Source organism: Heteronotia binoei, chromosome 4 (assembly GCF_032191835.1).
Source record: "Heteronotia binoei isolate CCM8104 ecotype False Entrance Well chromosome 4, APGP_CSIRO_Hbin_v1, whole genome shotgun sequence".
Lineage (NCBI taxonomy): Eukaryota > Metazoa > Chordata > Lepidosauria > Squamata > Gekkonidae > Heteronotia > Heteronotia binoei.
In genome coordinates, this window is record NC_083226.1 from 159,860,739 (window position 1) to 160,004,917 (window position 144,179).

Below are 144,179 nucleotides of genomic sequence, written 5' to 3' on the forward strand. Positions count from 1 at the left end.
ATATTTTTACCTCAGCCTGAAAAAGTCTCTACTCTCTGTAATTATTTTATTTTGCCAACCAGCTGCCAACTGATTTGCCTTTTAATATTGAACAGTTATAATCAATATTATTTCATTCCCCGCCTTGCCTTTTGTTACTGAATAAATATTTTGTGGTTTTTTAACTTTAAAACCGTCTGGTGCCAATTATTAATAGTTCTGACAGGATTTCTGGGAGTGTTACTGAGGGACAGAGGGAAGGCGACCGGGGAGAAATTTAAAGCGGTCATCTCCCGAGTAGGCCTCTGACTGGGTTCCTCACAGGGAACCATATTGGAACTATATTGCCTCACACATTCCCCAGAGGAAGGGAACTCCAGAACTTGTCTTTGTCACCCATGAATTGGCCCATCTTACAAATTCTCTCTATTGAAGTGCCTAAAAAATTCACATTCCTCGTATAATTTTCAGGCTATGGAAATTCCATGGAACCTGTGGAGGTACCCTTTTATTTGATCCAGTTTCTGAAAGGGAAAAACACTTAGCATTTTTGAATAAATAGTTGGCTAAAGGCTTGTTGACTGCATGGACTCCTGCCCCAATAACCACTTTGGTAGGGAGGGTGGTATACAAATTTAATAATTAAAAAATAACCATCTTTTCTGGCACACTGAAAGGAACAGGAACTGTTTACCGAAGATGCTCAGCCAGCATGTCAAGATCGTAAGGATTACTGAGAAAATATCAAATTTATTCACAATCTAGTTTAACAACATAACACTATTTACATAGCACTTTGGCTGCACTGTGCAAGATGAACAAATGCTATTCCCCTTTGAATGACGGAAAACTGTAGCTGAAGGAAGACTAACATATTGTATTTTATTGCCCTCTTGAGAACAGAAGCTAAGGATAAATTCCTTTTGCCCCTTTTTTCATTTTTTTTATCCTTGTGGGACTATTGAATCTATGATTATCTGGCTTCTTTTGGATTTTGATTCTGATGTTAGCTTTCATGTGGAGAGGGTTTTTGTTTTTTTTGGCAACTTTGTTCTGATCTGATGCATTTGGTTCCTATGGTTCAGCCCACAAGGCTTTTTAACAGAAGAAAGGAAAGGACTAACACCCAGTGAGTGGTCCTCACTATACAAAATTTTAAAGCCCAAATGGAAGACCTGAACTGTACATACCAAGAATGCAGACATCTAGTTTCACAGCTCCAGGCATGATAAACATGAGATCTTCAACAGAAATGAAGTGGAAAAGGCTTGGCCTCGCCAGACAGCAGTGTTTTTGGAGCTGTAGTTCCTGCCCCATACTTAACCAGCCTTCTTCCTTGCCTCACACAGAAACCCATTTGCCATGTGTAGCTACAGCTATCCAACACAGCCTCCAATGGACAGGGGCTTAAGCAGAGAGGGAAAAGGGCCTTTATGTGTGTGCGGAAGGTGGGAGGAACAGAATTATGGCAAAGAAACTGAGGAGAGTCCCGAGTAAAGGAAAAAAGCCTTTAGAACTCCCTGCATATTCACCATTGTCAGTCTCTTTCTGTGCCCTGTTTATCTGTTCCTTCCCTCAGTAGCAGCTCCAGCTCAAGTCTCTTGCTTCCTACTGTTCTCGCATGGTCTCATCCTACAGGCATCCCTGTGGCCTCCTTTCTTCCTCCTGATCCTCACAGATTCCCTTGCCAGCTGTCCCTTTCAGTTGCAGTGAACACATCTGATGCTGTTTCCCAGCTTCTTCTGTTTGTTGTAGCATCTGAGATTCTACATCAAAAAGGCCCAGGAGCTCCAGGACTGAGTTCTATCATTTCATGTTTGTTTGGGAGATATTTCCTCAAAATATGGAGATACTGCCTCTGAGTGTAAAGACTGTCATGGTGTCTTGTAGTCAGAAGAGACACAAGGTTATAAATATAGAATGTGGATCTGAAACCAGGGTTCTTCAATCTTTTTGATTCTGTGGGCAACTTTGGACTGTGACTCATGGATGGTGGGTGCAACCACAAAATGGATGCTTCAGGACAAAGAGCCAACCACAAAATGGCTGCCACAGGAGGCAAAGTCACAGACACAGAGGAAGCCCAAGCTCAGGGGACAAAGTGAGTAATTTTTTAAAAAAAACACACTTGAAATAGGGAGTGGCAGGGAGCATAAAACCAATGGAGGATCAGCTCCTACCAATACAATGTTATTTTAATCTGCACAGCCAATCAGTTGTCCAGCTGCCAATCAGAAGCCCTGCTGGGAAGCAGCCCCACCTACTTTCTAAAAACACTTGGTGGCCTTCAGGAAAGGTGCTGGCAGGCACGTGGGCACCTCATTGGGGACCCCAGTCTTAAGAAAAGCCAGTGAAGGTGAGATGAGCAGCTCTGTAAAAGCAGCTGTGCCCCTTGCTAATTATGAACCAGGTCTGACACACAAATAAACCTCATTTTGCACAATCTGGATATTATACTTTCTTGGATACAGCCTAAAATCGCATTTGCCTTTTTAGCTACCCGCACCACATTGCTGCCTCATGTTCAGTGTATGGTCCACACACGCAAACCTCTTCTTTCACTGTTTTTCTAATTACCACACATGGCACTTGTGCAAATCTGGATTCTGAGCAAACTGTGGCTTTTGACTGGTCCTATTTCCAAAGAAACTTTCCTTAATAGAGGACAGTTTGCATGGCACTTGGTGCAGGAAGCCAGAGGCAAGATGTCAGCAAAGCTAAGAACATCCTTGGTGAGCCAGGTGGAGGAGCCATGTAGGAGAAGGGCTGTGGCTCAGTAGGAGAGCATCTGCTTGGCATGCAGAAGGTCCCAGGTTCAACCCCCAACACCCCCCAGTTAAAGGATCAGGTGGTATGTGATGTGAAAGAACTCTTCCTGAAACCCTGGAGAGCTGCTGTCAGTCTGAGTACACTACATTAACTTTGGTGGACCAGTGGTTTGATTCCATATAAGGCTTCATATTTTCATTTGTTGTTCAGCAACTGTTTCTGACAAATGCCATCTAGATCAGAGGTGTCGAACTTATTTGTTATGAGGACTGGATCTGACATAAATGAGACCTTGTCGGGCCGGGCCATGTGTGTACCTGTCTAAGATTAGGTAGCAGAGATATAAACTTTATAAAGAACACAGACAAACACAAAGACTTTTTGTAAAAATAATAAAAATAAAACATGCTTAAAATGTTAGCACTCGTTAGTCTTAAAGGTACTTTCTTTGTATTTCTCTCATGGGATCCAGGGGACTGGGCAAAGGAAGCTCTGGCTCTTACCCTCTTTCCCCAGGGGACCAGGAGGGAGGGAGCCTCAGTCAATAAAAGGAAGAGAGGCTTGGCTCAGTAACTCTGCTGTATGATTGAGAGAGCCTGGCAAAGCAAGCTCTGCCTCCCCCCCTCTTCCCCAAAGGAGGAGATTCAATGCAGAAAACAGAAGTTTTTTCTCTGTAGCTCCTGTGCAATTGAGCAAGTGTGGCAAAGCAAGCTGTTAAGCAGAAGGAAGCAGATGACACCCAGTTGCTCGGGGGCCTGATAGGAGCCCTCTGGGGGCCTAATTTGGCCCCCGGGCTGCATGTTTGACACCCCTGATCTAAATGTTCAAGTAGGTCAACATGCTGAGCAACAGCTGTTACGTTTGTGCTCACCATCTGTATTTGGAAGTATAATACCATCCTCTCAACACGTCCCAAAAGTTAAAAGAATAGTTATCTTCTTCCTGTACTGTAACTAGGCGTGCTGTGTTCCTCTTGCTATATTCCTCTGTAGGTCTTCCACAGACTTTTCCTTATCACCATCTCTCCAGGTGACCTACAATTTCTTCAACCCTTCACCAGTAAGGAAACGTATCTATGAGTGGTGCAATGAATTGTCCTTTCCTGTCGCCTAACAGATATGCATTTAAAAGGTCTGCCATTGTCAATAAACGTTAATGCCCTTCTCTCAAACCTTGATACACAAAAGCAGTGTTGCCACTCATTTCCTGAGTAGTGTTGCCAGCAAAACCACAACTACTGTGGCTGAGACAACCTTAAACTTCCTGACAAATGGGACCCCAGTTCTTCACTCATGTCATCCGTCGTCTCCACGGGTACGTTGCTCAGGTTTGAGTTGGAAGGATACATCCAGGTTGATGGCCAACCCATTAACTGGTCTGGAGCTACACCGCAGTGGCATTTCAGTGGCTGTGCAGTATTTCCTGTGTGAGCAGGGCTCAGTTGGCAAAAGCCCATGTAGGGTTGTGGTGGAAGGTGCTGGCTGGAAGGGGGGCAATGTTTGGCTGCCCCAACAACAGGGGGCTGGGGGAGGCAAGATCCATTGGGGACACAACAGCTCTGGATGCAGCTGTTGTTCCGGAACCCTTGATGAATGCGCAGTTTGGCAATGAGCGGTTTGCCAATGTTCACCAACTTCCTCTCGTCCACGACGTCATCTATTCCGGTGTATTCATAATGCAGGCACACTGTGAAAGTTAAGTCTTCCTGTGAAATTAGGTGGGGGTGGGAGAGGAAGAAATGGGAATACATTATTAAACAACAATTCTTCCTTCCCAGACAAACAAAAGCAGCCAATCAAGTCAAAATGCAGTATTAAGCATTTGTGAGCCAAACCCCAGAATGCTGAACCAAACCGCAAAACAGCTGCTGCAGAAGGTGGAGCCAAACTCCAAATGGCTGCTGCAGAAGGTGGAGCCAAACTCCAAATGGCTGCGACAGGAGGTGGAGTTATATCCCAAAATGGCTGCCACAGGAGGTGGAGCCAAATCCCAAACGGCTGTTGCAGAGGTGGAGCTAAATGTAATATCTCTCTCCTCAATTTGCAAAAGAATCACAGAAAGGAAGCAAAAAGAAATAAAGACTTATATTTATCCTGCCCATCATTCAAGGAACTCTCTCCTTCATTTTACACCGTAAGAATCCTCTGAGAGAGAGAGTTAATGTGCCAAGGTCACCCAGCAAGCTTCCATGGCACTGTGGGAACCTAGGCATCCAAGGTCCTAGTTCAACTCTCACTACATCAGGGTCCTCAACAGCTTTCAGGCTGTGGGCAACTTCGGGATTTTGAGAGGGAGTGGTGAGCATCATCTCAAAATTGGTTCCACAAGAAGTGGAGCCAAACCCAAAATGGCTGCCTCAGGAAGCACAGCCAAACAATCCTCACACCTCCCGGGAAGAAGGGAAGCCTGAAGGGGTCATGGAACCATATACTAAGGAAAGCTCAGTTGCTTACCAGTTCTTGTCATCCTCAAGTGGAAAACTCTTTCACTTGAATGAGGGAAGCCAATAGCATGGCATCCTTAGTGGCCCCACCCACCTTCTGAAAAGCTCAGTGGGCATCATGGGAAAGTATTGGCAGGTGCCATGGGCTCCAGGCTGAGGGGAATCCTGAACTATACCATGCTGGCTCTATTTTAGCTGCTCACTATGGGCTATTGGTGCTTGTCAAAAGTTTCATCTTATTCCCATGGTTAATGTCAGAAGCAACAGAAAGTGAGTCTGCCAGACAAAAACATGAAGTAACCTTTAGCTTCTGTAGTGAGCTTATTCTTGTATAAAGGCAGTGTTTGGGCAAGTCCTTTGTAAGCAAGTAACTGCCTGTTTCCTCGGGGGTCCCCTTATTTGACTCCTTAGGATCTACATCCAAGTCCTGCCAAAATAAAACAAGCAAACATTCCACCACAGATTCAGCAGTAATAAGAGCTATAATAAACATTTTCACAACATGGCCTGTCATTATTATCCAAACATAGACGCATTAAAACACAAAGAAGAAGAAGAAGATATTGGATTTATATCCCACCCTCCACTCTGAAGAGTCTCAGAGTGGCTCACAATCTCCTTTACCTTCCTCCCCCACAACAGACACCCTGTGAGGTGGGTGGGGCTGGAGAGGGCTCTCACAGCAGCTGCCCTTTCAAGGACAGCCTCTGCCAGAGCTATGGCTGACCCAAGGCCATGCTAGCAGGTGCAAGTGGAGGAGTGGGGAATCAAACCCGGTTCTCCCAGATAAGAGTCCGCACACTTAACCACTACACCAAACATTTTAAAAATAGTTGACAATATTTTAAAAACTGCATTCCAGTTTATCTTGGTGCTGATTCACATATGCATATGACCCTCTGTACACTTGGCTAGGTAATAAGTTAATTAATTTTTATTCCATGGAAGTTCTCTTTGTGGTAGCTTGGTGGTGGGAGGGTGTTTCATCTCCTTAATGATTCTAGCTGCCCTTTTCTGCACCTTCTCCAATGTTAATTTAGCCAAGAGCCTGCAGGAAGAACTTGAACAACTCACTCTCCCAGTCTCTGAGGTGTAAATGTGGTTCTTCTAACAGGCTGCCTTCAAAATTGTTACAGATTTGAATGACCTAAGACATTTTGAGTTAAGCCATCAAAAATTCCTCACCGTGTGAAAAATCCACATCTCTGCTACCCATGGGCTGCCCTCCATCTGCACTTCTTCACCCAAAAGGTGACTACCACATGGAATTCACTCCCACAGGAGGTCGTGGTGGCTGCAAGCATAGACAGCTTCAAGAGGGGACTGGATAAACATATGGAGCAGAGGTCCATCAGTGGCTATTAGCCACTGTTGGAACTCTTTGTCTGGGGCAGTGTTGCTCTGTATTCTGGGTGCTTAGGAGGGGCACAGTGGGAGGGATTCTAGTGTCCTGGCCCCACCGCTGGACCTCCTGATGGCACTTGGGGTTTTTTGGCCATTGTGTGACACAGAGTGTTGGACTGGATGGGCCATTGGCCTGATCCAACATGGCTTCTCTTATGCTCTTATGCACAATGGGATCAGCCAGTCATTTCACAAATCCAGGTTTGCAGAACAGTTTTAATTTCGGGCATGGGGGGGGGGGGATGCAAATTCTTACATGCAAGTTTCCGTATGTGCAAAAGTTGCCAAACTCCCCACAGCCCAAACCAGAGTTCAAGCAGCATTTTAGGTTGCTATAGAAAATTAAAAACAACATGCAAAGGTTCTGCCAGGAGTAGGCCAGGAAGGGGAACTGAAGCTGGCCCGGGCATCCCTCCCTCACACGTCTCACCATGCTGGAGAGAAAAGGGTAAGCAAAAGTATAGGAGAAGGACTGAAAACCTAAATGCAGGGGGAAAGGGAAGAATAAGGCAGGCAGCATGGAGGGAAGTGACTCAGAGACAAGGGGAAGCCAGAGTTGGTGGCTAGGGCAGGGAGAAAACTCCTCCTGCAAGTCCTTGAGGGTCTCTGGTTTTCCCACGCATCTTATTTTCATCGGTTGCATGCCTGTACTGAGGGTTTTTTTGTAGCAGGAACTCCTTTGCATATTAGGTCACACCCTCCTGATGTAGCCAATCCTCCTGGAGCTTACAGTAGGTCCTGTACTAAGAGCCCTGTAAGCTCTTGGCGGATTGGCTACATCAGAGGTGTGTGGCCTAATATGCAAAAGAGTTCCTGCTACAAAAAAAAGCCCTGCCTGTACTGCATTTCCCCCCCCCCCCCCTTTGCTGCATGTGTTTTGCTCCCTCTAGTGGCTGCTTTGATATTTCATCGCCATATCTCCAGTTTCTTTACATAGAGTGCTGGTAAACAAACCAGAAATAACAGTGATGAAACATCAAAGCAACAGAGGGAGCAAGACACATGGAGAAAAGCTTCCTCTTGTAATGAATTATTTTTTTTTAACTCTGTAAGTTCATTATTTCATCAGAGATGCTAGCTATCAGATCATACAATTTTTGATTTACGGGGAACGCTTGTGGGTCAAACTGTTAGCCAAGTGCCAACCCCTGCCCACCGCACACACCGACTTACAAGTGGGAAATCTGTAACATAGGCTTTGCAGACTGTTATTTCAGGAGGTTTCTTTACGATCCTCGTGTAGACAATCATGACGTTGGAAAATTCGGCAGCAAAGCCAAGTTGAATTTGAACACCACATGTAAACTCGAAGCACATGCTTTCTGGAAGCTCTGGAAATAAACACATTTTTACAATAGCAGTTAACACATCTGCCGCACTTCAAAAATATGCTGTGCAAAGTGCGTTCTCCATTATATTTGATTAGTCACTAGATGTCAGGGTTGGATTTTGATCAGTCTTCATGATCTCATTGACTGGCCCTCCCTGAAACCTAAGAACATAAGAAAAGCCCTGCTGGATCAGACCAGTGGCCCACCCTGCCTCACACCATCGCCAACCAGTTCCTCTGCAGGTCCAACAAGAGGGCATGGAGGCTGAGGCCTACCCCAATGTTGCCTCCTGGCACTGGGATTCAGAGGTTGATTCACTCTGAACCCTTGAAAGATGGGTCAGTTTGCATTCACTAGGCAAGCTATACCTCAAGTGAATGACAAAAGGCTCATTAGCATAGGAGCAATAAGCAGTGAAGATGGGGCTGAAGAGAGAGTTGGGATGATGTGTCTTCTTTTGAATCGCAGAGCAAGAACATCATGGTAGGCCATCCACTTTACTATAAGCTATGCTACAATAGCCCATCTCCAGAACTGGAAGGATAAAACTGGGATAAGAACGCCTGAAGAGGCTGCAACTGGGTCTTCTCCAAGTTGGCATTTCCCTCCAACACAGCTGCAGAATATCATTTGTCAGGGGAACAAAAAAAGAGATGTCACTACCCTTGGTAGTCTTTTACCAGTGATGGGAAACGTTCTGAGATAGAACAAGGCTTAACGCACATTTATTTATTATAATATTCAGGGGTGGAATTCTAGCAGAAAATCCTTGGTATATTAGGCCACACACCCATGATGTAGCCAATTCTTCAAGAGCATTTTTGTAAGCTCTTGGAAGATTGGCTACATCAGGGGTGTATGTCCTAATATGCAAAGGAGCTCCTGCTAGAATTCCACCCCTGATAATATTTATATCCCACTTCCCCCCAGTAAGGACTCAAAGTAGCTTACGCCATCATTTCCCCCTATTTTGTTTTATCTAAACAAGTCTGTGAGGTAGTTTAAACTGAGAGGAACTGACCATACCCATGGTCATCCAAGTTTCCAGGGCAGACAGGGGATTCAAACATGGATTTCCAAGATCCGAGTCTGACATTCCAACCACTTCTCAATAAGGGAAACAATATCCTATTCCTATCTTAAATCTACCAGTCAATTCTTATACAGCAATTTACCTTACCACAAGGCCTTAATATTATGATTTGACTTGCCAGAACAAAATGGAATCCTAATGCCCACATAGATTATGAAGAAGATGATATTGGATTTATATCCCACCCTCCACTCCGATTCTTAGAGCGGCTCACAATCTCCTTTATCTTCTTCCCCCACAACAGACACCCTGTGAGGTGGGTGGGGCTGAGAGGGCTCTCACAGCAGCTGCCCTTTCAAGGACAACCTCTGCCAGAGCTATGGCTGACCCAAGGCCATCCCAGCAGGTGCAAGTGGAGGAGTGGGGAATCAAACCCGGTTCTCCCAGATAAGAGTCTGCACACTTAACCACTACACCAAATTGAAGCTTAGCTCCTCATGGACTCTGACAGAGTTTCATCCAGATTCTGGTCTTCTCTATTTTCACCCACATTCATAGCCTTTTAATACATGTTTTGCTGGATGCCTACAGTAATGTCATCTTCTGACCGGCCACCATTTAGTGGTCTGAGTTCTATATTCTAGATTACATCAACTTGTAGACAGACAACTTGCTTGTTCCTTAGCTTCTACTCAGCCATTCTGAGTGGACAATACTGACCTTGATGGACCAATGGTCTGATTCAGTACAAGGCAGCTTCATTTGTGGTCAAAGAGACCATTTTCAGACCACTTGCTGGCCCTTTGCTAGAAGGGAACTGGATGAGGAGACGGTAGCATGTTCCCTCAGGTTTCTGTTTTTCCCTTCCTTCCTGCCACCATTTCCTCTTTGTTGGTCATATGTTGATCCTTTTGAGAATGCCAACCCAATAATTCAATGCAAGGCCAACACTGTAGTTCACCCCAAGGAAAGGAGGGGTTATACATTAATAAAACAGAGGGTGCCTGTATTTACCATACCGTGTGCCTTGGCCCATTGGAGGTTCCGCGCCAGCGCCTCTGCAGAGGTTTCCGTTTGCTGAATGGGATCGGTTAGTGCTCTCTTCTCAGATAAACTGCTGCGGATCTCCAAAGCCTGCTTGCCTTTGGTAAGGTGACACTTGCCCATATCTAAAAATAAGGCACAAATCATTTTCTAGGAATCAAACCTGCTGAAAATTCTAATTAAAGCACCCACAACCCAATAGCACCGCCACGATTCCAGTTACGACAGCATTTCCATGACAGACACGATTCAAAGGGTTTTTCAGAGCCTGGCTGTTCCAAAACTCAGTACCAAAAGGAATGGGCTGAGCAAGATTTCTCACAAAGAAGGACTTTACTAAATGCTAAGTTGGTGGCAGCAGCATCCAACGTGACCCAAACACTCCTTTAACATGTTTCTTCTTCCCTGTTTTCCATAGTCATCTTTCCATAGTTTCTAATACTTATAAATCTTCTCATGTTACACACACAGGCATTTCTGTTCTGCACTTTCACTTACAAGAGTGCATATTTTCACTTGTAAGCAGGACCAGTTTGCCCACAGGCAAATTAGGCATTTTCTCCTAATTTTCTCCCCACAAGGGAGGGAGGGGGAAGGGGCGAAGCCTCCTCCAGCGCTGTCGTAAGAGAACACTCAGTTGCCTGGGTGTCGAAGCGAATAAGGCTGATCCTAGCGGAGCTCCTCTGAGCATGTGGGGGGGGGGGGGCAGAGCACACCGTCACATTGCACAAGGGAAGCGAAGGGAAGGGAAGGGGATGGGTGGGGCAGGGAGTTCCACCTGGGGAACTTCTTGCAAGAGTCCTGTTTGGTGTAGTGGTTAAGTGTGTGGACTCTTATCTGGGAGAACCAGGTTTGATTCCCCGCTCCTCCACTTGAAGCTGCTGGAATGGCCTTGGGTTAGCCACAGCTCTCGCAGGAGTTGTCCTTGAAAGGGCAGCTGCTGTAAGAGCTCACTCAGCCCCTCACAGGGTGTCTGTTGTGGGGGAGGAAGGTAAAGGAGATTCTGAGATTCAGCGTATAGGGTGGGATATAAATCCAATATCAAATATTTCACTGTCTTGCACAACAGATAAACCAAGTTGCTATTATTTCTAGTAGATAGCCAGCACGGTCCAGTATTTAAGAGCAGGGAACTCTAATTTGGAGAACTGGGCCTGATTCCCAGTTCTCTCAGAACTCTCTCAGTCCTTCCCACCTCACAAGTTGCCTGTTGTGGAGAGAGGAAGGGAAGCAACTGTACCCCACTTTGAGACTTAAGTGGGTTAAAATGTTCTCTTCTAAAAGTGTATTTTTAAATTTAGGGGAATCCATACATTTTTTTCAGTCTCAGAAATAGTCTTCTTAAACAACGCAGTATGTTTTTTTGTGAAAAATTCTTTTTAAGATTGCCTTTAAAAATTTTTGCAATATTTTGACGAGCACCCTTATTTTCACATAGGTGCCTTTTCTGTAAAAAAAAAAAAAGAAGAATCCTGCATAGATGGCTATTTAGTTGCACAGTTATCACTGTTTTTCACTTGATATATGAGAAGTTCCCTCAGACAGACCAATAACCCACCTAGCTCAGCTTGGTCTATCTGGGCACGCAACAGCTGTCTAGTGTAGCAACTCCCTTTCCGTGACACAGTAACCGTGTGTGAGTGGGCCAGCCACAGAACATTCTGGAACTCCCTTCTCTGACAGGTTTCTCCCTTTTTGAGTCACAAGGGGAAGGGTACACCTCAGTTCCTCTGAACTCACCACAACAGCCTCACAACTCTTCCTGTGGCAGAGCTTTCAACACAAACAGAGACTAGTGATGTGTGGCAGAAACACTGCTGTCATCTTTGTGGTCTCTACGCAGTCCCACATGGAAGATTAGTCAGCTAATTTCTTGAGACTCTCAGTGTAACAGGTTACATAACCTGGCCTCCTCCACTTCTGTGTCTCTTCTAATAACAGAAAATGAGTAGCGTTTAATGCAGAAACTTTATTTGGATCTTTTATAGCAACTCACTCAGGAATGCAGTTGAAGATGTTTGTATTCTGGACAAGTGGGTGTGAGACTGGAGATCCTGCTATGTTTTTATCAAGAAGACAATCTGATGGGAGATAGACTGGGCAGATGTTCTCTCAGCTATTATTTAACATAATAACAAACAGATGTGCCCTCTGGTTCTCTTTAATAAAATTGAGAGATGGCATGTGTAGTGGTTAGGTTCTGGGAGATCCCATTTGAATCCTCACCAGTGTTGCCTCTAAGCTGAGTTAGTGTGAGCTAGCTCACTGTTTTGGCTCACACATTTTTGTCTTAGCTCAGGAAAAATGGCCCCAGAGCAAACTAATTTATGCAGTGGCTCACAAGTTTAATGCCAGTAGCTCACAAAATAGAATTTTTACTCACAAGACTCCACAGCTTAGACCCCCACTGTGCTGGGTGACCTTGGGTAAGGTTGCCAGGTCTCCACAAGCCACTGGAGGGGGATGGGAGGTTAGGATTGCCAGATCTTGGTTGGGAAACTCCTGGAGAGTTGAGGGTGGAGCCCAGGGAAGGCGAGTGCCTCAGTGGAGTACAAAGCTCTAGAGTCTACCTTCCAAGCAGCCATTCACTCCAGGGGAACTGATCTCCGTAGCCAGGAGAGGAGCTGTAATTCCAGTGGATCCCCAGGTCCCACCTGGAGGCTGGCATCCATAATTGGCTCAGTTACACACTTTTAGTCTAACTATCTCTAAGAGCTGTTATATGGATAACATGGAGAAGACAGCAATATATGCACCAACATTTAGAGAACGCAGTGGTCGTTCCTTTACGTATGTAAGTTTAGGAAAGAAAACCGGTAACATACCCAAGATGAAATTGAGAAACTACCTTAGGTAAGAAATCGAGGCCATTTCTCAGAACCCATGTTCCTTCTAAGCTGAGTTCGTGTGAGCTAGCTCAGTTTTTTAGCCTCCGGTTTACACATTTTTGTCTTGGCTCAGGAAAAATGGCCCCAGAGCAAACTAATTTATGCAGTAGCTCACAACTTTAATGCCAGTGGCTCATGAAGTAGAATTTTTGCTCACAGGGCCCCCACAGCTTAGAGGGAGTATTCCTCAGAACTATTTGATATCCTTACGAAAAGGTGAAGAATTTCAGTGCTCTCATTTCACAAATGTAACGGGCAGAAGTGATAGTTAGCCCTCCCGCCTCCTGAGTGTCAGAAGTGATGGAGAACAGGCAGTAAACGGACCAAAAGTTTTTAACACCAATTTCAAACTCCAGTGAGGGACAGGCTGTTTTCACTAGTGCATAGGAATTATTTAATCCTTTCAAGAAGACTTTCACCAATTTTATTTTATCTTCAGGGATCAAACCTGGACAAGGGTGCACAAGGACAACTGGTACTGACCCAGGATAACCTGTAATTGGTTATCCTAACAGTTAAGCCTGAAAAGGAATATTTTTTTTCTTAGATCTTTTCAGTCTGGAGAAGAGGACGTTGAAGGGGGATATAAGTATTTGAAAGGTTGTCACTTCTTGGAAGGCAGGGAGTTATTCTTGTTGGCAGCAGCAGATGGGTCTTGCAACAATGGGTTTAAATTACGAGCTGAAAGATACTGGCTGGATATTAAGGGGAAAAAATTACAGTAAGAGTTGTTCAACAGTGGAATCAGCTACCCGGGGAGGTGGTGAGCTCCCCTTCACTGTTAGTCTTTATGAAGCGGCTGGACAAACACTTGCCAGGGATGTTTTAGGCTGATCTTCCACCAAGCAGGAGGTTGGACTAGATCAGGGGTGTCAAACATGCAGCCTGGGGGGCTAAATCAGGCCCCTGGAGGGTTCCTATCAGGCCCCCAAGCAACTGGCTGTCATCTGCTTCCTTCTGCATAACAGTTTGCTTTGCAAGGTTTGCTCAATTGCACAGGAACAACAGAGCAAAACCTCTATTTTCTCTACTGGCTGAGGCTCCTCCCAGGCGCTCTTAATTGCACAGTAGAGCTATTGAGCCAAACCTCTTTTCCTTCTATTGGCTGAGGCTCCTTATCCTCCTGGTCCCCTGGGGAAGGAAGGAAAGAGCTTTCTTTGTCCAGTTCCCTGGATCCCATGGGAGAAATACAAAGAAAATACCTTTATGACCAACAAGTGCTAATGTTTTAAGCATGTTTAAAGGTTTAAAAAAAAAAACATGGCCTGGCCCGACAAGATTTTATTTATGTCAGATTTGTCCCTCTTAACAAACGAGTTTGACATCCCTGGGCTAGATGGCCCCTTCCAACTCTATGATTCAGTATTCCCACCCGTTCTATCATCAAGGGCCCCGTGTGCTGAAGCTGTTTGTTTTTCCATCTCTCTTGAACTAGCAAAAGAACGTATATCTTTTCAAAAAATGGAATAACCATCATCTTTTGCCCATTTGCAATCGTATGCAAACAGATCCAAGGCTAGTTTTAATCAAGGACTTACTGACATATCCAAAAGTTCCTGCATGATACAGAAGGCTACAGGACTAACGATCTAGTGAGGAACTCAAACTACCATGCTTTGGATATGAATCAGATGACTTAAACACCTAACGATTTAGCCCTACTCTTTTAACCGTTCACTGAAAAGTTTCGAATCCTCATTTGTGGGACATCAGGATAAAGTCACCAAGTATTATCAACTGAGGGGGGTTTCGACAGGATCACTGAAACAGAAAGTAGGATCGGTTCACTTCCTCGGTCTGATCCTCGGTCATGCACTCTAACAGGATCCTCCACATCCCTTTTCTTTATTTTCTTGCAGAGTTCTCAGTTTCTTCTGAGATGTGGTTTTGTGATTGTTCCTTGAACTTTTTAAAGATGCATTTTCTGAATCGTGCCTGGAAACTCGGGGAGTGTTGGTGGACTTCTGCCTCTGGGACTCAGTACTCATTTGAAGAAGACTGTAGATTTATACCCCGGCCCTTCTCTCTGAATCAGAGACTCAGAGCTGCTTACAATCTCCTATATCTTCTCTCCCCACAACAGACACCCTGTGAGGTGGGTGGGGCTGAGAGGGCTCTCACAGCAGCTGCCCTTTCAAGGACAACCTCTGTCAGAGCTATGGCTAACCCAAGGCCATTCCAATAGCTGCAAGTGGAGGAGTGGGGAATCAAGCCCAGTTCTCCCAGATAAGAGTCCACACACTTAACCACTACACCAAATTGGCTCAGTCCTTACTGTAGGTCAAGCAAAATGGAGTTCTGCAGTCAGTGTAACACCCCTGCCAGCAAGAAGAAAATCTGTCCCATTCATCACACCTCTCTGAACAGGAACAACTGATAAACACATCCAGCTGTTTCCCCCCCTGTGACCATATCCCACACTCAAAGGAAATCTGCATGCTTTAGGATACAGCCTGAAACAGAGACTATGATTCCAACTTCCTTAGCTCTGTGAGAATGAGGGGATGAAATTTTAGGGCAGAGGTGCCCTAAACTGCAGCTCGGGAGCCACATGTGGCTCTTTCACATATGCTGTGTGGCTCCCGGAGGCTGAGGAGGAACTTAATGCAGGCTTACTCCCATGAAAAGGTGCTTAGCATCAGAACCTCAGTTAGCCTCTAAGGTTGACCCACAGGTAGGCAACTATTTTCACCATGTGTGAAGCAGGGAAGGAGGGGGAAATTGTTAGGCTTGCAAGAGCTTCTCCTCTACCACAGAGATCACCCAAAGACTTAGAGTGGGGAGAAACAACACAAGAGCTAGGGACAGAATTAAAGAGGAAGGTGCAGAGTTCCCTCTTAGTTTCGTAGCTCTTTGGAGATAGAACCTGGGACCTTGCATGCCAAGCAGATGTGCTCTTCCACTAAGCTACAGCCCCTCCATACAATGGAGTTCCAGAGGAGAAAAAGGAGAAGGCCGCAGGTTTATACCCCACCCTTCTCTCTGAATCAGAGTCTCAGAGCGGCTCACAATCGCCTTTATCTCCTTTCCCCTCAACAGACACCCTGTGAGGTGGGTGGGGCTGAGAGAGCTCTCCTAGAAGCTGCCCTTTCAAGGACAACTCCTACCAGAGCTATGGCTGACCCAAGACCATTCCAGCAGCTGCAAATGGAGGAGTGGGGAATCAAACCCGGTTCTCCCAGATAAGAGTCTGCACACTTAACCACTACACCAAACTGGCTGTCTGAAGTATTTAGGAGGGGAGTGCTTCTGCAATCCCATGGAGTACACTGCAGTTGGGGTGCGAGCCCTGCTCAGTTTCTGAGATCTGACAAGATCAGGCTTGTCTGGGTGATCCAGGTCAGGGAACAATTTCAAGTTATGTGCTTTTCATTTTCCCCACAATTCATCTTTTTTTGAAAATCTGTTATCAGTGCGGGGAGGTGGGGCCTAGGATGCCAGTCTCGGGCCGGCACTGTTCTACTGGTTATTCCCCCTGCTGGTTCAGCTATACTTATATTCAGGGGGTTTTTTGAAGCCAGAACTCCTTTGCATATTAGGCCACACATCCCTGATGCGGCCAATCTTCCAAGAGCTTACAGGGCTCTTAATACAGGGGCCTACTGTAAGCTCTTGGAGGACTGGCTACATCAGGGAGGTGGGGCCTAATATGCAAAGGAGTTCCTTCTCTAAAAAAAGCCCTGCTTATATTTCAGAGAAGATCTTATGTCATCCATCAGTTTCTCTCACCTTCTGCCACCCCATCCAGCAACACAGTAATCTTCTTGTCTTCTAATAAGCGTTCTTTCAAAAACTTCATGAAAATCCCATTGGCTAATCCAGACTGTTGAATTTCAAAAGCTTCTGCACCCTGGCACCTTTAAAATATAGGAGTCAATAAGTGAAAAAGCAAACAATGAAAGAGGCAAGTACATATACTTGTTTGTGTATGTGTGTGTGGGGGGGAAGAAATATGAAAATACAGCTTTATGAAAGGAGTCTTTACAGGAGCGCTCCCCAACGTGACAACACCTCTCCTGGTGCTTGCCAAGTGTTTTATTTATTTATTTATTTATGATTTATATCCCGCCCTTCCCACGAAAGTGGCTCAGGGCGGCTCACAACAGTGGGTGGCACCATGTGCAGAAAGCGGGTGGCACCATGTGCAGCTTTTGCTCAGCAGGGCTTCTGATTGGCTGTGCAGGTTTTTTTTTTAAAAAAAAAACACTGCTTTGGCAGCATCTGTCAACAATCAGTACAACTATCTTCACTGCGTGACTGAAAGTAAGCTGTGGCAGCCATTTCGTGGCTGGCTCCACCTCCTGTAGCAGCCATTTTGCATCAATTATTTTTGTGGCTGTGCTGACCACACTGTGTCAGAAATCCAAAGGTTACTGCAGGCTGAAAAAGGATGGGGATATCGGTTCCAGAAGAGTTGCTGTGTTAGTTGCTGCAGCAAAACTGACACAGAAGTCCTTGAGGATCAACAAAATTTATTCCAGGATAAGCATTTGTGAGTCAGAGTTCGCTCCATCAGATGCACATACATGTCTTGTACTTAGGGCTGCGAAGTCTGACTCAAGAAATACCTGGGGACTTTGGGGTGGAGCCAGGAGCAAGGGCGTAACAACCACAACTGGGGTGCAGCCAGATGTACCATTAGAGGTGATACAGCTCCGTCTCGCTGACGGATTAAATGTGTTCGTTCAGACATCAACATCTGGCAATCGAGCGTATTCCAGTGTCATCCCGGCTTGCTACGCATCTATGGCGCATTAATTTGACAGCACATAAAGTCCAGTCCTTTTTCAAAAAAGCTGCACGAGATCGGCTTTTTCCTGTTTGGACAGCTCACGCGCGATACTGCCTCTCACCTTTTTTTTTTAAAAAAAAAAGCCCCAGCAGACATGTGCATTGCCAGATCATCTGGGAATCTGAGGTGACGCTTCTGCTTCTCCAATCAACACAGGATCAGAGGGGGGGGGGAAACATTATCCCACTATTTAGATCAGAAAAAAGTCTTTTTTCAATGTGGAGGATTTCTGGAAACTCCCCCCCCCCCCAAGTAACGTTTGATTTCCCACCTCCAAACAGTTGGGCGCATGTTCAATGCCCCCCCCTTCCCAGAAATCATCACCTGATCACGCATGCTCCAAGAAAAGAGCGTGATAGTATTGGATGTCTGAACGCTCAACAACAAAATGAGTTGCATTCTTGGATGCTCGTCTGAATGGCCCCGCATCGAATCAATATTCAGCTGTTCAAATTTGAATGCTACACACATGCTTTTAATGTGAGGTGTGACCGCACCCCTGAACTCCAAAAGGAGTTCTGGCAATCACATTTAAGGGGACCACACTCCTTTTCAATGCCTTCCTTCCATAGGAAATAATGGAGGATAGGGGCACCTTCTTTGGGGGTTCATAGAATTGGACCCCCTGAACCAAACCCAGTTTTTTTGTTCCTGCTTAGAGGCTCAGTTCTGATGCAAGACAGCAAAAGAGATTTTAGCTTAGGGTTCAATATATGGCTGCCAATCTCCAGGTGGGGCCTGGAGAGCTCCCAGAATGATGACTGATCTCCAGACTACATAAAGCAGTTATTTTGAAGAAAAACAGCTGGAGGATGGACTCTATGGCCTTACACCCTGCTGAGGTCTCTCCTTTCTCCAAACCCCACCCACCACAGGATGCACCCCCAAATCTCCACAAATTTCCATACTTGGGGTTGGCGACACAACTTCAGTTCCAGCTGGGGAGAGGAAGAAGAACTCACTCAGAATTGGCTTTTAGGTTTAGGTTTAAACTCACTCAGAATTGGCTTTTAGGTTTAGGTTTAAATGAGCCCCCAGGTAGATGGTCATCTTTATAGTACCCACCACTTTTTGTTTTTTTAAAGATGAGAGAATCTTAATTTAGATTGGTCAGACCACGTTATCCCAGTTATTCTGTTATTTTTTGCGAAAAAAAATTAACTCTACAGATTTAAAATAATGAATCTTACGTGGCATATCCGAAAACAATGTTAGCTGTAACCTTCAGGGCATCCAAGATTAGAATGGTGTTGTCATATTCATTCCTTCAACAAACAAAAGGATACAAACATCAGAAGAACAATCAAACCTGGAGCAGGCCAAACAACCTGCACTTTTGATCCTAATACAGTTTCAACAGCCCCTGACCTGGATAGCACAGGCTAGTTCAATCTCATCAGATCTCAAAAACTAAGCCAGGGATGGCCAAACCGTGGCTCAGGAGCCACATGTGGCTCTTTCATACATGTTGTGTGGCTCTCGAAGCTCCCACTGCCCTGTCAGCTGGCTTGGAGAAGGCTTTTGTCTCTTCGCCAAGCCAAGCCAGCCGGTGGCTTGGAGAATGCATTTAAAGTTAAAGTTGCTTTCTTTCCACCTCTCCTCCCCCCATCTATTTGCTTTCTTTCCACCTTTCCTTCCTGTCTTGTGGCTCTCAAACATCTGACATTTATTCTATGGCTCTTGTGTTACGCAAGTTTGGCCACCCCTGAGCTAAACAGTGTCAGCCCTGGTTAGTACTTCAATGGGTGACCACCAAGGAAGACTGGGGTTGCTATAGAAAGGCAGGCAATAGCAGACCACCTCTGAATATCTCTGGCCTCAAGAACTCTACAGGGTCACCAGAAGTCGGCTACAACTTGACAGTCCTTTCCACTCTGAAGGACCTCTGGAACAATCAATGGAGACAGAAAAAACCAGGAATCTGGTCTCCAGATCTTCCAGGTTCCTTACCTGAAAATCTAGCTTAATCTAGACAGCCAGTGTGGTGTAGTGGTTAGAGTGTCAACTAAAATCTGAAAGGCCCAGGTTCAAATCTCCGCTCTGGCAGCTTGGTGGGCAACCGAACCCAGAGGATACTTAGATCTGGAATGCAAACCTTACTATCGATCCCGAGGCTGAGGGAGGCAAGACTGAAAACAACCGGAGAAAGAGCCTTCTCAGTCGCTGCGCCCCATTGGTGGAACCAAATGCCTGAGGAGGTCAGAGCCTTGCAGGACCTTACAACTTCCACAAGGCCCGCAAGATGATTTTATTTCAGCTAGCTTTTAATTGAAACAGCCGAGATATTAGATTTAAATGGATGTCTAAGAACACTGAATGCCATCTGTAACTAAACAGAAATTAGCACCAAATTGTTTAAATCAGGGGTGTCAAACTCATTGGTTAGGAAGGCCGGATCTGACACAAATGGGACTTTGTGGAGCCGAGCCACGAGTGTCATAAAATATAATGCCAGGTAGTGAAGATATAAACTTTATAACGGACACAGACAAACCCAATTAAAGACATTTTTTTAAACTTAAAATACAAACATGCTTAAAACTCTTCCATTGCTTTAAGTTGGAAAGGTGGGGGACTAGTGGAATTTGGCAATGCAATTTTTAAAATAAAACATCAAGAAAAAGCACAAGGCTGACTCTGTGGAAACAATGAAATGGCATTATAAACTTCTCCCCAGCAATCTACTCAGATTGGCAAAGCCTTTCCAGTATAATATCCCCCTTTGGCTGTGAATTCCCACATAAGAGTACTCACTAGGTTAGATCCATTTAGGAGAGATAAACTGATTGAAAGCATCAACCCTTGTTTCCAAGGACACAACTCTAGGAAGCATAAGTTTCAGCTAGCTATAGGAAAGCTGAAAATGTAACCATCTCCACTCCACTTGAAACCATTGCAGAGTACAGACAAAGCTGCAAGGGAAATGTGGAATGGATCTTAAACTCTACCCCATGTTTTCATTGCAACAGCCAGCAAAGAAAGGCAGGAAGAGCCTGGGACTCAGCCTGCAAGCTTCAAAGGGTAATTCAAAAAGCCTTTGAAGCTCCCAGGCTGAAACTGAAAGAGTCTCAGCCTGGGAGCTTCAATGAGCCTGGGAGCTTCAAAGGGTAAGGACAGGAGGGGGAGGAGGGGAGAGAAAAGAGCCCCACGGGCCTGATCAAAGCCTTCGGAGGCCCGGATTTGGCCCATGGGCCGGGTGTTTGACATTTCTGGTTTAAATTGTTTTAACTTAATTGTTTTAGAAGAAGACCGCAGATTTATACCCTGCCCTTCTCTCTAAATCAGAAACTCAGATTGGCTTACTATCTCCTTTATCTTCTTCCCCCACAACAGACACCCTGTGAGGTGGGTGAGGCTGAGAGATCTCTCATAGAAGCTGTCCTTTCAAGGACAACTCTGCGAGAGCTATGGATAACCCAAGGTCATTCCAGCAGGTGCAAGTGGAGGACTGGGGAATCAAACCCGGTTCTCCCAGATAAGAGTCCAAACACTTACCCACTACACCAAACTGGCTCTTTATTGTGACTTTATTGTGTATTGTGAGCCACCCTGAGCCTGCTTTGGTGGGGAGGGTGGGATATAAATTGAATAAACTAAACTAACTGATCCCACAGGGTTGCTGTGAAAGGGGAAATGGAGGAGAGGAGAGATCTTGGTGGGTAGCCATGTTGGCCTGAAGCGACAGAGGAAAGTTTGAGTCCAGTGGCAACTTTAAGACCAATGAAGGGTTTTTTTCCTGGGTATAAGCTCTTGTATGGATGCACACTTCTTCACAAGACTGATGAAAGTCACTTTGGGTTCCTCTACTGAGAAGAAAGCAGGGGCAAACAAAGAAGCTAAAATCTCGCTGCTTGCTCAGATTTCTCTTGCCGATACCCCCATCCCAGCCTCTCACCTCGTTGGTGTTCTTGCAGTTTTGATCAAGAGCTACCAACTACCCTGAGTCGCAGGAAGGAATGTTCAGACCCCCTAGGCAACCAAGTTTAACTCCTGTCTATTCAGCCTTTCCTTGAGAACTTATATGAGCAACTTCCTCAACTGCACTTACAACCTAGCTATGAACATAAGAGAAGCCATGTTGGATCAGGCCAATGGCTCATCCAGTCCAATGCTCTGTGTCACACAGTGCCCAAAAAACCCAGGCTCCATCAGGAGATCCATCAGTGGGGCCAGGACACTAGAAGTCCTTCCCCCGTCCCACCCCACCCCCCGCAAGCACCAAGAATATAGAGCATCACTGCCACAGACAGAGAATTCCATCAATACGCTGTAGCTAATAGCCACTGATGGGCCTCTGCTCCATATGCTTATCCAATCCCTTCTTGAAGCTGGCTATGCCACAGGAGGCAGTGAATTCTATGTGTTTATCACCCTCTGGGTCTTTTTTCTTCCTTTTGCAGAAGTCTTGCCAGCCTCACTGCGATTTAACACAAGATTCTTACAGCAAGCGTTTCTCCTATTTCTTGTTTGTTTCTGATGCCCTTGTGCATATATAAACAACCGCTGACATATTCCTACCACTTCCCCCCCACCCCCCATAGTGTTTAAAATGTTGTCACTTAATCTAGACATATATTTAGTCCTGGAAAGATTTTCACAAATAAAACCTGACCTTGGGGCAGACGGGTTTGCCAGGAAATGTTCCACACACTGCCAAGGATGTTATCACGCATACTGACAACCTGGGCACCTCTCCCGTAGGGGCCACTCCCTATCTGACTTCTTGGGACTCACCAAAAAGTCACCTGTACTCCACCTTTAAAAAGCACTCCCAGAATTCAGAACCTGTGACTCTACTGGACTTAAAGGGCAATGATCTAAACCAGGGATGGCCAAACTTACTCAATGTAAGAGCCACATAGAATAGACATCAGGTGTTTGAGAGCCACAAGACATGAATGTCAGATGTTCGAGAGCCACAAGACAGGAAGGAAGGAAGATGGGGAGAGGTGGAAAGAAAGCAACCTTAAACACATTCTCCAAGCCAGCAGACAGGGTGATGAGGGCTTTGAGAGCCACACAATATGTGTAAAAGAGCCACATGTGGCTCCCAAGCCACAGTTTGGCCACCCCTGATCTAAACAACAGCCTGGAAACTCTCCTGCCGCTCACTGTATTATAGCTTTCACACACACACACTAAATAACACACTGTCAATCCATTTTCACTGCAGTTCGCAGCTGGATTTTACTTTGCAAAATGGCAAAATCCACTTGCAAACTGTCCCTGAAATGGACTGAAATTCCATTATTTTGCATGTGTGAAAGCGCCCATTTACACGGCCCTGCTCAGTGTATTTACACAACATGCAATACAATCAGCAAGCGGTCTATTGGATCAGAGCATGGGTCCATGTAGTCCAGCACCAAGAGTAAAAAAAAGCTAAAAGTGAGAATTGCTTTCCGTAGCAAGCTACCTAGATTGCCTTCGCTACTGCAATAAGTAGCAAAGCCAAGCCAATATGGGGGCGTCACAATGAATATTTCCTCTGAAACTCTTTTTGCTAGAGTGTTGTCACAAGTCAGGATTGCAAATGTACAGGCAGACTGGCAGGCTGTGTGTTCCCACTGACAAGTTTCTAAGCACAGCCATTTCTAAATGTCCCATTTACACTCATTCACTCCTGACCTGTCCGGCCCCTGTAAATGGCAGAAAGGAGCTACTGACAGGGAGTGAGGAAACAAACTGATTGAGCTCAGTAGCACCTTCAAGATTTTTTTAGCTTTTCAGGTATTTGTGGCTTAATTTGGAAATGTGAGGCACAAAACTTTGGGGAAGAATTCTTGATGGCAAGCAGCAATTGAAGGCACTGCTCTTTCATAAGCCACGTAAGTTAGGTTAGGTTTATTTGATTTATATCCCGCTCTCTCTGCCAAGGCAGACTCAGGTTTTCTCCATCCCATGTTATTCTGCTGAACACCTGTGGTATGAACAGGCGATATCCTTTTACTTATTCTGTGTGTCTCCTTCTGTGGAACCAACACAGCTATATATCTTGACCTGTCTTTTATTTATTTAATCCATTTATGCCCTGCCTTTCTCCCAAAGCGGCCAGTTTGGTGTAGTGGTTAAGTGTGCAGACTTTTATCTGGGAGAACCAGGTTTGATTCCCCACTCCTCCACATGCCCCTGCTGATGTGGCCTTGAGTCAGCCACAAGTTCTCGCAGAGTTGTTCCTCTCAAGAACAGTTTCTGTCAGCGCTCTCTCAGCCCCACTTACCTCACAGGGTGTCTGTTGTGGGGAGGGGAAGGGAAAGGAGATTGTAAGCTGCTCTGAGACTCCTTTGGGTAATGAAAGGCGGGGTATAAATCCAATCTCCTTTTCTCTGTTCTTCTTCTAACATCATTCTCCTGTCCTCCATTTTATCCTCAGAACCACCCTGTGAGGTCAGTTAGGCTGCTAGTATGTGACTGTCCCCAGAAATCTCCCATAATGGAATCTCAGAAGGACTACATCTCCCAGCAGCACTGGCTCAGGAGAGGCTGGCCTTCTTACAGGGGAGGAGAGAGAGGCTTGGTGGGCCTCAATCACACAGGAGCTGGCCAGTGGTAAGGAGCAGGTTGGTGGAGAGCTGAGAAAAGGGAACCAAGGACTGGGGCAGAGAACATCAGTGATTCCTGTTGCAAGACTGAAGCTCCAAGTAGAGACTTTGTTGTTGGGTGGTGTCAGGCAAGACTTGGGAAGAAGTCTCTGGAAACAGTTCTTAGTTGACTGGCAAGCACTAAAAGGCTTCGCCAGGATCTTGCAAACCTTAAGTTACTTATTCTACCCCCCTTCCACATCCTTTTTGGATTTGCTTCTACAATTAAAGTTCCTTTTCTGTACAATTAAGTGCGAGTGCAGTTGCTGGAACCCACCTCGGTTGGGAAGAGGTTGCCTCCAGTCTGAGTCATGCCAGACACGCTACTGACTTCCACAGGGCTTTTTTTGAGCAGGAATACACAGAAATGGGGAGAGGCTGTGGCTCAGTGGTAGAGCATCTGCTTGGTAAGCAGAAGGTCCCAGGTTCAATCCCCAGCATCTCCAACTAAAAAGGATCCAGGCAAGTAAGCTTGAAAAACCTCAGCTAGAGACCCTGGAGAGCCATTGCCAGTCTGAGTAGACAATACTGACTTTGATGGACTGAGGGTCTGATTCAGTATAAGGCAGCTTCATATGTGCAATGCAGTTCCAGCTGGCTTGGCATTGGGGGTGTGGCCTAATATGCAAATGAGTTCCTGCTGGGCTTTTCCTACCCAAAAAAAGCCCTGGACTTCTGTAATTATTACACATCCATGTCAATGGGGGGGATTCAAACCTGGGTCTGACACTCTTAACCTTGGCACCACACTGGCTTTCTTTACCAATGGAGGCCTTTTAAAAAAAAATTTAACTGATTCATCTCTTAACAGAAGAAATTTAGATCTAATACCTTTTCCTGCACATATCCAGTAAAAACACATTGAGGCCTGTCTCCTTCGCCTGCATCCGTTTGAGAATGTTTTGTACGCAGAGGCAGTTGGCAGCCCGATAGGGATTTGGGGCATCGATAGGAACCATAAAACTGTTGCCGTAGTTTTCATAGCCATGGCCGGCATAATATAATAAGCCTGAGAGGATAAATGAGAGAGCTCAAGCCGTGACATTTGGTACAATCGTTCCTTTAACTGAAAAAGAAAAAACCCACAAACAGGCAGCGTCCCTCCTACAATACCTTTTTTTTTTAATCTTTCAAATTTTATTGGCTATATACAGGATACAACATAGGATAACTTGGGAGAGGGAAAACTGATTAGTAGCTTATTACATTAAAAAAGATTAACATAGGGCACAATATGCGTATATTACATTAATTATGCTCAATTATTATTACAGAAGCTACAGAGTATCCAATACACATATCATTACTAGTAAGCTCGGGGAGTAAAAGAACACAATTTAAGAAAAATACAAATAAATTAATAAACATAGATGAGTATATATCTCAGTATTAGGTGCTACAAATCAAGGAATAGAACAAAGCAGAAGACAAGTGCACCTTTAAGGCCAACTAAGTTTCATTCAGAATGTAAGCTTTCGTATGCTCTAAGCCAGGGGTCCTCAAACTACGGCCCGCGGGCCAGATGCGGCCCGCTGAGGACGTTTATGCGGCCCGCCGGGTTATGGCAAAATCAGACCGGAAGTGGCGTTCGACCTAAACTCACGTTAGTAACGCACACTTCCGGCACTGGGCTGAGGCGGCAGAGACAGAGTGTGAGGTGATACCGAGGTGAGGTGAGTTCCCAGGCCGGGGTGTGTGGTGTGGGGAAGGGAGAGAGATGCAGAAGACGGAGAACTGACGGCCCGCGGCCTTGTACAGTAACGGCAGTCTGGCCCTCCAACAGTTTGAGGGACAGTGAACTGGCCCCCTATTTAAAAAGTTTGCGGACCCCTGCTCTAAGCAGACTTCATCAGACAAAATGGGAATGGAAGCAGCAATTCTTAATATAAGTGGGCAGTGTAGAATCATGGGATTCATGAACCATGATGCTACACTGCCCACTTATATTACGAATTGCTGCTTCCATTCCCATTTTGTCTGATGAAGTCTGCTTAAGAGCATACGAAAGCTTACATTCTGAATGAAACTTAGTTGGTCTTAAAGGTGCACTTGTCTACTGCTTTGTTCTAATGCTTCAGACCAACGCGGCTGCCTACTGGGACAAATCAAGGAAGAATAATGAGCAGGCATTTGCTAGGTTTGGTGAAGTGCTTGATGTATATCGCTTCATCCAAAGAAATGGGAGCCATTTCTTTAACAGATGTGAGCATTCTAATTGTGAATCACGAAACTGTAGATCAGGTGTAATTTTATCAAAGATAAAATAGTCCCATACCTTGACATACCATGACTGCACTGAAGGGGGGGGGGGGGGCTGCATCTTTCCATTTTAGGGCTATAACGTTTTTTGCTGCAGCGAGGAGGATCATCTACAATACCTGCTGACTATATTTATCTGCCTCGACAGGGAAGTGGAAGCACCAAGAGTGGCTACAGATTGGATTCTTCATCCCCTCCCCCCCCAAAAAAGGTACCACAGACAAGTGGTGGGTTCTCCTTCCCTGGAGGTTTTTAAACAGGCTATATGGCCATCTGACAGCAATGCTGAGTCTGTGAATTAGGCAGCTCATGAGAAGGAGGGCAGGAAGGGTTGCAACAGAGCGCTTCACAATCTCCTTTCCCCTCCTCCCCCACAACAGACACCCTGTGAGGTGGGTGGGGCTGAGAGAGCTCTCCCAGAAACTGCCCTTTCAAGGACAACTCTGCGAGATATATGGCTGAACCAGGGCCATTCCAGCAGCTGCAAGGGGAGGAGTGGGAAATCAAACCCGGTTCTCCCAGTGGCCTTTTTTTACACACCCAGGGAAATGCTGATTGACACTTTGGGGTCAGGAAGCCATTTTTCTCCTGGCCAGTTTGGAAGGGAAGCTGAAGGTTTTTGCCATCTTCTGGGCATGGAGCAAGGGTCACTGGGGATGTATGTGTGCGGGAAGGTATCTGTGAATTTCCTGCATTGTGCAGGGGGGGGGGGTTGGACTAGATGACCCTGGAGGTCCCTTCCAACTCTATGATTCTAAGAATTTTTTGCTCTTTGGGTGTGATTTTGCTAGAAGTAAAATAAAGCTAATGCTTTACTTAGGCCAATGTTAGATGCAGAAGGAACTCTGGGATTTTGATAAGTCCTCGTCCAATGTTAATAACAGAGATTTTAAATAACGAAAAGGGTAAGCATCACACACAAGGTGCATTTACACACACCAGGGATTTTTTTTTTTGTAGCAGGAGCTCCTTTGCATATTAGGCCACACACCCCTGATGTAGCCAATCCTCCAGGAGCTTAAAGGGCTCTTATTCCAGAACCTACTATAAGCTCCTGGAGGACTGGCTACATCAGGGGTGTGTGGCCTAATATGCCAAGGAGTTGCTGCTACAAAAAAGAGCCCTGACACACACTAGATAATGTGCTTTGCAACTGGATTTTTACTGTGCAAGAATAGCAAAATCCACTAGCAAACAGTCACTGTGCGAAAGCACCCACAGTTTGACACAGCTTTTCATCTGAGCGCCTGCCTATTGGCCACAGCAAGGGCACTGCGGCCATGGGTTTAAATGCAGCTGACCAGCGACCGCCAAGAAAAGAGAATTGGGAAAGCATGAAGTCAGAAGATATGTGGGCACTCTTCCTGCTCCAATAAATCTTCCGGTCACGGTGACCCTTGGCTCAGCAGCAGAGAGTTGGTGGTGACCTTCTGAAAGTCACATCAGCCACCATTCAATGAATCAAAGGTACCTAATCAAAGGGAAATTATACTGCAGAATAGCTTCACCTTGGCACCCCTTGCAAAGAGGCAATCAGTGCAGAACTATTGCTTGAACGCCCTGACCCCTCCCTGCTTCACTTCTTGAGATATCATATGAATCAGCCTTATACTGAATCAGGCCTCTAGTCCATCAGGGTCAGTACCACCTATTCGGACAGGCAATGGCTCTCCAGGGTCTCAAACTGAGGTCTTTCACAGCACCTACCAGGGCTTTTTCTGTAGCAGGAGCTCCTTTGCATATTAGGCTACACCAAGGGTGTAATTCTAGCAGGAGCTCCTTTGCATATTAGGCCACACACCCCTGATGTAGCCAATCCTCCGAGAGCTTACAAGGCTCTTTTTTATAAGCTCCTGGAGGTTTGGCTACATCAGGGGTGTGTGGCCTAATATGCAAAGGAGTTCCTGCTACAAAATGTTCCTAATATGCAAAACAGTTCCTGCTACGAAGAAAAGCCCTGGCACCTACCACCTGAACCCTTTTAAGTGGAGATGTTGGGGACTGAACCTGGGACCTTCTGCATGCAAAGCAGAGGCTCTACCACTGAGCCACAGTCCCTCCCCCAGGTGAAGGAATCTTCCCTATAAATGCCATCAGTGAAAGCATAATTCATTTTTCACAACAGCAACTGTAACGCAGGGACGCTTGAATGACACAAATAGCTTTTTATAGGGGGGGGGAGATGGGAAGGGGAGGAGACAAAGCTCTAACTGATGTTATTCTGCACAAGTTCAATCCCTGGCATCCCTATTTAAAAGAATCTTGAGTATCAAAACTAGGAAAGAAAGCTGTAGAAGACAGTATGGAAACTCAGCATCGTGACTTTGCATGGGACAACTTAGTACGTTCTGCCTCTACAGTGTTTATGAACAATGATAAGAGCCAGGTCTGTGGACTGACACCTTCCTCATCCCCCCCTTGATTACTTGCATTTTTTAAAAAAATGGCTGTTTAGTAATTACAGGAATCAAGTTTTTCAGATGTTGAAGGGAGAAAAATGTACATAAAATTTTTTTACTCTTTTAATTGTACAGGATGGGGTGTTCAACTCGGAGTTTGTGGATGCTTTTGAGAATAGGTCGTTGGCACGGGTGGAATTCTAGCAAGAGCTTCTTTGCATATTAGGCCACACACCCCTGATGTAGCCTTGTAAGCTCTTGGGGGATTGGCTACATCAGGGGTGTGTGGACTAATATGCAAAGAAGCTCCGGCTAGAATTCCACCCCTGGTTGTTGGCATTGCCACAAAACGGCTACCATGGGAGCTGGGGTCAGTCACAAAAGGTCCAATGGCAAATACCTTCCTATGATGGAGGCTGCTATTTTTGAATGGGTACTTCCTACAGACCAGTGGATGATGCTTCCTGGGGTCTTTTGAATCACTTCCTGTTCCAGTGAAATGAAGAAAAGAGAGGATTGGCTCTGTGCTTCAGGGAAGAAATGCTTTGGGGAATCAGGTGCCTAGAAACACACTGGAGGGTGTCACCTTGGGTATTACCAGTACAAGACAAGGCCATTTCTTACAACAAAACCCCCCAAAATGTCAGGATATACAAGCAAGTAAATGTTTTCAAACAGATCTGTTTTTGCATCGTTTATTCTTACCATATACTCCTTTGTCCAGGAGCAATAAGAATTCATCGACAGCGTTCCGCATCTCAGGTTCAGTAAGATCCAGGAGGGAAACCACTTTGAAGTCCAGCTGCCTCAGGAGGTTGGTGAGTTCGTAAACATCCACCAAAGGTGCCTTCAGCTTCGGGTGCCTACGGTAGCACATGTTGCCCATCAGCAAGGCTACCTTGTCTACCGCTGGGAAAGCAAAGAACACTTTGGCAGGATTCCGAGTAGAGATGTACATTTCCACTCATTTACATTGGGTAAATAGACATTGCGGCCCCACCACCCAGAAGAAACTGCACATTCTGGGGGAAATGGAAACATACGCAGTTCTTTCTTGATTCTCATTATTTTTATGCTTTTAGTATAAAATGCCTTATTATAACTTAGTTTACTGTGTATACTATTTGCAGGACTCTTTTTCTAGTAGGAGCTCCTCTGCATATTAGGCCACGCCTCCCTGATGCAGCCAATCCTCCAAGAGCTTAGACGACTTTTAGTACAGGTCCTACTTTAAGCTCCAGAAAGATTGGCTACCTCAGGGGTGTGTGGCCTAATATGCAGAGGAGCTCCTTCTAGGAAAAAGAGCCCTTTGGCATATTTAGGGAATTTAAACTATGAACGGTTGTGAAAGTTGGGCAACGAAGGAAGCTGGCAGGAAGAAACCTTATTCATTTGAAATGTGGTGTTAAGAGTTTTCTGAATATCGTGGATCGCCACAAAAACAAATAAATGGGCTCTAGATCAAATCAAACCTGAACACTTTCTCAAAACTAAACTGAGGCTATTGTACGTTGGCCACATTATGAGAAGACAATAGTCACTGGAAAAGAAATAATGCTAGGTGTCACGGCTGGGGCCGGGTCAGGCAAAGTCCAGAGGCAGTCCGAGGTCTGTAGCCAGTAAGCAGGAGGGTCCGAGGCGCCAAATCCGAATCACTGTAGAAGTATCGCAGGTCTGAGGTCCAGAAGCCGAGGTCAGGGAGTCCAGAAGTCCAAAGCCAAAGTCAGGGAGTCAGGAACCAAAGTCAAGCCGGAGTGGATGCTAGAATGTCAGGGAGATGACTAGTTGCTTCCACAAAGCTTCCTCCCAAAGCCCACAGCTATATAGCCCTCTGCTGGCTGTTGCCCGTTTGGGCTAATTGCTGGCTCAGGGAGGCAGCCAGGATCCTGTTACCACTCAAGCATCCTTGCTCTTAGAAGGGCCAGAATCCTCTCAGAACTCAGGGCTCAGGGAGCGTCTTGCTTGTGAGCGTGCCGCCCTCCTCCGATCCCTGAGGTCCTGCCGGAGGCGGTCACGCACACGAGCCACCCGAGAGGGCGAGGCAGGGGGGCTGGGATCTTCTCCAGCAGGAGGCAGGGGCACTGGTGCAGGTGGCAGGGGCACAGTTTCCTCATCAGACTCAACTTCCTCTGAAGGGTCCCCAGCACCCATGACACTATCCCCCCCCCCAGGGCCCCCCTCCGTCGAGGGACCTGGAAGGTCGGGGTGGTCGTTGTGGAACTGGTGCACCAAGTCCGGGGCATGAAGATTGTCCTCGGGCTCCCAAGACCGGTCTTCTGGGCCGTATCCCTCCCAGTCCACCAGGTACTGGAGGCCTCCACGATGGTACCGGGAGTCCAGGATCTGGCGCACCTCATATTCTTCCTCGTCATCCACCAACACTGGTGGTGGCGGCGGTGGGGAAGGAGTCCGAGCTGGGTCAGGGGGTGCAGCCGGAACAAGGAGGGAGCGATGAAACACGGGGTGAATGCGGAGGTGGGGTGGCAACTGGAGCCTGAAGGCGACGGGGTTTATTTGTTCAACGACGGGGTAGGGTCCAATGAACCGTGCATCCAGCTTGTGAGACCGACCAGGCCGGCGCAGGTAGCGAGTTGAGAGCCACACCTGATCCCCCGGCTGCACTGGAGGGCCTTCTTGCCTCTTTCGGTCCGCAGCCCGTTTATATGCCTCCTTGGCTTGCTGTAGCTGCTCTCGGAGCAAGTCTTGGCTGGCACGGAGTTCTTGCAGGTAGGCATCGACGGCGGGGACATTCGTGGGTGGTAGGATCGCTGGGAAGAACCGAGGGTGGTACCCGTAGGTTGCAGCAAACGGGGTCATTTGGGTGGATGAATGGACCGCGTTGTTGTATGCAAACTCCGCTAGGGGCAATAGAGTGGTCCAGTCATCCTGCTGGTAACAGGTGTAACAGCGGAGATATTGCTCTAGCGTGGCATTGGTGCGCTCTGTCTGGCCATCTGTCTGTGGGTGGTAGGCCGAGGACAGGTGCACTCGAGTACCCAGGCTGGAATGGAGGGCTTGCCAGAACCGAGAGGAGAACTGAGGGCCCCGATCGGAGATCAGATGGGCTGGGAGTCCATGCAGACGAAAGATGTGTTGCAGGTAAAGCTGGGCCGTCTCCTGAGCTGTGGGGAGTTTCGGGCACGGAACAAAGTGGGCCATCTTGGTAAATAGGTCGACGACCACCCAGATACAAGTCTGACCCTTGGAGCGTGGAAGTTCCGTGATGAAGTCCATCGAGATGGTATCCCAGGGTCCTGAAGATGTGGGCAAGGGCTGCAGCAACCCTGAGGGTTTGGCTGGGATGTCTTTGGCCCGTCGGCAGACGTCACAGGAGCTGACATAGCGGGCAACATCAGCGCGAACTCGTGGCCACCAGAATTCCCTTGTCAGCAAGTGGGTGGTCTTATGCTGTCCAAAGTGCCCGGCAGGTAACGAGTCGTGGGTCAGGCGTAGCACTTCTGCCCGCAAGGGCCCGGGCGGCACATAGAGGCGTTCGCGGTGTAGCAAGAGGCCGCCTCGAGTCGTGAACTCCCCTGTTGGGTCATCTTGGAGAGCCTGGAGGTGTTGCTGGACCCAGGGATCATTGGCCTGGCTAGCCCGAATGTCCTCCACGAGTGCTGGTGAAGTGGAGGTGGCTGCAAATACTGAGGGCGGCAGGATTGGAGCAGCGGGCGCGGTCTCAGTTGAGGCAGGGGCGTATTCCGGTTTCCGGGAGAGCGCGTCTGCTTTCCGGTTCTGGGTATGGGGGATGTAGGAGATCCGGAAGTCGAAGCGAGAGAAGAATAGGGACCACCGGATCTGGCGCTGGTTGAGACGGCGGGTGGTCTGGAGGTGTTCCAAGTTCCGGTGATCGGTGAGCACTTGAACAGGGTGGCGAGCCCCTTCGAGGTAATGTCGCCAAACCTCAAACGCCGCCTTGATCGCGAGCAACTCCCTCTCCCAGATGGTATAGTTCCTCTCTGCAGCAGTGAGCTGCCGCGAGTAATAGGCGCAGGGCTGTAGTGGCTGGGACGGCTCCTCGCGCTGGGACAGCACTGCTCCCAGGGCCACGTTGGAGGCATCAGCTTCCACCGTAAAGGGAAGCTGGGGGTCGGGGTATCTCAGGAGTGGCCCGGTGGCAAAGCGAGTCTTCAGGGTGGAGAAGGCGTTATCGGCCTCTGGGGACCAGTGGAAGGGTTCTTTGGGGCGGAGTAGTTGAGTCAGGGGTGTGGTCAGGGATGCGTAGGCCGGGATGAATTGCCGATAGTAGTTGGCAAAACCGAGGAACCGCTGCAGGTCTTTGCGATTCTGAGGAGCCTGCCAGGTCAGGACCGCTTCTACTTTTTTCGGGTCCATGAGGATCCCCTGCGGTGACACGATGTGCCCAAGGAACTCGACGGAGCGCAGGTCGAAGTCGCACTTCTCCAGCTTGGCGTAGAGACCATGGGCTCGTAGGCGCTGCAGGACCTGGCGGACGTGCTCGGCGTGCTGGGCAGGATTGCGGGAGTAAATTAGGATGTCATCCAGGTATATGATCGCGAAGCGGTCGAGCAGGTCCCGGAATATGTCATTCATGAACCTCTGGAAGACAGCGGGGGCATTGGTCAGTCCGAAGGGCATTACCAGGTGCTCGTACTGCCCGTATCGGGTCCCAAACGCGGTCTTCCATTCGTCTCCGGGCCGTATGCGCACCAAATTGTACGCTCCACGGAGGTCCAGCTTGGTGTAGATTTGGGCCCCCTTTAGGCGATCCAAGAGTTCAGGGATCAGTGGTAGAGGGTACCGGTTGCGGATGGTGATCTTGTTCAGGGCCCGGTAGTCATTGCACAGCCGGAGCTCCCCACTTTTCTTCTTCACGAAGAGCACTGGAGCAGATAGGGGAGAGGTTGAGGGTCGGATGAATCCGCGTTTCAGGTTCTTGTCCAGGAAGTCTCGCAGAGCTGCCAACTCCGGCTCCGACATTGGGTACAGACGCCCCACCGGGAGTGGTGCCCCAGGTACCAAATCAATGGCACAGTCGTAGGGCCGGTGAGGGGGAAGCTGATCAGCTCCTGTCTCTTCAAAGACATCAGCAAAGTCCACATACTTCTGAGGGAGCTGAGGACCACCACTCGGGATGCCAGCTGCTAGAGTGGTGGGAGGAGTCAGATGGGGGCATGGGTCTCGGAAGCGTAGTTCCTGCTGGGCCCAGTCCACGATGGGGTTGTGCAGCTTCAGCCAGGAAAGGCCTAGAATCAGCGGGAAGCGAGGCATGCGGGCGACATCAAACCGCAGCTGTTCTTGGTGCTGCTGGACGTGGAAGGTGATGGGACAGGTCTCCTGGGTGACGGGGCCAGAACGGAGGAGGCGCCCGTCAATAGCCTCCACCAGCGACGGAATCCCTTTTGTCTGCACAGGGATCTGGTGCTGCTTCACAAAGGCGGCATCTATAAAACAGTGGGCCGCTCCCGAGTCCAGCATGGCATACACGAACAGCCAGCGTTCGTCAGGCAGACGGAGTTTGACTGGTAGCAGGAATGGCCCTGGGGTATCAGCCCGCTGTTCGGAGGACCCAGCTAGTCGCCCCAGGCTGGGGGGTCCACTTACGCCTGGGGCTGCCCTTTTGGCGGCGGTGGCAGCGAAGGTCCAGGTATCCGATGCTTAGCAGGGCAGCCAGAGGCATAGTGGCCTGCCGTGCCGCAGTAGAGGCACAGATTCTGCGTGCGGCGTCTGGTCTTTTCCTCTGGGGTCAGGCGGGGTCGAGCAGCTCCAAGCTGCATAGGCTCGTCCTTGGTGCTGGTACTAGCTGGGGACGGGCGAGGAGCCAGGTAGCACGGCGCAGGGAGCTGGCGCCCTCTGGTCTTGGCTTGGCGGCGACTTTCCAGGCGGCCATCGATGCGGAGGCAGAGGGTGATAAGTCCTTGGAGCGTGGGTGGCTGCTCCACCCTGGCCAGTTCATCCAGGACCTCCTCTGCCAACCCCTCAGTAAACTGGTCCATCTGGGCAGCCTCATTCCACGCCAAGTCCTGGGTCAGGAGCTTGAATTCAGTGGCATATTGAGCCACCGAGGAGTTGCCTTGTTTCAGTGTCCTGATCTTCCGGTTAGCTGTGGCTGCTTGGACTGGGTTTGAGAAAGCAGCAGACAGGTGGGCCTCAAACCCCTGGTAATCAGTCAGTAGGGGAGAGGACGCGACCAGTAAGGGTGTGGCCCATTTGGCCGCCTGCCCCTTTAACAGACTGATGACGAAACACACCTTGGTTTTGTCATTGAGGAAGTCCCGTGCTCTCAGTTCAAAGTGCAGCCGACACTGTGCTAGGAAGGCAGGAAATTCTTCCACGGCACCCCCAAATCTGTCAGGTGGGGGAACTGGGCACTTGGCTGGAGCACTGGCCGCAGGTTGTTGCTGCAAGTGCACTACTGCCTGTGTTAGCTGCTGTACCTGGGCTTGGAGCGCAGCCAGTAGTTCTGTGGTGTCACTTGCTTCAGCATCCATCCTGTGGAGTGGGTGTTTGTCGGTGGAAGCAATCTGTCACGGCTGGGGCCGGGTCAGGCAAAGTCCAGAGGCAGTCCGAGGTCTGTAGCCAGTAAGCAGGAGGGTCCGAGGCGCCAAATCCGAATCACTGTAGAAGTATCGCAGGTCTGAGGTCCAGAAGCCGAGGTCAGGGAGTCCAGAAGTCCAAAGCCAAAGTCAGGGAGTCAGGAACCAAAGTCAAGCCGGAGTGGATGCTAGAATGTCAGGGAGATGACTAGTTGCTTCCACAAAGCTTCCTCCCAAAGCCCACAGCTATATAGCCCTCTGCTGGCTGTTGCCCGTTTGGGCTAATTGCTGGCTCAGGGAGGCAGCCAGGATCCTGTTACCACTCAAGCATCCTTGCTCTTAGAAGGGCCAGAATCCTCTCAGAACTCAGGGCTCAGGGAGCGTCTTGCTTGTGAGCGTGCCGCCCTCCTCCGATCCCTGAGGTCCTGCCGGAGGCGGTCACGCACACGAGCCACCCGAGAGGGCGAGGCAGGGGGGCTGGGATCTTCTCCAGCAGGAGGCAGGGGCACTGGTGCAGGTGGCAGGGGCACAGTTTCCTCATCAGACTCAACTTCCTCTGAAGGGTCCCCAGCACCCATGACACTAGGAAGTTAAAAGGCAGTAGGAAATGAGGAAGATCCAGCAGGAAAGGGATTAATTTGATAAAGGAAGCCATGACCCCCAGGTTGCAAGACCTGAGTAAGGTTGGTACCCCCATAAGTCAGAAGCAGCTTTTTCTTCTTCTTTATCATCATCATCATGGCTTTTTCTACCAAAAAAGCCCGTCAGGAACTCATTTACATATTAGGCTACACCCCCTGTCGTCATTGTTTCATCTAGGGGGGTTGGTAGAAAAAACCCAGCAGGAACTCGTTTGCATATTAGGCCACACCCCCTGGTGCTGAGCCAGCCGGAACTACGTTCCTGTGTGTTCCTTCTCAAAAAAGAGCCCCTAATTATCATCATTATCATCAGGCATTGTATTTAGAATAGCCAGGACATCCTAAGATTGCCTGACACCAGACGTTCTAGTTCTTTAAGCATTATGTACCACTAGGTGGCGAACTAGCTTGTTTTTAAGGCAAGAGACATTTCAGAGGCAGTCCGCCATTGCCTGCGTCTGCAGCCAGTAACTGGTATTCCTTGAGGTCTCCCTTCCAAATACTAGCCAAGGGTGACTCTGCTTAACTTCTGACAAGATTGGGCTACACACTCACACAAAAAAAAAGAATTAGAAAACCAATGGCTCAGTTTTCTGCAAACAGAACTGCATGTGCATCCAGTCTGGGAAAGAGTTCTGAAAACTGCTATAGTGTATGATATCTTTGGCTTGGTGGTGGTGGACAGCACTGTCAAGTCGCTGTCTACTTATGGCCACTCTGAAGAGTTTTCAGGGCAGGAGATGAACAGAGGTGGTTTGCCATTGCCTGCAGACAGTGTGGCACAATGGTCAGAGTGCTGGAATGGAATCTGGGAAACCCAAGTTCCAATCCCCGCTCTGCCATGGAAGCTTACTGGGTGACTTTGGGACAGTGACACATTCTCTGCCTAACTCACCTCATGGGGCTGTTTGTGACAATCAAATGGAGAAGAGGAGAATGTTGTAAGCCGCTTTGGGTCCCCATTGCAGAGGAAAAATATGGGGCACAAGTGAAGTTAATAAATACAACTGGTAGGAAAAAACTGAAAACAGAGCAGGTGACCAAAACAAGCAAAAGTATTGATTTAGGCAGAAACAGCCTATCACAATAGGAATAGAAGCCTCTTTGAATGCTCAACTGAACTTTCAAAACTGAAAACCTTGACATACTATAATGCTCATTACTAGGGCTTTTTTTGTAGAACTCATTTTGTAAAACTCATTTGCAAATAAGACCACACCCCTGCGTTCCTGCTCAAAAAAAAAAAGCCCTGTCCATTACATAAAATGCAAGCAGAATCAGCCTAATTTAAACAATAACTACATCCTTGAAATATGGCTTCTCTCTACTCTACAATCAAGAAGTCAAAGATTTAATTTGTTCTACATGACAGCCTTCGTGCTACACATTTTGCATGAGAAGCACCTAGTCTTAAAAAACATTTCACTCATTCCACAAGAGGAAGGGTGGTCAAACCGCAGTTTGGGAGCCACACGTGGCTCTTTCACACACATTGTGTGGCTCTCAAAGCCCCCATCACCCCACTGGCCAGCTTGGAGAAGGCATTTTTCTCTTTAAATCACTTCTCCAAGCCAAACCAACTGGTAGCTTGGAGAATGTATTTGAAGTTAAAGTTGCTTTCTTTCCACCTCTCACTCTTCCTTCCTTCCTTCCTGTTTGGTGCAGTGGTTAAGTGCACGGGCTCTTATCTGGAAGAACCGGGTTTGATTCCCCACTCCTCCACTTGCACCTGCTGGAATGGCCTTGGGTCAGCCATGGCTCTTGCAGAGCTGTCCTTGAAAGGGCACCTTTTTGTGAGAGCTCTCTCAGCCCCACCTACCTCACAGGGTGTCTATTGTTTGGAGGGGGGGGGCGGAGATAAAGGAGATTGTGACCACTCTGAGACTCAGAGTATAGGGCGGGATCTAAATCCAATAATAATAAGAACAAGAGCAACAACGTTGTCATTGCCTTCTTCTCCTCCCTCCCTCCCTCCCTCATCTCTCAAATATATGACATTCCTGTCTTGTGGCTCTCAAACATCTGACATGTATTCTATGTGGCTCTTACATTAAGCAAGTTTGGCTACCCCTGGCCACTGTATGATACAGAGTGTTGGACTGGATGGGCCGTTGGCCTGATCCAACATGGCTTCTCTTATGTTCTCAGTATGAAGAGATGGAGCCAGCCGTAGGAATGCATTCATTCCCTGCCCCCTCTGAGGACCCACCATTCCCTCTGATGATCCAGCCTCCCCCTTCCTTTCCTGTTTCTTTTTGCCATCAAGTCAAACTGAATTCTGGCAACTCCTAGAGGGGCTTGAAGACAAGTGACTTTAGAGGTGGCTTGCCATTGCCTGCCTTGGCATCACAACCCTGGTATTCCTCTGAGATCTCCCATCCAAACACTAGGCCAGGGCCAGCCCTGCTTAGTTTCCAAGATCTGATGAAATCGGGCTTGCCTGGGCTGTCCGGGTCAGGGCTCTCCCTTCCTTTCTTAACCCCAGAAGCAACTAACATGGCAATGACACACAAAGGTGCTGAACCAGACTGGTGGTCTTAACAAGGTCAACACCCTCTGCTCTGACCAGTAGCAACTCTCCAGTCTCTTGGGTCAACATTTTTCACATCCTCTACTCCCTGATCCTTCTCACTGGAGATGCTGGGGACTGAACCTCAGATCTTCTGCCTGCCAAGATGCTGAACCACTGAAGCGCAGCACCACCTAAACCATGACCTTAACCATGGTTACAACCAGTGTTCCCTCCAAGCTGTGGAGTTTTGTGAGCAAAAATTCTACTTTGTGAGCTACTGGCATTAAAGTTGTGAGCTACTGGCATTAAAGTTGTGAGCTACTGGCATTAAAGTTGTGAGCCACTGGCATTAAAGTTGTGAGCTACTGCATTAATTAGCTTGCTCTGGGGCCATTTCTCCTGAGCTAAGACAAAAATGTGTGAGCCAGAGGCTAAAAACATGTGAGCTAGCTCACACTAACTTAGCTTAGAGGGAACATTACAACTAAGCAGAGTTTTTATTAAGCAGGGTTTAAAACCAGCATGGTTTCAGGTCACAGTTCAACAATAAAACTAAAAAAGGATGGGAGGAGAAAGCCTAGTTAAAGGAGCTCTAACACTACAACCTTCTGTACTCTGTCCTGTCGTTTTCAATAATGAAGATTGTAATATAATATATGTCAGCAGCAATAAATCCTAAAAAGAGTTACATCTTTCGAAACTCACCAACTTCAGTGGATTTAGAAGTGTGTGACTCAGATTAGGATTGCATTGTTAGGTTCAGTTCTGGTATTATGCCAAACAATGGTTTGCCGTAACCTTAATTTAGAACCCAACCGCGGTTTGAGTTTCCAAACAGAGAGGCAAGATAAAGGTTAAGTTAGTCCCTTGTGCCAACACCAGTCGTTTCCGACTCTGGGGTGACGTTGCTTTCACAATGTTTTCACGGCAGACTTTTTACGGGGTGGTTTGCCATTGTCTTCCCCAGTCAACTACACTTTACCCCCAGCAAGCTGGGTACTCATTTTACCGACCTCAGAAGGATGGAAGGCCGAGTCCTGAACCCAGCTTCCGCCGGGGATCGAACTCAGGTTGTGAGCAGAGCTTAGGACTGCAGTACTGCAGCTTTACCACTCTTCGCCACGGGGCAAACCAGGCAGTAAAGTTGCTTATGCCCTGAGCAATCCAGTTGCTAATTGCAATTGCCAATGGAGACAGCTGTAACTGTCACATCAGACATTGATTGGATTCTAAACCACAGTGAAGCTTTCTAAACCACAGTCTGGCAGAGTATCTCAACTGAGTTTGGTGTTTATTATTTTTTCTTTTAAAACATTTCCTGTCTGTAATTCTTCTGATACTGCATATTTTGCTATTCTGTCTGAAAATACCAATGAAGGGATTTGTAAAAAGAATAAACAGGCTTCAGCTTCAAAAGCAGAAGAAGCAGATCTGACAGGTTTCCCGAACACAATCACAGACGGATCTCTTTGCCTTGGACTTCATTCACTGTGTGCACTTGAGGCTTTAGAAATAAACAGATAATTTATAGATGAAATACAATCTGCAAAGCTCCATCACAACGAAAGCCATTTTACTGAGACAGTTACAAATGATTACAACGCTCTCCCAGTTTCAGTGGCCACCTGTTTCGATGGTTCATGCAATGGAGTCGTTAATACAGGCCTATTTACACTGACAGCATAATATCTTTGAGCTCTGCTTATCCCAAGATAAACTATAAATTAGTAAGGACAATTTACAAACTGCCAAGCTTCATATAAACAGAAGACAGCACACATTCTGTTCCTCTTTTGAGAATTCAGTCCTGAAAAATACAAAGGCGTCACTTTTTTGCATCGTTTATCAAAATCTGGGGTAGAAATTCCAACATTCAGCCTCTGCTTTACCCAGGAAAGTCACGGGGCCCTTGCTATCTCCAACATACCTGTCATAATAAAATAAATTGACAAAGAAGGAGACTGGATTTATACCCTTGCCCTTCACTCGGAGTCTCAGAGCAGCTTACAACCCTTCCTCACAAAAGACACCCTGTGAGGTAATTGGGGATGAGAGACCTCTGAGAGAACTGCTCCTGACAGAACAGTTGTGAGAGGACTGTGGCTGATCCAAGGTCACCCTGCTGGCTGTATGTGGAGGAATAAGGAATCAAACGCTGTTCTCCAGATTAGAATCTGCCGCTTTTAATCACTACACCAAACTGGCTCTCCAGACGTCAATGGCCTGTGACCTGTGCTTAAACTACAGCAACCTATACCAACATGTTGTAATTTCAGGTCTCCCCTGGAGGCTGGCATACTTATGAGGAAGAAAGGGGAAAAAACTGAATATGGTCAGAGAAAAGGCTAGGATAGAATCTTTCTCCTCCATGCTCTGCTTTTTTGTATGGATTTTCACTGGGTTCGTTTTTAAATATGGAGGAAGGTACGATTATACCCACTACTAGCAACAATGAAGTAACCCACAGTTTTGTCATGTGATGGGTTAGGCTACCTAGGTCAGTCTTTACTTAATCTTCTGCTGTGTACATCTCTCTTTCTCCCCTCACCCCTTCAGCATGCAAATAGCTTGTTCATCTCTGGCTGCAGTGCTTAATTAGGAACAAGAAAGTCAGTGCTGTTGCCCACGAAGCCCTCTCTTCCCCTTTCCTCTAGAGCAGCAAAACAAGCTGCAAAGGCATTAATGCCAGTGCGCAGCTCTTGGCCAGTCTTTGCAAAACCAGCAAGTGGCTTGACAGTGCAATTCTAAACCAAGAGGCACCCTTCAAAGTCTATGGAAGTCAATGGGATTGGGGAAGGGGAGGAGTTACTCTGTTCAGGACGACTGCAGTGCAAGTGGTCAGTCTTCCTTCTCAGCACACCACTCCAATCTGGATCTGAAGAAGTGTGCTTGCACACAAAAGCTTACACCTTGAATAAAACTTTGTCGGTCGTACAGGTGCTGCCAGACTCAAACTTTGTTCTGCTGCTTCAGACCAACACAGCTACCCACCTGAATCTGCTCCAATCCAAGTTATTTCAGAGTTGAGACACAAAATGGAGAAGATGACAATACACCAATCGGTAGTCGCTAATCCAGATAACTTCCTTTCATCATACAGATAAGTTTCTATTGTGCAAACAAAGCAGCCTAGCAAGGACATACATGAATCTGCCTTATGCTGAATCAGACCATGAAGATCAGTTCTGCCTACTCAGACTGGCAGCAGCTCTCCGGGGTCTCCGGCAAAGGTCTTTTGCATCGCCAGTTTGGTGTAGGAGAGCCAGTTTGGTGCAGTGGTTACGTGCACATCTGGGAGAACCAGGTTTGATTCCCCACTTCTCCACTTGCAGCTGATGGAATGGCCTTGGGTTAGCCATAGCTATTTCAGGAGTTGTCCTTGAAAGGGCAGCTGCTGTAAGAACTCTCTCAGCCCCACCTACCTCACAGGGTGTCTGTTGTGGGGGGGGGGGGGAGGTAAAGCAGATTGTGACCGCTCTGAGATTCAGAGTGTAGGGCAGAATATAAAATATTATCATCCTCTTCTTCTGCAGCCAGATTCTTTAACTGGGGGTGCCGGGGATTGAACTGGGGACATTCTGCATGTAATGCAGAGGCTCTGCCACTGAGCTACGGTCCCACAGTTTAGCAGTGCACACTTGTCTTAAAGGAAGCATTAAGCTTCCTAAAACCTTCATAGCATATAGCTAGAGAAAACCAACAGCAAAGAACCATTGCTAGAAAGAGATTTCTGGGATAGAAGGACTGGTCCCTCAAGGCAGCGCTCTGTTTTTTAGGCCGGGTTAGCCTGCAAACAATGGATTCATCCTCTACACCAACACATGAAGCTGCCTTACATTGACTCTGACCCTTGGTCTATCATAATCAGTACTGTCTACTCAGACCAGCAGTGGCTCTCCAGGGTCAGGAAGAGGTCTTGCTCATCACCTACTTGCTCATCACCTACTTTTAAACTGAAGATGCCAGGGATTGAACCTGGGACTTTCTGCATACAAAGCAGATCTTCTTCCACTGAGGTCTGAGGAAGAACGTGCAGTAAAAAAGGGCGGGGGCGGAAGGGGGAGAAGCAGCCTTGTAGTGCAACGAAGGAGTAGAAAAGTGCAACGATTCGGAAGTGCAACGAAGGAGTAGAAAATGAAAGAATGCAGCTTCCCTTAAAAGTGGCTCAACCACGCTTTGCTAACCCGAGAGAAGTGGGTTTGTATGAACAGGTAAATAAATTTCGCTAGCAGTCAGTTACTGAAACGGGTCTGTCTGAAAAAATCCATTAGCAACCAGTTACTACAACAGAATACAAAGGGAGTTTGAAAAAGACAAATGTGTGGATGAAGCCGATGTCACAGATCTTGAGATAGCCCAGGCTAGCCTGATATGAACATATATATAGCAGGATTCAGCAGGAGCTCACAGCAGCACAGCTCCTGAACCTTTCTGAGGGTTCCCCCTCTTCCTCCCCACTTCCCTTGTCCACTGAATAGTAGGTGCAGCTGCATAACAATCCCTGGATTAAGAGAGCAGCCAGCCAGCAGGGGCTTTGCCACGCCCCCAGCAGCCCTCATTAACCCCTGGAAAGCCCATGTCACCCTTTCTCCACTTCTTATGTGACTTTGATTGGTAGGTGGTTTGCTGGCCTTTTGACTTGGGGGGGGGGGCACCCAGGAGAGCAAGGTCTGCTTGGGCTGGCTAGAGATCTGGCTTGCCCGGGGTTCTCTTTTCTTGCATCAGATTGCTTTTGGCTGTGGGGAGGGGCAGCATATACTAATGAGTTATGCTAATAAGCTCTTCCACCTATTATTTATTTATTTACAAAACTACCCTTATATATGGTTCAGTTAGTTAGTACTTCGATGGGAGACCACCAAGGAAGTCCAGAGCCGCTATGTAGAGGCAGGCAATGAATGGCAAACCACCTCTTAATATCTCTTGCCTCAAAAGCCCTACAGAGTTGCCATAAGTCGTGTAATGTACTGAGAACCGAGACGGTTTGAAGGCAACATGGTTTATTCAGTAGCACATTACAAGAGGGAGAGCACGCGGGCCAGGCCCCGCTTATATACATTGCCCGGAACTGCTCCCTCAACTGGCCAGGCCAATCCTGGTCAGACAAACTTCCCGCCACAGCTCTTGATGGGCGGGGCATCTGGCGAGCTCCATCCGGGGACCCGGGGGTCGCCTTCAGTAGCGATTGCCATGCTGCATAACAGCTTATGTTCAATACATAACAAGTCGGCTACCAGCTGATGGCCAAAACAACAACAACAAAACCCAATTTATAACAGCCAGGTGTGAAGATCTACATTTGTTTTCTATCCCTCAGGTACAAAGAGGTATTTAAGACAGAGATCTAAAACATAAAGTTCTATGTAATGAAAGCTGGAATTTTGCAGCACCATAAAGCCTGGCATATTTTTTATTCTATTCTAAGTTTCCACAAGCTAAGCAAGAACCCACCTTCTTGCCCATAAAAACTTATGCTAGTAATAAAAAGCTTGCTAGTCTTTAATTAGTTTAGAATATCTATAGCTGGCCTATTTAAAATAAATCCTCTACTTCTTCCTAAAGTGCTGAATAGTCTTTTTTCTCAGGTATTTCAATTATTGTTATATTGTTTTGTCTAAAAGCCCATGTGCTATGTAGGCATTCTTGAATAAATGAATAACATGTATACTAGCATACAGTAATTTAAAAAAAATATTGTAGCATGCAGTAATTTTTAAAAAAATCTGTTGAAAATCAATAAAACCAAATCCCATAAAGGGCAGGCCTTAAAAGCACAAAGGCAAAGAACTGTAACGTTCAGGGCTCATTTTGTAGCAGGAGATAATTTGCATATTAGGCCACACCCCACTGATGTAGCCAATCCTCCAAGAGCTTACAGGACTCTTATTACAGGGCCTACTGTATGTACATATGTGTGTGTGTGTGTGTGTATATGTGTATATATATATATATATATGTACTGTACGTATATATACATGTATGTATATACATGTATGTATATATACTGTATGTATAGTTCCCCACTAACTACTGTATGTATATATGTGTATATTACAGGGCCTACTGTATGTATATATATATGTATGTACTGTACTGTATGTATATATGTATATATGTGTGTGTGTGTGTGTGTGTGTGTATATATATATACACACATACACTCTTATTACAGGGCCTACTGTATGTATATATGTGTGTATATATATATATATATATATACACACACACACATATATTGTGTGTGTGTGTGTGTGTGTATATATATATATATATATATATATATAAAATTTGGCCACTGTGTGAAATTTTTTTGGCCACTGTGTGACACAGGGTGTTGGACTGGATGGGCCACTGGCCTGATCCAACATGGCTTCTCTTATGTTCTTATGTGACGCAGAGTGTTGGACTGGATGGGCCACTGGCCTGATCCAACATGGCTTCTCTTATGTTCTTATGTGACACAGAGTGTTGGACTGGATGGGCCATTGGCCTGATCCAACATGGCTTCTCTTGTCAGCTTTTGAGGATTGGCTACATCAGCGGGGTGTGACCTAATATGCAGAGGAGCTCCTGCTACAAAATGAGCCCTGGAACACTGCTGTTTAAGAACTGTTTTATGCACAGAGATGTCTGACTTCCTTAAACAGCACGAAGTTTGAGTCCAGTGGCAAGACGTGTGCACACATAAAAAAACCCGTACACCCAGAATTCAACTTTGTTGGTCTTAAAGGTGCCCCTGGGCTCCAACTTTGTTCTGTTGCTTCAGACCAACATGACTTCCCATTTGAATCTTCCCTAAACCACATTCTCTCTCCATTCAGACACCACAGACTACGGATCAAAAGTCAAGACTGCAAGAAAACTACTGATACAGGCAAAAAGCTAAAGAAAACTGAACTTAGTCAAATCCTACACACATCTATGCTACCTTAAATACAAAATGCAGCAACAAGCCCCACTGATTTCAAAAGCGCATGGCTGCAATTCAAAGCTAAGTGAGCACAGCAATGTATCTAATCTTGCGTGTTACATTTTAATGACTTTATAATGCAGTTGAATGTTCTTATCGTGTTTTACTACATAAGCCACCTCCAGCAGGTTCTGTAGGGAAGGCAGCGCAGGCATTTCCTAAACAAGCATGAAAATAAATTACTCACCAAAATGCCTTTCAGTTGATTGTTCCACGAGATCTGTTTTGTGGGAAAAAAGGGAAATGAAAAAAGTGAATTCACTACCACTAACCACATCTGCAAACATTCAATTTTTTTTTTAAAGTTTGCTAGTTCTGATGCACCTCACCTTTTGATTTAATTAAGGCTGCACCCCAATGGAACAAGGTATACAAACCATAGCGATGGAACAATGTATACAACCCAGGGCTGTCACAATCTCATTCTCATTTCCCCCACCTCCCACCAAGAATCTTTTGTCAAACACAAACTCCTTTTACACAGAACATATCAATGCAGGCACGTAGGTTAAACAGAACTAGTTTCCCCACTAACTAGGATCCAAAAACTAAATAAAAATATACAGAAATCTAGTGGCTCCTTGAGTACAAACAATATTTATTTCAGTATGAGCTTTTGTGAGGCAGCGTTCACTGCTCTAGATGCAATATTTGCACAAAGTCCATACTGGTATAATATTGCAAGTTAATAAGAAAGGAGTCCCCAGCCTTTTTGAATCTGTGAGCAGTTTTGGAACTCTGACACAGGGTGGTGGGCGCAACAACAAAATGGTTGCCATCAGGGGAAGAATTCTAGCAGGAGCTCCTTTGTATATTAGGCCATACCCCCTGAAGTAGCCAATCCTCCAAGAGCTTACAAGGCTCTTTTTACTAAGCTTTTGGAGGATCGGCTACATCGGGGTGTGTGGCCTAATATGCAAAGGAGCCCCTGCTAGAATTCCACCCCTGGTTGCCAAAGAAGGTGAAGTCAGCCACAAAATGGCTGCCACAGGAAAGCAGAGCCAACTGCAAAAGGTCAAGGAATGGGGTCATGAAAAACTCCTATACTGACCCTTGTATATGTGCTTAGAATTGTATCTATAAACTGGAGTTCTTGCCTGGCTCACTGGGGACTGAAGGACAGAGCTTGGGGGACTCGGGAACAATAGGCAGCAGGATCCAAATCCACAGCCCTGCTCCAATCAAGAGCCATCGACTGGTTTGAATGGTCCAGTCACAGGCAGGGTGGGAACAATGGGTGTGTATATATAGGGGGCCTCGCGGCCCTGGTAGTCAGTCTTCGTAGGCAGCGCTATACCATGCTGTATTCAATAAAAGAGCTATATTCACTACCACCTCGCCTCATTACTGCGTAGAATCCACTATATTATACTGACTCTTCAACATTTAAGGCAGAGGCTCTGTTTAAGAGGATGCCTTTTAATCCGCATAGACAATCAGATCTCCAGTGGACAATTAGAAGCTCTGCTAGGCAGAAATGCCAACTGTCCCTGATACTTTCTAAAATCACTTGGCAGACACTAAGAAATGGGTGGAGAGCACCATGTACGGGACCATGTTGGAGACCCTCTGTTTTAAAATGCCACTCAAACTTACTTTGGTGTTCTACCACAGAGTAACATGGTTACCGCACTAGATATTGGATATATATCTTGCCCTATATTCTGAATCTCAGAGTCACAGAGCGGTCACAATCTCCTCTACCTCCCCCCGCTCCCACAAAAGACACCCTGTGAGGTAGGTGGGGCTGAGAGAGCTTTTTACAGCAGCTGCCCTTTCAAGGACAACCTCTGCCAGAGCTATGGCTGACCCAAGGCCATTCCAGCAGGTGCAAGTGGAGGAGAGGGGAATCAAACCCGGTTCACCCAGATAAGAGTCCGCACACTTAACCACTACACCAAACTGACTCTCATTAGATTAAACTGTACCTGCCACAGCGGACTAACAGCGCAATCTGAAACAGAGCCACACTTTTCTAGACTCGTTGACATCGATAGGTTTAGAAGGGTGTAATCCTGTTGAGGACTGCACTGTAAACCCAGAAAAGTAGCAGCATCCCTCCACTTCCTGAAGCCATTCATTCCAGTGTGATTCACTGAGCTGAAGTTGCCATTGCCAATCCTTGCTGCTAAAATCTAAGGGCCAAACTAAGTATTTGTGTTTTTTAGGTTGCCTGGACCTGATTCACCCTCCCTGTAACTATATAGCAGCTGGAGGGAATGCCTCTTTTAAGACAACAGAGCCAAATTCTGTAAAAAACTGGAAATTACTCCCCCATGTAGGGCTTTTTTTTTGTAGCAGGAACTCCTTTGCATACTAGGCCACACACCCCTGATGCAGCCAATCCTATGGGAGCTTACAATAAGCCCTGTACTGACAGCCCTGTAAGCTCTTGGAGGATTGGCTACATCAGGGGGTGTGGACTAATATGAAAAGGAGTTCCTGCTACAGAAATGCCCTGCTCCCATCCCATGCCATTGCAGCTCAGGAAAACAGCCTAGAAGGGGACGGTGGGAGCCCCTCCACTCTCCAAACCACAGTCCAGAGCCGTAATAGACTCTGCCCGATTTGTAAAGAGACGTTCCCTGCAGCTGCTGTGAGTCACCTGTTATTGTTTTCTTAAATGCAACATCTCGTTTGGCCCTGTGCAAAGGCCCAAGGCAGGCTGTTCAAAAACAGAGGATTTGCTATACAAAAGATTCTGTTGCTATAAACGTACTGCTTGCATTGCCAAGGCACACATAACATATGTTCTCTGTTTGAGAAGGTAGATGGAATGCTTTTTCACTTTCACTGCTGTGTACGCAACATTCCACAGGACTGGATATTTTGGACCCCACAGCAGCACTTGGCAAAAAAGCAAAACACGGACTTCTGAAGCCAGGGAGGGATTGACATGACCTTCAGGCAGGCATTTTGGGGAACAAAATGCCTGGCGTAAACCCTAATGAAGTCATTGTTTGATACCATGGATTTTCCGGACTCAGAATACCTGACGTGTTTCCATCACGGAATTATCATCTATTTTACATTCAGGCCACGGAAGTTTATAACTTTGTCCTAGTTTTACAATAAATCACTGGAGACACAATTTTGGCATAGCCAGCTTCAAGAGGGGATTGGATCAACCTATGGAACAGAGGTCCATCAGTGGCTACTAGCCACAGCGTATTGTTGGAAATCTCTGTCTGGGGCAAGTGATGCTCTGTATTCCTGGTGCTTGGGAGGGGGCAACAGTGTGAGGACTTCTAGTGTTGACTGGATGGGGCCACCGGCCTGATTCAACATGGCTTCTCTTATGCTCTTATGTTCTTATGGTTTGATGAATTAACATTATACTTACCAGGCCCTCCAATGCCAGTTAAATCTTCTGAAAGGGAATACAGAAAACTGAGCAACCGTGCATTTGACAGACATATTAAAAGGACATTCATGAACAGATCTAACAGAAAGCTAAAGATGAAAGGAAGATCGTGTTTAATGATTGTGGCTTACGATGGTGTGTTAAATATGGTACATTCTTTGGCAAAGGAAAGGACATTTTAGTATCATTAACAGAAGATGTAAATGGAGGAATGAGAACGTGAAGAGGGAACTCAACACAGTACACAGCACAAACTCCCAATGCAGCAAAGAGATCCTACTGTGATTAATGTTATAACATCTGTGATTCCCAGCATGCAGAATTCACCAAGAAGCTCTACTACATCAAAGGCTGCCTTTACCTTCAGTGCATTCTACTGCAATAGACTTTCCACCTTGGGTTTCAAGAAAACAAAAAGAAAAGTTCTTGATTTCATTCAGACATGGATTCAGTACAAGTGGAAAAGAATCTAGGGCAATTTAACTACTTAAAAGATTGATTATGAGTTAGTCATGGATGTGTTGTAGAGCGGTCAGACTGCTTGATTAGGCTCCGGAAGACCCAAGTTTGAATCCCTGCTCTGCCATAGATGCTCGCTGGGGGGGCCTTGGGCCAATCACTCAGCCTGTCCTACTTCACAGGGCTGTTGTGAGGATAAAATGGGAGGAGAAGAGAACAATTTAAGTGGCGCTGGGTCCCCTCCGGGGTTTAAATGAAATAAATAATTTAAATCAAGGTAGAGCAGGCTGACGCAGCTTTCAGACTACGTGGTACATTGCCCCCACCTCTGCAACGGAGACCAGCTGGTCAGCAAAGACAAACAGACAAGTGACGCTTTTGATCTAGAAGCTTCCTGCATTGATCTCGGCTTCCTTGCTTGAATCATCGGCTGACTGTTCCATTGGTACCTTTCTGTAATGCTTCTCCTTGCAGAAGATCATCTGACCTTGTCTGAACTGTTTAACCTCTACATCGCACACTCACCTCTCCAACGGTTAGACTCACCAGCAGCGTCATGTACGCAGGAGAAACCGGACACCTGGCATCAGCAGATAAGCTCTGCATCACATTGCAAATTTCTAAGTATGCTACTGTATAAAAGAGAACTCACCGGTTCTCATATTAAGAAGGTGTGCTTACATGTATGCGGGGTGCAACTGTCCCACTGGGGTGTTTTGACCTAAGAGTAACCAAAAAGCTACTTCTGAATTAAATTCCTCTGCCATTCACATACATGCAAAGATGGGTGTACTGGGGTATAATAATGCATGCAGAAAATGCATATGGAGCATAACTTATAATGTGACATTAAGAGCCAGATTTGAGTCCAGGGGCTCTTCAGAGCTCCATGGTGCAGAGTGGTAAGGTGCAGTATTGCAGTCCAAGCTCTGCTCACAACCTGAGTTTGATCCCAGCAGAAGCTGGCTCAAGGTTGGCTCAGCCTTCCATCCTTCCGAGGTCAGTAAAATGAGGACCCAGCTTGCGGGGGGAGGGGGAAGTGTAGAAGAATGGGGAAGGCAATGGCAAACCATCCCAAAAAAAGTCTGCCAAGAAAACGTCATGATGTGACGTCACCCCATGGGTCAGTAATGACTCGGTGCTTGCACAGGGGACTACCTTTACCTGGTTTTTTAGCACCTTAGAGACCAAAAAGCTTTCAAGAGTCAAAACTCCCTTTGTCAGACAGGTGGAATTAAATGAGAGAAAAGGCTGGGGAAGGGAAGAAGCATAACCAGAACAGAGGGAGGGAGGAAAAGAAGAACAAGGGGGCGGGGGACAGGAGAAGAGGCCTGAAGGTGGGGGGTGTAAATGGAATTCCCCTCCCCTGTAAGCTTCTGCAGGTGCCTTGCTTCTTTGGCCCATTTTCCCAGCAGTCATTGCTGGTTTTCATATGCAGAATTCTGCTGATCACACTCACTAAGGTTTCTTACCTACAATAACTTCTGCTTTCTTGCTTTCTTGAGCCTCTTGGTCATTGTATACATGGCACCAGTATGTGCCTTGATGTTCGATGTCCACACAGGAAACCTAGGTAAACACAGAAATTCCCTAATAAGAAATAGACAGCTTCAAGAAGGGGCCGGATAAATCTATGGAGCAAAGGTCCATCAGTGGCCGTTAGCCACAAGGTATAGATGGAACACTCTGTTGGGAGCAGTAATGCTCCATATTCTTGGTGCTTGGGGGCAACTGTGGAAGGGCTTCTGGAGTTCTGGACCCAATGGTGGACCTCTTGATGGCACCTGGGTTTTGGCCACTGTGTGGCATAGAGCATTGGTCTGGATGGGATATTGGTCCGATCCAACCTGGCTTCTCTTACGTTCTTAAATATTGAGCGGGGGGGGGGGCAGTTCTGGAGGAACACAGTGGAACAGAGTTTCAGAACCTCTTTGTGGAAACAAAATTCTCAAAAAAAGTTTATTTATTTTATTTTTTATTTAAAAGTTTAAAAGTTCATGAGGGGCATCCATGTGTTTCTCCTTCATTTATCTCTTGTGAGTTCTGGCATCTCTTTTTCTAGGGGAGAAAAACCCTGCTTATGAGTGGATTCTCACTTTTAAAACGACAACACTTAAAAATCAAGATACTCAGAATTCCAGAAAACTGCCTGATTTAAAATTTTAAAAATCTTGTTCTCTTTTCAAAGGAACCCAGGGTTCTCCCCTCCGTCAGTTTCCTCTCACAACAACCCTGTGAGGCAGGTAAGTCTGAGAAAAAGAGGAAGAGTGGCTCAAGATCATCCAGTGAGCTTTGTAACTGAATGGAAACTTTAATCCTGGTCCCTCCACTCCTAAACCAAGACTCTTGACTATTTCATCACACAGACTCTCATACCAATGCAGATTTTTTTTTCTCTTTATGGAACTTAATATGGACTGCCTTAAGGATATCACAGCTATGGAAGAGATGGTTTATAGCATTTGTGAACAGGCTGAGGTGTAGAAATGCACCGTTTTCTTAAAATAAGACATTGGTACCCCTTCTGAGGTCGGCAAAATGAGTACCCAGCTTGCTGGGGGGAAAGTGTAGATGACTGGGGAAGGAAATGGCAAACCACCCCGTAAAAAGTCTGCCGTGAAAACGTTGTGATGTAACGTCACCCCAAAGTCGGAAACGACTGGTGCTTGCACAGGGGACTACCTTTACCTTTTACCCTGGAACAAAATGATTGCAAACCCTTCCTGAATGTCCATTATGAATTTCAACAGGCTGCCGGGTAGGTGGAAAGCATCTAACTCTGCATCATGTTTCCAGGAACAATTAAAAACTTTTTGCGCCATCTCCACCCACCCAGCTCATGTGTTCGGAAATAGGATACAGGGCAATTAAAGTCACTTCGGCATTCAGCGCTCCAAAGAGATCCAAGCAAGCCTTATCAGCATGCAAATGACAGAGCACCAGGAAGCTAGAGAACATGTCAATTTATATATACGAGGCTTTCAGGAATACAGTTAAAAATAAACTTAATTTTCAGGAGGCTTTGAATTTACATTCAACGGAACAAAAATAACAAAGACTCACCACATATGCCTTTTTATCCCCATTCGTCAGTGGAGATCCATTCTTGAACCACTGGTATTGAGGCGTGGGAATCCCAACAACTCCGCATTGAAGCACCAATTTTTCCCCAGCTACTAGATTCTGGGACTGTGGATGGGTGCAAATATAAAGCGTTTCCCCAGGCAGATCAAAAGAGCTTCCTTAAATTGGAGGGGGGGAAGAGAAAGAAAAAAAGAGAAAGAACTAAAATTTTAAATGTTCAAAGTTAAACTTGCTGTTTGGAGGCAAAAGGCACATGTGAAGCAGCCTTACAGTAAATCACACCATCTGTCCTATCAAACTCTGTACTATTTACTGCATGGAGTGCTCCAAGGTCTTTCCCATCACCTCCTTCCTGTTCCTCTTATCTGGAGATGCTGGGGCTTGAACCTAGGACATGCAAAGCAGATGCTCTACCACTGAGCCAGAGGTAGACTAGGAATGTAGGATTCTCCTTCTTCGCTTCCTGTCTCTCCCAAGGATACGTATGAACACAGAGGTGTTTCAAAAACAGATGTGCTGTTGCCATGTCAAGTGGGAAAAGTGAGCGGGTGGGGAACACACAGCATTTTCCAGGAAAAAGCTACAAATAGGGGGAAATAACCTACTCCCTCTTCTATAAAGGAAAATCTGTTGCTTGGAAACTTAACTACACATTTTATGGTTTATGAGTCCGTCCAGGTCCTCTTGACCAACAGACAACAAGCTGGGAGATTCGCAAGTGCATCCGGACCAGATTCACAATAGGATCACATTGTGCCAGGGGAGGGGGACGAGTCTTATCCCTCCCAGCATTTTCCCCAAACAGATGTAGTCCTAAGGAGCTCCTAACAGATGCCGGTGTGATAAGACTCAGGGTAGACTCATAAACAATGTAATGTGGAAACCGGTCCTTGTGAATTCTCAACAGCCAGACATCTAGTTCCATCCTAAAAGGCATGCCCATTTGAAAGGTTCTTTCAAAAAGCTGAATCAAGACCACTATGCATCACATTGTTTTGTCCCAGCTTATATCTGAATTACCTTTCCTCTGAGGAACATTGAAAAGGGTCTTGGCTGGGTTACTGCATTTTGCTTAGCACAAGCTAAGATAACAATAATTGCCAACAAGTTGAAGCTGACTTATGGTGGCCCATCCAGTCCAACACTCTGTGTCATAGAGTATCAAAAAAAAAAAAAACCCAGGCGCCATCAGGAGATCCATCAGTGGGGCCAGGACACTAGAAGCTCTCCCACTGTTGCCCCCCCCCCAAAAAGCACCAAGAATACAGACCATCACTGCCCCAGACAGAGAGTTCCATCAATACTCTGTAGCTAATAATCACTGATGGACCTCTGCTCCATATGTTTATCCAATCCCCTTTTGAAGCTGTCTATGCTTGTAGCCACCACCACTTCCTGTGGCAGTGAATTCCATGTGTTAATCACTCTTCGGGTGAAGAAGTACTTCCTTTTATCCGTTCTAACATGTGCTCTTGGTTCCACTGTGTGAAGGAAAAGAGAAATTCCCCAAGGCAGAGATATATTTATGATCCAGGGTTGTGCGGTTCTCCTCCATATTTGTTTTAAGAATGCACAAATTGGTCATACAAGAATGAGTTTATTCCATGCACCCGCACTTCCTTAGGGAGGAGGACAGGAATATTACCCACCTCAAGAATTCTGTTTTACAAGACTCAAAGTGCTTCAAGAATGTCTGGCACTAGAGTATGTTTTGTCCCACCTGCTAAGTAATATTTAAAATTAATTAATGCACGCTCCTAACTGCATTGAAAATAAAAACAACTAAGCCTCCAGGGGCTGAACATTTCTAATGCACACGCTACATTAGGAGGGCTTTGGGCTTGCATGGAATGAGCGAGGAGCGCACGCAACAATTATGGGTGGGAAGGACCCATGGTGAGTTCTTAACTCAGTTGTTGCAGTCAATCACATCGGTGTCTGTGGATTAAAAGGGTTAGGCAATCCAGACACATGGAGCAGTTGGCACCCAGCCCGCCAGGGACCTGGGGATTAAAGGTTCAACGACGGACATGTATTGCATGCCTGGACGCCCTCCAGTCTCCCCACTGTCCCAGATCCTTTTGTTTTATAGGTCACGTACAACCAGGAGCCTACGTTTTAGGGAGACCAACAGCAGATGCATCCCACTCCTAGGCTACTCTAACAAGGGAGACTGGATGATGGTGGACAGTGCCTTCAATCAATCACAGCTGACTTTTGGTGACCCCACTGGGTTTTCAAGGCAAGAAATGTTCAGAGGTGGTTTGCCATTCCCTGCCTCTGTGAGGAGGAGGAGGAGGTTGGATTTATACCCCGTCTTTCACTACCCAAAGGAGTCTCAGAGCAAGGTGCAATCACCTTCCCTGCTTCTCCCCACCACAGATACCCTGTGAGGTAGGTGGGCTGAGCGAGCTCTGACAGAAACTGCTCTTGAGAGAACAGCTCTGCGAGAACTGTGGCTGAACCAAGATCACTTCAGCAGGCTGCATGTGGAGAACCGACAAAAAAAGAGAGAACTACAGAATAATGGTAGCTGTACCCAGCTTACTGGGGGTAAAGTGTAGATGACTGAGGAAGGCAATGGCAAACCATCCCGTAAGAAGTCTGCTAAGAAAACATCACGATGTGACATCACCCCATGGGTTGGTAACGACTCGGGTGCTTGCACAGGGGACTACCTTTACCTTTTATACAAAAACAGACCATGGTAAGATAGCTAACAAATTTTGCACACTATATTTGAAATAGGTAATCACTTTATACAAAGTTAACAATATATCAATAGCCAGTTCATACAATTGAGGCAATGATTTCGTGTATGTTGATAAATAAACTTATCCAGTTCAATGAAGTGCCTGAGCAATGTCGTCTCTCATGTGGAGAGCTGACTCTGATTCGCTTCTGAATCTGACGAGATCAGGCTACCAAAAATACTGCAGTTTCCTCCTTGAACGCCATCTTCCTCTTATGAAGAGTCAGGGTAGTGTAGTGGAGGACTAGGATCTAGGAGAATAAGGTTCAACTTTCTGCTCTACCATAAAAGCTCATTAGATAATCTTGGGCCAGCCACACACACTCAGCTGAACCTAAGGTTAAAATGAAGGAAAGAAGAATGATATAAGCTGCTTTGGGTCTCCCAGCTCCAGAGCAAGGTGGGGTTTCGACAAAGTAACTAAATAAATAAGGCCTCTTTCCCATGGTGACAATTCTCCAGAGCTTATTTGTTGTTTCTGCAATTGCTGGTGTTACTAGATGGCTATCTGACAGCAGGGCTAGATGGTTATCTGACAGCAATGAAGATCTTGTGAATTTAGGGGGAGGTATTTGTAAGTTTCCTGCATTGTGCAGGGGGTTGGACTAGATGACTGTGGAGGTCCCTTACAACTCTATGATTCCATGCTTTCCCTGTCCCAGTGGCCATGGTCACCATTTCCCCACGTTATGTATTGCATCTCATTGGGTTCTTGTTAGGCAACAAGAGCTTGAGACAGGCACTCCTTGCAAACCAGGATCCTGAAGCCTGGAATAACTGGTCAATCAGGATGCTAGGCATGGAACAACTTGTAACAAAGAGATGCAAATGAAGGATTGTGGAGTGAGCCAATAGGAATAACTGCAGCCAACTAAAAGGGGCATGTTTAACTCACAGTGTGTATATTGAGTGAGTTGGCTGGGTTGTTTGTAAATATTTCTTCTTGCATGAAAGTGTTCTTGGTTGAGTCAGAGCTGGCTGGACTCACTTTATTTCACCCACCATGCCATGTTTTGATTTTCTTGCTTTTTTTTTTAAAAAAAAAGGTAATTGATGTACTAAAATACCATTGTACTGATATATCAATGTAGCAATTGTCAAAGAAAAAGAATCTTTAAAGAAAGTCCACTAGCAGTGTGTGTTTATGGAGGGTGGCTATTGCAGTGACAGTGGGCAGGAGAAACAGCTCCAATGAAAGGGGGAGGGATCTGGAAAATCTGAACTTTCTGACCCACACGGTAGCCATCCCACCTTTGCTGTGATCTTTCCCAAACATCACAACAAAGCAGACTTGAGAACCATCACAGAAAAGGTGAGGAAAACCCCGGAGATGTATGAATGCTCTATAACGCTATGGGGAAGCAGAAGGAACACCCCCCTTCCCAATATCCATCCATGCCAGCGAAATCACGCTAAAAACACAGATGGAGATAATGGTGAAACACATTTGAACACAAGAGAAAAATCACTGGCCTGTGTTATACATCTAGGCAAGAGCACAAAACTTTCTGAGCACATTTGGAATTCTGGGACAGTGTGGTGGGTGAAGCACAAAATGGCTGCGCCACCACAAAATGGCTGCTGCAGTTTACTTTCAGCCACACAGTGAAGATCCTTTGTGTTGTAGTGGGAGCTGCTGCCAAAGCAATGCTTTAAAAAAAAAAATCTGTGCAGCCAATCTAATCTCCAGTGGCCAATCAGAAGCTTTGCTGAGCAAAAGCCCCCCTTGGCCCCACCTACATTCTAAAAACACTTGGTTCGCTGTAGCACTGGTCCCCAACCTTTTTGGCACCAGGAACCGGTTTTGTGGAAGACAATTTTTCCACGGACCTGGGGGGGGGGCTGGTTAGGGTTTCAAGATGATACAATTGTGCACTTTATTTCTAAAGTGTTTGGTGTGGTGGTTAAGTGCGTGGACTCTTACCTGGGAGAACCAGGTTTGATTCCCCAACTCCTCCACTTGCAGCTGCTGGAATGGCCTTGGGTCAGCCATAGCTCTGGCAGAATTGTCCTTGAAAGGACAGCTTCTGTCAAAGCTCTCTCAGTCCCACCTACCTCACAGGGTGTCTGTTGTGGAGGGGGGGAGGGTAAAGGAGACTGGGAGCTGCTCTGAAACTCTGAAATTCAGAGTTGAGGGCAGGAGATAAATCCAGCGTCTTATTACTACTACTACATTGTAATATATAACGAAATAATTATACAACTCATGGCACGGTTGCTAACAGATCATGGACCAGGGGTTGGGGACCCCTGCGCTATAGCCTTGCACTGGAAATTAAAGTCATGCCCTTCCATAGAAGTTTGGTTGAATAAATATTGGGAGTACTTTATTTTAGACAAAATAACTCATAATTTAGATGGGAGGAAATCTTTAAAACAGAGGCCTAATATTTTAGTAAAGTGGTCCCCTTTTCTGGGTTATTTTTCACATGGAAATTTTGGTTCAAATGAGCAATGTATGCTGGTTTGGCATTAGTTTGTGTTACTTGGCTACTGTTTGTAATCTGGGTTTCTTTAGGGTTTGGGGGTTTTTTTGGTGATTGCGTGGGTTTGAGCTTTTCTGCATAATTCTGTATATGATTCTATGTGTATCTCTGTATTTTGAAATAAACTTGTTTGAAATTTTTTTAAAAAAAAGTTTGGTGGGTACCCATGTTGAAAACCTCTGGTTTAAGTAGGTTTTAGACAAGAAGAAACACACATTTACAAAAGACCTGCTGTTCCATTCCTGCCTAGACTTCAGAACTTTTTTTTTTTGCAGCTCAAAAAACCAACTGCGTAAGCGGGGTGACAATAACAATATAAATTGCTTTCGTTCCAATATATATGACTACCACACCGAACATTTCAGGTGTTCTAGCTTTTTCCCATGTCACCTTATCATAATAGTAATCTGTTTTTCCTGCATGCTTACCTCCCTGCTATAAATTTACACGGAGAACATTACCACTGCATTCCGCAAGTACTCTGCCTGTACCGTCATGTGATTATATATAGTTTTCTCCTTGGGGATTCAAAATTGTTTAGTGGCTCACGGCTGCCGAGAGTTCTATTATGTCTCATTAAAATTCCAAGCCACAGCAAGTCGAGAGTTACGAAACAGTTGACATTTGGGTGTTATCGGTATTACCGCGTGCCAACAAATTAAAAAGGAAGATTTCTAGAATTCTGTGAATTAGGAAACCTTAACTGGGGGGGGGGGGGGCGGAGAGAAAAAACTTACGAAACCAGAAGTACAGTCTGGGGTCCGTGAAAAAGAAGAAACTGGCAGAAGATATTGCACACAGCTTCAAGGTATTACTGACAATCTTTAGGAAAACCTAGTAATTGCTTACAGAAAGGCCCCAACAAGGTTTTTTCCAGACAGCCAGCTTTTTCAGCCATTAATGCCATTTTGCTCTTCTTGCAACAAACAAATAATGAGACTTCCTTCTTTAACACAGGATTTCTACTGTGGATGAGCCACATATTCCCAACTGGATGTTTTGTTCCAGGAAAATGCAATTCTCCTCAACCACCTAGGTCAGGGCTGTCAAACTCATTCATTAGGAGGGGCATAAAATGTAACGTGAAGTATAAGCTTTATAAAGGACACAGGCAAAACAATTGAAGATATGTTTTAACTTAAAATACAAACATGTTTAAATTATTGCAATGCAATTATTAAAAGAAAACATCAAGAAAAAAGGACAAGGATTACAGCAGAAACTAAGACCAATTTTCCATTAGCCTTATGCCACTCTCACACTCCTCTTCTCTGAGGGGCTTCCGTCAGATTTCACACTATCTGCCCGGGGCTGCAACTAGCTTCGCCTTTTTTGCATGGCAAACAGAAACGGGTTTTTAGAGGATCTTGTTTGCTGCACGAAAAAGGCAGAGTGAGTTGGAGCCCCGGGACAGATAGTGTGAAATCCAACAGAAGCTCTGCAGAGAAGAGGAGAGTGAGGGCAGTGTCAGGCTAGTGGGAAACCGCTCTAAAAATATTAAATGCTCTGAGGCTGGGGGAAACAACGAAATGGCATTGCAAGCTTCTCCCCACTCCTCCGCCCCGCCCAGGGTCTACTGAGATTGGCAATGACTTTCCAGTATAATATCCCCCTTTGGTGGTGGGTTCCCAAGTTAAAGTGCTCACTAGGCACCAGTTCTCAGGTCCACTAAGCAGAGCCAAGCTGGCTCGATGTATCAACCTTGTATCTGCAAGGACACAACTCCAGGAAGCATGAGCTTCAGATGGCTATAGAAACGCTGAAACAGCACAAAGTTGCAAGGAAAACGTGGAATGGATATTCCATTCAGGTCTCTGGACCCTAGCTACCTGGACACAAAGACCTTAATGGAAAATCCATTCCACATTTTCTTTGCAGCTTTGTTTCCTGCTGCAGCCAGACAAGGCAGAAAGAGCAGGGAACCTTTGGCAGCCTTGGAGCTTCAAAGGGTGAAGACAGGAGGGGGAGGGAGGAGAAAAGCGCCAGGTGAGTCTGATTAAAGCCCTGGGCAGGCCAGGTCTGACCCGCTGGCTGGACATTTTTTTGTATAATAAACAGGATGGACATTTGACACCCCTGACCTAGGTAGCACTCACTGGTTACTAGCATTGTCATGCAAATGTGGCTTCCAGGCACCATGGACATTTACTTGCCTATGCAAACACCACCTCTCCACCATTGGCAGTGGTATGAAGTACAATCAAGTCACATCTGATTTAAGGCAACCCTGTAGGGTTTTCAAGGCAACAGAACGGCAGAGGTGGTTTGCCATTGCCTGCCTCTGCAGAGCAACCCTGGATTTTCCTGGAGGTCTCCCATCCAAGTACCAACCAGGGCTGACCCGGCTTAGCTTCTGAGATCTGAAGAGATCAGGCTAGCTGGGGCCGTCAAGGTTGGGGCACTCCCCTATTTTTAATTTTTTTGTCATCAAGCTGAAGTCGACTTATGGTGACCCAGTAGGATTTTCAAGGAAAGAGACATTCAGAGGTGATTAGCCATTGTCAGCCTCTGCATAACGACCCTGGCATTCTTTGATAGTCTCCCATCCAGGGGTAGAATTCTAGCAGGAGCTCCTTTGCATATTAGGCCACACCTCCCCAATGTAGCCAATCCTCCAGGAGCTTACAAAAAAGAGTCTTGTAAGCTCTTGGAGGATTGGCTACAACAGGAGTATGTTGTCTAATATGCAAAGGAGCTCCTGCTAGAGTTCCACCCCTGCTTCCAACCCATACTACTCAGGGCTGACCCGGCTTAGCTTGACAAGATCAGGCTAGCCTGGGCTATCCAGGTAAAGGCATTCCATTATTAGGACCTCTAAAACATTGATTATCCACTCCTTTTTAGAAGGAGCTCCTCACTCATGACTTGCTTACTTTTAATAAAACACGTTCACGAGCAAGTAACCACTCTGCTTAAATTATTAATGTAGAAGCCACAGGCAGTATTCTTACATTCTGTCAAGCTATTTGCTGCAAATAGTCTTTTTTAATAAAAAAGATAAAATGGAAGCAAGGTTTTTCTCATGGGAAATAACAAAAGTACAAAACTTAATACTTTACATTCTGATTGAGGAGGTATACTTAAACCGATTCCCCACTAGTCTTATGCCTCTCTAACGCTCCTCTTTTCCGCGAGGCTTCCATCGGATTTCACACTATCTGCCCCGGGGCTGCAACTTGCTTCACCTCTTTTGTGAGGCAAGCAGAAATTAGTTTTTAGAGGATCTTGTTTGCTGTGCGAAAGAGGCAGAGCGAGTTGCAGCCCTGAAGTAGATAGTGTGAAATCCAATGGAAGCCCCGCAGAGAAGAGGAGAGTGAGACCGGCATAAGGCTAGTGGGGAATCGGTCTTACAGTGCAATCATAAACAGAGTTACCCTCTTCTCATTGAAGTCAATGGACCCAGAATTAGGGTCAACAGTTACAGGTTGGGAAATACCTTATGATTTCAGGGGCGGAGTCTGAGGAAGGCGGGGTTTGAAGAGGGGAAAGACTTCACTGCCAGAGAGTCCACACTCTAAAGTGGCCATTTTCTCAGAGGAACTGATCTCTGTTGCCTGAAGATCAGTTGTAATAGCAGGAGATCTCCAGCCACCATCTGGAAACCCTCCTTAAAACGGTGTAACTCAACTTAGGACTGGCCTGTTAGAGATGAAAAATTTCTGGAAACTTTGAAGCCATGAGAGGAAGGGTTTTCTCCTTTGTGAGGGAGAGGGAGGGAGAAATTTTAGTGAAAACTCAAAATATGCAACCCTTTCTCATCACAACCTTCTTTTACTGCTTTAATAATATCAAATACACTACTTTTATAACTTATTTTATAGAACTGTACTATTCTGCATATTTACAAATGCTGCATACTGCAATCTTAAGCAGGGTTATTCCCTTTCTATGTCCATTGAAGTCCACAAGCAAAATTGTGAATACACTCAACACTTGAGGGAAATGCAAACTACTATATGATATCTTAGCACCTGTGTCTTATGCTTGTTTGGGGGCCTTCCCCCCCCCACACCTTTTGACAGGGTAGAAGAAAATAAAATTCAAAGGTGAACACAAAATTTTGTTTTGGTAGGAAAACATTACTTGGAGAGAAACAGTCTCAGCAGGCTTAGCAGCGTACTTCAGTATCAAGTTAAACTTTATCAGTGAAAACCCTGAACTTTTCAGCTGTGTACTGTCACCATGCAAATTTCAGCGTATTAACTGTGTACAAAATCAGTCACATTTAACCAATGCAGACATCTTTGAAAATACATTGCACAACTAGGGAGGTGGTAAGCTCCCCCCTCACTGGCAATCTTCAAGCAGCTGCTAGATAAACACTTGTTATGGATGCTTCAGGCTGATCCTGCATTGAGCCGGACAAGTTGGCTTGTATGGCCCCATCCAATTCTATGATTCTACACTATGCACAGAAGCCACACGGTGCAGAGTTGTAAGCTGCAGTACTGCAGTCCAAGCTCTGCTCACGACCTGAGTTTGATCCGGGCAGAAGTTGGGTTCAGGTAGTCGGCTCAAGATTGACTCAGTCTTCCATCCTTCCAGGGTCGGTAATATGAGTGTCCAGCTTGCTGAGGGTAAAGTGGGGAAGGCAATGGCAACCACCCCGTAAAAGTCTGCCAAGAAAAGGTCAGGATGTGACATCACCTGATGGGCCGGTAATAACTTGGTACTTGCACAGAGGGCTACCTTTACCTCTACACCAGGGCAGGGCCGGTGCGTGGGAGTAGGCAAAGTAGGCGGTCACCTAGGGCGCCACCTGGCCTAGAGGCCACCACTGGGCGCCCTCTCTCCGACACATGACTCTGGCTCCTGACCATTGTCACCTTGTCTTCTCCCATCACCAAGCTGCCCTCAACAACGCCAAGCCACCCCCTGTCCCTAATGCGCGACTTGGCCTCCCACCTCATCCTATCCCACCACCCTCCTTCCTGGCACGGCCGTCAAGCACTTATTCTCACAATTTTTTTAATAACTTATCACATTTTTTTTAAAAAAAATAATATTTAAAAATCAGTAAATTAAAAATGTGAAAAGTTTCAAGTTCGACGCTCTTCATTTTTCCTATATTTTTTAAATAATTGGGGGAGGGGCACTAGTGGGTGATTTGCCTAGGGCACCAGAAAGCCTAGCACCGGCCCTGCACCAGGGGTCGTTTAGGTGGTGGAGCTCATCCAGGGATTGTCATGCAGCTGCACCCACTATTCAATGGACAAGGAGGTGGAACTCTCAGAAAGGTTCAGGAGCTGTGCTCCTGTGAGCTCCCACTGAACCCGAGGCCTGCTCTAAACTATACACAGGAATGACCGTTCTCTAATGTCGTAAGCAGCCTTAAACAAACAAAAAGCATGTTACGCATTGAATGATAACTTGCCTTAAAAAAGCATTCCAAAAGTGAAAATATTTCAATCACAGCAGTCCCCTCCCAGCTCCTCCAGATGGCCTATTGTTCCATGGAAAACTTCTTGGGGGAGAAATGGAAGAGGCTGGGGAAAGGTCAGGTTCTTAGCTACATCTTGACCTATATGAGGGTGGCCCATTGAAGAAAAGACAAAGAGAGCCTGGACTTCCTGGAAGCAAATGCCTTTCTGTCAACAATGGCTGTTGTCTGAGCCATCAACACTTCTATTAATCTAGCAATACACTACACAAACCAATTATCACCATAGCAAACTGAATCGTACCATACGATACTACAGATCATACAATGGAGGCTTATTAAAGTAGTATTTGCTCTGAAGTACTTCCTGATCCTGACACCCTACCCAAAGAACACGTGTTTTTACACACATCGTTTCAAAACTCACCCGGGGAAGCTCTTTGGAGATCGCAAACAGTCAGCTGTGCCCACTGGCTGAACACAAAGGAAAAGCCGCTGTTCACTCGACAGATGTAGAAGCCAGAGTCATCTGCATTTACTTGGTTGAACACTAGCTCTGGAGAATTCCCATGTGGAATCTATGTTGCATAGGATAGAGGAGGGGGAAAAAGCGTAGCACAAACCGTAAGAAGACTGCAGATTTATACCCCACCCTTCTTGCTGAATCGGAGACTCAGAGCGGCTTACAATCTCCTATATCTTCTCCCCTCACAACAGACACCCTGTGAGGAGGGTGAGGCTGAGAGAGCTCTCACAGCAGCTGCCCTTTCAAGGACTACTCCTACAAGAGCTATGGCTGACCCAAGGCCATTCCAGCAGCTGTAAGTGGAGGAGTGGGGAATCAAACCCGGTTCTTCCAGATAAGAGTCTGCATACTTAACCACTACACCAAGCTAACATGAAATAAAGCAGAAAGATTTCTCCCATAAGAGTGCTGCAGTCAAACTCACTGGTAAGGAAAATGAGGCTTTGAAACCTGAAACTGGTTCAGATGAATATTGATCATTGCATTTCATCCCTCAGAGAGTCGCGGTGCTATGCTGTGATCACTCTGTCTTGGGATTAGTCTGTGGTTCAGTGGCACAGCATCTGTTTCATATGCAGAATGTACCAAGCTGAATCCCTGGCATCTCCAGGTAAGTATCAGGTCGTAGGTGATGTGAAAGACTTAGCCATGAGACGCTGGAGAGCCATTGTCAGTCAAAGTAGACAACAGTGACCTTGACAGACCAAAGGGTTATCTTATTATCATGGAGTTAGAAGGGACCTCCAAGGTAATTTAGTTCAACCCCCTGTACAATGCAGGAACTTCCAAAATACCTCCCCCCACACATCCTCAGTGTCCCCTGCTCCATGCCCAGAAGATGGCAAAAGCCTCCAGGATCCCTTGCCAAACTTGCCTGGAGAAAAATTGCTGTCTGACCCCAAAATGGTGATCAGCATTTCCCTGGGTGCCTAAGAAAGGGTCTTGAGAACTAAGCACTGACGCAACCTTTCCCGCCCTCCGTCTCATGATCTGACTAAGTTCACAGAATCAGCATTGCTGTCAGATGGCCATCTAACCTCCAGTGAAGGACAGCCCACTGTCTCCTGAGGAAGCCTTGATAGACCAAAGGTTCGATTCCATATAAGACAGCAAGTGACCCTGATATTACATCAATTACACTGGCTACCAATCCACTTCCAAGCTCAATTCAGGGTGCAAGTTTTGACCTTTAAAATTGTACATGGCTTGGGACCAGATACTCGAAGGGCCAAAGGACCAATCAATGAAGCTCGTCTGGTGGGCACACAAGAGAGGGCCTTTTCCATGGCAGCCCCCCTCAGGGAGGGGCACCTGACCCCCTTACTTTTTCTCTTTAGGAAGCAGCTGAAAATGGTTTTCTTTAGGACTCCGGTTGGTTGTTTACTAGCAGTCTTGAGTCATGATTTTAAATTTTGGTTTTATGCTTTTTTATGTAATCTACTTTATGTATTTTATTAATATTGTAAGCCAACTTGGGCTCCGTAAGGGGGGCTAATAAGTAAGTAAGCACGTCCATGTGTATGTTCGGATAGGTTATGATGTAAGAAATTGTTTTGATGAAAGCTATCTGGTGTAATTCCAGGCTGAGTAGAAGACATTTGAAAATGAATTTCCTCTAACTTATTGTGGTATAGTACGATGTGACGTCACCCCATGGGTCAGTAACGACTCAGTGTTTGTACAGGGGACTACTTTTACCTTTATGTATCATGCTGGACTTGAACATGAAGTCATATCACCACAGAGGAGAAGGAGGTGGTTGGATTTATACCCTGCCCTTCACTTGGGATCTCAGAGCGGCTTACAATTGCCTTCCCTTCCTCTCCCCACAACAGACACTCTGTTGAGGAAGGTGGGGCTGAGAGAACTCTGAGACGGTGGCTTTATGTAGAGGAGTGAAAAATCAAACCCAGTTCTCCAGATTAGAGTCTTAACCACTATACCAAACTAGTGTTTGGTTAGTTGGCTAAGCTTCCCCACCACAGAGACATACGTTTATTAATTGGCTAATCTTCCCCATCAAGAAAATCTCGTGTGCCCACCAGAAGACCACCAGATATGTTGGTGCTACTGCATATATTTTTTTACTTTCATTGCTTAATTGCTTAAACCCAGGCCTAACCTCACAGTGCTACCAGCTTTACTCCATTTGGTGAGATTACACCGGGATAACTACTGAATTTCCTCTCATCTCACGGGGAGGGACGGTGGCTCAGTGGTAGAGCATCTGCTTGGGAAGCAGAAGGTCCCAGGTTCAATCCCTGGCATCTCCAAAAAAGGGTCCAAGCAAATAGGTGTGAAAAACCTCAGCTTGAGACCCTGGAGAGCTGCTGCCAGTCTGAGAAGACAATACTGACTTCGATGGACCAAAAAGGTCTGATTCAGTATAAGGCAGCTTCATATGTTCATCCTGCACACCAGTATAGCCTTTCTAGGCATCAGATTTCCAAAATGCTACAGCAATAATAATCTCTAATGCAGGGGTGTCAAAATCATTTGCCAGATCTGACATAAATGAGACCTTGTTGGGCCGAGCCACATTGGGCCGGGCCGTGTGCGTACCTATTTAAGATTTGGCAGCAGAGGTATAAACTTTACAAAAGGCACAGACAAACTTTTTTTTAAGTTTTTAAAAAAATCATGCTTAAAAAGTAGCACTTATTGGTCTTAAAACATTAGCACTCATTGGTCTTTGTATCTTTCCCATGGGATCCAGGGAATTGGGCAAAGAAAGCTCTGGCTCTTTCCTTCTTTCCTCACAGGACCAGGAGGGCGAGGAGCCTCAGCCAATGGAGAAAATAGATACTTTGCTCTGTAGCTCCTGTGCAATTGAGAAAGACTTGCAAAGCAAGCTGTGATACAGAAGGACGCAGGAGAGAGGGAGAAGGAAGCAGATGACAGCCAGTTGCTCGGGGGCCTGATAGGAGCCCTCCAGGGGCCTGATTCGGCCCCCTGGTTGCATGTTTGACACCCCTGCTCTATTGTCTTTAAATAAAACTGAGCTCAAAGTATCAGGGGGCAGGGTTGCGGCTTAGTGGAAGAACCTCTGCTTGGCATGCTGGAGGTCCCAGGTTCAATCCTGGGCATCTCCAGTTTTAAAAGGAGCAAGCAGCAGGTGATGGTGAAAGATCTCCGAGTGAGACCCTGGCGAGGTGATGCCAGTCTGAGTAGACAATACAAACTTCAATGGACAAATGATCTGATTCTGCATAAGGCAGCTTACATTCTCCACAATTTTCTCCTTCTAGCAATAAATCATTCCCACAGGTTTCTAATACCCATGATCAATAAGGGGGAAAAATACTCAAATAGTTGTTGGTATTATTTCCTTTGTAAAAGACTTCACATGGCTAGCTTGTAATTTCAGAAACTGTCTTTCTCTTTGACTGATCCTTGTTAAGATTTCCTAGACATTTCATTAGAAACAGAGCTAGAAAAACAATTCAGCATGGTGACTGAAGGTATACACCCAGTTAAACTCACCTTTTAAAAGTGCTTTTAACAATAGCTATAGTCATCATTTTCTAAGGAAAGAGCAATCACGTTACGGCACAACAGGCCTTGGATAAAGACAGGCAGAAATGGCCACAGAGCTCTGAACAGAATAGAAGAGCGATTGACTGAGATCTTACAGCAAATCAGGTTTTGGAAGGGCAGGCTGCAGGCAATTGTTTTTTAAAGCCTTAACTAACTAGAGGCCACGTTACAATCTCCAGATCTGCCACAGCTTCTGGATGCTAGTGATTTATAACTGACATTTGGGTGGCCTCGTAGATTCAAGCATCATTTATCAGAGAGAAACTCACTAACTCCCTAGTAAAACAGACTGGCACAGTTTGAATACTTACTCTTTCTTTGGAAAGCAGATCATAAGCTGTCAAAACAATGCAGGGAAGTGGTTTTAAAAAGTAATTTGTGAGTATTCTATATTTAAAGAGACAAAATACATTTTCGCAGAGGCCTATTTTGACTTTTCAGCCAAAAGCAGCTAAACAGAACAAGAGGAAAAAACCTCTTGGAAGAGAGTTTTGAAGATACTATGGACCACCAAAAAGACAAGCCAGTGGGTTCTAGATCAAATCAAGCCTGAACTCCTTATAGAATCCTTCTATCCTTTATATGTCTGCGAAATATGAAATAGCCTCCAAATGGAGATCTCCAGATCCACCTTATATTAAAATGTGGTTGCACAAACTCTGGGAATATTTTCTCTTTGAAGAAATTACTGACACCACAAGGCAGCATTCAAACCCAGACTCTTCTTCATTACTTTCCCGCATTTGGTTGCCCTATCTAGCTTGGAACATATGAACATATATGAACATATGAAGTTGCCTTATATTGAATCCTTTAATCCCTCTTCCCTTTCGGTTGAGGAATGCATTTCTTTAATAACCCTAACCTAACCCCTCCTCTGCCCTTTATCTTTCTCTTTTTTCTCTTTCATCGTCTCTCTTTGTTCTATGAATGACTAAGAATTCATTGAAACAACAGGTAATTGGTTGTCTGTTTTTGACCCATTTTCTGTTTTCATCACAATGTGAATTGCTAGTGTGAAACTTCTTTCACTTATATTCCCTTGTAGTCAGTGGTCATTTTGTCGAAAAATAGGTGGTGGTGCTAATCCAGGGATTGCTATGCAGCTGCACCTACTATTCAATGGACAAGGAGGTGGAACTCTCAGAAGGAGGAGGTGGAACTCTCAGAAAGGTTCAGGAGCTGTGCTCCTGCGAGCTCCCACTGAATCTGAGGCCTGCTTGTAGTATAGTATGTTGCATTTACCCGCAATAAAGTTTAGTTGAAACACACACAAAGAGAGAGAGAGAGAGAGAGAAGACAAGAGTCACTTGGAAAAGACAACAATGCCAGGAAAAGTTGAAGGCAACAGGAAAAGAGGAAGACCCAACATGAGATGGATTGACTCAGTCAAGGAAGCCAGAGCCCTCCGTTCACCAGACCTGAGCAAGGCTATTAATAATAGGACATTTGGAGGTCGTTAACTCATAGGGGCACCGTGCGTCAGAAGCACATCAGACACACACTCCTCCCACATAGCACATTGACAGCAATTCACCTTGGTTTGATCAAAGCAGCCACTATGATTCAGAAGATATAGCAGAAGGATATCTCAGAGTATCTGTGAGCTTTGAGAAGCAGCTTCATCCCTATGGCTCTAATTCCCCGTTTTGAAAAGTTACAATTTTGCTTCAGTCTTTATCAATAGATACAGCACGCTTCGAGAACTAATGCGATTACCTCTTTCTCTTGCTTAAACCACTGGTAATGTAGAAGTGGATGCCCAATTGCCAAGCAGTTCAGCTTCACTGTCTGCCCAGAAAACACCGCCTGAGATTCTGGTTCTACAACTATCTTTATACCTACAAAAAAAAGGAAGGGGGGGGGAAGAAAAGGAACAGTATAATAATTAATTATTAAAGCCCATATACTTGACGGTTCTTGACTATTAAAGGCACATGTTGATGTATTCTGTAATTTAGTTTGATTTGAGCCATAGCAGGGATGGCCAAACTGCGGCTTGGGAGCCACATTTAGCTCTTGCAGACTTATCATGTGGCTCTTGAAGCCCCCGCCGCCCCGTTGGCCAGCTTGGAGAACGCATTTGTCTCTTTAAATCACTTCTCTAAGCCAAGTCAGCCAGCGGCTTGGAGAATGTGTTTGAAGTTAAAGTTGCTTTCTTTCCCCCTCCCCATCTATTTTCTTTCCTTCCTGCTCTCAAATACCTGATATTCATGCCTCGTGTCTCTCAAATATCTGACATTTATTCTGTGTGGCTCTTACGTTAAGCAAGTTTGGTCACCCCTGAGCCATAGCAATAAGCCAAAGAGAAAGGGAAGTTTCTTGAAGGAAAGGGCAACGGTCTGGCAAACCAACCTTGTCCTGAATTCATCTATAGACTTAGAAGGCAGGCTTAAGCCTTTATGTACTTTGCCCTATGCAAGAATGCTGAGGGCCTAGGAATGTGCTGCCCTTTCACCTCCTTCCTGGAATACACATTTGGGGTAACAAGCTAAGGTAAACATCGGTCTCCTCATTTTGCACGTTGTTAGTAAAAGACTGTGTAAACACTAATGTATATAAATAAAGCGACGCAGCCACTGACAGACTATGCGAGATCCTCAACCCTGAGTCGTGTGACGTTCCTACAGTTTCTAAGTATTTTAAATAAACAAAAATACAAAAGATTGTTTCAGAGGTCAGCCATGTTGGTCTGCTGCAGAAGAGTCCAGTGGCACCCCAGAAGTCAGCTAGATTTTCCAGGCACAAGCATTCAAGAGACAAAGAGCTGTGACTCTCAAAAGCTTACACCCTGGAAATTTAATTCGTCTCTAAGGTGCTAACGGACTCAAATCTAGCTGTTCTATCTGTGCTTGAAATCTTTTAGGCCTCACAAATCCATTCATGGATTGAAGAACTCCAATACACCCATTCTTGTATCTCTCATTCTACATTCACTTTCTATAAACTTTTGCAGTCATGCTACTAATACTTGCAAAAGTGAGTGTCTGGGATGAATGATATGGGGACTTTGTCCTCGAAACATCCCTATAAAACTGTAACTGAAAACCAATAGAGCAAAACCAGGTACATTTCTCTTTGCATGCCATTATAAATCTTGTGGGAGACCACTGGGCATCATTAAGACCTTAAACCAACACTGGTACAAAAATGGAGACTTTGACCTTCTGTTTAGAGACTGCATGAACGGGTGACATTTAAGGTGTACTTGCTCTATACAGGGAAGGTTACAGAAATCACATTTTATAGTACTAATTATGGTTCTCACAGGCACTGATATATCAAAACTGTCAGCTATAGCTACAGAACTGTTATAGACACCAGGCAATACAATATGCAGGGGAGGGACAGTGGCTCAGTGGCAGAGCATCTGCTTGGTAAGCAGAAGGTCCCAGCTTCAATCCCCGGCATCTCCAACTAAAAAGGGTCCAGGCAAATAGGTGTGAAAAACCTCAGCTTGAGACCCTGGAGAGCCGCTGCCAGTCTGAGTAGACAAAACTGACTGTGATGGACCAAGGGGTCTGATTCAGTATAAGGCAGCTTCATATATGTTCATATGCCAATTATGGTTCAGCACCATTATGACCCAGCTAACAACCCGGCAGACAATGGACTTGAAGGGTCTCTGGCCAATGCTTCCTCTGCATATTTACTTTACCCAGGGGTGGAATTCTAGCAGGAGCTCCTTTGCACATTAGGCCACACACCTGTGATGCAGCCAATCCTCCAAGATCTTACAAAAAAGAGCCTTGTAAGCTCTTGGAGGATTGGCTACATCATGGGTGTGTGGCCTAAAATGCAAAGGAGCTCCTGCTAGACTTCCACTCCTGCCTTCACCTTCCCTCCCCGCCTTGGGGATCCAAAGTGGCTGACATCATTCCCCTCTCCTCCTTTTTAAACTTGCACCAATCCTGTTAGGTCAATGAGGCTGAGAGCCCGTGACTTCCCCTAGGTCACCCAGTAAGCTTCCATGGCATAGCGGGAATTCGAACCTGGGTATTCCAGTTCCTGTTATGATACTCTAACCCAGTAGTGGCCAAACTTGCTTAACATAAGAGCCACATAGAATAAATGTCAGATGTTTGAGAGCCAAAAGATATGGACATCAGTTGTTGGAGGGAGGGAGGGATGGAAGGAAGGAAGATAGATAGATGGGGAGGAAGAGGTGGAAAGAAAGCAACTTTAACTTTAATGCATTCTCCAAGCCACTGGCTGGCTTGGAGAAGTGATTTCAAAAGGAAAAATGCCTTCTCTAAGTTGGCTGACAGGGCAGTGGGGGCTTCGAGAGCCACGCAATATGTGTGGAAGAGCCACACGTGGCTCCCAAGCCACAGTTCGGCCACCCATGCATTACACCAAGTGTAGCACAGCCCACCTCTAACAGAATGCTTTAGTAACAGACACAAAGAAGCAGGGAAGCTGAGTTTATGAAAACTCAAAACTTACTTGGAGGACTGAGGCACTGGAGAGCCTCACTGTGTTCAAGTGCCTGTAGTAGCTCTCGGAGGTCCAACACGGTGCAGCCCCTCTCACCCAAGAGCCGAAGAAGGCTCCTGCTGGGACTTCCATTGGGCTCCAGTACTTGGAGAGAACACTGCTCCAACTCGGTCGGACTGCAAAGAAATCAAAATATTTCAGGTGTGGGGGGGAAATAAAAGTCGAGAAGTACATTTTTCTATAAATATGCACCCACCAATTACAGAAATAAAAACCAATTCTCTCTGAGCAACAGGCTTCCAAAAAAAATAGCATTTCTTTACCAAGCACACAACTGCAGGCTTAACAGCTATTTATACCAAAAATTTCCTCCATGCAGCTTCTTCGTTCCATTTCACAAAGGCATGACAAAGTAAGCAAGCATGAGGGATACCTGCAATTAATAGCAGGGGATGGGAAAATCTCTGCCCCAAACCCTGATGAAGAGTACTGGAGAACTCAAAAGCTTACACAAAAGGTAGTTTGGCGTGAGATCCAGTTTGGTGTAGTGGTTAAGCGCACGGATTCTTATTTGGGAGAACTGGGTTTGATTCCCCACTCCTCCACTTATAGCTGCTGGAATGGCCTTGGGTCAGCCATAGCTCTCACAGAGCTGTTCTTGAAAGGGCAGCTTCTTTCAGAGCTCTCTCAGCCCCATCTACCTCACAGGCAGCTGAGTTAGCATGAGCTAGCTCACAGATTTTTAGCCTCCAGCTCACACATTTTCTTCTTAGCTCAGGAAGGATGACCCTAGACCACACTAATTTATGCAGTAGCTCACAACTTCAATGCCAGTAGCTCACAAAGCAGAATTTTTGCTCACAAGACTGCAGCTCGGAGGAAACATTGCTCACAAGGTGTCTATTGTGGGGGAGGAAGGTAAAGGAGATTGTAAGCCGCTCTGAGACGCTGAGATTCAGAGTGGAGGGCAAAATATAAATCCAATATCATTTTATTACTGTGTTCTTAAGGCTGGTGTTAATAAGTACTGTTACATAGGTTTTGTGATGGACCAATGCATTCATCCTCAGGGCACTTCCAGTGACTCATTACCTGAATCATCTTAGGCATTCAGCCTGGTCTGTTTACCAGCCCATCTCCCCCCCCCCCCCCAATATCTCCCACTTCACCAGAATTACTCACTTTCGTAGAGAGGTTAAGTCTGCAATTCCATCTATGCACCTAATCAAGAGCATATTCCACTGAACGCAGTGGGACATCCTTCCCAGGTTAAAATGCACAGGACTGAGCAAAAGACAAGTGGAAACTTTGCATGGGCAGGAGAGAGTTGACAAAAGGTGACTTTTACACCCTCTCCCAAATACTAGAACTCGAGGGCATCCGATGAAGCTGACGGGCAGTAGGGTCAGGAAAAGTTTTTTTTTAACCTGCTGCCGTAATAAGTCTTCAGAAGTGCAACCATTTTGGATCTATCGCACTTTGAAAAGCAGGAGTCTCCCGACACAATAGATTTCTACTAAAAACATAAGAACAGCCAAACTGGATCAGCCCAATAGTCCATCTAGCCCAGCATCCTGTCTCACACAGTGGCCCACCAGTTTCTCTGGAGGGCCAGCAACAGGGCATAGAGGCCGAGGCTTTTCCCTGATGTTGCTTCCCAGTACTGGGATTCAGAGGATTAGTGCCCTCAGTCACCACGGCTAGTAGCCACTGATGGCTCATGGAGGATAAGCCTCCTTTTTAAAGTTGTTCATCTCTGTGGCCATCACTACATCCTTCTGCAGTGAACTCCACATTTTAATCACTCTCTGTGTGCAGAAGTATTTCCTTTTATCTGTCCTGAATAAGACTTTGTTGGTCTTAAAGGTGACCCTGGACTCAAGCTTTGTCCTGCTGCTTTAGACCAACAGGACTACTCACCTGAATCTATCGTCAAACTAATTAATACCTGCAACCTGTTCTACAATGTTATATGTACCATAGTACTTTATGCATAGCAGAATTTTGTTATATATGAAATTAATCTACTTGATGTTATTTCACCCAACAAAGCTCTGCATAACTTGGAATTTCTAAAATAAACTTATCAGATGTTTTTTTTTAAAAAAAAAAAATACCTGCAACAGGTGAAAAGTGCAAGGTATGTTAAGATAGTATCTGTGATTAATTGATTTTGTGGATTTCTATTCCACCCTACCCTGTAAACAGGCTCAGGGCGGACTGCAACAAGCTCAAGTCCAACTCAGTTCAATAAATCAGCAATTAAATTAATTAAAACAATTAAAACCATATGGCTTCAGAGTAGGAGACAAATTGATTAAAATACTATGATTTCAAGCTGGAACCAGTGAATCACCAAGATGTCTCAAACTCTTAATTGTTCAAGACAGATTGGCGGTGGTGGGAAATCTCTTAACCAAGCCTAACTATAGATTCTTGCTGGAGGGTTTTTAATTTTTATTATATGAAGAACAATGGAATTGCCACCTTGCTTTTCTGGTGAGGCTCTTGTGCTTCTGGACCTTCAGCAAACTCCCTCACTCCAGACGGATGAAGCTTCGCCTGTGGAGTTTCTGCCCTGCAGCTGTTCCAGAAGCAGAAGAACTTTGGCCTAAAGGAGCCAAAATCTCTCAACCAATCCTAATTTAACAGATTCTTCCTGGAGGACTTTTATTTTAAAGAGCAGAGTTGCCACCTTGTTTCTGGCAAGGCTTTTCTGCCTCCAGAAACCTTCAGCAGACAGACTCCATTACTTCAGGCAGATGAAGCTTCACCTGTTGAATTTCTGCTCTGCAGCTTTTCCAGAGGCAGAGGAAACCCTGGCGGAGTGAAGCTGAAGCCATCAACTGTAAACCTGAAAGAACGCTTTAAACTTCCCCATGACCCGAGGACCGTGAGGATTTTCACGGCTGCAGACTGGGTCGCCAACCTCCAGGAGGGGCCTGGGTTTCTCTTAGATTTCCAACTGCTCCTCAGACAGAACTCATAGAAAACATGACTGCTTTGATGGCATTTTTATGGCATTGTACCCTGCTGAGGTTCCCCCTTCCCAAACCCGCCACCACCATCCCCCCACTCCCTCCTCTATATCTCCAGGGATTTCTCACTCCAGAGCCGGCAGCTGCAAAGACGGCGACGAAGAGCCCTGTGGCGCCCGGAAGACGCCCGCGTTCCCCGGGACGCTGAGGCTTCCAGCAGCCCGCCAGATCCCCCCCAGCAGCCTCCTCCTTTTCTCCCCGCTCACCTCAGCCGCAGCCCGCCGTGACTCCCGGCCAGCTGCGCCAAGTCCCGCCAGCCCCTGCCCGGCGCCGCCCGGTCCAACAGGTCGCTGAGCTTCCGCAGCAGGGGCTCGGCCAGGCGGCTGATGAGCAGCGCGGCGGCCGGCTGCTGCACCCCCGCCATGCTGGGCAGCCCCGGGTTCGCCGCTCCAGTTCCGCCGCGGAAGAGTTTGGGGCAGAAAAGCGAAAGGGACTCGCCTCGCCCCTCCTCGGCGTGGGCGGGACGGGAGGCGGCGCCGGGCTGGTTCAGGAAGCCGAGAGGGCGGGGGATGTCCCTGGCTGCTTGCAGAGACGCGCCTAGCCGAGGGGAGCAACCTGTCGCCCTGCTGGAGACGCCCCTTTAGTCTGGCCCTTTTGCAAGAGGAACGCGTCCTCTAGGCTCAGGAGAAGTGCTCCCTCTAAGCTGCAGAGTCTTGTGAGCAAAAATTCTAGAATTCAAAATTCAAGAAGCTGTAGAGTCTTCTGAGCAAAACTTCAAGAATTCTGGTCACCGCACCTCAAAAAAGATATTATAGCACTGGAGAAAGTACAACTAAGTACAACTAAGAATGTACAACTAAGTACAACTAAGAATGATTAAAGGAACACTTTCCCTATGAAGAAAGGTTAAAGCGCTTGGGGCTCTTTAGCTTGGAGAAACGTCGACGGAGGGATGACATGATAGAGGTTTACAAGATTATGCAGGGGATAGAGGAGGTAGAGAAAGAAGTACTTTTCTCTCACACAGTACGAGAACTCGTGGGCATTCAATGAAATTGCTGAGCAGTCGGGTTAGAACGGATAAAAGGAAGTACTTCTTCACCCAAAGGGTGATTAACATATGGAATTCACTGCCACGGGAGGTGGTGGTGGCAACAAGGCATAGCCAGCTTCAAGAGGGGATATGGAGCAGAGGTCCATCAGTGACTATTAGCCACAGCGTATGGCTCTCTGTCTGGGGCAGTGATGCTCCATATTCTTGGTGCTTGGGGGGGGCACAGTGAGAGGGCTTCTAGCCCCACTGGTGGACCTCCTGATGGCACTTGGGTTTTTTGGCCACTGTGTGCCAGAGTGTTGGACTAGATAGGCCATTCGCCTGATTCAGCATGGCTTCTCTTATGTTCTACCTTGTGAGCTGCTGCATAAATCAGTGTGCTCTGAGGTCATCCTTCCTGAGCTAAAACAAAGATCTGTGAGCTAGCTCACACTAACTCAGCTTAGAGGGAACACTGCTCAGGACTCGGGCTTACCAACCTCCAGGTGGTACCTGGAACTCTCCTGGGGTTATGGGCAATGTTCCCTCTAAGCCTCAGGCATCAACCCCCCCCCCCCACACACACACGAGTGCAAGTTTAAAGGGGTAATACAAAGAGTAAGCCTCAATTAGTCTATACAAGAGTAAATCTTATTTTATTCAACAGAACTCCACAAGAAAGTGGGATCGCATACTAATAGAGCCACCCTATCTATAGGGAGTTACCACAATCTAGGCCCATTGAGTAGGCCCGGAGGAAAAGCAGGACAAAAGAGTACCTAAATAAGTATACATGTGTTCTTCTCCCAGTGAAATAAGGCAATGAAGGGCTGCCTTTAACAGATGTGTGGGAGCCCTCCTAGGCCCATGACTTCCCTCACCCACAGTCTTCTGAGGGTTCCTTTCAGAGACAGCCGGTGTAGTGTTGTGGCTAAAAGTGCTGGACTAGTATTTAGGAGACCTGGTTTTAATCCCCACGTGCAACATAAGAGAGCCAGTTTGGTGTAGCGGCTAAGAGCTGCTGACTCTGGAGAACCAGGTTTGATTCTGCACTCTTCCGCATACAGCTGCTGGTGTGACCTTGCGCTGATCACAAGTCCTCTCAGAGTTGTTTTCTCAAGAGCAGTTTTCTCAAAGCTCTCTCAGCCCCATGTACCTCACAAGATATCTGTTGTAAGGAAAGGAAGGGAGGGATATTGTAAACTGCTCTGAGACTCTGAGTGAAGGGCAGGATATAAACCCAATCTCCTCCTCTTCCTCTTCCTCCCTGGGTGACCTTGAGCCAGTTAGTCTCTCTCAGCCTAGTCTGCCTCACAGGACTGTTGTGGGCAGAGCTTTTTTTGTGGCAGGAACACCTTTGTATATTAGGCCACTCCCCCCCCGATACAGCCAATCCTCCAAGAGTTTATAGTAGGCCCTCCAGTAAGAGCCGTGTAAGTTCTTGGAGGATTGGCTACATGAGGGGTGTGTGGCCCAATATGCAAAGGAGTTCCTGCTACAAAAAAAAGCCCTGGTTGCGGGGATAAAATGGAGAGAACATTGTAAGCCGCTTGGGGCCCTCATTGGGGAGAAAGATGAGGTACAAATGGAGTAAACAAACATATCTGATGCATTTGTATCCTAAGGCGTTCCAGGCAACATATACAATACTCTCCTCCTCTCAACAACCCCACAAGTTAGGTTAGGCTGGGGTGGGGGGAATACTGGCCCAATATTCCCTCTAAACTGTGGAGTCTTGTGAGCAAGAATTCTACTTTGTGCACTACTGCACAAATTAGTTTGTTCTGGGGCGATTTTTTCTGAGCTAAGACTAAAATGTGTGAGCTGGAGGCTAAAAAACTGTGAGCTAGCTCACACTAACAGCTTAAAGGGAGCACTGAAGTATACCTACTAAATTTCATGGCAAGCGAGGGCTTCAGCCTGGGCCTAATTCGACCCTCTAATCCAGGGGTGCTAAACATGTGACCCAGGGGCTCCTATCAGCCCCCTGAGCAACTGGCTTTCATGTTTCCTTCTCCCTCTCTTGCTTTCTTCTGCATCACAGCTTGCTTTGCCAGGCTTGCTCAATCACACAACAGAGCTACTGAGCCAAACCTCTCTTCTTTCTATTGGCTGAGGCTCCTCCCCCTCCTGGTCCCCCGGGGAAGGAAGGAAAGAGCCAGAGCTTCCTTTGCCCAGTTCCCTAGATCCCATGAGAGAAATACAAAGAAAGCACCTTTAAGACTAAGTGTTAATGGTTTAAGGATGTTTTAAGGTTTTGTTTTTTTAAAAAAACTTTGTGTTTGTTTGTGTCCTTTATAACGTTTATATTTCTGCTACCTAATCATAAATAGATACACACATGGCCTGGCCTAACCTGACATGGCTCGGCCCAGCAAGGTCTCATTTATGTCAGATTCGGCCCTCATAACAAATGAGTTCGACACCCTTGCTCTAATCACTGCATTAAGCTGTTTCTCATATTTCTCAGATACTTATTCTTCCTCCTCCTACTGCCCCCAGTAGGCTTTAATGTTCTTTCCCTTCTGCATAGAGTATCACATACATCAAATTTCCAAGCTGTCTTCTGCTCAACAGCACATATGTGCAAATATCTTCATAGGCTCCATTCCGTCTTACTTATTCAAGGCCCACTCATGCCGGCAACGTATATTGACAAGCTATATAATATTGTGCCTGGGATTGTCATGTGATTTTTCTATCACCTGTTTGTGAAGAGATATGGCACCACCCCTGCTGATTCCCCCACAACTTGTTCCTCCTTCAGTCTCTGCCCGCTGCTTCATTTCTAAATTTAGAAATGCTGTGTCTTAGGCTGGTCTGCAGCCAGTTTTTTTGACCTGGAAGACCTTTCAGCTATCTTAGAAGGGGTGTGTGTTGGATTAGGTACTCAGCCATGAAGGAAAAGCACTTTTGGTGGGCTCAGAGACATTGGCTTCTTATTTCATATGTTCCAGGCAGGCCTCATTTTGGTCAGGAGCTCACAGGAGTGGAGCTCTGGAACCTCAAAATTTTATTGTGCTCCGTCTTTCTTAAACCCTCCCCCCACCTCAAAAAATACTCACTTCTGGGATCCATTGTTCAACCCCCCTGTGAGAATTTTTCTGAACTCTTAAGATTTGACAAACTTTCTAATATTTTTACCCACAAAAAATGGGAAAATAACCAAAACATATAAAGTAGACGGAAATCTTCCTCATGCCATATGAAGCATATGAAGCAGCCTTATACTGAATCAGACCTTTGGTCCATCAAAGTCAGTATTGTCTTCTCAGACTGGCAGTGGCTCTCCAGGGTCTCAAGCTGAGGATTTTCACACCTATTTGCCTGGACCCTTTTTTGGAGATGCCAGGGATTGAACCTGGGACCTTCTGCTTCCCATGCAGATGCTCTACCACTGAGCCACCGTCCCTCCACTGTGGGACGTGCCATGCCACTGTGGCTACATAGGAGAAAGCAATTTTAAAAGAATGATGGGAGTAAGGTTTTATCATGACAATTATAATTTAAGAAGCATGACGATTATTATTCAAGAAGCATTTTAAGGGAGATGTTGAGCTGATAGTACACCTTTTGGTGATGTCAGGGGTGTGTGGCATATGCAAATGAACTGTGCACCTCTTTTTCTACAAAATGACCCCTGGTTCCAGTGCTGGGAGAGGTAGCTGACAGAAAGACACATCTACTCTCTTTAACTGTCTACCCATAGATGGTCTTTCAGCTATGTTTCATATTTCACAGACCCTGTTCAAACCTCATTCTCCACTCTTCTTAGCTTTCCCTAAATATCCTTATGAGATTTAGCATTTCCAATTCTCCTTTTATCTCCCCCACTCCCTTAATAATAATTGTGTGCTGTCATCACAACGGACCCATGGCGACCCCAGGTCCATCTGGTTTTCACGGCAAAAGATAAGCAGAGGTGAATACATAAACACACATGAAGCCACTGTCAAGTGCACTTATTTCTGTAATGTATTTTTTCTAGAGAAAGAGCAGGTCACCAGCTCTCTTTTGCTCCCCCCTTATTTACAGTCAGTGGGCAAGTAATAAATCCATCTAGCCCTAGGATGTTTATGCTACAGCCTGGCTGGCATTACCTTCAAGTCGCCTTTCCCACAGTTTCACACAGACAACCCTTATCTTCTCCCAGAGTAGTGTGAGAATGTTTGATGTTTCCAATAGCCTAAAATTCTTTAGTAATAAAATAGTGGTTTAGTAACCTTTGAACCCGTGACTCGTATGCATATGTATGGTAACCTTTGATGATATCCTATATAGCTACTGTGTAACTGTGTGTACATCATTACTCCCAAGGCTTGTGTCCTTGGTACAGCTCCTGAATTTCTAACAATACTTTGATTCAAAACAAAGAACTGGTTATCAAAGATTTCAGGTTTTCACGGCTGGTAACATCATTAGGGTTTGTAGAATCTTTCGGGCTCAAGTGCAAAACTCTGCAAAACACCCTGCAGACTATAAATTGCAGAAAGTCACAGAACAACCGGCACATTCCACAGAACAATCAGCACAGTCAACAACCATCTTCCTTATCTTCACACCCCTTCCAACCCTCCCAGCAATAAACACAGAACAATGGTCACATTCAACAGCCAGTTTCCTTATCACTACCCTTCCAGGAAGCCCCACCAAACAATGGGCACATCCACAAACCAATTGCCCTCTCACCACACCCCCTCCAGCCTAGAAATAGCAGCTCTCCAGCAGCCCTGGCCCCACTCAATGTACAGCAGCCAAGAAGGTCAGAGCGCCTGCTCCGGCTGCAACGCCACTGAGGATGTTCTCCGCAGCTGAGAACGAAACGACTGGAAGAAAAACTTTCTCCAGTAGAACACGGCACTTCAGCCCGAAAGATTCTACAAACCCTAAAGAACTGGTTATTGAGAAATATCGGCACTTGACAGCCACCTTATATTGAATCAGATCCTTGGTCCTTTAAAGGCATTGTTGTCTACTTAGACTGTCAGCAGCTCTCCAGGGTCTCAGGCAGAGGTCTATCACAACACTTACCACTGGATCATTTAATGAGATATTGAGGATTGAATTTGGGACTTTCTGCATGCCCAGTACATGTTCTTCCACTGAGCCACGGCCCCTCCCCGGCTTTCCTCTGCCATACCGTTCAGGGCCGTAGCCAGCAGAGTGGGACACAGGAGTGGTGCACCCAATAGAATCTGCAGCATCCCCACCCCCATCCAGTCTTCCCTTTCACTTTCCCTAGGAAATATTGGGTGGGGGGGGGTGCTACAGATTTTGTAGGGGGGCACTAACCCTGCCCCCCCTCCTCCACTTGCAGCTGCTGGAATGGCCTTGGGTCAGCCATAGCTTTCACAGGAGTTGTCCTTGAAAGGGCAGCTGCTGTAAAAGCTCTCTCAGTTCCACCCACCTCATAGGGCAGGGCGGGGGGGGGAGTAGAGGTAGTTCCTGGCGTCTCCAGTTAAAAAGCTCAGGTTAACAGATGATGTGAAAAACCTCCAATTGAGACCCTGGAGAGTTGCTACCAGTCAGAGTAGACAATACTGAACTGGATAGACCCATGGTCTGACTCAATAGAAGGCAGTTTTGAAGTGTTGAACAATCCCCCTGACTCACCTTAGGTCTCGTTTACACTCCTCAAGTACTTTTATAGACTTTCACTCTACACTGGCTTAACAGGTTTCATTTATGTTAGTTCAGTAATCCTTATAATGGACAGGAGCTAGCTTACGGCAACCTCATAGGGTTTGCAAGCCAAGAGACATTCAAAAGTGGTTTGAATGTATAGCAAGAAACCCTGGACTTCCTTGGTGGTCTCCCATCCAAATACTAGCCAGGGCTGACCCTGCTTGGCTTCTGAGATTCGATGAGATCAGGCTAGTCTCATCAGGCTAGTCTAATGACAATTACAATGCAACCATAATGTGGTACCCATTGACACGCGGCTTCAACCTTCTGCTCTGGAGAGCCAGGTTTAAATCTGCACTCAGCCAGGTACCTCACTGGTCAGGCCAGTAGCTACAGTGGGGCCTGGGAGGAGCCAGGCCCATCCTTTCAAACCCACCTAACTGTATGGCCCCTCCGGAGGACCCCCAATCTGCCCCCTTTGCTCACCGCCACTCTGAACAAGAAGTATAATTGCTGCTGGTTTTTCCACTTTTTCCTCTCCCCTTCCCTAACACAGCATGCAGAGCAAAGGGGACAGGAGGGAGAAGAAGAAAAAGAAGAATTGCAGATTTATACCCCACCCTTCTCTGGGGGGGGGGGGAAAGCGTAGATGACTGGAGAAGGCAATGGCAAACCACCCCATAAAAAGTCTGCTGTGAAAACGTTGTGAAAGCAACATCACCCCAGAGTCAGAAACGACCAGTGCTTGCACAGGGGACCTTTCCTTTCCTTCTCTCTGAATCAGAGTCTCAGAGCGGCTCACAATCTCCTTTATCTTCCTCCCCCACAGCAGACACCCTGTGAGGTGGGTGGGGCTGAGAAGACTCTCACAGCAGCTGCCCTTTCAAGGACAACCTCTGCCAGAGCTATGGCTGGCCCAAAAGCATTCCAGCAGCTGCAAGTGGAGGAGTGGGGAATCAAACCCGGTTCTCCCAGATAAGAGTCTACTCACTTAACCACTACACCAAACTGGCTCTCAAGCCAAGAGGTCTCTGTCTCTCCGATAGAAGGACACATAAAAAGGGGGTGGGGGGGAGCAGAGCTGCTGTGACTGCCTAGGCAAAGGAAGTTAGCTTGTGGAACTCAAGGCAGCTTACAATGCGGAGAGCCCAGGGCTGCCAAACCGGGAGGCCCCCTGGGCCCCCCAACCATCAAATCCTGTTGCGGGCTCCACCAAAGATGAAAACCTGGATATGGCCCTGCACTGGGTATCCTTAGGCCAGCCACCTTCTGTCAGCCTAACCTTCCTCAGAGAGTTGTTAGGAGGATAAAAGAGAGGAGGGGCCAGGGGAAAGCACCCACTGGGCATGTGGGAAGTCCTGAGTTTAATCCCTGGTATCTCCACTTTAAAGAGTCATTTAGTAGGTGATGTGAAAGACCTGAGCCCCTGAAGATCTGCTGACAATACCAACCTCGACAGGCTGACTCAGCAGGCAGCAGCTTCAATGGGATAACCGTACCTGCCTTTCTGCTTTCTCAATCCCACTCCCTAACTGCTCACCTGTAAATGGAATTGAAACCTGGTGCTGTTTCATTAATTACTGACTGGCTGTTTGATAATTGTATATTAGGATGTGTTATAAGTTATTAACTGCCTGGAATGTTTTTGCTTTTTACCTCAAATGTGGAAAACAAACATATCCATAAATAAGGCTGCTTTGAGCATTTGAGAAGAAGGGTGGGAGAAAAATGTAATGAAAGTTTCTTGATATGCTGAACTATATACCAGGGATTTCCAGTTTGGTGTAAGTGTGCAGACTCTTATCTGGGAGAACCAGGTTTGATCCCCCACTCGTCCGCTTGCAGCTGCTGGAATGGCCTTGGGTCAGCCATAGCTTTCGTAGGAGTTGTCCTTGAAAGGGCAGCTGCTGTAAGAGCTCTCTCAGCCCCACCTACCTCACAAGATGTCTATTCTGGGGGGCTGGGAAGGTAAAGGAGATTGTGACCATCCTGAAACTCTGAGATTCAGAGTATAGGGCTAGATATAAATCCAATATCTTCTTCACAGAATTTCGGGGGAGGGGGGGTGCTGAACCACTAAGCAATATCTCTGGAGGGAAACCTCACACACCTCACATTTGGGGTATGTAGTACAAAAGAGCAAGAGCCCAGTAGCACCTTAAAGACTGACAAAGGGTATCTGACAATATGATTACAATATGATACTACAGTGTTTTCTACAATTGTTTTAATTAATGTTTTTTATTGATCTTGTTTTATTATCAATATGTTGTGAGCCGCCTTAAACCCGCTTGTCAGGGAGGGATATAAATTGAATAAACTGAACTGAACTACAATTGTCCAAAGTCCGTACAATAAATTCAAATTCAAGAGTCTTTGTAAATACACACTTTGTAAATACACACATTCAAAATGTATCCAACCCACTGGAAGACTGCAAGTGCAGCAATGAAAACTGGACTCATGGGTGAAAGCTAGGGCTGCCAAGCCCCTGGTCTGGGTGGGCATTCTCCCACCCTGGAGGTTCCCAACGCACCAGCCCACATTGGGCCTGTAGGGGGAACCTCTCCTGACATCGCCGGCACAATGACATCACCCAGAAGTGACGTCATCACGCCGGCAACGTTGTGTGGCAGCCACTCTAGGCATTTCTAGAAAAACTCTGTGGTTTTCCTGGATGCTCTAGCCATTTGGGAGAGAAAACTCTATGCTACAATAGGTACCATAGAGTTTTCTCCTCACAAATGGCTAGAGCGTCCAGGAAAACCATCGCGTTTTTCTGGGAACGCCTAGAGTGGCCACCACATGACATTGCTGATGCAATGATGTCACTTCTGGGTGACATCATCATCGCAAAGAAAGTTCCCCACCGGAGGCTGTGAGGGACTTGGCAACCGTAGTGAAACCCTAGGTTTATCTTGCATGTTTCAGCTGTAGTCTTCTTCATGGTTGCAGCAAAACCATACATATAACACCTATACACAGGACTTTTTTTGTAGCAGGAACTCCTTTGCGTATTAGGTCACACACGTCTGATGTAGCCAATCCTCCAAGAGCTTGCAGGCCTCAGTGCAGGGTGTACTATAAGCTCCAGGAGGATTGGCTATATCAGGGATGTGTGGCCTAATATGCAAAGGAGTTCCTGCTACAAAAAAGCCCTGATTTTCACTGGTACCAATGCTCAAAGAATAATTTTTTCTTTATCATGAGAACATCTCCTACAGTTTCAAAGGACTTCTTCTGCAAAAAGAACCTGGAGTTTGGTGGGTGGGAAATATCTGGAGATGCTGAGAGAATTCATCACTTGTAGTTTTTACTCCAGAAAGCGAGTCTACAGTTAAGAGTTCAAACTGCATCATTTGCCTCAAATGTCACCTCAGTGCCTGAACATTTCTTTTCAATTAAAACAGAAGGGTGTGATGTGATCTGAATGCCAGGCCCAAACAGTCCACATAACGATGTCCTTGGGAAGAGGCACCTGCTACAGTGTGATGAAATAACTATCCTTTCCAGATATACAGTGATACGATGAGCCCCTGCAAAACAACACTGGTCGTTTCAGCCACGCTTGCCACAAGTGGAAATTACATGCAACCCTTTTTTGTCAAAGAGCCACACTACAAAAGAGGAACGAGCCATCAATCTTTTCCATGTCATTGTCGGTGGCTCCGCTAAGAGCATTCCACTGTGAGTATCTATATCTATATCTATAAGAGTTCCAAGAAACTTGCTTGTTCTGTTTTCTTAAGATGGCCTATAAACAGCCATCCTTCCCTCTGTCTGTCTGGTTCTCAATATTCCTAAAGTACTTTAAACAGCATGACAAACAAGCACCCATGCATTATTTAAGCTTCACCAGTGATAAATTATACATATTTATCATTACTAGGCTTTACTAGCTTCATTGTTTTGGGTAGTATTGTAAAATACCTTTGACGTCCCTTAATTTTTTACATGAATGTAGATGAAGAAACAAATTAGAGTCAGGTCAGTGCATGAAAGACATCTCTGATCTACATAATTAATATTCCTAATGACACTGAAGTCTTAATACGTACTTTGCCTAATTATAGGAAATATCCAAGAAATAAACATATATCCCCACTAACGTGGGCTCACATGTCTGAATATATATATAATGTGTACATACCCAAAACGTGGACTGAAGAAACTGCACACTTTGAATAGATCTGTTACTTGATGAACATTTAAAAATAGATTATGGCAGGATCAGCATGTGTCCGCGATTGCCCAGATTTCATTAGCTTCACTTTTTAATTAAAAACAACAGCCGCAGAATACTTTTTATTAGGACCCACAAATGGAGCAGCTGTTTCTCCAAAGAGTTATGGGGGAATGCGAAAGTAATTACTTTGTTTTGTATTTGTTATTTCTAATAGAAGTCTTATGCTGCTGATGCATTTGGATTTTTCCCTCACTGACATAGCAGTCAACCTGCTGGGTTGTTAATTAAAAGTATGTGTACTTTTTACTCGAGCCACAGTTCTTCCCGTTTATCACAACGGGGGGGGGGGGGGGAGGAGAGAGATCATATTTAGTTTAAATTATGCACAGTGATAACGGTTTGTAGAAAAATTCCACTGGCTTGGCTGATGCACAGAGTTCTATCTTTGTAACCCCATTCACTTCCATGGGTTTAGAACAGTGTGACAGTGTTTAAGATTACTCTGTAAGGCACCATTGTGCCCCATTTCTATCCACCACTAAGAGCTAAAGCAAGCCAGATGTGTGAGCAGACTCCAAAAGGGGGCTTCCCCTCTGAAAAGTAGCTTTTGAAGGGTTTTGTTGCTTTAATTGGGCATAATTTAGCACCTTGTACATGTTCTAAAGAACAGGGTCTAACTCCATGAAATAAATAAATAAGTGTGTGGGCCGGAGGTTGGATTTGACTGAAGCAGCCTGCACTCACTTTTCAAATCACAATCCCTCTATGCCTCACCCCCCCCCACCCCCAGGCTTCTATAGGGGACAAGTCCAAGTTGGATCCTGCAGTCCTTCAGCTGTACTCATTGCTGCGATAGATACATATGTATTTTCCTATGACTCTCATAGGCACCTATTGGACAGTACCCACAACGCCATGTTCAGAAGTGACTTTAAATGGCTTTTAAAGTAATTTTGTAATTACAAGGTAATGGTATGGTTGAGTGTCTGTATAAGTAGCCCATTAAAAAAAAAGGTACAGAAAGGAGAGGCAACAATGCCTTAGTGTTAGGGTTGCTATGTTCCCTTGCCTGTCTGGTAGGGGGATTTGGGGGGTGTTCTGGGGATGATGTCTCCAGCATAATAGCACCATCTGGAAGTGATGTCATCATGTCGAGGACGTTGCACAGGGGATGCTCTGGTTTTTGGGAAAACTCTATAGTTTAATTGGGCTTAAGCCATAGAGTTTGTCCAGAACCCAGAGCACCCCCCCCCCAATGCAACATCCATGACACAATGGCGTCACTTCCAGGTGATGTCACTGCATCAGGGATGTTATGTGGCAACGTCCCTTTTTAGGAAAGGCATTTCCCCCACCAGCCGGCTGGTCTGCAATGGAGAGAAGCCCCCAAAACTGGGGGATCCCCTGCTGGGACTTTGGAGCTGGCAACCCTACTTAATGTTCAAGCAGGGCCAGCCCTGCTGCTAGGCAAACTAGGCAATTGCCTAGGGCACTGGCCTTCTGAGGATGCTGAATTGGGCACCCTTCATGTGACTCAGTGATGTTATCAGTGCAGGGAGGGGGGCGCCAGACATTAGCCTTGTCTAGGGTGCAAGACAGTCTAGAACTGGCCCCGTATTCAAGATAGTGGATTCAAGCACTATGTTGCAACCTCACCTCCTCCATCCATAGCACAACACACACCCCCCGCCAAAGAAAAATGGCCTGCCTTACAGCTAGTGTTGCCAACAGCACTTGGAGATCTTCCACACTTACAATTGATCTAAAGACGCAACCAAGACCAGTTCCTCTGGAGAAAATGGCTGCTTTGGAGGATGGGTTCTAAGGCATTACATCCTTCCCTTCCCAGCCTCTACTCCCCAAATCTCCAGGTATTTCCCAACAGAGCTGGCAATCCTCCAGGGCTTCTTTTGTAGAGAAAGCCCAGCAGGAACTCATTTGCATATTAGGCCACATCCCCAACATCAAGCCAGTTGGAACTGTGTTCCTGCTCAAAAAAAGCCCTGCTTATACCCAGTTGTGAGAGCCAGATAGGATTGCCAGGTCCCCCACCATGACCGCAGACTTCCCATCAACAATCCCTGCTTTCACGCACTGTGCTGTCGGCCGACAGGATAAAAATTAAATTGGAAAAAAAAATCACATGTGGCACAACGTGTAAAACTCAGGAGCGATGTCACACTGATCTAGGAATCACTGGGAACCCTACAGTAAAACTATATTGAATCACTGGAAATCCTATGGTAAAACCATATTGTCATTTCTGGGTTTTCCACAGAATTGATGTGGTGGTGACAGCCCTAACCCTCCATATCCCGCTGTGTGCCAGCCACCAGCTGGCAACCCTAGGGGGAAATATAACGTGACAGGAGATCCAAGTGTGTCTCAGAAAGGGTTGCCTGCAGGCCGTGAGAAAAATATCCCGCCACCTCTTTTATTGAGACTTAATATGGGATGGAGAAAGTAGAGAAAGAAGTACTTTTCTCCCTTTCTCACAATACAAGAACTCGTGGGAATTCGATGAAATTGCTGAGCAGACAGGTTAAAACGGATAAAAGGAAGTACTTCTTCACCCAAAGGGTGATTAACATGTGGAATTCACTGCCACAGGAGGTGGTGGCGGCCACAAGCATAGCCACCTTCAAGAGGGGGTTAGATAAAAATATGGAGCAGAGGTCCATCAGTGGCTATTAGCCACAGTGTGTGTGTGTGTGCCACTGTGTGACACAGAGTGTGGGACTGGATGGGCCATTGGCCTGATCCAACATGGCTTCTCTTATGTTCTTATGTGACACAGAGTGTTGGACTGGATGGGCCATTGGCCTGATCTACCACGGCATCTCTTATATTCTTAATATATGAAAATGGACAGCTGATGTTTTTCATCATGGATGGTGTTGAGTTAACCTGAGAGGGGGGGCCTTTTAAGTTGTGGCACCAAAATTATGGAACTTCCTCCTCAGTCTGACCCTTTCTAGCATTGTCTTCCACCAGAAGGTAGAGGTTTTTGTTTTGCTTTGCTTGGCATTTCATTCCGATCCCTCTTCTTTCTGCCATGTTCTAATTTGCTGTCTTGCGTTTTAAATCTGTATATTTAGGTCTAGTTTTTAAACTGGCTATATTATGTATTTTCATTGTACTTGTTTTCCTTGTTAGACACCTTGTGGCCCTGGTTAAGGCAGGCTATAGATATTGTAAGCAAATAAATAACCAGTAAATAGTATATAACCCATAGAGTTGCCAGCTCCTGGATGGGAAATACCTGAAGATTTTGAAGGTGGAGACTGAGGTGGGCAGAGTTTGGGGAGGGGAGGCACCTCAATGGGGTATAATGCCATAGAGTCCACCTTCCAGACTGGCCATTTTCTCCAGGTGAAATCTTTGTTGCCTGGAGATCAGGGATCCCAGGAGATCTCCAGCGACCACCTGGAGGTTGGCAAATCTAATCACCAGGGGTGGAATTCTAGCAGGAGCTCCTTTGCATATTAGACCACACATCCTTGATGTAGCCAATCCTCCAAGAGCTTACAAAAAAGAGCCTTGTAAGCTCTTGGAGCGTTGGCTACATCAGGGGTGTGTGGCCTAATATGCAAAGGAGCTCCTGCTAGAATTCCACCCCTGCTAATTACCCAGTAAATAGTATCCTATTAAAGGTAAAGGTAGTCCCCTGTGCAAGCACCAAATCGTAACCAACCCATGGGGCGATGTCACATCACATCATTTTCTTGGCAGACTTTTTACGGGGTGGTTTGCCATTGCCTTCCCCAGCCATTGACTCTTTACCTCAGCAAGCTGGGCACTCATTTTACCGACCTCAGAAGGATGGAAGGTTGAGTCAACCTTGAGCCAGCTACCTGAACCCAGCTTCAGCTGGGATCGAACTCAGGTCATGAGCAGAGCTTGGACTGTAGTACTGCAGCTTTACCACTCTGCACCACGGAGCATCCTATTACGCCTCCATTACAAGAGCAGGATTTCCCCCCTCAAGCCAGGCTAGCTGGTAACCCTACATATCTGCCCACTGATATGTAAAGCAGGGGGTAGGAATCTGTGGTTTTCTTTTTGTTGAATACAGGATAACAGTGGGTGCAGACACGGGGAGTTATATGCTGTCCCTTCTCTGCATCCCTTATTGTTCTCAGTTGTTTTTTCCCTTGTTTTCTCCTTCTAGCCTGGCTCACTTCCAGAACTGGAGCTGGGCTGGGAGAAGAAAGGAAAAGAAGGAAACAGCTTTCCTCATTTGTGAGCAACATTTTCTGTCAAATAAACCAAGAGGCCCATACCATCCATTCCTTTATAAATGAGGCACATGAGAATAAATCAACATGGATTTTCCCCATCGTGTTTAGTTTGGCCCTGAGACGACGCATGTGAACAGCTGTGAGCACTTAGTGAAAGTTTTATATAAATATGAATTGCCACTACGAATTGCTGTTCCATTGTTCTCAAAGGCGGAAATAAAAATGCATCTGTTTTTCTCTAAATCTTGCCGCTTTCTTCCAAGCACCTATCTTTAGTGAAACCAAGAAAAGTTATTTATGTATTAAGGAAATTGGCTGCCTATTTGTTTCGGGACACAATTCAAAGTGATGGTTCTTAACCTATTAGATTCTAAATGGCTTGGGGCCTGGATACTTGAAGGACCAGCTCTTGTTTATATAGTCCTCCACTTAGAGAGTCAGTTTGGTGTAGTGATTAAGTCCTCCACTTAGAGAGCCAGTTTGGTGTAGCGGTTAAGTGTGCGGACTCTTATCTGGGAGAACCGGGTTTGATTCCCCACTCTTCCACAAGCAGCCGTTGGAATGGCCTTGGGTCAACCATAGCTCTCATGGGAGTTGTCCTTAAAAGGGTAGCTTCTGGGAGAGCTCTTTTAGCCCCACCTACCTCACAAGGCATTTGTTGTGGGGGAAGAAGGTAAAGGAGATTGTAAGCTGCTCTGAGACTCTGAGATTCGGAGTGGAGGGCAAGGTAAAAATCCAATATCATCTTCTTTATCTTCTTCTTAAAACTTCCTCACAAGCCCTGTTCTCAGTGGTAGGGGGTTGCACCTTCAGAGGTGAGGCACATGTAGGGTTGCCCCCTCCCAGGAACAGAGATCAAGATCCAATGCCTGAACTGCAGGCCCTGCAAGGCTTCAGCACAAGCAAGAGGTGGGGGCATAGAGCAACATTGTGTAATGACATGTGATGTCATGACACTCTAGGAATCGTGCATCTTTATGCTGAAAAACTCATAGAGCTGAGTGAATTCCTGGAGCATCATGATAGCACTTCTGGTACAAAACAGAAATGATGTCACGAATTAACATATAACATTACTTGCCCACCTACCTGTTGACTGTCTTCTTTGTTGGATGGCTTATTTTTTATGCTTTTCTTTGTAATTGTGTGTTTTTACGCTGCTGCTTTTTTTTTTCACAGTTTGCTTTTAATGGCTTTCAGGGGGGGTTGTATTATTTTAGTTGCAAACCACTTCAAGCACGTCTTTGAAAGAAGGGCATAAAATTTTTCTAAATAAGTAAATGAAACGTACAAAACATCCGTCCTCAACATTAACATGGAAGTTCAAAAGCAGCCAGAACTTGATTAAAATAGCAGCTCAAAACCTGATAAGAAGTAGCAGGTGGTGCATTTACATACCTTCTCTTTTGCTTTGTTTCCTGAGCTCCAAAATGCAGCCTTATTGTTACTCTGTGCAGGTATGATGGCTATTATATAGCTGTGTTATCAGAGCCCCTGCCTGCTTGAAAGGACAGTGGTTGCCTGGGTTACTGTTATTATTCCCTCTGTTAAATACGGTGTTAGCCATTCTCTTGTTACAGAAGCTACCATCACGGAGCAAACAGATTGCTATTCCTCTTGCGGTGGTAGTGCTTGGCTCCTTCAGTGTTTCCCAGAAGGGAATGCTTCCTGATTGGGAAATCCCTTCAGTGCCAGGTGTGGCAATTCTTACTGCCATGCATTCATTTGCATTAATTGTACCATCTGATCTTCTTGGCTTTGCTGAGTGTCATCCACCCATATGCTGAAAAGCGAGGAAGTCGGTTCATTGAGTAGCTGGGATCCTAATTGAAGCAACTGCGGTGGTGACTTGTGTACAGTGCATGCAAATACATGAAGCCCTGACAAGGTTTTGTTTTCAAGCGAAAAGCAAGCATGGGAAGCTGTGACTTTTAAATGGGAAAAATGCCATATTTGTTTTATTTATTGATTTAATTCATTTGTACCCAGGGCTTTTTTTGTCGAAAAAGCCCAGCAGGAACTCATTTGCATATTAGGCCACACCCCCTGACGCCAAGCCAGCCAGCTGGAATGGTGTTCCTGTGCATTCCTGCTCAAAAAAGCCCTTTTTGAACCCTGCTTTTCTCCCCAATGGGGATCCAAAGTGGGTTATATGGTCATCCTGCCCTGCAGAGTATGTCCGGCCCAAGGTCCACCAGCCCACTTCCATGGCACAAATGCAGAATTGAACCCTGTTCTCCCAAATACTAGTATGACCCATTTGCATATTAGGCCACACCCCTGAAGTCACCATTGTTTCACACAGGGCTTTTTTGTACAAAAAGCCCAGCAGGAACTCATTTGCATATCAGGCCACACCCCCGACACCAAGCCAGCTGGAACTACATTCCTGTGCGTTTCTGCTCCCAAAAAGCCCTGAATATGACACTTTAAACCACTACACCACACTAGTTCTCTGCATGTGTGCCTTTTTATTCTTTTACCATATGTATATTTTTCTGCTGTAAATTGCTCCCCAAAACTGTTTTTATCCATTTATTTAGTATATTTATATCCCACCTAGGGTTGCCATTTTCCTGTTCCTCAACTTTGAGCCCCTGACACACACACCCCTTAGTAGGCTAGTAAGGAGAAAATATGACAAAAAAAAAATAATAATGGTCACACTGACAGCAAGATGTCATTTTTAGGGTGAGCCCAGAAATTACCTCAGGCAGTTCTAAAATTCAACAGAAACTCTATGGTGAATCCTAGAGTAGCCTGATGTCACTCTGTTATGTACTGGGCTTGATGTTTAGCGGGTAGCTTTCATGCATGCCCTGGCTACCGCAGGAACGCTCGGGATTCTGGGATACCTCTTAATTGGGAATCAATGAGCAGTTATGGTGCAAAGCTTGACTGCCGTGATTTGGTATGGGGATCTGGGGGGTGGTTCTTGTGCACGTATATAAGGGGCTATGGTGCTGCCATTTTGTGTTAGTATGTAGTTCTCAAAGCTTATTCCTGTTTTGAACATCTATGCATCGAACCCGGTATTTAACACTCTTCCAATCCTCCTCCCCCGGAAGTGACATCCCACTGTTGGTGTGATGGCACCCCCAGTCTCCTGTTCTGGGATGGAAAAATAAAACCAGAAATGAATACAACTAATTTCACATAAGTAAAATCAACCATGTATATGCAAGGATAATTGTTAATCTGGAACACCACGGGGGGCGGGGTGGGGAGTAACTTTTGGGCCCATTTTGGACGAGGACAGTGATGGTATGGAAGAAGTTAAGCACCTACTGTCTTCCCTCTCTTCCCCTTCTGTTCAAAATTGCAGCCTCCGGCAGCTGTTTTTCATTTTTCAAAAATCTTTTGCAGTTTCCTTAAACAGTATTTGCATGTAACATCACATGTATTTTGCCTTTTTAAGACATCCTAATTCTGCATGTTCCTGTTTAATTTCTCCAGAGGAATACAATCTCATCTGATTTGTACAATCTACCTCTCGGTTTCCTTCTCTCCCAGGAATTTCTTTCTTTACTGCACATGCCGTCTTTTCATTCCTTATAAGACTTAATGCATAATTTAGATATCCTTTTGTAAGCTTTCATCTTGCATCTTTTTGCATCACAATTTCACCCTCCCGCTGTGATTGCAACAGCCCTACAACATGAGCCATTGGCTGTGTTTTGTCGGGAGTATGCCCAGATCTTCACATCAGATCAACCTTGCCACGTACTGTTCTTTGTTTATTCTTATGCCACTCAGAGTTTTGTGTACCTCCCACCTCTGTTATGGCAGATCTGGCGATGACGGTGTCTGTTGCATATTCAGTAGGGTCTTCATCAGGGTCTTCAGACACCAGCAGAATGTCACAGTTGGTGCGATAACCACACACACAAACACAAGGAGCTGCCTTCTACGGAATCTCTTAAATACTGGGTTCCAGGGCTTTTTTTGCAGAAAAAGCCCAGCAGAACTCATTTGCATATTAGGCCACACCCCTGATGTCACCATTGTTTCACACAAGGCTTTTTTTGAGGAAAAAGCCCAGCAGGATCTCATTTCCATATTAGGCCAAATTCATGTTCATTGCATCGATAACGCTGTCTGACCATCTCATCCTTTGCCGTCCCTTTCTTCTTTTACCTTCAGTCTTTCCCAGATACTTAAGGCTGGGTTAAACTGAGAACATGCCTTGTACTGCATCCCTCGATCATCAAAGTCAGTATTAGGGTTTGTAGAGTCTTTCGGGATCAAGTGCCGTGTTCTACTGGAGAAAGTTTTCCTTCCAGACGTTTCGTTCTCAGCTGCGGAGAACATCCTCAGTGGCATTGCAGCCGGAGCAGGTGCTCAGACCTTCTTGGCTGCTGTGCATTGAATGGGTATTGTCTATTCAGGCTGGTGGTGATTCTCCAGGGTCTCAGACAAAGGTCTTCTGCATCAGTTACCAGCTGACCCTGAAGTGCTGGTAGGCCCAGCACACCTCCAGCGTGCTTTGAAAGAAAGAAACTCTTTGCCCTTTCACTGGAAGCCAATTAACAAATGTATTGTGTGGGATGGTATTGTTGAAGATTAAGATAATGATCAAGGCTGCAGAATGCAAAGCGCTTACTTCAAAAGAATTCCATCTGCTGAAATAATGGCTCTGCAGATGGAAATGGTTTGCTGCTCCTCATTTTCATTGCCTCTATGAGTTTTGGTCCTTGGCCTGCATTTCCTTTGGCGAAAAGATCACATGAGAATATGTAGTATTGTCTGTGCTCCCTGCACCATAATAATGTCATTCATTTTCAGCTGACTAAAGGATTGCTGTCTCTTTCTCTCCATCAAGGCCTATCTCAAACTGCCCGTTTCTTGTTTGCCCACTTACATGCTCTTGCTGTTGTTGTTCAGTTGCACAGTCAAGTTCAACTCTTCGTGACCCCATGGACCACATCACACCAGGCCCTTCTGTCTTCCACTATCCTCCTAAGTTCGTGCAAATTCATGTTTGTTGCATCGATAACATTGTCTAACCATCTCATCCTTTGCTGTCCCCTTAATCTTTTTCCTTCCATCTTTCCCAGCATCACGGTCTTCTGCGGTGAATACTCCTTTCTCATTTAGTGGCCAAAGTATTCGAGCTTCTGTTTCAGTATCTGACCTTCCAGGGAACAGTCAGGGTTGATTTAAGAACATAAGAGAAGCCATGTTGGATCAGGCCAATGGCCCATCCAGTCCAACACTCTGTGTCACACAGTGGCAAAAAATTTTATATATACACACACACTGTGGCTAATAGCCACTGATGGACCTGTGTTCCATATTTTTATCTAAACCCCTCGTGAAGGTGGCTATACTTGTGGCCGCCACCACCTCCTGTGGCAGTGAATTCCACATGTTAATCACCCTTTGGGTGAAGAAGTACTTCCTTTTATCCGTTTTAACCTGTCTGCTCAGCAATTTCATCGAATGCCCACGAGTTCTTGTATTGTAAGAAAGGGAGAAAAGTACTTATTTCTCTACTTTCTCCATCCCATGCATTATCTTGTAAACCTCTATCATGTCACCCCGCAGTCGACGTTTCTCCAAGCTAAAGAGTCCCAAGCGTTTCAACCTTTCTTCATAGGGAAAGTGCTCCAGCCCTTTAATCATTCTAGTTGCCCTTTTTTGGACTTTCTCCTTTAGGATGGACTGATTTGATCTCCTTGCCATCCAAGGTACTCTCAAAAGTCTTCTCCAGCACCACAGAACTTACATGCTACTACTGTGCGTGTGTCTGTGTGATGCCCTCTGGGGGCACGGGGACATTATACCTAGAGGACCCACGGGGTCTTGACAGTACCAGCCCAGTCACCGCTTCCTTGCACAGATGTTTTTTTTCTTCAGTTGACAGCTCCTGGTATGGTACCTGAAGGTCTAGTTGTCTAATCTTCACACACCTCAGGGTTACAACACATTACAAAGGAGAAGAGCCACAATGCTACAACCTGCCTCTTTGCCTGAGCACATCTCTGAGATCATTCTTCTCTCTTTCTCCTACAGCATGGTGTAGTGGTTAAGAGCAGCAGATCTAATCTGGAGAGCGGAGTTTGATTCCCCCGCTCCTCTTTTACCTGAAGCCGGCTGGGTGACCTTGGGTTAGTCACAACTCTCTCAGAGCTCACTAAGCCCCACCTACCTCACAGGGTGTCTGTTGTGGGGAGAAGAAGAAAAGCCACTCCATTGTGGGGTCATGTGCCTGTAGGCAGCTGTAATTTTTAAAATGCTCTTCATTTCACCTCTACCCTCCCCTCAGATATTGAAGAAGTTATGGGATATTTCAAAAGGCTCTCTGTTGTCTAGTGGCATTTATTGTTAGGAAAGCGAGCATAGGATAGCAGCTCAGAATGTTTCTCTGGAGAAAAGAACGGCGTTTTGAAATGCAAGTAATAGTTTTGATTATCTTTTGTTTGCTGCAAAAAGGGAGAGGGGAAAACCTAATCTCTTGCAATCAACTGTAAATGTTACTTCACGCAAAGCAGAATAATTATAGGTATGTATTTAATTTACCTGTTTGTTCATTCTGGTCTAGGAGCAAACGTTAAATTATTTAAAAAGAATGATCATTGGCTAAAAATAATGGGGGGGGATTGTTGGCAGTGTAGCTGCTCATTTGCATAATAGCTGTTATTATAAGTCTCTCCAGTAAAACGGACTAATCAGTACCTGAACACAAAGAGGAGAAACTTCTTTAAAAATTGCTGCTGCAGTTGTCCTCTAATCCCTGAGCAACCCCCTTTTTTTTTGCAACCGTTAATATTAAAATTCGTAATTGCAAAATACCAGGTTAGACAGCCAGCTTTTTTTTTTACTCAATCCTACTCCGTTTCCCTTCTTATTACAGCTTCTGTCCCAGATGCCTTTTGTCAATGTCAAGGGTGTCAAACTCATTTGTTATGAGGGTCAGATCTGACATAAATGAGACCTTGTCAGTCCAGGCCATGTGTGTACCTATTTAATATTAGGTAGTAGAGATATAAAAATTATAAAGGGCAGAGACAAACACAGTTAAAGATTTTTTTTTAAAAAAAATAAAGCATACTTAAAACATTAGCACTCGTTGGTCTTAAAGGTGCTATCTTTATATTACTCCCATGGGATCCAGGGAACTGGGCAAAGGAAGCTCTGGCTCTTTCCTTCCTTCCCCGGGGGACCAGGAGGGGGAGGAGCCTCAGCCAGTAGAAGGAAAAAAGGCTTCACTCAGTAGCTCCGCTGTGTGATTGAGAGAGCCTTACAAAGCAAGCTCTCCCTCCCCCCTTCCCAAGGGAGGAGCCTCAACCAATGGAGAAAACTGTTTATTTTGACTTCTCTCTCTCTCTGTGTGAGAGAGATAACTTTCATATGAGCTAAGACAAGAATTTGTCAGGTGGAGGCCAAAAACTGTGAGCTAACTCACACTAACTCAGCTTAGAGAGAACACTGTCAGGAATTATTTTGCATATTGGGCCACACCCCCTGATGCCAAGCCAGCCGGAACTGTGTTCCTGTGTGTTCCTGCTCAAAAAAAGTCCTGGCTTTCCACAGAAAACAAAAAAATTGCCTGAAAAAAGGTGCTCCAAAGAAAGACACAGGGCTTCTTAAAACTTTGGGATTTTCTCCCCTTTTTTCAGATCGGTGTGGCACTGAATGATGTTGACCTCAGACTCATCCACTGAGAAGAGTTCTCCTTACTTCCTGTCCAGATTGTCTTCGAAATCTGTGCCAGAAAATGGAGATGTGACATTCACTTGCAAGATAACTGGTAAGTGCTACCATCTGACGTTCAGATCAATGTGTTAGTTTTTTTTGGGGGGGGGGGCGGGATCTGTATGTTAAAGGAAGCCATCATAAGTTTAGCCATATCCCAAATTGCTTAGGGAAGATAAATCTGAACCCCAAGTAGATTGCCTTGACCTGGATAGCCGGGCCAGCCCAATCTCATCAGATCTTGAAAGCTAAGTAGGGCCAGCCCTGGCTGGTATTTGGACAGGAGACCTCCAAGGAATACCAAAGTGGGGGTGCATAGTTAGGTAATGGCAAACCCCCTCTGAACAACTCTATGGGGTCACCATAAACCAGCTGTGACAGTGCTTTTCAACACCATTGGGTTGTTGGACCTAGTCCAGTAAGGTGGTGTTTCTCAACCTGTGGGATGGGACCAAAAGCGAGTCGCAAAGCCTTTGAAAGTGGGTCACAGGCCATCCCTCCTTCACAGCCGCCCCGGCCTTTTGAATTGTTCTCTTCCTTTTTCTTCATGCCAGCTTCTCATATTCTCATCTCTCCCACCCTTTGCAACAATAATGTGGTGGTGGTGGGAAACCTGGGTCACATGTTTGACACCCCTGGGCTAGATAGTCACACTGACCCTTTCTACTCATTTGCATATTAGGCCACCACCCCCATGTCACTATTGTTTCACACAGGGTTTTTCTTGTTGAAAAAGCCCAGCGGGAACTTATTTGCATATTAGGCCACACCCCCTGACACAAAGCCAGCTGGAACTGTGTTCCTGTGCATTCCAGCTCAAAAAAGCCCTGCTTCCTACATGTCTATTCTTCTGCCTCTGTCCTTTTGAAGTGTAGATTGTATTCTTACGGAACTTCCTTCTTTCTGCCCTCTCTCATACAATGCTAACACCCTTCTCCTTGCACACACCAGGAGGGACAGCATGCTGTCTGCTCTTGGCGCCATGAGGCAGATCGTCCTCTTGCCATCTGCTTCCATCCTTAGCTAGAAAGTTAGTCATCTATCCTGCCTCTACTCTTTCCTATCCAAAGCGTACTTCTCTAATAAAGAGAGTATTTACTCCTTTTAAACTTGCAGCGTGGCTCTGTGAAGCTGTGTAGTGTTGCTTCTGCTTGCTTAGGGGACGTGATCATACACAGTTGCTTCTGTTTGCGTAGGGGCCAGAAGAATTCTCTGACCCCTCAGCAAGCAGAAACAACAGGGCACTTTCAGCGCCCAGGACTGAAAGTTAAGCTCTGCCTTGCTTCTGCTTGCTTAGGGCCTGGAAGAAATCTATGACCCCACAGCAAGCAGAAACAACAGGGCACTTTCAGTGCCCAGTCCTGAAAGTTAAGATCCATGTTGGGCTGACGTTGGGCTAGAGGGCGCCTGCAAGAGGAGGCCGTTCTGGCCCTCAAGTGGGTAGGGGGTGGATGGCTCCATTGCAGACAGGGTAGTGTAGGGTAGGCTGGCGCACACAAGTGGAGGTCCCGGCTGCAGATCAGTGGAGAGGTGATGTTCGCCTGCAGGGGTTTTCTGGCCTGGTCTCGCTGGCCACCCGAGCAAGGGTGGGAGCTGCGCTTGGGCAGCCTCGGCTCACCCTCCAACAGGAAGAAATCCAAATTGGAGGTCTTGTAGCCCCAGAAGTCAGTTGAGACTTGGTGGTGCCTTCCACCCCACCCCCCTTGTCTTGCCTAGCTGGATCATGCTACAGGTAAGCGCAGGTACCTAAACCTCTGAGTGGCTCCCCACCAGAGCTGCTGGAAGAGGGGTGGAAAGGGATCACCTTGGGACAGCTGTGGGGAGGGGGGAGGCTGTATGGCCATGAGCTGGCAGCTTTCCTCCTCATTGGTGGTAGGAGAGAAGGCCATGGAGGTTGGGGCCACTATGTGCCCCCTGAAAAAAATCAGGGCCCCCCAATTCTTCAAATCCTGGCTGCGGGGCTGCCATGAGTACATTCCAAGACAATGGTGGCACAGAGGAGAAACGTAGACCCCCTCTCCTTGCATGCTGTAGTTCCCAGTCGAAATCAGGCCCATGCAGGGCTTTTTCTGTAGCAGAAAATCCTTTGCATATTAGACCACACCCCCTGATGTAGCCAGTCCTCCAAGAACTTGCAGTAGGCCCTGTACTAAGAGCCCTGTAAGCTCTTGGAGGATTGGCTACATCAGGGGGTGAGGCCTAATATGCAAAGAATTTCCTGCTACAAAAAGAAGTCCTGGGCCCGTGAATGTCTGAGAAGCATGGAACACCCACAAGATTTCTGTGGTGGCAGAGCCAGTGGCAACATACATTGAGTTGGGGCAGCAGCCCGGAGTTTCTAGCAGGGCCCACTGTCACCAACCCCCCTCCAGCCTGTTAACCTTCCCAGCTGCTTGTCCATCTGCTTTCCCCTACCCATTTGCTTGCAAGCACTCCATCACCCGGGCACTCAGCTTCCTAGTGTCGATGGGGCAGCGCATGCAGATGTTGCACAGTGGCATGTCTCCTGGGTGGCCACAGCAGCTGCACAGAGCAGCCAGTGCTTTTGGAGAACGGCCATGCATGTGGTGCAGGAGGCTGTGATCACAGGTGGTGGGAGGGCTCGCAGGAAGGGGATGGAATCACAGTCAGGTGGAAACACCCAGAGGTGGATGAATGGAAAGGGAGGCATGAAAGGGCCTGGGGGTGAGCAGAAGCAGACCTGTTGGGACTGTCTGCCAAGGGTTCCCCACAACCCAGAACCAGCCTCAAGGACTTTGTTCCTTGCAGCTCTGCCCTGAAACTAACCTGACTGGGAGGATACATTTCTTACTATTGGATCCCAGCCTTTTGGAGGCAAAGGATTAAAGACACTCTAAAAATGAGGAGCCATGCCCCCAGGGGTAGAATTCTAGGAGGAGCTCCTTTGCATTATAGGCCACATTTTGGGGGTGGAGCCTCTGGAGGGTGGGGTTTGGGGAGTGGAGGGGCCTCAGCAGGATACAATGCCATAGAGTCCATGCTCCAGCAGAGCCATCTTGTCCAGGGGAACGAACCTCCATTGCCTGGAGATCTGTTGTAATAGTGGGAGATTTCCAGGCCCCACCTGGAAACTGGAAACCCTAATTTCTTCTGGGTGCCACCTGTGCCATTTCGACCTGTGTCATTTCTAAAACAGAAGATATTGCTTGAGGCTCTTTGGCATGCCAGTGCCTTGTTTTTCAGAAACACTACTGTATAAGAATCATTTTCTTCCTTGTGTGCTTCTAGGCAATCCCAAACCCAAGATCACCTGGTGTAGGAATGGACGAGATATAAAAGAACTGGAAGACTTTTCCAGCTATGAAATAACAGACGATAACTCAGTTCATACTTTACATCTGTTTGGGTAAGCTTTCATCGTCTGCTTTGCTGGCCTTAGATTCAGCTGGAGCTCACAGGAGCGCATCTCCTGAACCTTTCTGAGGGTTCCCCCTCTTCCCCCCCACCTACCTTGTCTATTGAATTGTAGGTGCAGCTGCATAACAATCCCTGGATTAGGAGAGCGGGCAGCCAGCCAGCCACCAGTGGTTTTGCCATGGCCCAAGCAGCCCTCATTAACCCCTGGAGAAGCCCGCACCACCCTTTCTCCACTTCTTATGTGATTTTGGGCAGCGGGTGGCTTGCTGGCCTTTTGATTGGGGGTTGGTGGCCCAGGAGAGCAAGGCCTGCTTGGGCTGGTTGAATCTCTAGCCAGCCCAAGCAAGCCTTGCTCGCCCAGGGCTCTCCTTTCTTGCATCAGGTTGCTTTTGACTGGGGGCTGGTGGCATATGCTGATGAGTTACGCTAACGAGCTCCGCCACCTGTTTTTCTATGAGACAGCCCCTGCTGCTTTGTAACACACAGCCTGTTCCTCACCACTTGTTGGGTTTTTTGAACGCTTCCAAGCAGAAGAGGTTTTGCAGGCTGTGACACTGTGGACACTGGGGCATGGTAGTGGCTAGCAGTGCCATTCTAAGCAGGGGCCAAGGGCCAAACTACTCATTTGGGTTTTGAATGACAAGGGAAAATCCAAAAAGAGCTCCACAGTATGTTAGACACCAGCATACAAAGAAAACCATGGAAAACAAATTACTAATGAGTAACAGAGTTCTCTGGAATTTTACTAATAGATATGCAAATTACTAATGAGTAATAAAGTTCTCTGGAATTTTACTAATAGATATGCAAATTGCAGGTAGTAAGTTCATAGGTTTCCTATGAAGAAGCTTTTGCAGAAGCATTGTTGAATGTCTGAAGGCTCGCTGTTCTGCTTTGAAATTGATGCATTCAGTTGCTATTATGCGCAGGGGTGGAATTCTAGCAGGAGCTCCTTTGCATATTAGGTCACACACCCCTGATGTAGCCAATCCTTCAAGAGAAGAAGAAGATATTGGATTTATATCCCGCCCTCCACTCCAAAGAGTCTCAGAGCGGCTCACAATCTCCTTTACCTTCCTCCCCCACAACAGACACCCTGTGAGGTGGGTGGGGCTGGAGAGGGCTCTCACAGCAGCTGCCCTTTCAAGGACAACCTCTGCCAGAGCTATGGCTGACCCAAGGCCATGCTAGCAGGTACAAGTGGAGGAGTGGGGAATCAAACCCGGTTCTCCCAGATAAGAGTCTGCACACTTAACCACTACACCAAACTGGCTCTCCTTGTAAGCTCTTGGAGGAGCCTTGGAGCCTTGTAAGCTCTTGGAGGATTGGCTGCATCAGGGGTGTGTGACCTAATATGCAAAGGAGCTCCTGCTAGAATTCCACCCCTGATTTTGCGAATAAGACTCCAGGCTCTTGAGAAAGGGGAGAATACCTCGAAACAATTGTAGGGCTTGGATATTTTTTTTCTTCTTGTCTATACTAAAGAAGTCCGTTGGGAGTGAGATTGTGTCTATCCTATTACATTATAGACTCTACACCCCATTCAGGACATTTGTTTATATATTTGCTATTGATGGATTTGGATCCCTTACCTGTTGAACTTACTGCCTGCAAGGTGAACTTACTTGTTGAACTTACTACCTGCAATTTCCATATTTGTTAGTAAAATTCTAGAGAACTTTATTACTCAGTAGCAATTTGTTTTCCATGTTTTTCTTTGTATATTGGTGGGTTTTGAATGAATCAGGTCCTGGTTCCCCAGACTCAGCTTGGGTTCCTCATAGTCACACAGCAGCTGCAGATCATGGCCTTTTAAAAAGAAAGGAAGTGCTCAACGCAGCTTGGAATACCATAGGGGGAAGGAAGGGTTCCTGCCTCCCCCCAGCTGTTTTTTCATGCTGGAGATAGTTACTTCACTGTTTTTGCTGGCCCAGATGTACAGAATATTCCACAGGGAGCACAACAATGTGAAAACAATTTTCCCCAAACATAGTTTGGTCTTAAATCCATTGAAGCTAATAGAATGGTGTAACAGAGGCTGAGGCCTCCATAAGAACATAAGAAGAGCCCTGCTGGATCAGACCAGTGGTCCACCTAGTCCAGCATCCTGCCTCACACAGTGGCCAACCAGTTCCTCTGGAGGACCAACAACAGGGCATAGAGGCTGAGACCTCCATAAGAACATCAGAAGAGCCCTGCTGGATCAGACCAGTGGTCCATCTAGTCCAGCCTCCTGTCTCACACAGTGGCCAACCAGTTCCTCTGGAGGGCCAACAACAGGGCATAGAGGCTGAGACCTCCATAAGAACATCAGAAGAGCCCTACTGGATCAGACCAGTGGTCCGTCTAGTCTAGCATCCTGTCTCACACAGTGACCAACCAGTTCCTCTGAAGAGCCAACAACAGGGCAGAGAGGCTGAGGCCTCCATAAGAGCATCAGAAGAGCTCTGCTGGATCAGACCAGTGGTCCAACTAGTCCAGCATCCTGCCTTACACAGTGGCCAACCAGTTCCTATGGAGGACCAACAACAGGGCATAGAGGCTGAGACCTCCATAAGAACATCAGAAGAGCCCTGCTGGATCAGACCAGTGGTCCATCTAGTCCAGCCTCCTGTCTCACACAGTGCCCAACCAGTTCCTCTGGAGGGCCAGCAACAGGGCATAGAGGCTGAGACCTCCATAAGAACATCAGAAGAGCCCTGCTGGATCAGACCAGTGGCCGTCTAGTGCAGCATCCTGTCTGACACAGTGACCAACCAGTTCCTCTGAAGAACCAACAACAGGGCAGAGAGGCTGAGGCCTCCATAAGAGCATCAGAAGAGCTCTGCTGGATCAGACCAGTGGTCCAACTAGTGCAGCATCCTGCCTTACACAGTGACCAACCAGTTCCTCTGGAGGGCCAACAACAGGACATAGAGGCCAAGACCTTCCCCTGATGTTGCCTCTTGCCACTGGGATTCAGAGGTTTGCTGCTTCTGAAAGTGAAAAATGTTTTTATCATCACCAGCACTTCATATCATGCTCTCTAAAAGAGCCTGCATGATCTTTGTTATAAGAACATAAGAGAAGCCATATTGGATCAGGCCAATGGCCCATCTAGTCCAACACCCTGTGGCACACAGTGGCCAAAACTCAGGTGCCATCAGGAGGTCTACTAGTGAGGGCCAAAGCATATGATCTTGGCTGCACATGTAATGTTGTATGCAAATATTGATGCCTAGATAATGATGTGAAGACTAGATAGCTGAAGATCAGCAAAAGGAAGATAATATAGTTGATTGCAGGGCTTCTTCTGTAGAAAAAGCTGAGCAGGAACTTATCTGCATATTAGGCCATACCCCTGACACCAAGCCAGCCAGAACTGCATTCCTGTGTGTTCCTGCTCAAAAAAAAAGCCCTAGTTGATCATGTGAAAAGATAGCAAATAACACACTTAGGATCACGCTGGTAACGTGGGTACAGCAGAATTTTGCGTAAGCAGTCCCGAGCTAACACATTCTTAAGAATACCGCTCTAATTTGTCTGTTTACTTGTTCCCTATGTTTTGGGTTGATTTTCATGCTGAAAACCCCTTTGCAAACAGCATTCATGCAATCCCAGAAATCTGGTAATTATGGTATTCTGTTGTGTTAAGTAGGAAGGAAGGCAGCATATTGTATAGCCTGATCTGGTCAAATCTCAGAAACTACGTAACCGAGAAGGGAAACTGCAACCAAGAAATTGGAACAACACTGAGACTGAGAAGGCCATGAATGAGGGTTAAAAAGTAATGAATGAGCTGAAAAAAGAGTTTCAAATGTAAGGACATGATGCTAGTGGACAGGGCTTTTTGTAGAAAAAGCCTATCAGGAACTCATTTGGATATTAGGCCACACACCCCTGACACCAAGCCAGCTGGAACTGCTCAAAAAAAGCCTTGCTAGTGACCAAGATCAAGATAATTCATGCCATGGTATTCCTCATTATTATCTATGGATGTGAAAGCTGGACAATGAATAAACCTGGCAGGAAGAAGGTTGATTCATTCGTGGTATTGGAAGAGAGTTTTACAAATACTGTAGACCAGGGCTTCTTTTTGTAGCAGGAACTCCTTTGCATATTGGGCCACACACCCCTGGATGTAGCCAATCCTCCAAGAGCTTATAGGACTCTCAGTACAGGGCCTACTGTAATCTCCAGGAGGATTGGCTACATCAGGTGGGGCGTGGCCTAATATGCAAAGGAGTTCCTGCTATTAAAAAAGCCCTGCCGTAGACTACTAAAAAGACAAATAAGTGGATTCTAGATCAAATCAAGCCTGAATTCTTCCAAGAAGTTAAAATGACTGAGGCTATTGTACATTGGTCGCTTTATGAGAAGACAAGAAAAAACAATAATGCTAGGAGAAGTTGAGGGCAGCAGGAAGAGAATGACCCAACCTGAGATGGATTGACTCAATCAAGGAAGCCACAGTTCTCAGGAGGATCTGAGCAAGGCTGTTAATGATAGGACGCATTGGAGACATTAATCCATAAGAAGAAGAAAAAGATATTGAATTTATATCCCATCCTTCACTCTGAATCTCAGAGTCTCAAAGCAGCTTACACTCTCCTTTACCTTCCTCCCCCACAACAAACATCCTGTGAGGTGGGTGGGGCTGAGAGAGCTCTCCTAGAAGCTGCCCTTTCAAGGACAGCTCTGCGAGAGCTATGGCTGACCCAAGGCCATCCCAGCAGCTGCAAGTGGAGGAGTGGGGAATCAAACCCAGTTCTCCCAGAAAAGAGGCCACACACTTAACCACTACACCAAACTGGTATAGACTGCCATAAATCAGAAGTGGCTGTACAGCACTTTACTCAGAGAGAGGCACATGCACACAAGCAGGTTGGGTATTTTGGATGAAAGACTACCAAGGAAGGCTCTGCAGAGGAAGGGAATGATAAACAACCTCTGCTTCTCACTTGCCTTGAAAACCCTTCAGTAGGGTTGCCCTAAGTGGGTTACAACTTGATGGCATGTATGTACATATGTTGTATTGACTAAAGTTTTGTCAATTTGAGCTCAGGGACTCCTTTCTTTGTGGGAAATTTCACCTGTAGATTTTAAAATATGCCATTGATTTTTTTTTTTACATTCATTCATTGCTTTGCTTGTCAGTGTTTAATATAAATATATCTTTTTTTAAAACTCACAGGTGCGCAGAGGAACAAGCTGGTGTTTATCGAATTGTAGCCAGTAATTGTTTTGGAAGAGTTCAGTCTTCAGCTTTTCTTAAAGTGACATCTGGTGCAGAATCTGAAGTGTGTAAAACAGTACACGACAATCCCAAAAACAATGTAAGAACTAGCAGAGCAAATGACATTACTGCGCGTCATTGGGAAAGTTCTAATCAGGCTATAGAGAATACAGAAGATTTAGTAGAAAAAAATGATTCACCCCGTGAGTGTTTTTTACCTTTAGGATCATCAGAACCTCCAGCACCAGAATTCAATGGTTTGCCCTCCAAGCAAACCACATTTTCCCACCCAGTGGAGTGTGAAATTTGCCCTCCAATGGAAAATCAGCACAAAAATATTCATTATATGGGAGACGATATATGTGCCAAAAATGCACTCAGTCCAGAGGCAAATAATGGTAGCTTTTTGGACACAACCCAGAATACATCTGATCTCTGCATTTATGAAAGCCTTGAAATGTCTAGGGAGTGTACTGAGAGAGAAATGTCTAGGGACTGTGCTGAGAGAGAGGTGCATACAGTCAACAGCTCACAAGTGGATTCCAAACCAGCAAGTCAAATCGATGATCATACAAACAGCTGTTCCCTTAATGCTGAAGACTTAGCTGTTTGTCAGACAACCGAATATGCCAAGACACATGAAGAGATTTGCCTCAGTGAAGTTCTGAGAAAGGAGGCACTGTCCCTGAGTCATATAGCCGCACCTCTAGAAAGTCAGACCTGTGGTCTAGAGGATTCCTATAAAAATGCCGACAATGATTTTGAGATTCTTCCAGGCAGAACCTTTACTACAGCGGATGACGCATCTGACAATGATAGCCTGGAAGACCTCAGATGTTCCAACGTGACGACAGAGGAGTTGTGTCAAGAGTGGGAAAGGGAGCTGAAGTTTCTGCTGGAAAGCGATGATGAAGATGAGTTAATGCTGGGTTACGATTGTGACGGGTGTGCTTACTTCCTCGGCGAAATGCCTCGCCTGTGTCAAGTGTCAGATAACACCATGCCTATGGATGCCACCATTGGCTTCTGTGGTCATCAGTCAAAATCCAAAGAAGTAGCTGTCAGGAGCGGCCTCGCTGCATGCAATCCATCACTCTTACCAACAGGAATGACCCTGACTGTTGGGCAACAGCAAAGTAAAGCTCCCACCACGAAAGACAAAGAAAAGTACGAGCAGCCTGTGGCTTCCATGGCGATTGAAAATGATTATCCCAGAATCGAAGAGGAAAACAATAGCAACGGTCAATCGAATGAAAATTCTTCTGTCGACGGATCACGAAGCATGGGAAATGAGCTTTTGGGGATGGAACCCTCTTCTTGTGGTATGAGCAGTTCCTCTTCAGTCACAGAGAAACCAAACATGGAGAGAAGCTCCTCTCGGAAAAACTCACAAAAATTTGCAAAGGTAAGGGAGAAAGTGACCAAAGGAAGAGGCAAAGACAATGTAATTGGTGCGAAAAAGGTGTCAAAATGCCCTCTAAATAAATTGCACCCCAAAGAGCTTCATGCTGCAGAAAGTTGCACGATCCAAGGGGAAAGAAGTTGTTTGGATTCTGCCGCACCGCTTCATGGATGCAACCGCAGTGATCCAAATGAAGCGTACCACCAGGATACAGTCAAGTCTTCAACCCATTATGGCTTATTATATGGCAAAGAAGGAGATGAAAACAGCCCACAAGAAGGCAAATGGATTAGCAGTCTGTCTGAGGGAAACCAGTTGCCAGATGAAAATGGTTCACTTATGGTAAGGGGAATCATTTTAACATTTAATTACAGGCTTTTATACCCACTGGCTTGAATGTACTTGATTCGTGCTTGTACAAGAATGTGAATCCTAAAAGGCTTTTTTTCAATCAGGCCTTTGTGATTGACAGCTACTGCTGTTAAGGAAGTCTGGTTTTGAAAAAAGGCACAGATAAACCTTAAGCCAACCTAATTATAGAGAGAGAAAGAGGTGGTATGGGAAGGGGGGAAGGTCCTGATAAGTAAATAGCACTAATAGGACTTCAGACAGCTGGAAAAAGAAATACGATATCAAATGTGTTCCATACCTCTTATTTGACCTGTGTCTGGCTTTCTCGTTGGTGCTGGTCAAAGATTCTCAGGCCAGGGTAGAGCAAAGGAGGAGTTGGCTGGAAAAGACTGGAGAGAGAGGAGCAATTCAGGAATGCGGGTTGTTTTCAATTCTCAGGTTATCCTGCTTGTGTATCCTGCCTAAGAATGTGACGATAATCTTCTTAGGTCCTCGTGTCTGCTGTATACATAGTATTAATGCCCCACTCTTGTTTTTAAGTGTCTCTAGTAGTGACTTAGTGGGCTCTCAATCATCTTCTGCCTGAGCACTGATTAGGTCCATACACTAAATGTTTCACCACTGCTGCAGCATTCTGTGCTCATAGACCAAATTACCGGAGCTATTTTTCTATCTTCTCCTTGATTTGTTCTCTGACCTACCTACATCTTGTAGCATTCAGTTTTATCTCCCCCCACTCCTACACATACATACGGATATCCCAGGACTACATTTAGTATGCATTTTTTTTGACGGGAGGGGAGGTAACAGTGGCTGTGGTTCAGTGATAGAGCATCAGCTGAGCATGCAGAAGATTGCAGGTTCAATCCCCGGCATTTCCAGTTAGAACAATCATGTTGCAAGCAATGTGAAAGACCTCTACCAGAGGCCTGAGAGAGTCTCTGGCTGATTCCGCACTCACCTTGCCCCAGGGCAGGCTTCCGTTTCTGTGCGGAGCAAGCTGGTGATTTCGCACCAGTTGCTCCGCGCTGCCATTTTGTGTGGGGCAAACCCGCGATTTGCCGCGCCGCAGTGTAAACCTGAAAAAACAGATTTACACTGTGGTGCAGCAAATCACGCAAAATGGCAGCATGGAGCAACTGGTGTGCAATCTCCAGCTTGCTCTGCACAGAAACGGAAGCCTGCCTTGGAACAAGGTGAGTGCAGAATCAGCCCCTATGTATTGTCCACATCCAATTAGAGAATCTGCAGAGAATCCCACGTCCAATTAGAGACTCTCCAGTTCTTGCCCATATAAACCAGTATGGGGGCACCAGGACAGAATGTCACCTTCAGTTAGATCACTCCCCAGGAGTTCAATATACCCATTATGTTTTAGGTGCTCTTAATGTACAGCAAAAGATAAAAAAAATGACATATTGTCCTGCTGCCAACTTTTGCTGCTTCTGCAATTTCCTTCTAGAGAAATCTGATCTGCTTATCGCAGTAGTGCATATTTACAAGAAAATATCAATATTACCTTTTCTAAATCTGTTCTATCAGAATCATGTGATTATTATCTAGGAAAGTGATTGGTTCCTAACTAAATATGAGATAATCAACACAAGTGCAAATACGCCAATCAGCATGTACATATGAGTTACATCCAATATAGCAAGATAAGAAGGCCAATCTCAACTCTTAACCTCTGTAAAAAATCAATTAATCTGATTTTTCCATAACTGTTTCAGTTAAGTGTCCAAAATTAAAGTAACTTCAAGGAGAGTTCACTGACAGTTGAAGAGTGCTTGAACTCTCCGTTAACTTGCAAATTCAGCAGGAAAAAGTGACGTCATAGCTACCGCTACAGCTGCCTCTCAAAGTAGACAAGACCGTCCTTGATAAAATATTGTTTTTACTCGGTAGAAGATGAGAACTTGATGCATTTTATGTTTAATCCACTACTCAAGTGTCCTGGTCTGATTCAGGGTGCTTTCTTACAGCAAAAGTTTCAGAATGCCAGACTTTAAGACAGAAAGTTCTTCATTAAGGAGATCCTTTTATTCCCTGGTGATGGTTTTAAGTTGACTTTACTAATAAGTGTAATGATAGCTGTCTTCTCTCTTGGGGCGATCCTGCTGTTCCACATGGACTAGCATCAGTGAGAAACGACGAGTGCTCCTTTTCCTTTGCCTGAAAGTGTCACTTGTGAGTGATCAGTGTTCTGACTCAGCACCTCAGTCACCCAAGTATGACACTGTGACATCTTGAAAGAACTTGGCTGACTTCTCATGTATGGCAAAAGGCAAATGATTTGTGCAAACTGAAGAGAAACCAGAGTATTTGATGTCATAGTGTTACAGGAAACTTGCCATATAGCATCCCCGATATTGGATGGGTATAAAGTTTTTGATCTAGCAGCAGAGCCTTCCACTTATGGGAGGGCAAAAGGAAGGTTGGGGTTTTTACTCCTTACCGCACTAGATGTTAAAGTGGTTAAGTTAACCTCTTATGTCCAGACAGCAGTGGCAATAGTTATGTATTACCGACAGGCAATCCATGTGATAATAAATGTATATTTTGCCCCAACAAAAACAGAAATAGAATAGAGAGAACTGGAAGCATATATGTGGCAAATATTAAATAACTCTCTGGCATATGTTGTCATTGGAGAAGAATTTAATGCTAAAATTGGATTAGACGATATGTGTCTTTATAATAGATTTAAAGCCTGTCCCCCAGAGACTGGAAATTATCCCCTGCTATACTTTAGGTTGTCAAAAGATCATGAGATAAGTTATGCTGGCTGTGTTGTGTCACAGGCAATCAGTAGAATGAGTCTCTGCATTTTAAATGGGTCCTATCCAAATGATCGCCCTGCTGAATTTACTTATTGGTCTGGCAAAAGACTGAAAGTGTTAGATTACATCGTTGTGTCTGAAAATATGGTTCAGTTCATTGAATCTTTCGAAGTTGGTAGTTATTATAGCGATTGCCTACCCCTTTCCGTATTATTTGAGATACTGTCCTTTAAGCCAAGTATTCAGGGGCAAAAAAAGGTAAAGGTTGTCCCCAGTGCAAGTACCAGCCATTTCCAACTCTGGGGTGACGTTGCATCATGGCAGACTTTTTATGGGATGGTTTGTCATTGCCTTCCCCAGTCATCTACACTTTCCCCCCAGAAAGCTGAGTACTCATTTTACCGACTTTGGAAGGATGGAAGGCTGAGTCAATCTTGAGCCAGTTACTAGAACCCAGCTTCTACCGGGATCAAAGTCAGGTTGGAGCAGAGAGCTCGGACTGCATTACTGCAGCTTTACCACTCTGCACCACGGGGCACTTACTAAGTATTAAGGAACAACATAATAAAGTACTGACAAGGAATAAGAAAGTCAGAAGGGTTAGATGGAATGAAAATTTAAATATTGTGATGTCCAAATTATTGGCATCTGGCCGACTAATTGGACTTGTACAAAAAAATTTAGGCGTGAATAACATAGACATTTGCTTAGATGGATATGAGCAGGGCTCATGTATGGTACAAGCAGCAATCACCCATGCTGTTACATATCTGTTACTGTTGAATCCTAAGAACTGCTAATGAATGGTTCTCCAAAGGCCAGTTCAAAGATAATTTTAGCAGTAGGCTAAGTTTTGGAACTATTTCAATGGAGACATACAGACGTAAAAATGTTTTCTTGGACTGAATCACCCATGAGTTGGCTCTGTGGTAGATCATCTGCTTGGCATGCAGAGGGTCCCAGGTTCAATCCCTGGCATCTCCAGTTAAGGGATTTGGCTGGAAGTAATGAAATGAAAGACCTCATCCTGAGACCCTGGAGAGCTGTTGCCAGTCCAAGTAGCCAATACAGACTTTTGATGAACCAATTTTCTATTTCAGTATAAGGCAGCTTCATGTATTCATATGTGTTCAACTGACTCAAAGAAAATGTTGTGTACAAATAACAGGGACAGTTTGAACACTATACCATCTCTCCATGGTGAGGAGCAGGGGGAGCACATCTTATTCCCTCCTCCCAACTTGGTCAAATCCAGTCCCCTGGTTCTGGGTGATGGTGGGAACCCTAGATTATATGCAGAACTGCAACCACACATAAAATCTGTGCATTGTTTCAGAGGGTCTGAAGAAGAGCTGGATTTGAGTCCAGTAGAGAGATGTTGTGTATTGGATACTGTGTTTGAATGTGGATTGCTAGTTCCTGCCTGGCTCACTGGAGCCTTTTAGAACTGAACTTGGGGGCACTGAAACAGTGGGAAGCAGGATCCAAATCTCTGCTTTCCTGGACCAATCGCTAGCCCCCTGCTGGTTCAAATGATCCAATGATATTCAAGTGCAGGGACTTTGAGTGTATATAGTTGGCCCTGTTGGCCTAATTCTTAGTTTGCCTCTTACCATGCAGTAATCACTAATAAAGAGCTGCGATCAACTCTACTTGAGTCTCCTCATGCATCGAACCCAGTACTTCTCAAGAGACGAACAAGATTTTCAGGACAGGAGCTTTTGAGAGTTAAAGCTCCCTTTGTCAGAGACTGATTTCACTCTAGGGCTTGCTCTGGGTGGAGAGCCCTTTAGCCCCCGGCACTTCTCTCAGTTTTCATACAACCTGCCCCGGAGCTGCGAGTTGGTGTGCCGTGTTTCCGTGACAAGCAGAAACCACGTTTAGGAGGATCTCACTTGCTGTGAAAAAGCGGCGCACCAACTTGCAGCTCTGGGGCAGCTTGTGCGAAAGCCAAGAGAAGTATCGAGAGCAAAAGGGGTCTCCACCCGGAACAAGCTTAGTGTGAAACTGGTCAGAGTTTGGGCGGAGACATTCTCCCCTCTTGTTCTGATCTTAGATAGGATTAGTATATCACCCCAAGTAGCTTCTGTTTTTAATTCATCCTCGCTTCCATGATTAAGTTGCATGGATCAGCCATTCTGATCAAACACTTTCCTGGGTAGTGATTCCTTCAAAAGTGCTTTGGCATTTCAGTAACACCCAGTCATTGTTGCTCTGACAGAGAAATAATAAGGTTATGAAGAAGCAAGAGGTGAAATGGCTGCAGTGGATGAGCCACTTCAGAAGGATTGCCAGCAGCCTGAAGAAAAACTGTTTGGTCCTTTAATAGGTGCTTGATGTGTGGAAATGGGCAGGTGAAGCTTTTCATGGCACAGATTTAAATTCATCAACTGGTAGATGGCTAGGAATGGGCACGAACAAGCTATGAACGAAAGTTTGTGACAAATTTTTGACAGTTCATGGTTCGTGAACTGAAGTTCATGGCAGGTCAAACGGCACGAACGTTCCATGAATTTCAAGTGGTTCCGGGTGGTTCGGTTCATGAATGGATATGTTTCCAGACAAGTTGGCTGCACTCAATCAAAATGCTTACCAAATGTCAAAGGCAGGATAAAGTTCCCTTATGTTTTTGGTTTGTGTAGATTTCAGGGATCCCATTCTATGAACTTTTGAACCTGTGCCTGATATTTCCCCCCAAAAAATTCCTGGGGGCTTCTTCTTTGGGGGGGGGCAGAACTCAGACCTCCGAAGTCCAATTTGCACATAACTTGGAGGGCATGTAGATCATCAGGGGGAGGTCCCCTGTGAGTTTGATGTCACTAGCTTGCACAGGATCTGTTCTATAAACAACTGAGCCTGTGCCTAGCATTTTTCTGGGGGTACCTTCTTTGATGGGGAGGGCATAACTTGGACCCAGTAAATCCAATTGTCACCAAACTTGGAGGGCAGGTAAAGGAGAGTCAGCTGAGGATCCCGTATTGGTGCTTCTGGCATGCTGGGGGAGACTGGTTTTTTCTCTTGGTTTTTCTCTTGCTCCTGTATTGGTTTGGTAACGCATATTGGAATCAAGCAATAAGCTATAAAATACACCAAATGAAACATGAGGGGAAAACCAAATATGTTCACAGCAGCAAACAAAAAACGATTTAAAAAAAATGTTTTAAAAGCATGCCAGTCAGTCATAGCTCTCAAAAGTCAATTGCCCCGGAGGCCGGCAAGTCCGTAGCACTTCTAAAATGAGCATGCTTCAGAATCATAACATATTTGTATGGAGGGCTGAGAGGCAGCTGTATGCCCACTTGGCGTTACCAGTTCACAGTAACCTTAGTGACAGGCCCAACATGACAAATTGCCATTTTTCAAGCTTGTCAGAAGGTCAGAGATGTCAGTGAAGTGGTGCTTCAGCTGGTTAGGGGATTCCACAAGAACAAGCACTGAGTTGTCTTGGGGGAAGACTATTGCATAAGTTCTTTGAGGACCTTATAATTTTAGGATGTTAATTTAGGCAGTGTTAGATTTAGTGCACTTAGACTTCACTAGAGGGGGGGGGGGAATATATGTGTAGACTTTCATCTTCAGAAGATGTATATCAGGAAAATCTCCACAGAAGAAGTTTTGATAAGTGCCTTGTAAGGCTCCCAAAGAGGACAGGTGGCATGGTTTAGTTGGATCTCATCAGAGCTCAGAAACTAAGCAGGGTTGGTACTAGGGACGTCAACCTCCAAGTAGACCTGGGGACCTCCAGGAATTACAGTTCATCTCCAGACTACAGAGATCAGTTCCCCTGGAGCAGGGGTGGAATTCTAGCAGGAACTCCTTTGCATATTAGACCACGCACCCTTGATGTAGCCAATCCTCCAAGAGCTTACAAGGCTCTTTTTTGTAAGCTCTTGGAGGACTGGCTGCATCAGGGCTGTGTGGCCTAATATGCAAAGGAGATCCTGCTAGAATTTCCACCCCTGCCCTGAAGCAAATGAAGGCCTTGGAGGGTGAACTTTGTGCTATTGTACCCCACTGAGGTCCTTGACCTCACCTGGCTCCTCCCCCAAATCCCCAGGAGTTTCCCAACCTGAAGGTGGCAACCCTACCCCCCCATCCCCCAGAGGTGGCTGGGAAGATGTGGCATCCCAAACACACACACACACATTATATATTTTGGAGGATTGTGGATAATACATGCTCCTGTTATATTATTATTTATTTAATATTTTCGACCTTAGTGACAGACTCAACATGACAAATTGTCATTTTTCAAGCCTGTCAGATTTGTGCTCCCATTACACATTACTGTATATCTGCAAAGAACCATAGAGAACCATTACTCAATTCGCATTTGGACAACCTCATTAGTTCTAGAAGTAAAGCCTGAGGTTGTGTTTCATTGATTCCTAATTCCTTGGCTCCTGTATAATTTAAGGTGCCATCTAAGATATTTTTTAAAAATGATTTCGTGTTTGGCATAATTTTTTTGTGGGGGGTGGGGAGTGCCAAGCTGCATTTTTAAAACTCCAAGTATGTATCCTGTATGCTCCAAAGATATACACCATGCAATTCTTTGATTGATGTCGAGTTGTGCTCCATCATTGCTAAAGTCTTTGGTGCATCTCTTTCATCATCTGTGGCTTCACTGTGCTGGTCAAAACAATGATGGTGTCCTTGTACAGTCCCTCCAGTCCTAGCTATTTTCTGATGTTTGCGATTATCTCTTGACATAGTGGTATTTTAAAGCCAGTTTGGTGTAGTGGTTAAGCGCATGGACTCTTATCTGGGAGAACCGGGTTTGATTCCCCTCTCCTCCACTTGCAGCTGCTGGAATGGCCTTGGGTTAGCCATAGCTCTGGCAGGAGTTGTCCATGAAAGGGCAGCTGCTGTGAGAGCCCTCTCAGCCCCACCCACCTCACAGGGTGTCTGTTATGGGGGAAGAAGATAAAGGAGATTGTGAGCCTCTCTGGGTCTCTGATTCAGAGAGAAGGGCAGGGTATAAATCTGCTCTTCTTTTTGCAGAAATCCAGAAGACTGCTGAATCTGAATAGTTATGGCACAAATTTTTGTAACATGAAACTGTTTTGGAGGGACCTTGATGATCAGAGAAGATTTTTAAACCCTTACAGAAGGATGCTTTGCAAACTAAAAGTTTCCAGTGTTGAAATAAACCAATATAGACCTGATTAATTCCCCAGTGGGAGAGCACTGATCTTTACGAAAGAGGGAATGGGGTGTAATAAGCAAGGATGCTACGAACTAAGGGTGTAATAAGCAAGGATGCTTTTAACAGCGAAAAGTGTCCAATAGCAAAGCATGCCATGTTTAAGAAAAGTGATGCCCCATGGGTTAACGGTTTGACTTGTTCACCTTGTTGCTGACTGGTTCCAGCAGTTGTTGAATAGATGCACAGTAGTTACAATGGTGGAGTTTTGTTTCTTTACCTTGTAGGTGATTATGAATCTGCACAGCTAGAGAGATGATTCTACCTGAGGTCATGACAGTCGGGTCCTTAAATGATGTGGGGAGAACTAGACCTCCCATAAGGCTGTGCAAAAATGTGTATCCATGAAATTATGTTGATAAAATGGACTTACACCAAGTGTTAAGACATTCTTATAACTACAGTATTTATAGTTGCTGTTTGAATGATTTGCTCATTGTTTATACATTTGGCTGCTGAGTGGTTGGCGGTTAGAGCAGATATGGGGTGCAGGGAGGACTTTAGTAGGGCTGTGTGAGAATTAGGACTGCCAAGCCCTTGGTCCAGGCGGGGGTTCCCCTGTCTGGGAGGTTCCCAATCCACTGACCCACATTGGGCCGGCAGGGGGAACCTCCCCCTAAATCGCTGGCACGATGACACCACCCGGAAGTGAGGTCATCAAAAGGGCGGTGCACATGCAGGGCTGCTCTAGGCATTTCTGGGAAAACTCTATGGTTTTCCTGAATGCTCTAGCCATTTGGGAGGAAAAACTCTATGGTACAATAGGTACCACTACAGGAAGCTGGGGACTTGGCAACCCTAGTGAGAATGCAATACTCTTTGAATATATGAAAAGTAACCAGATGAACAGGCTAATTTTTTTTTTAAGCGACCAAATCATTAGGCACAAATTTGGCTCCTGTTCACGGCTGGTGAACAGACTGAACATGCTGGCAGCTGTTTCAGGAATCCTTAATAATAATAATAATAATAATAATAATAATAATAATAATAATAATAATAATAATAATAATAATTTCAATCAGGATCCAAACAAGGTAGTTTGTAGAGGATATTTGTTCTAGTTTTGTGCTATATGACTTTCTGAGCCTGCAATTGTGATTCTGAATCTGTTTATTGACCATCCTTTCACTTATCTTCAAAAGCAGGACTCCTCCCCAATCTCAGTTTCTCTACATACCTCTGAAAATAATCAGTCTGTGGTTTTATATGAACCTTTATTCATTACACAAAGGTGAGAAATAATTCCTTATTATCCATTCCCCTATATTTTTACCTTGCTTCAGCTTCTGATTAAGAAACAAAACCTGTGGCTGAATAAGTACTTTCAGGGCTTTTTTTTTGTAGCAGGAACTCCTTTGCATATTAGACCACACCCTCTGATGTAGCCAATCCTCCAAGATCTTACAGTAGACCCTGTACTAAGAGCCCTGTAAGTGAGGATTAGCTAGGGGATGGGCCTAATATGCAAAGAAGTTCCTGCTACAAAAAAAAGCCTTGATACTTTTATACAATGGACAGCATCTGTCTATCCATGAGTGCAAGGCATGCAGAGTCTTTGTACTTTTCTCCCCTCTCCTACATCTCTTTCTGAGTCCCAGAATGATCATTCTTGTGATTGCAGGATCCATGCAGAGTGACATCTGTACTAGTGGGTTGCTTAGAGTAAGGAGGGAAAAGTGGATGAAATATACCAGGGGTGGCCAAACTGTGTCTCGGGAGCCACATGAGGCTCTTTCACACATGTTGTGTGGCCCCCAGAGGTCGAGGCAGAACTTAATGCAGGTTTACTCTCAAGTAAGCATGTGTAGCATTGGGACCTCAGTCAGCCTTTGAGCATAAGGCAATTATTTCCACCATGTGTAAAGCAGGGAAGGAGGGGGAAATAGGCAGGCTTGCAAGCTCTTCTCCTCCAACAAAGAGGTCACCTGGAGACTGATTCCCCAGTAGCCTTGTCCCAGTCTCATGTTCCTCTCCTCCGCGGGGCTTCCTTCCGATTTCGCACAAGATGCCCCAGGGCTGCAACTCCTCCTCCTTTGAGCAGCAAGCAAGATCCTCTAAAAACTGGTTTCTGCTTGCTGCGCGAAAGAGGCGGAGCAAGTTGCAGCCCTGGGGCAGCTTGAGCAAAATTGGAAGGAAGCCCCGTGGAGAAGAAGAGCGTGAGACCGGGACAAGGCTAATGGGGAATCGGTTCTTGAGCCAAAAAAATAACTCTCTAACCATTCCCTGTGCTGGTCTTATGCTGACTGTCATTCCCAGCTTTTTAAAAAAAACTTTTTCTAGCATTTATTTTTTTTATTTGGTCGATTTATATTCCACCCTTTCCCATACGGGCTCATGGCTGTGTTGTAAAGTGCATGCATATGCATTTTATCTTTCCTTGCAAAGAGAGTGTTAAGAGTGTTAATAAAGATGTGTCTTGTGGCTCCCAAACATCTGATGTTTATTCTGTGTGCTTCTAACTCTAAACAACTTTGGCCACCCCTGAAATATACCCTTTCCTCAGTGAAGCTGTACTTCCAGAAGAAGCAAGACTATTTCTTCTCCTTGGCCTCAACAATATACCCTCCCAAACCACTTGTTTGTTCCTCCCAGTGGTTCCATGACCTTGGGAGTGATATCCCAGCAGTTCAAGTGGTTCAAGAAATTTTCAGTGATTCAAGTGGTTTGCCCATTTCATGGTTCATTCCCAACAATGGGGTGGAAAGATGGCTGGATTAGGGCAGAGAGGAATGACTTCAGTTTGGAAACAAAGACAGCACTGAATGCGGTGTCTGCTTGGCAGGAAGGCAAGGCACCTGTCCCCCAGGAGTCAAATACAACAAATTAATCATTTTGTGCAGCTGAAGGAACAGCTGTTGGATTGGAAAAGGCAGCCGTTTAGTTGGGGCTGCATTCATCTGTCCTCTTTGAATCAAGACATATTACTATGCAAGGCAGATTCGAGAAGACATTTTAGCTCAGATGTTCATGAAAGCACGTCGTTGGTTCTTCTTGAGGAATTCATTCCACATTCTTGAAACTTAGTGTGAGATCTTTTTAGGGAGCTTTCAGACATCCTTTGAAGAGTCACAGTTGTCCAGACGCAGCTGACTACAGCTGGTCATAACATATGGGAAGAGGGTTACAACACACATATATGGCCACACACATATACATTCAGAACCCATTCTTTTTTTTTCATTGCAAAGAATGTGTACCCTGTTTGCCTACGCTATTTCAGTTGAAATGCTACATCCCATTTAGTTTTTCTTCACTCAGGACCAATGTTCCCTCTAAGCTGCAGAGTCTTGTGAGCAGAAATTCTGCTTTGAGAGCTACTAACATTAAAGTTGTGAGCTAGTGGCATGAAAGTTGTGAGCTACAGTGTGCTCTGGGGTCATCCTTCCTGAGCTAAGACAAAAAAAAAATCTGTGAGCCGGAGGCTAAAAGTCTGTGAACTAGCTCACATTAACTCAGCTTAGAAGGAACACTGCTCAGAACTCATCCTTTTCCACAGTTTAAATTTATAAGTGAAATATCTTGTGTGTGTGTGTGTTGTTTTTGTATCTGTGTGTGCATGTATGCATGTGTGTGTGTGCACATGCTTCTGGAAGTCATGGTGACCTCTGGTGACTGACCCCTACTGGGGGCCTGGAGGATATACCAGGAGGTGACTGAATAAAGCCTGCCTCTGCCCTCTTGACTGCTGGTATTCCAAGGAGTCTCCCATCCAAGTACTTGCCAGAGTCGACCCTGCTTAGCTGCCAAGTTCTGATGAGACCGGGCTTGCCTGGGCTATCCTTGTTGTGAAGCGACTCACTGAAATAAATCTTGTTGTGAAGCGACTCACTGAAATGAACTGGTGGAAGTAGAAACTGCTGTCAAGACTAGGGTTGCCAACTCCAGGTTCAGAAATACTTGGAGATTTGAGGGTGAAGACTGGGAGAATGGCATTTAGAGAAAGAGCTTGGCAGGGTATAATGCCATGCAGCGCCATGCAGTCTAAAGCAGCCATTTTTTTCCGGGAAAAGTGGAACAAATGTTTTAAATAAATAAGTTACAAACAAATAAGAGATTTGTGTAGCCTGGAGATCAATTGTAATTCTTGAGATTCCCCAGCTCCGCCTGGAGGTTGGCATCCCTAGAGAATGTAGCCAATTTATGGTGAGCCTGTAGGGTTTCCAAGGCAAGATGCAACCAGAGGTGACTTGCCACTGCCTGCTTCTTCATGGCACCCCTAGACTTCCCTTGGTGGTTTCCTATCCAAGTACAACCTGGGGAGGGACGGCGGTGGCTCAGCGGTAGAGCATCTGCTTGGGAAGCAGAAGGTCCCAGGTTCAATCCCTGGCATCTCCAAAAAAGGGTCCAGGCAAATAGGTGTGGAAAACCTCAGCTTGAGACCCTGGAGAGCCGCTGCCAGTCTGAGAAGACAATACTGACTTTGATGGACCGAGGGTCTGATTCAGTATAAGGCAGCTTCATATGTTCAACCTAGAGGTGACCCTTCTTTGCGTCTGAGAATTGACAACAGGGCTTTTTTTTTAGCAGGGACGCACAGGAACACAGTTCTGGCTGGCTTGGTGTCAGGGTGTGTGTGGCCAATATGCAAATGAGTTCCTGCTGAGCCTTTTCTACAAAAAGGCCTGTGTGCAACAATGGTGGTGTCGGAGGGTGTGGCCTAATATGCAAACGAATCTCTTCTGGGCTTTTTCTACAAAAAAAGAGCTCTGGTTGACAAGATTGGGGTGAAATGATTTGTGTATACCAATTTAACACCTGGACTGGAGCAAGGCTATGATGAAAGTCGTCCTCTCAAGGATATGGGAAATTCATAAACTGAGAGCTACTCTAGAGGGTTTTTTTTTTTTTTGCAGTTGTGTGACCACCCAAGCAAGCTCTTGAATTATTTAAACAACGTTTCTCCTTCATCTCTGCAGAGGAACTGCAGTCCGTACAGATACTGATTTATTGTAGCTAATCCAGGACAGGTGTCCCATTAGAAGCAGCGTTTTATTTTAAGGACCATTTAAGCTGCAGGGGGCTTGGCTGGCACTGAGCAAGGCTGGAAGCCAGAGGTGGGTGTGAAAGCCCAGTAATGGGCTTTTGCTGTGTGCACTGATCCTTTCTAATAGAGCAGATTTTTCATTCTCCCATCTTGCACAAACACCCCGAGGCCCCAAAGTCTTTAATCAAGCTCTGATTTGGATGAGAAGCTATTCAAAATTTCTTTGTTTGAATTATGCCGTATCCCATAGTCTACCAGGAGTTTGACCCAGCAGGAACTGAGGCATTAGAGCAGGACCAAGGAAGGAAAAGAAAGGTCCCTTGTGCAAGCACCGGTTGTTTCCGACTCTGGGGTGACGTTGCTTTCACAACATTTTAATGGCAGACTTTTTACGGGGTGGTTTGCCATTGCCTTCCCCAGTCATCTACACTTCCCCTCCCAGCAAGCTGGGTACTCATTTTACTGACCTCGGAAGGATGGAAGGCTGAGCCAACCTTTAGCCGGCTACCTGAAACTCAGCTTCTGCCGGGGATCGAACTCAGGTCATGAGCAGAGTTTACGACTGCTTAACATAAGAGCCACATAGAGTACGTGCCAGACGTTTGAGAGATGCAAAACATGATCATCAGATGTTTGATAGCCACAAGACATGAATGTCGGATGTTTGAGAGCCACAAGGAAGGAAAGGTGGAAAGAAAGCAAATAGATGGGGGGAAGGAAGAAGTGGAAAGAAAGCAACTTTAACTATAAATGCATCCTCCAAGCTGCCAGGTGACCTGATTTGGAGAAGCGATTTAAAGAGACAAATACCTTCTCCAAGCTGGCCGACGGGGTGGTGGGAGCTTCGAGAGTCACACAATATCTGTGGAAGAGCCACACGTGGCTCCCGAGCCACAGTTTGGCCACCCCTGGTCTAATGTATTTCATCAATTTTTGAAGCTAAGGCAGCGGAGATTGTATGATGAATTCCGTTCTGGACAACGTGGTGTAGAGCCAGCATGACATAGTGGTTAAGAGTGGGGGACTCTAATCTGGAGTGCCTGTTTGATTCCCCACTCCTTCACCATGTGAAGCCTGCAACAGCCAGTCATAGTCCTCTCAGAGCTCTCTCATCCCCACCTGCTTCACAAGGAGTGTCTGCTGTGGGCAAAGGAAGGGAAGGAGATTGTAAGCCACTTTGAGAAAAGTGGGATCTAAAAACCAACTCTTATTATTATTATTATTTCAAAAAGTGTATTTTTAAAAACTTTATTAATAGCCTAGATGAGGAAAAGACACAAGGGAGAATCAGACATAAGGCTGCTAACCTCCAGGTGTCAGAACAGAATTACAGCTGATATCCAAATGAAAGGAAAAGAAGAGGAGGAGGAGGAGAAGTTTGGTTTTATACCGCACCATTCACTCAGAGTCTCAGAGTGGTTCACAATATCCTATTGGGGCCCCTCCATAAACCCTGCCCTTCTCATGCTCCATCCCCCCCAAATCTAATGTTGGCATCCCTAGGCATGAGGTAGAATTCTACCTGACATTTCTGCAAGCAGAAGGGGTCAGCTTTCACCAGCTCTCCCCTTCTGTTATTCCTGGGAAGGAAGGTTACTCATTCCTAAGCAGCAGTGTCAGGGGTGGAATTCTAGCAGGAGCTCCTTTGCATATTAGGCCACACACCCCTGACGTAGCTAATCCTCCAAGAGCTTACAAAAAAGAGCCTTGTAAGCTCTTGGAGGATTGGCTACATCAGGGGTGTGTGGCCTAATATGCAAAGGAGCTCCTGCTAGAATTCCACCCTTGAGCAGCGTTGTGAGGAGTGTTTGGGCCACAGCAAGAGAGGGCAGGGCAAGGAAGCCAGGTAATTGTAGGTGGGAATCCTAAGCACACTTATTGGGGAGTATGTTGCAACGTTAGGGTTGCCAGTCCTCAGGTGGGAGCAGAGGATCCTCCCAGTTCATGGGCTCCTGTCTGCCTGCCATCAGAGAGCTGCCTGGCAGGGGGAAGTCCCACCCTAAACAGCCACGACCAGGCATGACACCCACCATGTGTTAACCAGAGTTTTGCCCCAAATACCAGAGCATTGCCACACAACATTCCCAGTGTAATGACATTGCCCTTCCCCCTTGGTTTTCTAGGTCCAATTCAAGAAATATATGGGGATTTTGGGGGTGGAGCCAGGGGCAAGGTTGTGACAAACGTAATTGCACTCCAAAGGGAGTTCTGGCCATCACATTTAAAGGGACTTCATACCCTTTAAATGCCTTCCCTTCATTGGAAATAATGGATAGGGACACCTTCTTTTGGGGCTCATATAATTGGACACAGGAGGTGGTGGCGGCCACAAGCATGGCCAGCTTCAAGAGGGGTTTAGATAAAAATATGGAGCAGAGGTCCATCAGTGGCTATTAGCCACAATGTGTGTGTATATATTAAAAAAAAAAATTGCCACTGTGTGACACAGAGTGTTGGACTGGACGGGCCATTGGCCTGATCTAACATGGCTTCTCTTATGTTCTTATGACCTCATGGTCCAATCTTTTTATTTATTATTTATTTATTATTTATCTTGATTGATTTCTATTCCGCCCTTTCCCATAAGGGCTCAGGGTGGATTTTAAAACTTGGAGGGTGTTTTGAGGAGAGGTACCGGATGCTATGCTGAAAATGTGGTGCCTCTACCTCAAAAAACAGCCCCCTGTGAGCCCCAGATACCCACAGATCAATTATCCATTATTCTCTATGGGAATCGGTCTCCATAGGGAATAATGGAGTGCCCAGCAGACATTTCCGTCCCCTCCCCTGCTTTCTGATGACCCTGAAGCAGGGGGAGGGCCTCCAATCTGGGGGATCCCCTGTCCTCAATTGGGGATTGGCAACCCTACTTCCCCTCTCCCACACTCCTGGAAATCTCCCTTGTGGTCTTCTGTCCTCATGCAAATTGTTGGATATTTGAGTAGAGAAAAAGGGAACCACACAGCACATGTGACGTGTCAATTAGCAACAAGAAAGTTTGCAAATAAAAATTAGGAAAGGTTAAAGGATAAAACAATAAAAGGTCTGACTAGCTTACTGGTTACTCCAAGATGTATACTCAGTTCTACTCTCTAAACAAAGGGAGGAAGAAGAAAACCCAAAGTGACTCTGTGCAAAGTATCAGGTTAACATCACCCGTCTGTGAATTAATTGACTTAATAGTCGACCTAAAGGTCACTTCCTTGTGCATACAACTTCCTTTTCTCTGGCGGGAACTATGTGCAGGACAGCTAACTAGCCAACAATTAGCATGCATAAACAAGCAGGTTAACTTTTAAAATGATATTGGGTAGTGAATGTGTAAATACCCCAGCACAAATGCAATGCGATTAGACGCAAGTAACCCTTTAAAGCAGGGGTCCCCAACCCCGGGCCATGGACTGGTCTCGGTCCATGGCTTGTTAGCAACCGGGCCATGAGTTGTATAATTATTTCATTATATATTACAGTTAATAATAATAATAATAATAGACACTGGATTTATATCCTGCCCTCCACTCCAAATTTCAGAGTCTCAGAGCGGCTCACAATCTCCTTTACCTTCTTCTCCCACAACAGACACCCTGTGAGGTAGGTGGGGCTGAGAGAGCTCTCCTAGAAGCTGCCCTTTCAACTCTGCCAGAGCTATGGCTGACCCAAGGCCATTCCAGCAGCTGCAAGTGGGGAGTGGGGAATCAAACCTAGTTCTCCCAGATAAGAGTCCACACACTTAACCATCACATCAAACTAATAGAAATAAAGTGCACAATTGTATCATCCTGAAACCATCCCAACCCCCCACCCTGGTCCATGGAAAAATTGTCTTCCACAAAACCGGTCCCTGGTGCCAAAAAGGTTGGGGACCACTGCTGTAAAGTGCTGAAGTGAGGGAGGATAGGGCTGATCCAAGCATGATTGCTCACTATAAGTATTTGAAGGGCTGTCACTTAGAGGAGGGCAGGGAGCTATTCCTGTTGGCAGCAAAGGAGAGGATTTGCAATAATGGGTTTAAATTCAAGGTGAGAAGGTATCGACTGAATATTAGGAAAAACATTTTTGCACTAAGAGTTGGTCGACAGTGGAATCAGCTACTGAGGAAGGTGGTGAGCTCACCCTCACCGGCAGTCTTTAAGCAATGACTAGGCGAACACTGATCAAGGATGATTCTGCATTGAGCAGGGGGTTGGACTAGATGGCCAGTATGGCCTCTTCCAGCTCTGTGAGTCTATGATTCTATAAGCAGGGGTGGAATTCTAGCAGGAGCTCCTTTGCATATTAGGCCACACACCCCTGATGTAGCCAATCCTCCAAAAGCTTACAAGGATCTTTTTGGGGAGGGATGGTGGCTCAGTGGTAGAGCATCTGATTGGTAAACAGAAGGTCCCGGGTTCAATCCCCGCCATCTCCAGCTAAAAAGAGTCTAGGCAGGCATGAAAAACCTCAGCGTGAGAACCTGGAGAGCCGCTGCCAGTCTGAGTAGACAATGCTGACTTTCATGAACCGAAGGTCTGATTCAGTATAAGGCAGCTTCATATGTTCATCAGGGTTGTGATATGCAAAGGAGCTCCTGCTGGAATTTCACCCCTGTCTATAAACATCCTCCAAATCACCTTTCCTCCAAATTAAGAAGCCTTTTTCTAACTTAAATGGCTCTTTCTACAATGGGAGAACCACTTAAGTGGGAGGAAGAATCCGTAGATTGGAGGAAGCCTTCAAATCTGAACCCAAAGGAAAGGTGGGGTGTACATATTTTAATAAAGTTTGAGTCCAGTGGCAACTTGAAGACCAACAATGTTTTAATTCAGGGTATAAGTTTTTGTGTGTATGCATACTTCTTCAGATACCAGATTTAGGAGGGTAGCAGTATTGGTCTGAAGCAATAGAACGAAGTTTGAGTTTAGTGGACCAACAAAGTTTAATTCTGCATGCACACAAAAGCTTATAACTTTTGTTAAATAAAATGAGGGAGGTAGGGCAGATCCAAGCATGATTGCTCACTATAAGTATTTGAAGGGCTGTCACTTAGAGGAGATCAAAGTGTGTTCCATGAAAAGTTTTATGTAAGACAGGCTACTGCATTAGATATTGGCAACTAGAGACTTGGTAGTCAGTTTGGTGCTGTGGTTAAGTGTGTGGACTCTTATCTGGGAGAACTGGGTTTGACTCCTCACTTCTCCAGATGAAACTGCTGGAGTGACCTTGGGTCAATCGTAACTCTCTCAGGGCTTTTCTGCTCAGAAGAGTTCTCTCAGCCCTCGGTGGGGAGGGCGGGATATAAATAGAATAAAATGAAATAAAAATGAAATAAAAAAAAATAACTTGAATTAAATTTTGTTGGTCTTAAAGGTGCTACTGGACTCAAACCTTGTTCTGCTGCTTCAGACCAACACAGCTACCCAATTGAATGTATTTTAATAAAGAGATTACAAAATTAACAGCTTTGTTTAGCGGAGTGGTAGAATTGGGGTAGGATCCACCTTGATATAATGGCTTCTTAGCAGACAATGGGGTAGCCTGCCAAAAATTTGGAAATTCCTCTAAACAGGGCACTAGAGACTGGTGGGTCATGGCTTACTTAGCATCTGCATGGTAGAGCATCTGCTTGGCATGCAGAAGGCCCCAGGTTCAATCCCCAGCATCTCCACTTGAAAGGACCAGTATAGCAGGTAATGTGCAAGACTTCTAATTGAGACCTTGGAGAGCAGCTGCCAGTCTGAACAGACCATACTGACCTTGATGGACCAAGGGTCTGATTCAGTAGAAGGCAGCGTTATGTGTGTGATAAAGGGGAGGTGATGGTTGGACTCTTGAACAAGATGCGCACTCATCCCAGGTGTACCAAACCATCTTTCAACAATTCAAAAGCTGAGAGAAGCATCTTTTCTCATAAAAAAATAACTTTCCAGTGGCACTTTCAAAGCTAAACTGGTGGGCCATGGCTTAGCAGTAGAGCATCTGCTTGGCATGCAGAAGGCCCCAGGTTCAATCCCCAGCATCTCCACTTGAAAGGACCAGCATAGCAGGTATTCAGTGGTTTTCAAAGAACCATCAACCCAATGGGTTGGGTCCAATACTCCCTCTAAGATGTGAGCAAAAATTCTACTTTGTGAGCTACTGACATTAAAATTGTGAGCTACTGCATAAACCAGTTTGCTCTGGGGCCATTTTTTCTAAGACAAAAATGTGTGAGCCAGAGGTTAAAAAACTGTGAGCTAGCTCACCCTAACTCAGCTTAGAGGGAACACTGTTTGGGTCCCGTGGAAGATTTCACTGTGCACAACAGCCCTTGCATCAAAAGAACTGCTATAATGACTCCTCCCTGACCAATTGAGCTCAGCTGAGTAAAAGCAATTGTATCTCCACTAACTTTGCTGCACTGCTAGACAAAGTGCAAGGGATTTCTTCGAATACCATTTCAAAACCAAATGAAAAGAAATCGCATGAACCATCTGTTGTACATTCCATTGCTCTGTATGAAGAAGATATTGGATTTATATCCTGCCCTATACTCTGAATCTCAGAGTCTCAGAGCGGTCACAATCTCCTTTACCTTCCTCCCCCACAACAGACACCCTGTAAGGTAGGTGGGGCTGAGAGAGCTCTTACAGCAGCTGCCCTTTCAAGGACAACTCCTGCAAGAGCTATGGCTGATCCAAGGCCATATGCACATTGTTGTTCATTGAAAAATTATATAAAAGGGCTTTGAGTTGCTGCATCCACAAGCAAAAGTGAGCTTGGTACCTTGTGCTTTCAGTTCACGCGTCACCAGATCCAACCCATTTGTTTCATTGCCTTTAGAACAGACGGAATAGTAGCTTTTGCAAGAATAGCTGGAGCAGTCCTTCCCTGCTACAGAACTTGAAGCACCATGTGTGTTCGATGCAATCATCAGCTTGAGTGTGCTTTGAATGCATAGCCAACACAATAGACCTTGTGGGCTTGATTGAAACGGCTAGCAACAATAATATGAAAGCAATATGAATGTAAGATATTGTAGGAATGTAAGATGGAGAAATAACATGAGTTATGTTATAAAATAAAAAAAAAATTATTAAAAAAAGAAGATTGAAATGGCTAGCATCCTGTGAGTCTTCCAGAAGGAAGTCTAAAAACTTCTGGCTTCAGGTCAGGACAGCCAAGCCAAGAGGCTTCAGGCTTTTTCTATCAGTGCAGTGCATTGTTTGTTTGTATCCATATTCTTGTCTGCCCCACATCCCAAAACGCTTTTCCTATTTTACAAAGACACATTGCAACGCATGCTTTTCTCCTGATCTTTTGTGGGTTTTGTCTCCAGTTTTCCATCAGCCCTTGCAAAAGGGATCAGGAAAATATTGTGGCCAGAGCCCCTTGTTTGGCCCTCACCTTGGTAATGTACCTTTGAGCTTCATTTATTCCTCAGCTTTATATCTCATCCTTCCTTCAAGGAATTCAATAGAATACATGGACAGAATTGTCCTGGTTTTTCTCCCTTACAACATTCCCATGTGGTAGGTAATACAGAGGAGGGGATCACCCATTGAGTTTCATGGGATTGTTGCCTTTGTTGAGGCCAAGATTGCACCTTTCCCCTTATATATCTACAATAAAAAGGGCTTGAGGTGCACTCTTTTTAATTTTTGAATGTGTGTGTGTGTGTGTGTGTGAGTCTGCATCTGGAAGTCATGTTGACCTCTGGCGACTGACCCATATTGAGGGCCTGGAAGATATTCAGGGAGGTGGCTGAATAAGCCTGCCTCCACCTTCTGACCAGGTATTTCAAGGACAGTCTCTCATCCAAGTACTAACCACAGTTGACCCTTCTTAGCTTCCGAGATCTGACAAGATCGGACTTGCCGGAGCTATCCAGGTCAAGGCTAGGTGCACTCTTTTCCTAAAAACGAAAGTTTGCAATGCGGAGAAACCGGATGATGATGGCAATTGATGCTTATAATGCGATAGTGATCTACAATTATGGTTTTTGTAAAAGCCCCTCAGAACTTCTTGTTCAAGGGAACAACAATAGCGCTAATGAGGATGAGACCACCAAAAATGCACATCTTTCCATCCACAAAGATGCTTTGAATGTGGTCTTCTCAAAAAGAGTGTATCACACCAAATTTGGGAGAGATCATAGCAAAGCAGGTGAAAACTGTTAGAGGGTGATGTTGTATGGATGCTCCAGGTGCAATGCCAAACCAGAGTAAAACCTCCTTGCAGAAGCGCTGCATTCTGCTCATATGTAGTACTTGTGCATACCTACTTCCTCATTCCCTGTATCCCTTGCCTTGCTCTGTTCTGGGCATTACCAAGTTTCTCTTAAGGCTTCCTGAACTTTCCTCAATTTATTGTTCCACCCCCACCCTCAACCCTCTTCCCTCACGGCTGACAGACCTTCTACAACCTGTCCTTCCACACCCTTGATATTTAAGTTGTACCAACTTACATGAGCTTAGCAGTGTGTATCGCATACCGCTATTCACGTCATTCTTGAGCGTGGGCCAGAGTTTATATTGGGACATTCTGTGTGATGTTTCAAAGCAGCTACTGTAAGAAAAATAATGTGCTCTATTGAGAATTCTGGTGGGTACGAATGGGCCAACCAAGCATTTCCCTAGATACGGAGTTTAATTTGTTGTGTCCACCTGATAAATCTTAAGGAAGACAGTCAGATGATCTGATGCATACCCTTACCTAGCAAGAAGTAAACATCACAAGGATTGTAATGTAGGGCAAAGGCTAAGCAAAGCCAAGAGGCTGAGTGGAGATTGGCCACCCTATGGGAATTGGTCTCCATAGGGAATAATGGAATTCCCAGCAGACATTTTCCCACTCCAAACTGGAGGGCCTCCAAACTGGGAGATCCCCTGTCCCCCACCTGGGGATTGGCAACCCTAGTCACAAGTTCTGGCAGAGCTGTTCCTCTCAAGAGCAGTTCCTGTTAGAGCCCTCCCAGCTCCACCTACTTCACAGGGTGTCTGTTGGGAGGAGTGGAAGGGAAAGGAGACTGTAAGCCGCTCTGAGATTCCTTTGGGTAGTGAAGGGTGGGGTATAAATCCAATATCATCATCTTCTTCTTCTAATGGAGTGTAATGCCATGGAATTCACCTTCCAAAGTGGCCATTTCCTCCAGGTGAGCTGATCTCTGTCGCCTAGAGATCAACTGAAATCTCAGGAGATCTCCAGCCACCACCTGGAAGTTGGCAACCCACCTCTGGCCTCACATCGAAAGCATGCTCAGGATCAGAGCCTTTAGATTTGGTGGATTTGGACAAGCACTTAAAATGGGGAATTGTAGGTGTGTTATTTCATGCTGTGACATGACATCCCATCGTTCTACATGCTGTGTTCGTTGCCACAAAATGTTTGCTGCTTTGTAATAGGTGTTTTTGTTATATTTACTAATATTTTGTGGTGTGGTTATTTGATAATTTCAAAAGCCTCTTTGACCAGTAGGGCGCTTGTTTTTTTCGTATATTGAGTAAATCAGTGCCCATTTCGCCAATGGTTCTCTTCAGTGGCTTCTTCTGCTTTCTTGAAAGTTGGGTTAACACCAGTTCCCCAGCTGAGGTCCTGCCCTTCTCTGTTGACTGTCTGTGCCTCAATTTAACAGTCTTGCTCAACCTCCGACCTAGAGCCAATTCATGCACGTCTAAAGCCTTCACGTTCCCCATGTATCTGCCACAGGTCGTGAAGACCAGATGTATTCTGGGAGGTCCGTGCTTGGAACTTAACTCCCAAGTGTTTTGAGGGACCAGTTTGGATCAGTGCTGTGCAGGGGTCGTTTTGTAGAAAAATAGGCGGTGGAGCTCATCCAGGATTGTTATGCAGCTGCACGTACTATTACTATTCAATAGACAAGGTGGGAAGGAGGAGGTGGAACTGTCAGAAAGATTCAGGAGCTATGCTCCTGTGAGCTCCCACTGAATCCGAGGCCTGGTGCTGTGGCATATGAGCAGAAGGGGCTTTATCCTCTCCCTAGTGCTATTTTCTCATCCTAAAGTGGCTCTATGAGGCCACCGTTACTTCTTAGCACCATTTTCCATCTTCTGTGCCTTCACACTGCCCCTATTTGCCCTCACTGCATTTTAATCTGATTGGTTATGGTTGACCCCTGTGTGGCAGGTTATAGTTCCCATGGCATCCACGTATTCTAGGGTTGCCAATCCCCAGGTGGGGGCAGGGGATCCCCGGGTTTGGAGACCCTCCCCCTGCTTCAGGGTAATCAGAAAGCGGGGGGAGGGGAGGGAAATGTCTGCTGGGCACTCCATTATTCCCTATGGATACTTATTCCCATAGAAAATAATGGAGAATTTATCCACGGGTATCTGGGGCTCTGGGGGCCCTGTTTTTTGAGGTAGAGGCACCAAATTTTCAATTTAGTATCCAGTGGCTCTCCCCAAAATACTCCCTAAGTTTCAAAAAGATTGGAATAGGGGTCCAATTCTATGAGCCCCCAAAGAAGGTGCCCCTATCCTTCATTATTTCCAATGGAGGGAAGGCATTTGAAAGGTGTGCGGTTCCTTTAAATGTGATGGCCAGAACTCCCTTTGGAGTTCAATTATGCTTGTCACACCTTTGCTCCTGGCTCCACCCCCAAAGTCCCCAGATACTTCTTGAATTGGACTTGGCAACCCTAACGTATTCCACTGACAAGTGGCAAAAATCATGTAATCTATCAGGTGCGTGGGGGGGGGGGAGGGAGAAATGACCGATTCCTGCCCTAATGGTGAGTCCAAATCGGCTCTCAGATGTCTCCTAGACATTCGAATGAGCACAAATTCTGCAAGAACAGCAACGTATCCTTTTAAAAACACCATCAATCCATCTCTCCCTAAGCTGTTTTTCTTATTCCAATGAGATGAAGATGTTATTAGAGTGAGTAATTCAATTTCCGAATAGATCAGCCTCCCAGATTAACTCTGGATCGCAGTGTTTTCACCAGGCTGCTTGCAGTGATGGAAAAAGTCATGCCACAAACATGGTTGGTCCAGAGGGCACGTTTTGAGGATGATTGAGCTGTAACAGGATAGTCTGTTTTCTTCTGGACTCCATCTGATGGAACAAGACCTTAAAGCCTTTTTGATTAATTCTCAGCGGAGCCAACCGGGCAACGATAGCAGGCTAGAAAGGAAATGGATAGGGTTTTGTTCATGTATGTAGAAATGTATCAGGTTATGGAAATTTTGGTGCATGTATAGGGAAAAAAACAAGCTGCTTTTGAAACCACTTTTCATGGTTTGCATTCCCTGCCTGGGATTACAATCTTGGAACTACAATCATGTGTGAACATAAGGGGAGCCCTGCTGGTTCAAACCAATGGTCCATCTAGTGCAGCATCCTGCCTCACACAGTGGCCAACCAGTCCCTCTGGAGGGCCAACAGCAGGGCAAAGAGGCTGAAGCTTTCCCTTTTGCCTTCTGGCTCTGGGATTCAGTGGATTTGTGACTCTGAACATGAATGGCCCCTTCAAGTCATGATGGCACTGATAGACCTAACACTCATTAATCTATCTAATCCTCTTTTAAAGCTGTCCATTCCTGTGGCCATCATTGCATCCTCTGGCAATTAATTCCACATTTTAATCACTCTCTGTGTATTTCTTTTTGTCCATCCTGAACCTACTACCCATCGGATGCCCTTGAGTTCTAGTATTTTGGGAAAGGGAGAAAAACTCTCCATTCCATACATGTTATAATCATAGAATCAGAGAGCTGGAAGGGGCCACACACACCATCTAGTCCAACCCCCTGCTGTCATATAGAGCAGGAGGGCTGTCATCTAGAGGATGGTGTGGAATTGTTTTCTGTGGCCCCAGAAGGGAGGACCAGAACCAATGGGTTGGAATTAAATCAGAAGAGTCTCCGGCTCAACATTAAGAAAAACTTCCTGACTGTTAGAGTGGTTCCTCAGTGGAACAGGCTTCCTCAGGAGGTGGTGGGCTCTCCTTCCTTGGAGGTTTTTAAACAGAGGTAAGATGGCCATCTGACAACAATGAAGATCCTGTGAATTTAGGGGGAGGTATTTGTGAGTTTCCTGCATTGTGCAGGGGGTTGGACTAGATGACCCTGGAGGCCCCTTCCAACTCTGTGATTCTATGATTCCATGCAGGATCAGCCTAAAGTATCTCCAACAAATAATCACCTAGCTGTGTTTTGAAGACTGCCAATGAAGAGGACCTAAAAATAAGTCAGAGGGATGTCCCACCTCAAGCTCGTTTAGACGGCGAGCATATTTTAGCTCGCCCACGGAGCCTGATGGATCCGGAACGGTTCCTGATGGCCCTGCGGGATCCCTAGCCCCCTGGCGATTCCTTAGATGACCTGGTCGAGTCCTGGAATGACAGGCTTTCCAGAGCCATCGATGAGATCGCACCTAGGCATCCTCTGCGCCCTCGTTTAAAGCCGACACCTTAGTATAACCAGGAGTTGCGGCAATTAAAACGGGGACTCAGACGACTACAGAGGCAATGGCGGCGTACTCGAGACGAAGTGACTAGAACATCTTATAGAGAGTTTATGAAGTCCTATGAGATGGCAGTCAAGGCCGCAAAGAGAACATACTTTGCGGCTGAGATTGCGTCTGCAACTTCGCGCCTGGCACAATTGTTTAACATAATACGGACTCTTACAATGCTGCCACAAGGCAGACCAAATTCTAATGAATTGGAGATTGGCTGTGAGGCTTTTGCGAATTTTTTTGCGGATAAAATTGCGTCGCTCCGCTGTGACTTCCCTGCCATATTAGATATAGCTAGCGAACCCGAGGCTCCGTGCCTGCCTTCGGATCGTGTTCTGGACGGTTTCAGTGCTCTCAGCCTGGAGGAAGTTGACAGGATCCTCTTATCTGCATGCCCAACAACTTGTAAACTGGACTCGTGCCCCTCCTGGCTTATTAAGACCTGCCAGAGGGAGCTTAGATATCCTGTATGGGATATCATAAATAGATCCCTAATGGAAGGGCATTTTCCATCAGCGCTTAAAGAGGCGGTGGTCCGTCCCCTCTTGAAAAAATCAACAGACCCGGCCGAATTGGCACATTACCGGCCGGTCTCGAATTTGCCCTTCTTGGTCAAACTTATCGAGAGGGCAGTGGCGTCGCAGCTACAGGGCTTCCTGGAGGACGCTTCTGTCCTTGATCCCCGCCAGTCTGGTTTCCACCCGGGCCATGGGACAGAGACAGTGCTGGTTGCCCTGGTGGATGACCTTCAGCGGCATCTGGATCAAGGCGGCTCGGCGGTGCTGATGTTGTTAGACCTATCGGCAGCATTCGATACGGTCGACCATCGGTTGCTGGCTTGCCGCCTTGCCGACGCGGGGATTCAGGGGCTGGCCTTACAATGGCTTTCCTCTTTCCTTGATGGTCGGGGACAAAGGCAAGGGAGTCACACTCTGCTTTTGTTCTTAGAAGGTTTCCTCATCCTCCTTCAAAGCCTGCCTTTGTGCACCAGTAGGGCTTGAAGGAGTTATTGGAATATTTGGTTAATATAGAGCCAGTCATAGAGCCAGTTTGGTGTGGTTAAGAGTTCAGACTCTAATCTGGGAGAAATGGGTTTGATTTCCCACTTCTCCACATGTACCTGCTGATGTGACCTTGGGTCAGTCACAGGTTCCCTCAAGAGGAGTTCTAACAAACAAAAAAACTCTCTCAGCCCCACCTGCCTCATAGGGTGTCTGTTGTGGGGAGGGGGAGGGAAAGGAGACTGTAAACCGCTCTGAAACTCCAAGCAAAGGGTGGGGCATAAATCCAGTCTCCTCCTCCTCGTCGTTATACCTAGTGCACTAAATAAATCTCCCAAGAAGTATCTTACAAAGAAGATAAACATATTTATTCAAGTAGATTCAGTTCACTTTCAGATTGCAGTCAAAAGAACAGAGAGAAGCCTAATCTATAGAGTACTTTCCCTATTACAAAGGGCCAGTTTGTCCAGCATCATTATGTGTGGGAATTAGGGTCGCCAATTCAAGAAATATCTGGGGACTTTGGGGGTGGAGCCAAGAGACTTTGGGGGTGGAGCCAGGAGACATTGGGGCAGAGCCAAGAACAAGGGTGTGACAAGCATAATTGAACGCCAAGGGAGTTCTGGCCATCACATTTAAAGGGACAGCACACCTTTTTAAATGTCTTCCTTCCATAGGAAATAATGAAGGATAGGCACCTTCTTTCGGGGCTCATAGAATTGGACCCCCTGGTCCAATCATTTTGAAACTTGGGGGGTACTTTAGGGAGAAGCACTAGATACTATACTGAAATTTGGTGTCTCTTCCTCAAAAAACAGCTCCCCCAGAGCCCCCGAAACCTCCATATCAATTCCCCATTGTACCCTATGAGAATCGATCTCCACATAGGGAATAATGAAGTGCTCGGCAGACGTTTCCCTCCCCCCCCCCACCGTTTCTGGCGACTCTGAAGCGAGGGGTTGGCCTCTCTACTCACGAGTTGCTGCCAACTTCTTCAACGTAACACAGACACCCCATCCCTTTCAATCGGAGACTGGAGCCTTCAGAGGTAGAAAGGCACATGGTCCTCTGGGGGCGGGGCTTCCCTCCACCGGCCAGCTGACTAGGGGCGGGAAGGAGCCTGGGAAAGTGGAAGAACCCCCGCTGGCACCTGGGGATTGGCAAGCCTAGTGGGAGTATGAGGGCACTGTTTCCACAAGAGAGATATGCAGCAACTTGTATCTCCATGGAAGGCCATGTACAGAGAGTGTGGGAGGAGAGAGAGAGAGAGGAGGGGTCAGAGGGCAGCTCCTAGGTTAAGACAAAGGGAGACATCTCTTTCAAGGAGATAACACTTATACACAGGGCTTTTTCTGTAGCAGGAACTCCTTTGTATATTAGGCCACATACCCCTGATGTAGCCAATCCTCCAAGAGCTTACAGGGCTCTTCTTACAGGGCCTACTATAAGCTCCAGGAGGATTGGCTACATCAGGGGGGTGCGGCCTAATATGCAAAGGAGTTCCTGCTACAAAAAAAGCCCTGTCTAAACACACTTAGAGTGATATTGTTCCCTCCCAATGTCCAGACATGCTCAATCCAAGAGGAGTTATGCTCAGCTACCTTCCATGGGCACCCTTCAAAGCAGAAATGTCAGATTGCCCAAGCAACCACCGTTCTGTTCTGTTGCTTCAGGCCAACCCAGCTAACCACCTGAATTTTTCCAGCTAAATGTTACGGCGCATGCTTTTCTGCCTTGCCCTCCTACAAGACATCTCACAGTGCTTCCTCCCAAGCTCTGGTGCCGTTCTGCTGGAACTTTTACCTTCAGCATCCTAAACTTCTGGCTGTCCAGTGCAGTGGGTATAACCCTCAGAGGCCAGCCAGAAGTTTAGGATGCTGAATGTTTAGGATGGTTATACCCTCACCCGCCTTCCATCTGCAGAGTAGGATACAGTATAGGCGCAGTGCAAAGCAGGCAGAAGGAACAGAGCGTGTGGTTCTTTCTCACCACATCCTTCCTGCTTACACAGGAACTTCAACTTCAGCATGGAGAGCCCATCTTCGACCCTGTGCAGGCCTTCTGAAAACAGTGTTCTCAAACTGTCCTCTGTCAGCACGAAAGCTAAAAAAAAAAAAAAAAAATTCCTCCCCCCCCCAAAGCGCTAAATGTTGCCAAAAGCACACAACTCAACATAGACAGTTGTTTGCTTTAACAGCCCTGCTCCCTGGCGGCAGCTGTCTGTCTTCAGTTTTCACACTATTCCTTCGTGAGGTATGGGGAGACTGATCATATGATATTTGCAAATGTTTAGTAAAAGGTTAGGGTGAAAAGGTTAGGTACAGGTTGTAGTAAGCAAGCAGAGAGGAAGCTGACTTTTCAGAAGGCTAGCCTTAAAATGGAGGTGGCATTTGTCAGCGGGGGCCTCTTCTTACTCTCTCCTTAGCGAAGGCAGCCAAAATTGTATGGACTTAAAAGACTTGGAAATGAGCAAAAGTTTTTGAAATGAATTTTGCTTATTGGGATATATTTAAATGAATAACTTGGAGCTGCACTCAGTTTTTTGCGTTGTTTTCTGTAATCAAATAGGAAAATCACTTGCAGCAATGAATCGGTCATGTTGACAGGTTTCCCAATTCTTCTTCTGTTTTTTCTATGTTGATGCAGACAAAGAAATGGATTTATGCCTTTAGAATTCGGCTTGTGCTTCAAAAACCCAACATAAATTCACTTCACTGTAGAGGCTTTGCAGAAAGCTCGATTAGAATGGCTCCCTTTTTAATTTCCTTGCTTGAACTGGTAAGGTCTAAACCAGTAGTGTTGGATGTGTTTTTTTACATTATAGCTCACGCAATGTTAAGTCAGTGTAATCAACAGGATGGGGTTTCCATTAAGCAGAATAATGGGATGAGGATTGAGAAATATGATACCAAGCAGAACCTGAAAGGTAGCTGAAGCAAAGTATAAGTGCGCATGTATACTTCATCAGACAATAAAGTATGCATGCGTACAAAAGCTTACATTTTGAATAAAGCTTTGTTGGTCTTGAAGAAGAAGAAGAAGATATTGGATTTATATCCCGTCCTCCACTCCGAAGAGTCTCAGAGCGGCTCACAATCTCCTTTATCTTCCTCCCCCACAACAGACACCCTGTGAGGTAGATGAAGATATTGGATTTATATCCCGCCCTCCACTCCGAAGAGTCTCAGAGCGGCTCATAATCTCCTTTATCTTCCTCCCCCACAACAGACACCCTGTGAGGTGGGTGGGGCTGGAGAGGGCTCTCACAGCAGCTGCCCTTTCAAGGACAAGTTCTGCAAGAGCTATGGCTGACCCAAGGCCATTCCAGCAGGTGCAAGTGGAGGAGTGGGGAATCAAACCCGGTTCTCCCAGATAAGAGTCCTCACACTTAACCACTACACCAAACTGGTGAAGGTGCTACTGGACTCCTACTTAGTTCTGCTGCTTGCTTCAGACCAACATGGCTGCCCACCTTGATCTATCAGAGAGGGTCAGTTAGTGATTTTCTTTCCCAGCTTTCTGACTGGGCTGTGAGGGGAAGTCTGGGCAGAAAGTACCTTGGCATGTACCTGGGGTTGCCAAGTCCAATTCAAGAAAAATCTGGGGACTTTGGGGGTGGAGCCAGGAGACTTTGGGGGTGGAGCCAGGAGACTTTGGGGGTGGAGCAAGGGTGTGACAAACATAATTGACCTTTTTAAATGCCTTCCTTCCATAGGTAATAATGAAGGATAGGGGCACCTTCTTTTGAGGCTTATAGAATTGGACCCCCTGGTCCAATCTTTTTGAAACTTTGGGGGTATTTTGGAGAAAGACACTGGATCTTTGCTGCAAATTTGGTGCCTCTACCTCAAAAAACAACCCCCCAGAGCCCCAGATACCCACGGATCAACTCTCCATTATTTCCTATGGGAATAAGTCACCATAGGGAATAATGGAGTTCCCAGCAGACATTTCCCTCCCCTCCCCCCGCTTTCTGATGACCCTGAAGTGGGGGGAGGGCCTCCAAACCAGGGGATCCCCTGCCCCCATCTGGGGATTGGCAACCCTACATGTACCTTTGGGCACCACATTTTAAGAAGGATATAGAGAAGCTGGAATGGGTCCAGAGGAGGAGGAAGATGGTGAGGGGTCTGGAGACCAGGTCCTTTGAAGAAAGGTTGAAGGAGCTGGGGATGTTTAGCCTGGAGAGGAGGCCGCTGAGAGGTGATATGCTCACCAACTTCAAGTATTTGAAGGGCTGTTCTATACAGGAGGGTGCGGAATTGTTTTCTGTGGCCCCAGAAGGTAGGACCAGAACTAATGGGTTGAAATTAAATCAAAAGAGTTTCCGGCTCAACATTAGGAAGAACTTCCTGATGGTTAGAGCGCTTCCTTAATGGAACAGGCTCCCTTGGGAGGTGGTAGGCTCTCCTTCCTTGGAGATTTTTAAACAGAGGCTAGATGGGCATCTGACAGCAATGAATATTCTGTGAATTTAGGGGGAAGGTATTTGTGAGTTTCCTATATTGTGCAGGAAGTTGAACTAGATGACCCTGGAGGTCCTTTCCAACTCTATGATTCTATGTATGAGGAAGTAAGGCTGTCCTGCCCCAGAGATGCTGTTCTGTCTGCCACCTCCATAACCTCAGAAACGACTTGTCTTCTTCTATATTGGAAAGGTTAGTGATAATGTGTCAGCTTTCCCTTCATAGATATACACATTTAACTTCTTCCATTAATGGACTTATCTGTTCACCTCCATGGAAAGATTCCTTTTGTGCCTAAGGAACATCCCTCTCCAGTTTAGGGGAACTCCGTGGGTAAAGGCACTATATCCAGACACTTCTGTCAGTGGGTTGGAATGAACGAGTTTAATGTCTCATCCTGGACGATAAGGACTCAGTAGGACTGCAGTCCTCATTCCAAAACATGGCAAGATGACTTGTTAATCTATACCCGTTCACTAGTCATGACTGACTCCTGATTTTTAACCACATCTGGACTAAAATTAATGCTGGGTTTTAAAACCTGAAATCTGAAGTCACAATCTATCCAAATGAATTTTTACAGTCTGTAGGCATCAGTGGGAAAATTGAGCATGGACATATAATTTTTTCTCATTGAAATGAATTGGATTTTAAAAGTTCTTAACTTTGTTTGGATGAGTCTTTGCAATTGCCCCATTAAACCGGATTCACGCAAGGTCTCAGTATCCTCGCACAGTGGTTAAGAGTGGTTAAGAGACTAGTATATGGGAGACCAAAGTTTGACTCGCCATTCATGCCATGGAAGCTCGCTGGGTGACCTTGGGCCAACCATACTCCCTCAGCCTAGACTACCTCACAGGGCTGTTAGGAGAATAAAATGGAGGAGAGGTTGTAATAGGGTTGGCATTCCCCAGGTGGGGGCAGGGGATCCCCCGGTTTGGAGGCCCTCCCCCTCACTTCAGGGTCATCAGAAAGCAGGGGCAGGGGGAGGGAACTGTCTGCTGGGCACTCTATTATTCCCTATGGAGACCGATTTCCACACAGTATAATGGAAAATTGATCTGTGGGTATCTGGGGCTTCGGGGGCTCTGTTTTCTGAGGTAGAGGGACCACATTTGCAGCATAGCATCCGATGCCTCTCCTCAAATGACTCTCCAAGTTTCAGAAGGATTGGACCAGGGGGTCCAATTCTATGAGCCCCCAAAGAAGGTGCCCCATCCTTCATTATTTCCAATGGATGGAAGGCACAGTTCCTTTAAACATGATGTCCAGTGCTCCCTTCGGAGTTCAATTATACTTGTCACAACCTTGCTTCTGGCTCCACCCCCAAAGTCCCGAGATATTTCTTGAATTGAACTGGGCAACCTTAGGTTGTAAGCTGCTTGGAGTCTCTTTTGGGGAGGAAGGCAGGGTATAAATTAATTAAATAAATTTATTCTGATTAGACTTTGAAGGAAAGCCATATGGGTGGCTTCCTTCATCTTGACAATAAACCATCATAGAACCAAACACTAATAGTAAATTCCAGGGCTTTTTTGGTAGAAAAAGCCCAGCAGGGACTTATTTGCATATTAGGCCACACCCCCTGATGCCAAGCCAGCTGGAACTGTGTTTCTGTGTGTTCCTGCTAAAAAAAAAAACCCCTGGTATATTCAGTAATAAACATTGTTGTGTCTAACACAGTGGTCTTTGGTACCTTACATCTCTAATATGTCATTTCTTTCTCTCTGACCTCACTTCTAGGCAAAGCAACCAGAAACTGAGGCTGAAACTACAGTGTCCATCGGTAATGAGCTAAGACTGTTTATAGCAGAACCTGAGACAGATGATGGATTAGTTCCTGCATCTTCTTCTGAAAAAAATATCTCAGGGTTTGCCAAAAACCCAGCTTTGGAGGAGACCAGTGGCAAAAATGGCATTCAAATGGACAATGCAACATTGGAAACCTCCACAGGACTTTATCTACCCTATCGGACTTGTGGGATTGACCAACAGGAGCCAAGCTGGGCTGAAAACCTTCAAGTCACAACTCTGGACAATACTGTAAGCCATGGTATATTACTTGATATCCTAAATCACACCTCTTCCATTTCTCGTCAAGAAGCCTTATGTGACATTCTGACTCACAGGGGTGTCCCTGATAGGCAAATGGAAAGAGGAATAGCATGCGGAACTAAGCCCCATGAGATCAATGAGGTAAAAACATTGCATGACTCTCCCTGTGTGGAGCATCTATTCAAAGTGGATTTCCAGACAACCTTGGAATGTTCAGAACCTGCAGCTAAAGAACCCGACTTAACACTGATGCACAAGCAGTTACAGAAGCTTCTTTATGAGGAAGACGGGTGGGAGTATGACTTCACTCCTGCAGTTGGGGAGGTTAAGAGTTTAGCAGCTGGGTCTGACCCTGCCAAGGAGGCTGAAGGACTGAACATTACTGGAGATGTATGCGCTGGCCACCAGCCCATGCTGGGACGTTTAGCAGAAGATAATCAGCTTGTCACTGAATTGGCAACCGCACTCGAAACAGTAACAGAAGACTACACAGATTGCGACAGCCTGCTTAGAACTGATGAAACATGCAGCGATGCAGCTGTTGGCGAGAGCTCTCTTGCGTTACCTGTAGAAACAGATGTCACATGTCTAAATGCTGCCTTTGGACTCAGCACAGAAAAGCCATCTGTCCCTCTTTTACATGACAATCTCGCGGACGCAGAAATATACCTGGACGATGACCAAAGGCAGACACAGTCAGGGGATAATGGACCTATTCAGATGTCTGCCTCTCAGGAAGGAGAGATTACAAGTGATAATGCATTCTCATTTCCTGCTGCAGAATCTCCATTTGGATTTACAGAAGCCCAGAGCAGTTCTTTAAAATGTGGCCAAGTAATGCTAATAGAGGGACCCGCTCTTTATCTTGACCAGTCGCTTTATACTGAACCAGATGTTCATTGTGGGGATGATACCATCATAAAGCAATCCGATGAGATCCCTGCTAAAAACTCTCACATTATACTGTGCCAATCGAGAATAAAAGACGGCGCTAATCTCCCCGAGCTTCCACCAAAAGAAAATTCATCCAGTAATTTCTCTGGCAAAAATGTGGATCAATTTACAAGAGAAGGACGTTCTTCAGTTATGGGAGCCAATAAAAGCACCGAAGAGAAATTTCAGGAGGAAGGAACAGAGTTAGATGTGAATACCCAACGCGATGGTAATTGTGGCATTTATCATCTTTTGACAGGTAATAATAGTGATGAATTCCATGCTGTACCTGATGCAAGGAATTATAGCTATCTTATGCATGAACGTAAGTCAGTGATAGTCATTGCCTCTATAGCAGATTGGGATGGGCCAGAAGATATTGAAATAAAGGAGGCAATGTTCAAAGCACCACCCAAAGGTAAATTCCTATCTGAATTTCCACTAGAAAGCAACAAGAATGAGGAAAACACTGGAAACCACGAAAGAAGGGACTTTAGAGTAACTGCTGAACAAACGGCTCTGGAATCAGACGCCATCTTGGAGATAGCAGACTCTCAACAAAGACTATCAGGGGAAAAATCTAGCATCACTGGTGATGTTTGTGCAATTGAGAAAGGAGTGGTAATGCACATTACAGGCTTGATGCCTGATTCTGGAAATGCAGTAGCCGGTATAATGGGAAATGAGTGTACCAGTTCAGGCCAGGACATTCGGAGTGCTAGCAATACAGTAGGCATGGCTGGCAATCAAAAGAAGAATCAAGGAGACGTGAATGGAGAATGTGGCATGAAAGTCTTGGGGGCAGAATCCTTTAGGGCTGAAAGTCTAATGTCAACTGATTCCATTTGTGGTGAGTCCAAGAAGGGCATGAGTGAACAAACACCTCAGCTGAGGGAGGATCCATACCAAAGGGTGGAAGAAGAAAAGGGGGTCCAAATCGTCCAACCTGAGAGAGATTCGGGGCAAAGAGATATATCTGTTGCTCATGAGTATGAAGAAGCTGAAGTGGAGCCTTACATGCGAAGCCTAGTGGATTCCGAAGAACAGATACATTCTTGGCTCGATAGCATTGAACTGGAGCAGATAGAAGAAGAACATACTCATGTAGCCCCTTGTCATGGAAGGGATAACAGGGAACATCAAAAGTCCCTTGAGTGTGACCTAGAGGAAGTGGAAGTTGAGCCTTATATGAGGGCTCTCATGACTTCAGAAGAGACTCATTCCTGGCATGAAAGTGTAAACTATATGTATCCTTCTGGTGAGCAAACAGGGGGTTCTATAGGAGCATGCGTAGGGGCATCTACAAGCCACAATCAAGCTGGCGCATTCACAGGAGATGAAAGCAAAAACCTAAAGACGCCAGAGAACGATATGGAGACCTCAGTCAATGTTGCAGCCTGTTCTGAGAAATCCAAACTCTCCAAGGCAGCCTGGGCTCACAGCAGCCCTGAGGACGTGAAGCATAAGCAGGAAACCGTGAAGAAGAAGATGGTGTCAAAGATGCAGGTGAAGAAGCCACGCCTCGAAGCAAAAGAAAATGCTTGCAACAGCATCAGTGGTCTTAAAAAAGCCTCCAGAGTAGAGCCAGGCCAGAAGGAAGATAAGAGAGCGCAACGGAAACTGCCTTTGGAAAAAGACAGCAAAGGTATGCTCAGAAAGGGATTTTCCAATAATAAGTTCTATGGGAATGGGGAACTTCCCAGACTTGCCAAAGAGCTGTTCCAAGGCAGAAGAGAGTTTGAGCATCATGCAGGGAGCCTGTCCCTTTAAAGAACATAAGAGAAGCCATGTTGGATCAGGCCAACGGCCCATCCAGTCCAACACTCTGTGTCACACAATGGCCAAAAAACCAGGTGGCATCAGGAGGTCCACCAGTGGGGCCAGGACACTAGAAGCCCTCCCACTGTTGCCCACCCCCAAGCACCAAGAATACAGAGCATCACAGAGAGTTCCATCAATACCCTGTGGCTAATAGCCACTGATGGACCTCTGCTCCATATGTTTATTCAATCCCTTCTTGACGCTGGCTATGCTTGAGCCACCACCTCCTCCTGTGGCAGTGAATTCCATGTGTTAGTCAGCCTTTGGGTGAAGAAATCCCACTGATGGGGTAGAGTTGCCAGGTCCAACTTGGCAACTTGTGGAGGGATTGGTGGGGGGTTGCCATATCCAGGTTGAGAAACTCTGGAGATTTCTTGGTGGAGCCTTGTGGTGGGACAGGGACCTCAATGGAGTACTATGCCATAGAGTCCTCCCTCCAAAGCATCCATTTTCTCCAGGGGAATTGACCTTTGTAGTCTGGAGATGAGCTGGGAGATCCCCACGTCCCACCTGGAGGCTGGCATCCCTGTAAATTGGTGCTAAGGGTGCTATCTCTGACTGTGGAAATTCCTGGAGATTTGAGCAAGGTGTCTGTGAAGGATGAAGTTTGGCAAGGGAACTCAGCGGGGATGTGACCGCGATTAGTGTACCGTGGAATCTGCCCTTTGAAGGTGCCATTTCCTCCAGGGGAAGCGATTTGTGTAGTCTGGAGATCAACTGAAACTCTGGGAGAACCCCAGACCCAACCTGGAAGTTGGCCCCATCCGGAAGTTGGATGGTGCCACCTCAAGTGGTCTGCTGCAACTTGGGAGGGGGGCAAG

General features: G+C 45.9%; 2 protein-coding genes across 3 annotated transcripts; one reads left to right on the plus strand and one right to left on the minus strand.

The window, feature by feature from the left end:
• Nucleotides 1-3,978: 3,978 nt before the first annotated feature.
• On the minus strand, nucleotides 3,979-74,978 carry MALT1 (MALT1 paracaspase). 2 transcript variants are annotated; one of them, XM_060236106.1, is made up of 17 exons: nucleotides 74,812-74,978; nucleotides 71,577-71,743; nucleotides 68,850-68,971; nucleotides 63,495-63,645; nucleotides 52,429-52,607; nucleotides 50,838-50,934; nucleotides 49,268-49,300; nucleotides 48,886-48,912; nucleotides 45,730-45,762; nucleotides 29,628-29,831; nucleotides 25,096-25,273; nucleotides 18,874-18,948; nucleotides 16,621-16,748; nucleotides 9,979-10,128; nucleotides 7,769-7,926; nucleotides 5,493-5,618; nucleotides 3,979-4,453 (listed from the first exon to the last, which is right to left on the minus strand). In XM_060236106.1, the coding sequence occupies exons 1-17, from the start codon at nucleotides 74,967-74,969 to the stop codon at nucleotides 3,983-3,985; spliced, it is 2,457 nt and encodes an 818-aa protein (XP_060092089.1). In that variant the 5' UTR covers nucleotides 74,970-74,978; the 3' UTR covers nucleotides 3,979-3,982. The 2 variants fall into 2 exon arrangements, with proteins under 2 accessions (XP_060092089.1, XP_060092090.1); XM_060236107.1 differs by lacking the exon at nucleotides 49,268-49,300.
• A 22,280-nt stretch (nucleotides 74,979-97,258) lies between these two features.
• On the plus strand, nucleotides 97,259-107,719 carry ALPK2 (alpha kinase 2). The gene is made up of 3 exons (XM_060236601.1): nucleotides 97,259-97,383; nucleotides 100,578-100,695; nucleotides 105,880-107,719. The coding sequence occupies exons 1-3, from the start codon at nucleotides 97,269-97,271 to the stop codon at nucleotides 107,717-107,719; spliced, it is 2,073 nt and encodes a 690-aa protein (XP_060092584.1). The 5' UTR covers nucleotides 97,259-97,268.
• Nucleotides 107,720-144,179: the final 36,460 nt, after the last annotated feature.

What these genes read in the sequence shown, in the direction of transcription:
- MALT1 (XM_060236106.1), bottom strand. Translation starts at nt 74,969, where the DNA reads ATGGCGGGGGTGCAGCAGCCGGCCGCCGCGCTGCTCATCAGCCGCCTG. An exon ending in GCTGGATGGGGTGGCAGAAG is followed by an intron (nt 10,129 to 16,620) that starts GTGAGAGAAACT and finishes CCTTATTTTTAG; the next exon opens with ATATGGGCAAGTGTCACCTT. An exon ending in ATGTTACAGATTTCCCACTT is followed by an intron (nt 5,619 to 7,768) that starts GTAAGTCGGTGT and finishes TTATTTTGGCAG; the next exon opens with GACTTGGATGTAGATCCTAA.
- ALPK2 (XM_060236601.1), top strand. Translation starts at nt 97,269, where the DNA reads ATGATGTTGACCTCAGACTCATCCACTGAGAAGAGTTCTCCTTACTTC. An exon ending in ATTCACTTGCAAGATAACTG is followed by an intron (nt 97,384 to 100,577) that starts GTAAGTGCTACC and finishes GTGTGCTTCTAG; the next exon opens with GCAATCCCAAACCCAAGATC. An exon ending in CATACTTTACATCTGTTTGG is followed by an intron (nt 100,696 to 105,879) that starts GTAAGCTTTCAT and finishes TAAAACTCACAG; the next exon opens with GTGCGCAGAGGAACAAGCTG.